At 39.9% G+C, this 139306-nt stretch overlaps 12 protein-coding genes across 27 annotated transcripts in view; 1 reads left to right on the forward strand and 11 right to left on the reverse strand.

The window, feature by feature from the left end:
- Nucleotides 1-2410: 2410 nt before the first annotated feature.
- Nucleotides 2411-2885, reverse strand: LOC103480367 (histone H4). Its single transcript, XM_008435272.2, has one exon. It carries the CDS (start codon nucleotides 2765-2767, stop codon nucleotides 2456-2458), a length of 312 nt encoding a protein of 103 aa, XP_008433494.1. The 5' UTR covers nucleotides 2768-2885; the 3' UTR covers nucleotides 2411-2455.
- Nucleotides 2886-3585: 700 nt separating this feature from the next.
- LOC103480420 (histone H2A-like) lies at nucleotides 3586-4195 on the reverse strand. Its single transcript, XM_008435357.2, has 2 exons — nucleotides 4191-4195; nucleotides 3586-4109 (listed from the first exon to the last, which is right to left on the reverse strand). The coding sequence occupies exons 1-2, from the start codon at nucleotides 4193-4195 to the stop codon at nucleotides 3881-3883; spliced, it is 234 nt and encodes a 77-aa protein (XP_008433579.1). The 3' UTR covers nucleotides 3586-3880.
- An 8308-nt stretch (nucleotides 4196-12503) lies between these two features.
- supt16h (SPT16 homolog, facilitates chromatin remodeling subunit) lies at nucleotides 12504-25027 on the reverse strand. Of its 2 annotated transcripts, XM_008435273.2 has the most exons (25): nucleotides 24667-25027; nucleotides 23005-23097; nucleotides 22524-22694; nucleotides 21760-21912; nucleotides 21525-21671; nucleotides 21009-21160; nucleotides 20521-20693; nucleotides 20343-20433; nucleotides 20188-20261; nucleotides 20008-20117; nucleotides 19476-19541; nucleotides 19284-19382; nucleotides 19181-19192; nucleotides 18779-18894; nucleotides 17995-18148; nucleotides 17773-17900; nucleotides 16960-17222; nucleotides 16752-16870; nucleotides 16058-16296; nucleotides 15898-15973; nucleotides 15269-15438; nucleotides 15059-15188; nucleotides 14274-14400; nucleotides 14113-14187; nucleotides 12504-13334 (listed from the first exon to the last, which is right to left on the reverse strand). In XM_008435273.2, the coding sequence occupies exons 1-25, from the start codon at nucleotides 24730-24732 to the stop codon at nucleotides 13234-13236; spliced, it is 3105 nt and encodes a 1034-aa protein (XP_008433495.1). In that variant the 5' UTR covers nucleotides 24733-25027; the 3' UTR covers nucleotides 12504-13233. The 2 variants fall into 2 exon arrangements, with proteins under 2 accessions (XP_008433495.1, XP_008433497.1); XM_008435275.2 differs by lacking the exon at nucleotides 19181-19192.
- A 1682-nt stretch (nucleotides 25028-26709) lies between these two features.
- On the reverse strand, nucleotides 26710-37646 carry tox4b (TOX high mobility group box family member 4 b). Of its 2 annotated transcripts, none has more exons than XM_008435277.2 (9): nucleotides 37508-37646; nucleotides 33713-33781; nucleotides 31910-32197; nucleotides 31568-31828; nucleotides 30465-30797; nucleotides 30290-30370; nucleotides 29146-29772; nucleotides 28920-29074; nucleotides 26710-27642 (listed from the first exon to the last, which is right to left on the reverse strand). In XM_008435277.2, the coding sequence occupies exons 1-9, from the start codon at nucleotides 37511-37513 to the stop codon at nucleotides 27585-27587; spliced, it is 1878 nt and encodes a 625-aa protein (XP_008433499.1). In that variant the 5' UTR covers nucleotides 37514-37646; the 3' UTR covers nucleotides 26710-27584. The 2 variants fall into 2 exon arrangements, with proteins under 2 accessions (XP_008433499.1, XP_008433498.1); XM_008435276.2 differs by lacking the exon at nucleotides 37508-37646 and adding an exon at nucleotides 35045-35758.
- Nucleotides 37647-37944: 298 nt separating this feature from the next.
- slc12a6 (solute carrier family 12 member 6) lies at nucleotides 37945-64602 on the reverse strand. 5 transcript variants are annotated; one of them, XM_008435278.2, is made up of 28 exons: nucleotides 64303-64599; nucleotides 60511-61128; nucleotides 54807-54901; nucleotides 54266-54394; nucleotides 52413-52559; nucleotides 52273-52327; nucleotides 49676-49806; nucleotides 49318-49544; nucleotides 48578-48693; nucleotides 48310-48495; nucleotides 47969-48133; nucleotides 46542-46640; nucleotides 46267-46324; nucleotides 45969-46143; nucleotides 45037-45155; nucleotides 44829-44927; nucleotides 44628-44747; nucleotides 43903-44007; nucleotides 43609-43777; nucleotides 42940-43135; nucleotides 42684-42853; nucleotides 42455-42586; nucleotides 41900-42007; nucleotides 41339-41362; nucleotides 40851-40925; nucleotides 40457-40683; nucleotides 40237-40370; nucleotides 37945-39746 (listed from the first exon to the last, which is right to left on the reverse strand). In XM_008435278.2, the coding sequence occupies exons 2-28, from the start codon at nucleotides 60731-60733 to the stop codon at nucleotides 39655-39657; spliced, it is 3576 nt and encodes a 1191-aa protein (XP_008433500.1). In that variant the 5' UTR covers nucleotides 60734-61128; nucleotides 64303-64599; the 3' UTR covers nucleotides 37945-39654. The 5 variants fall into 5 exon arrangements, with proteins under 5 accessions (XP_008433500.1, XP_008433501.1, XP_008433502.1 ...); XM_008435279.2 differs by lacking the exon at nucleotides 41339-41362; XM_008435280.2 differs by lacking the exons at nucleotides 40851-40925; nucleotides 41339-41362 and having other exon boundaries at nucleotides 64303-64597.
- A 951-nt stretch (nucleotides 64603-65553) lies between these two features.
- On the reverse strand, nucleotides 65554-66712 carry nop10 (NOP10 ribonucleoprotein homolog (yeast)). Its single transcript, XM_008435282.2, has 2 exons — nucleotides 66409-66712; nucleotides 65554-65851 (listed from the first exon to the last, which is right to left on the reverse strand). Exons 1-2 carry the CDS (start codon nucleotides 66460-66462, stop codon nucleotides 65711-65713), a joined length of 195 nt encoding a protein of 64 aa, XP_008433504.1. The 5' UTR covers nucleotides 66463-66712; the 3' UTR covers nucleotides 65554-65710.
- A 231-nt stretch (nucleotides 66713-66943) lies between these two features.
- Nucleotides 66944-75237, forward strand: LOC103480374 (uncharacterized). Of its 2 annotated transcripts, none has more exons than XM_008435286.1 (8): nucleotides 66944-67027; nucleotides 69437-69484; nucleotides 70117-70878; nucleotides 70952-71022; nucleotides 71429-71574; nucleotides 71708-71788; nucleotides 72430-72504; nucleotides 73757-75237. In XM_008435286.1, exons 3-8 carry the CDS (start codon nucleotides 70130-70132, stop codon nucleotides 75170-75172), a joined length of 2538 nt encoding a protein of 845 aa, XP_008433508.1. In that variant the 5' UTR covers nucleotides 66944-67027; nucleotides 69437-69484; nucleotides 70117-70129; the 3' UTR covers nucleotides 75173-75237. The 2 variants fall into 2 exon arrangements, with proteins under 2 accessions (XP_008433508.1, XP_008433509.1); XM_008435287.2 differs by lacking the exon at nucleotides 66944-67027 and adding an exon at nucleotides 68464-68505.
- On the reverse strand, nucleotides 75193-88046 carry lpcat4 (lysophosphatidylcholine acyltransferase 4). 2 transcript variants are annotated; one of them, XM_008435284.2, is made up of 14 exons: nucleotides 87997-88046; nucleotides 87638-87829; nucleotides 86425-86788; nucleotides 83426-83538; nucleotides 82430-82490; nucleotides 82175-82233; nucleotides 80456-80490; nucleotides 78871-78925; nucleotides 78560-78642; nucleotides 77492-77617; nucleotides 77234-77390; nucleotides 76437-76529; nucleotides 75910-76045; nucleotides 75193-75799 (listed from the first exon to the last, which is right to left on the reverse strand). In XM_008435284.2, exons 2-14 carry the CDS (start codon nucleotides 87725-87727, stop codon nucleotides 75609-75611), a joined length of 1563 nt encoding a protein of 520 aa, XP_008433506.1. In that variant the 5' UTR covers nucleotides 87728-87829; nucleotides 87997-88046; the 3' UTR covers nucleotides 75193-75608. The 2 variants fall into 2 exon arrangements, with proteins under 2 accessions (XP_008433506.1, XP_008433507.1); XM_008435285.2 differs by lacking the exon at nucleotides 87997-88046 and adding an exon at nucleotides 87511-87567 and having other exon boundaries at nucleotides 87638-87727.
- A 1999-nt stretch (nucleotides 88047-90045) lies between these two features.
- On the reverse strand, nucleotides 90046-96279 carry emc4 (ER membrane protein complex subunit 4). Its single transcript, XM_008435289.2, has 6 exons — nucleotides 96130-96279; nucleotides 94974-95128; nucleotides 93307-93421; nucleotides 92911-93064; nucleotides 92659-92819; nucleotides 90046-90869 (listed from the first exon to the last, which is right to left on the reverse strand). Exons 2-6 carry the CDS (start codon nucleotides 95075-95077, stop codon nucleotides 90834-90836), a joined length of 570 nt encoding a protein of 189 aa, XP_008433511.1. The 5' UTR covers nucleotides 95078-95128; nucleotides 96130-96279; the 3' UTR covers nucleotides 90046-90833.
- A 1048-nt stretch (nucleotides 96280-97327) lies between these two features.
- On the reverse strand, nucleotides 97328-107330 carry cyld3 (cylindromatosis (turban tumor syndrome) 3). 4 transcript variants are annotated; one of them, XM_008435291.1, is made up of 17 exons: nucleotides 107238-107330; nucleotides 106790-107015; nucleotides 105160-105277; nucleotides 104869-105026; nucleotides 103637-104116; nucleotides 103442-103547; nucleotides 102881-103350; nucleotides 101473-101638; nucleotides 101191-101332; nucleotides 100539-100661; nucleotides 100281-100372; nucleotides 100077-100140; nucleotides 99399-99582; nucleotides 98639-98747; nucleotides 98408-98526; nucleotides 98102-98309; nucleotides 97328-98020 (listed from the first exon to the last, which is right to left on the reverse strand). In XM_008435291.1, the coding sequence occupies exons 2-17, from the start codon at nucleotides 106958-106960 to the stop codon at nucleotides 97836-97838; spliced, it is 2895 nt and encodes a 964-aa protein (XP_008433513.1). In that variant the 5' UTR covers nucleotides 106961-107015; nucleotides 107238-107330; the 3' UTR covers nucleotides 97328-97835. The 4 variants fall into 4 exon arrangements, with proteins under 4 accessions (XP_008433513.1, XP_008433514.1, XP_008433512.1 ...); XM_008435292.2 differs by lacking the exon at nucleotides 107238-107330 and adding an exon at nucleotides 107085-107231; XM_008435290.1 differs by lacking the exon at nucleotides 107238-107330 and having other exon boundaries at nucleotides 106790-107044.
- Nucleotides 107331-107556: 226 nt separating this feature from the next.
- On the reverse strand, nucleotides 107557-130438 carry LOC103480377 (adenylate cyclase type 4). Its single transcript, XM_008435294.2, has 26 exons — nucleotides 130095-130438; nucleotides 127283-128363; nucleotides 122506-122715; nucleotides 121442-121615; nucleotides 120868-121017; nucleotides 120231-120388; nucleotides 119178-119289; nucleotides 118946-119073; nucleotides 117718-117876; nucleotides 117413-117572; nucleotides 117077-117235; nucleotides 116899-116930; nucleotides 116705-116758; nucleotides 116119-116182; nucleotides 115761-115858; nucleotides 115543-115627; nucleotides 114876-115013; nucleotides 114721-114798; nucleotides 114233-114414; nucleotides 113462-113546; nucleotides 113216-113374; nucleotides 112090-112236; nucleotides 111899-112006; nucleotides 111613-111727; nucleotides 109407-109531; nucleotides 107557-108940 (listed from the first exon to the last, which is right to left on the reverse strand). The coding sequence occupies exons 2-26, from the start codon at nucleotides 128159-128161 to the stop codon at nucleotides 108806-108808; spliced, it is 3894 nt and encodes a 1297-aa protein (XP_008433516.1). The 5' UTR covers nucleotides 128162-128363; nucleotides 130095-130438; the 3' UTR covers nucleotides 107557-108805.
- Nucleotides 130439-134631: 4193 nt separating this feature from the next.
- khnyn (KH and NYN domain containing) overlaps nucleotides 134632-139306 on the reverse strand; it is a 30826-nt gene continuing 26151 nt past the window's right edge. For all 5 annotated transcript variants that reach the window (XM_008435295.2, XM_008435298.2, XM_008435299.1 and 2 more), the window contains 3 exons: nucleotides 138607-138714; nucleotides 138263-138364; nucleotides 134632-136408 (listed from right to left, as the gene is read on the reverse strand). In XM_008435295.2, the coding sequence (XP_008433517.1) occupies nucleotides 136030-136408; nucleotides 138263-138364; nucleotides 138607-138714 (589 nt within the window). In that variant the 3' untranslated portion in view covers nucleotides 134632-136029. The remainder of the gene's footprint in view (nucleotides 136409-138262; nucleotides 138365-138606; nucleotides 138715-139306) is intronic.

Genomic DNA, 139306 nt, shown 5'->3' on the forward strand with positions numbered 1-139306 from the left:
GCCGGTGTAAAGCTGAACTGATGCGGTGAAGCTACTAGTAGTAGAAGACGGAGCTGCGCCAAAAGCTAACAAACACTGAATAGAAGAAGAGCTGCCATCGACACAGTTGCAGCCAAGCATGTTTTAATGTTACACAATACAGTTTTACCAAGTTGCTCAAAGTCTAAACAGGTATTGTTGTGCATATAAGGTGTAAAGTATACCTTCGACCAAACGCCCCCCAAAGGCATCCCAGCGCCCCCCCCTTTGTAAAATCTTCCACCAGCGCCCCCTGCCGTCCTCTGAACGCCCCCTAGGTGGCGGTACCGCCCACGTTGAGAACCTCTAATCTAAATGCAATAGTTAGAAAGCTAAACTGCACACAATGAAATATCTTTATCGGCTCAGTAATGTTTTAGCTTAGCATGTGTGTACGGATTTTTATCACATTTAATTTATCCTGCTTTGTTTCAGTTAAACTACATATAGATCTTAACTAGTGGCTAAATATGGTGCATAGCATGTCTTTTGACATGATTGTTTCTGTACATTGTTCCAAACACTAACTCAAGTTCAAAGGCAAGATGAAACTGCTAATTTACCAAAAATATTTAACACAGGAAAATCTCAAGTTTTATTTTTTAACATCTCAAACATTGTTAAATTTATTTCACTACATTTCCCTTATGATATGTTTAATCACACACACATTCTTTGTAGATTTAAAGTCAACAAAAGTGTTTGATCAAAATCAAAGTGTCTGCTAAATTGACTCATTCACTTAGAACGTAACAATAGGTTGCAACAGTTTCACCGAGGCTGATTCAAATAAATCTTACAAAATGACAAAAGAAAACAAAAACTGGGAACCTCAGCCGACAAAACAAAAATGGGGAGATTACATCAATTGGTAACTTCTTCTAGTGTACTTGTCCATTGCATTCAGTTCCCTCCGATTAATTAACCCAAACAAACCCACAAATCCAAACTACCAAAACCAAAAACAAGACTGATGTAACATGAAAAACTGACTTATGAATGAAAGAAAAACAAATAAAAGAAAAAAATTTAGATTTCAGAGAAAATAATAGTCACATAGTGGAAGGGACGGGCCTTCAGACTGGTTCTTCTGGGTTTGAACCTTCCAACTCTCAGCTCTGGAAGGAGCTGAGAGTGAAAGTAATATCTTAGTTCAAAACATTTGGTTTGAACATTTTTTCTTCATACCCAACATCTTAGTTATGTTTCTTTAGAAACAGTGGTTTTGTTCGGCCATCTTGTAAATGGCCGATTCATGTGTTTCTTAGATATTTATAGAAAAAACAGGGAACAAACAGTTTAAATGGATTATACAGGCTGAGGGAAATGTGTGGAGGTTTCATGTCAGTAAACATAAAGCTGTCTTGGATTACCACAAAATTATTGTATTTAATTTGTATTCTGCTGCTCCATGGTGGCTTCCCATTAAACTGCTGGTTTTCCCCCAAACCAAAACAATCTGAAAATTACTGTGTCCAGTAATCAGGATGATTTTTTTTATCATCTCTTTATAAGATTTGCACAAAGTWAAAAATTGTATGTAAAAAAGCAACACAGCAGATGATGCGTTTTAATTTCTAGAGGTGAGGTGTCTGTTGTTAAAATGAACTTTGATACAATAACACCTCAATGCAGGAGCATCACAGCCCTTCAAAAGCAGTTAGTGTTTCTAAGATGCAACGAAAGGACAGAATACAAAGAAATAGTAACTTTAGAGAACTGGAAAACCCGCTGAATATTGGGAAAAACAAAAATGTTTATTCTATCTTGTATAATGTTACTGTTGCCATGTTAGCTAACCCACATCGTGTGAAAGGCTATTTTCTACAGCAGGTGAAATTTTCTTAAAACAGAGAAACCAGCCCAGTTTCTGTTTTTAAAACTATTGACATTTTCTTGCTGTAGTGAAATTAGCATGGTTACTAAGCAACAAGCTCATTCACATCCAAATCATCTCCTTTATTTACTTTCACTTTCCCTTTTGGTCCAGTCTTTGATTTAAAGACTAACAGTATGCTAGAGTTGCATATTGGCATCAAACATTCAGTTTAAAACTTTATACTATATACACTATACTTTTTAATCACGTGATTAGTCACTGCATGTTTAGTATTTGTCCACTTGATGGCGCAGTAGAACAACTTCAGCTAATCMCATGGAGTTGAAAGCTTCATGGCATCCATAGTTAGATTTGGGGACGAATTTTCTTAGACTGCACGTTTTTTACAGACAATGGTCCAGTCTTACGGCACCACCTTCATATCCCAATAGGTGTTTAACCTTTCTTAGTAGGGCGAGTATATATGAAACGCAGCTTAAGGTTTACTATAGTATATGTAGCTTCTATTATTCAAGTTTGACAGGAAATTAGCTTCTTAAAAGACATGTGTGTGGCCCTTAAAAGGACCGTTTTGTTGTATCAATACAATGAAGCAGTTTAACCTCCGAAGCCGTACAGAGTGCGGCCCTGCCTCTTGAGAGCGTACACCACGTCCATGGCGGTGACGGTCTTCCTCTTGGCGTGCTCGGTGTAGGTGACGGCGTCACGGATGACGTTCTCCAGGAAGACCTTGAGCACACCGCGGGTCTCCTCGTAGATGAGACCGGAGATGCGCTTGACTCCCCCGCGGCGAGCCAGACGGCGGATAGCGGGCTTGGTGATTCCCTGGATGTTATCACGGAGGACTTTACGGTGACGCTTGGCGCCTCCTTTACCGAGTCCTTTGCCTCCCTTTCCTCTGCCGCTCATGTTGGTATCGTTCTAGAAAAKTCTGAAGCGATAATGTGGTCTATACAGAAGAAGCACCGCCTATATCTGGGAACTGCGGACGTGAAAGAGAACAGGGGATGAACCATCTCTCCACGTCGTTGAGACTGAAAAAGTTCGTCTTTTCTTAGTGTTTTTTAAATAAAGTCTTCCTTCGGTAATTCAGAAATTAATTAAGAATAAAAATAAGTAAGGACTATGGTAAGTTCTGAATATAATAAAGAGGAATGTAAAGTAAAATCTGGTGTTTCAGTTGAAAAACTATTGAATGAATTGAATGTCGTCATTTTGTGAATTTTAAAAGAGCTTTAAAATTATAGAAGAAATGATAGAACATTATTGTTATATAGATGTATGCATACATCGTGTACCTGTGTTGAGTGGATGTGAATGAACAATAGATATTTCTTTTTATGGATATTCTATCAAGTTATGGATAGAATGGCAAGTATAAGCCCTGATTTCACTTTATTCCTCTTTTGGCATTATAAGGTTGTAAAATAGTGTTTTATTTTGTTTCAGTTTTTGTAAAAATCTCATTTGATGAGTTATTAGTTTTAATCAGTTTAATATTTGATGAGTACCAACATACATCTAATCTCTGTTGTACTTTTACCTGATTTTCTAAGTCTAGTGCTTCAGAAACTGTTCAATACATTGAAATTCATGTCTGCAAACAATTTAATAACACTAGTTTGTCTCAGAATACATCCTGTTCTTATATATATAAAAAAAATTATTGTACCGTTACATATTTTGTACTTTCCAAAACCCTGACTTTAGTATAGAAGTGTAGTGGTTGAGATCATAGCTCAGAACCAGAATTACTGTTGGTATTGCAGATATAATATGCTGATATTTCCACTGGTGAATAAAATGAATTGTGACTTTAAGAACATGTATAATTTTGGTATAAATTTTCCCACCGTGGGGTTACATTTGTATACTTTCAAGACTTCATAAGTAATGTATTGTAGAAAATTGGATGCTTATGATAAAACATGTTTGTCAAAGCAGCAGCAGTCAAAGCTCCTAAAATAAAGTGTGTGGCTCTGAAAAGAGCCGTTGTGTTTGTTTTCAGCGGGTATCAGGAGTTTACTTGGCCTTGGCGGCCTTCTCGGTCTTCTTGGGCAGCAGCACCGCCTGGATGTTGGGCAGCACTCCACCCTGAGCGATGGTGACTCCACCCAGCAGCTTGTTGAGCTCCTCGTCGTTGCGGACGGCCAGCTGCAGGTGACGGGGGATGATGCGGGTCTTCTTGTTGTCGCGGGCGGCGTTCCCAGCCAGCTCCAGGATATTTGTTTGCTTTGCGTGTAAGCTAAGGCTGTTTTATTTCTTGAGGTATGAAAAATACTTAAGTTGATCAAGTTTAAGTTCAAATATTGTATATATTTAAAGTTCTCACAGCATTTTATCGTCTCTTTAGACATGGTGGTTTGGTTCTGCTTTCTTTGATATGGACAGATTAAGAAAAAAAATTTCTAGATTTCTATGGAAAAAAATGTTTTAAATTTATGGATTTAATGCAAAATTGTAGGAAGTTTCAACTCAACAAATCTAAAGCTTGCTTACATCATAAAAAAATTTTTATTATTATATTTTACCAAATATCTGCTCTGAAAGCTCTCAGGTTGACGTCCCATTAAACTTTCTCATGCTGGAAACATTCTCCCTGGTTCCTCCAATTACAAACCAAAATTACATTTTTGTTGAACAAACGATCGCCTTTAAGAGAATTGCTTTACACAGCGATTTGCCTTCTTTTAGATCAATGAGTGTTTTCATCTCAGAGTATTTGACAAAGACATGACAAAATCTGGGGGGTTTCACCAAATAACAAGATGCCCTAAAATTTTATTGGTATTCCTGATAAAAATAAAAAGTTAAACTGTATCTCTAACTGCATGCAGAAGCATCGTTACACACTAAAATTTAAATATTTTCAAGATGTATTTGTTTCATGAAGCCTCAGAGAGTTAATGGTCTCATGTAATATTAAATGTTCCTAGAACATTACAGACCCACAGCATCACAGGTCCTCCACTATACTTCACAGTGGGAATGAGGTTCTTTCCTCGTATTTATCTGTTATTTCACCTTACTGTCAAAAAGCTCAATCTTAGTCACATCTGACCAAAACACACATTTAAAGGTACAGGAGAGTTTTAGAAGGTCTTTGTATATGCCTGTGACAGTAGACCAAAAAACGACTTTATTTTCCGAGCTTCACTCTCCAAAAGGCAGTTGGAAGTAGATAAAAAAAAAAATCTAAGGGTTGCTATGGCAACATGCCAGCACTACGATGAGTCCAGGTTCAGGATTTCTTTGTTTAGATACATGAGATGAAATGTCAGCAGGAGTATGAGACCCTGTGTCACATCATATTTATACCCAGGGAATCAGAAAGTGATGGATCACAAACCGAATGTTCCTATTCATGATCAATTCAGAAACATAAATTATAAGTAATAAAAGGGGTCCATTCAATGATTAATTACATTTATAGATGCTGGCACAACTGACTGTGTTAGGTTGATGATTATTTTCTGATTAATTCTTTGTGATTATTCCCCTTTCTACTAAAACAAAAAATATGCGATGTTTTAGAATATGAACACTTAACCACCCATACAATTTTGAAAAGGAATAAAATCTTTCATACTTAAGGTAATAACACACAAAGACCCAGTATTTTGTTTTTATTATTATTATTTACTTACAACTCAGATTTATGAAACAAAACAACTTACAAGCAGCCCAGACCAAAAGCATGAGCTCCTTTTTATGACTTCTCTGTAGAAGTTTATCCTTTCATATAACATTATGATAGAACAATCAGTTTAATTTTTTAATGTTTTTCATTTATTAAATTATCTTCACTTCAATTTATTTGCACTTCTATATATTTATGATTGTTTAATAATAACTTGAGTAAAAATGACAAAAAAGTGAAATTCATGCATGATAGATTAGCAATAACAAAACCTGTTTAACACACTTGTTGACATTATCAAAAGTCAATAAAAGTGTAACAAACACTGTGTCCCTTAGTCATGTGATTTTAAAAAAACAAGATCAGAAACCCACATATTGAGGCCTTAGTCCTCGTGCCATTTGCTGCATGTCTTCCTCTTCTCTCATTACCCTCTTTCTTGTCAAACTATTTTCAAATAAAGGCCATGAGAGCCACCAAAACCTTAAAAAAAGAAATATATAGCTTATTCATAAAAAAAAAAAAAAAACTGTGTTTAAAAGAAGTTTGAATAATGCTTTCTGATTCAAAAGCAACGCCGACATCTACAGAGTCGTTTTGCTGCTTTGTGCGCGAACCTTTATGACGTCTTCAGGGATCCTCAGAGGTTCCTCCTGCAGCTGGCACTTTGATGACGACAGGACCCCTGATGTCAAAGCCAAGATAAAAAAGCTCGGGGCTCTTTGCCGGAGTCCCAGATTTACACTCTGTTCTGGCTTTCATTTTCTTCTCTCCAACACTAACAGTCACCTTTACGTCTGACTGCACTGTAAAGGTCACGTCTTCGAGTGGCTTAAGTATCTCTTGGATTTGTGGCAACTGCCACACCTTCCAACTCCTCCACATCTCATTGATTTTCCTGCTTTTTAGTTTGTCTCTTTCCTCATTTCTGTCCTGTGGTGGTGGATGCTTTGGAAGCTCTGCCTCCACCACGAGTTCCACCGCTGCATCCAGTCTAGACCTGTGGATCCATCTGCTAAGTCCAGAGCCCTTCCCTAGAAAAAACAGTGGCAGCAGGTACCGACCTCGAAGGTACTTGTCATAGACTTCAAAATAGGCCTTTTCCATTCGGGTGACATATTCTTCCAGGTCATAGTTCAGACCAGAAGATGGTTGTTCAGATTCTTTTCCTGTGTTTGCTTCCTCCAAGGTTTGGTCTTGAAGCTGCTCCTCTGGCCAAAACAACAGCAGGACCAAAAGGTAAAACTCTGGGTCTCTACTGTTCACCCCAGTGGGCAGAAACCTCTGAAGTATTTCCTGAAGTTCTCTAACCAGGACGTGTTGAGGAGAGTGAGGCTCCTTGTTGCTCAGGATGATGTTTGAAAGGATGTACCTCTCTGCCACTTTGACATCATCTACATCTTCCTCATAAGCAGTCTTTAATTCATCTCGGGTTTGCTCCAGCTGTGGTCGTGTTTTCTCAGTCACCGCAGACTTGAAAGCTCGTTTTTCCTTCGACACGAAAAGGCCGTGATTCAGACAATCGAGAAGAGCTGGGAAGCTGGTGGAATCAGCTGCATCTTCCGCCGTGTATTGTTGATAGCAACTGGCAACATCTTTCCAAAAGTAATCTGGTTCCACTGTTATCCTGTCAGGCTGGGAGTAGCTGAGATACCATTCAAAAAACTCAAACTTGTCTTCAACTTCTAATTTTAGGGTGTCATCAAATGGATTGTCATGTTTATGTTTCTCAGAAACTATCTTGGCTACTTGCATAAAACCAAAATGACCTCGGTTGTTGAACAAATTTGTTTCATCATCACATTCATTCTTAGCTTTCTCCTCCACATTTCTGAAAGCTTCAAAGCCTTTCTCTGCCATATCATTTACTTCACTGGTTGATCTAATTTCTTTCCTTAACCAGTTCTTATACACCTGTCCAAGGGTGTCAGCAGTATAGGAGTTTTTCCAATCTCTACTGATAGCTTCTTTTGCCCAGTCTTCTGCTTCTTTATACTTTCTTTCACGTTGGTAATACAAGCGAGCAATTGTTTGAGGATAGATGAATTTGTCTTGAAATTTCTGGGAAGCCTCTTTTAATACATCAAGAGCTTCAGAAGAACTCTCTATTTTCAATATGTCTTCTATCAATGCTGAAAACTTCCTTCTGCCATTCTCACTCTTTTCTCTCTCTGTCAGTAGGTCTTTCATCAATTTGGATATGAAAGGTTCTGCTTGGTCTCCGCAAAGTGAAGCTACAAAGTTGGATGCGATGGCACTTCTGGAAATCTCCAGGTCAGCCAGTTGCTCCAAAGATCTATTTGCAATATCTGGGTGAATCATGCACAGACCTTGACTGGATGCATCAAGACTGAGGAATGGTTTCATTTTTTCTTCAAGTGGAGAACCGTCGAGGATCTGTTGGCACTTTTTCATGAGCAGGTAAGAGTTTGGAACATACACGTTCAACAGCGCCAAGATAGAGAACAACTTTGTGTTGTCGGAATCTGGGTAGTCTTCAACGTATACAAATATGTCGGATTTAAAAAGACAGAAGAAGAAGTCTAGGAATAATGTCTGATTAATATTCGAGGTCACGGTTCTTTCTGAGCTACTTTCTGTAGTTGTCGTTCGCAGCGCCATGCTGTCTTTCCCCATTATTTCTTTAGTCAGACGTAAGGATACGTCTTTGCTGGTTTCCACCACATTGCTCCCTTTCAGTACATTTCTGAGAGAACTGACTGTATGTGACTGGACTTTACCCCCACAAAGTAATTCTATGCAATCCTTCACTATAGCATTTTTGCTAATGTTCAGGTCAGCTAATAGCTCCAAACAGCTCTTGGCCACATCTGTGTTTATCACATGCACGGCTACACTGGACACTGTGATGAAGCAGGAAAAAGGCTCCATTCTTTCCTCAAAGGGAGGCTCTCCATCGCTGGGATCAGGAGGTCCGAGGATTTGCTGACAGTCTTGAAGGTCCAGCTTGGATTCCAAATCGTGTGCGTTCAGTAAGGCCAACACTGAAAACAGCTTTGTGTTGGTGGACACTGGCTTGTTTCGCACATATTCAGAAATGCGTGGTTTGTGAAGAAGAAATGAATGTTCGTCAAGTGTCTCTGCACTGAGGTCAGGGGTCACGCTTTCTCCTGAGTTACTTTCCATTGTGGCCTCTCCAAATGGAAGAGATGTCTTCTTTGCGCTTGGGAATAAACGATTCACAGCCGTTTCAATACCTGAATTAGAAAAGAGAATGTCAGAAACTTTAAAAATATAAACACATTCCTCAAATAATAATTGTACTAACTGGTGCATAAAAAACAACTATATGTGAAGTATGTTCTCAGGCTGTATTTGCTGAAAACACTGACATATAAGGACCAGGAGATATATATATGGTCTGTTTAATGGTCACAGATTATGACCATTAAACATGAAGCCAGGAACAGGAATTTATGTTCCTGGCTTCATGAAATGAGCCGTCTTTGTTGCAGATGCCAAAAAAAGAACTGTCATCTGCAAACATTACAGATGACACCCAGAGGTTCCTAAACCAGACAACCTTGTCTCCATGACGACTAGAACCACAGTCGTAAAGAAACCGGTTACAACTCTTCCTTTGGTTTCCTGAAATGTAACACTGTATAATTTTGGGTCATGATGAGCTACATTTTCTGTGAAACTAGTTTGACTGTAGTAAACATGATTCTTTCATAACGAAAAAACATATTTAACCAAACAAGTTGATCTTACATTAAATAAGTTTCTCCAGCAAAAAAGGTTTAACAATCAAATAAATTTTAGAAGATGCAACAGTGAATATCTTTAAAAACTGTCAAAATGGATTTCAACTAGATTTTAACTTAAAAATTAAAGAAATAGATAAATAATAAATTAATGGGTTTTTTTTCTCCAAACACTACATAGAGACAGATTAACAGACAATCTCATCTTCTTACCTGTTAGAGTTCCAGCAGGTGTGCAGCTGACCGAACCTTCAGACGAGGCTATTTATTACAACCTGACAGTCCCACCCCATTTTCTGAATACTTTGTCCTGTTTATCATGGTATTTCTGAGTAACATTGCTGGCATTCTTCTTTGTGCCTTCACATTAAATATATCAGCTGTTCTACGTCAGCAGCTCACGCCTGAAAGATCAGATGGCACAAAACATAAGTTGTGTTTAGAAGTGAAGGGTAGATTCTGTTTTCCTGTAATCCGGAGCTTTAAGAGAAAATGTGTGTATATATATACACACACACACACACTTGGATATATGTCTTATATTAAGATATATAGCTATACATATATATATATACAGTCAGATAAGGCAGATGATTTCTCTTATCTCTTTTCAAGTATGAAAATATGAAATCAAACAATTGGTGGTGAAAACTGACACAAAGCACAGTGCCACATTTGAATCTCATGCCAAGGTCATAAAATAAAGTTTAAAAAAATTATAAATATTTTTTTATGTACACCATACCTTAACTCATCAGGTCTTCTGAACAACAACACTCTTTGGTGTGGAAGTTATCAGTAACAGTGAAGTATTAATAGTAAAATGGCTGTAAGAGGTGATATCAGAGGAAACTTATTTTCAGTTGAGGCGGGATTGAGCCTCTATAGCAAAGGATCTCAATTTTATTCACGTTGGTTTGTTTTCCCCTTTGTCATTTTGTGCTTTTGCAGTTTTGGCCACAGTGACATCCATTTTTTTTTATTATACAAAACATGATCCAATATTAAATTTGAAGAATTTGTCTTATCTGAATCAAGATGCATGTTTGACTACAGCAAACCAAAATCAACGACTCTCAAACTATTGCTAAATATGTAACTAAATATTACAATTTGTAAAAGATGCTTCTAGAAGAGACCCGGGCTTGAAAAGAAGCGTTGCCCATTTCCTGTAAATGCTTTCTTTGCAATCATGCCCAAATATTTCACAACCACTGCTGACAGTAAATCAGCAGGAAATCGTTACACCTGATAATTAGTACAACATAACATGACAGCCGACTAATAAATGTCAGCTGTGAAATTGAAACTAGATGAGAAAAGGTAATAGTAGAACAAATTGAATTAGCTCAGAGGCTGAATGTTGACGTACACCACATGTATAATTTTATTAATATGTTTTCATACATTTTTCTAAAAAGTATCCAGGAAATTGAGATGTTCTTTTATTCTTTGGAACTCTTGCACAACCTCCAGTAAAACCGCAAGCTGTAAGTGCATGGAAACATTGCAAACATGTTCTCACAGCAGGCGAACAAAAGGTGTCATACCGTTTCATAGAAGAAGAAACTCAGCTTCTTTTTTTCAAATGGTTTTCAGATAAAATGAAACTAATGTAAACAGCAGCATGTGTAACTGGTTTATTCTGCTGGGGCACGCACCCTCTGTGCTATAGGTACCTGTCAGTCACATTTGCACAGCATGAATGATTCATTTCACTTGTAATGTCTTGCAGAAATACTTGTAACCTTTGAACCTCCTCACATTTTGTGGTGTTTACACCATGCAGATCCACGTTTATGTTAAGATGAAACAGTTGATTCTGTTTATTAGGGCCAAAATGTGAGCTTGAGTTTCTTGGTTAAGGATAAACATGTAACATTTAATCGTTTTTGTTTTTTTCACTGCAATGGCCTTGAGTTTCTATTTGTAACAAGAAGATGTGATTCTCACCAGAATTTTATTTTTAAAATATAGTCTGATTTGCTCAAGAAGTCAAGGAATCTCACAGGAAGAGATCGGAACCTGTGCAGTAATTAACGAGAGGAAAAATCAAGAAGTTGTGGACTGAGGGTCTCTTTCATCATTGTATGTCCCTTTAACACCTAAGTTTCAAATCTCCGCCTGGAAATTTTGCTTATTTTATCTGTACGCGGTTCTTTAAATGTCCTGTGAGTAAATATATTTGCCCATTTATCCATAATAACTGGAACTTTCAATATCTAGTAAGTTTTTTTCGCAATTCACCGTCTATTAAAATAGCACCAGATTAATTTTACTACTCCCTGCTACAGCGGGGGTGAAATTACCGTAATTACCGTTGGAAGTTTTCCCATAGCGCAAAGTGTGGCGGAATTACGGTACTGCAAATTTGGCTGGAACGTTCCCGATACGCTCGGTCTTGTACCAATAATTTTTTATTCTACTTCAGTTTATAAACAGTCTTACAGGAAAGGTTTGTAATGTAAAAGTAAGAATAATTCTACAGCAGACAATGAAACACCTACTTTGTATTCCTGAAAATAAAACTCTCACCTTTATCCACATGGACTTCAACTTCATAGCAGCGGTTTTCTCGGATGACTCGCTGGGTCACTGTGACGCTGCATGGAGCCGGTAGATGGCGCCACACAACGTGGATTTGTTCCGATACTGCGCTGAATGCCATCAACAAAATGGCGGATTGATACGCAACGCCATTAAAATATTACAGACTTATTTTGTGGATTCTAACATTTAAACAATAAAATGACCCTGCTGTGTTATAAAGAGCCTGACCTACAAGAGCACCTGGACATAAAACAAGGCAACCAAAAATTGTCTTGTACTTTTAATTTTCCCAAAATTTGTACATCTTGATTTAATATTTTTAAGTTTCTTGTATTATACTAACATTGATTTTTTTTTTTTTTGTATTCTGCCACTGTCCTGAAACCCATGTTTTAATCTGAGGCAGTTACATCCACCTCTATGCAGATGACATCCCGTATTTGTACGTTGTTGCCAACTTCACCATCTTTCATTCAAGCACACATTCAATATTCCAGGCTCTCTTCTAGCTTCCCACTCAAAATACAATCGCAATATCATCTGCAAACGTCATAATTCATTTCCCTCTTCCTGGTAGAAGTTTTCTGCTAGCCTCATCCATCATCACATTAACTAGAAATGGACTCAGATCTGACCCCCTCATCCACCATCACACACAACTCAATACTGGCCACTTCACCCTATTTATATGACTTAAAAGCTGAAGAAAACCCCAATGGAAACAAACTAGTTTCTTTTAATTTTATTACAAAAACAAAAAACAGATTTTCAGAATCAACAGTACATCTATTCTGATGCAACAAAAAGGGAAACGTAGGACAAGTGTGAGGAGGATGGTGTGTGATATGTGTGTGTGTGTATGTGCATAACTACATCCGTTTACAAAGCCCATTAGAAAAACAAAAACAATCAGGAAAGGTGAATTTCTCCTGCTTGTTATCACATTTTCATAAAGAGGAAAAAGGAGAAAAAAATGAGATGAAGAATCACAGGTTTCTCAGTTTTCATATAAAAACACTTTGCAGAGGGGATGACAGGCCATCTTTTATTATCCATCATATTAAGAAACCAATTTTATCTTAAACAGAAAACAACTTGCAATAAAAACCCATGAAAACACACACACACACACACAAAACCAAAAATAGTAGCTGGCTGAAGAATCGGGAATGAACATGATGAAAAGCTGTTGAATGAAGTGTGACTGCTGGTTCTTTCATCGTCACGAGTAACTTCACAGACCCCCCAAAAAAAAGGACGAAGAAAAATGGGGGGAGACCTTCTACGTCTATGTACAGATCATTTGTCTGAGTGTGTGTGTGTGTGTGTGTGTGGGATTTTGTTAAAAAAAAAAAAAAAAAAAAAAAAGCCAGGGAGGGGATAAAAGGAAAATGGCGAGAGGGTAAAATGGGTTTGGCAGTGTGTGTGTGTGTGTGAGAGAGAGTGTGTGTGTCAGTTTAGGACCGCCGCTTCTTTTTACTGCTGGGAGGAGCCGATGAGCGTACCTTCCTCTTCCTGTTGGAAGTGTCCTCGTCTTCATAGTGACTCTCTTTGTCAGCTGCAGAACGGAAGGAGAAACCAATTACCTCGACGACTGAGGAAGATTAAAAACAGTCGCAGGATTACGCCACAAATGACTTTTCTTTAACCATTCAGCCCAGAAAACGGTTTGCAGTCTTGTTACTAGAACAACCAATCTTTCAATCCTGCATTGATCAGAAATCGTTGATCGTTTCAGCCTCAGCTGTTCGCAAATATTTGATCTTTCTGACACTGCAAGAGAATCTTCTGTACTCGGCATCAGTGACCGCACCGAAGAGTGTGACCAGACTCCATTTGTGAGTTTCCAACAAGTCGATCAAGGTGAAAACTGGACGATTGTGGTCAACAGTCTCCATCTTGGTGTGTCTCTAAACAGTCTTCATTTGGAAAACGGATCTCATTTACCTGAAGTTTAAAAGAAGTTGTAAAGCTTTAAAGGATTTTGATCTTTGCTGTCATTACAGCACAGGAAGTTAGGGAAATATTCAAAGACTGTAACCTGACCTAAAGATGACCAACAATCAAAAGCAACTACACTGCACAGACACAAAACCTTACCAAGTCATTTTGGTTTAGTTTCTAGTGCAAATATCTTAGTGGACTTGAAATAAAACAAAACTAACTTACAAGCAACTTTTCAGCAAGATCTAGGAGTTTGTTTTAATATTGATCAAAAATAAATAAGGGATAAATGAAATAATCTGCCAGTGGAACATGTACTGGACCAAAATTACTTGGTAAAAGTTTGTGTTTTTGCAGTGTGATCGCCATGGAAACCATGTGCAGACACAAACCTTTCCTGGCCTCCTCCTCCAGCTCGTCCCAGTCTTTGCCGCTCTCCTCCTCGCTGCCCAGTGAAGCGCTGTAATCTGCAGCCAGACAGGAAGTTGAGTTCAACCATGCCTTAGAGTGGCGAGACGAGCCTTGACCAAAACGTGGAGCAGGAGTATCGTACCAGAGTCTTCTGTCTCCGAGCTGTAGTCTTCGTCGCTGTCTTCCTCTTCCTCCTCTTCTTCGTCGCCAGATGGGTTGAATGTTTCGTCCTCCATCTCGGACTCCGAGTCTTCCTCTGCGCCGCTTCCCTAGAACAAAAGGAGGATGTGTGGATGAAGTCAATAAAACCCAAAGGAAACTAGAATTTTCTCCCAAAAAGTCTAAACAGTTCAATATTATCTTGATTGTTGCCTCATATATTTAGACATATTTTATAACTTGAGTAATGGTTATTCTAGTTATTTTAGAATTGCTTGTAATGTCTTCCCATTACAAATTAGTGCAAAACTTTTGTTGATATTCTGCTAATGTCGAAAAAACACAGTTTCGCAATTGAGGTGTTTTTATAAAATAAGAAACAAAATTAAGATCACAGGTGAATAAGTTTGTTCATGAAGTAAGTCATTAAAAACATGATCCTTCAGCCACTTCCTGATGTCACTTCCTGTCGTTTCTGTCAGTAGTAACATTCGGTTGTTGATTATGTGACTCATGTGAAGTGGAAAAAAGTATCTCCAGTGAAGTTTTGCTAAATGAACCAACTGGCTTTGGATGAAGCCAACACTTCATCCAAGTTTTTTTCTTAATTGTCTTAGTTCCATAAAGTACATTTATTTAAGTCAAAATTGCACAATTATAGAGTCAATAGAAACGCAGCTACTGTTGTGCCTTTGTACAATTATAATAAAGTAAGTCTGAATACAAGTACTAAAGTGAATCCAGTCTGTTTTAATCACTAAAGCTCACCTCACTCTCTGGGTCTAAGAACGACCAGCCTCCCTGCTCAAAGAAACCCTCTGGATCGTCTACAATGGTCTTCATGATCTTGGTCCAGTTCAAAGACTGGACTCCTTCTGTGTACTTGATGTCACACGAGCTGAAAAAACACACAAAAAGAAAATGAGTAAAAAAGTGAAGAAAATAAAAAGATCTGCTGTCAACTGAACTGCGTCGTACTTGAGCCACTCCTTGATTGGGTCCAGGGAGTTGACAGGCACTGCGTTGATCATGGTGACCTTTTTGCTGTAGTCCTTGTAGACGATGACGACGTCGAAGTTCTTGAGGTGGAACTGAACGCGCTCGAAATGGACAAGCTCCACCTCGTCGAGAGTCACCACGAACGGCGGCTAAAAGTAGATTTTTTTTTTTTTTAAAGGGGCGGTATTATATATTTTTCAGGCACAAAGCGCCATTTTATAGCACAATCAAGTAACTGTTAGCTTCAGTTGTTAGAAGTAGGTCCTATAATGAGATGCTCAGTTTTATCAGGTGTTTGCTAATTGCTGCTGGCTAGTCTGAAGGAGCTGAGAAGGGGAATGGGAAGCCAGAAACTTGGACACTGCAACTCCGAGGAGGAGTTTCGTCCTCGAAGGTGGGGCTTGGTCCAGCCAGGTGTTCTGCAAGGTTGTCATGGAGTGTACAAGATTTCTCAAACATTTATAAAAGAATCAAGGCAACACTCCATGTATGTTATTGATGAGGGAGTATCTTCATAACATGGTGTAAAGGTCATAAAAGTTGATTTTACATGATACTGCCCCTTTAAGAAGATAAGAATTAGATCTCAAAACTTCCAGTGTTCTCACCCATTCTGTAACGTTGATGAGGGAACTGGATGTTGGCTGTAATAAGCAGGTACTCCTGTAGGGGGCGCCCTGGAACCTGAGGACATACATCTGTTAGCACACCTCCTTGTTTTCAAACTAAATTCATGTCCTTTTAGTTCCCGGATCCCCGTTTCCGTACCCCAGGTCCCTGAAGGGAACCTCGAACTCCAGCTCCTCCTTCGTCAGCGTCTCCACCTTCTCGATGAAGTTCTTGAACGCCGACTTGAGCTTGTGCCTCATCTCGCGCTCCATCTGCTCGGCGTACAGGTCGTCTCTGTCGTGCATGTGTTGGTGTTTGCCCAGATCCGTGGTGATCTCCCCGACCTCGGTGTAGAACTGCACATCCGTGTGGCGCCTCTTGCCGAACATGATGGCATTCTGGGGGACAAGCCAAAAGGTCAAAGGTTAGATGTTGGTTGGAGTTGACTAGTTAGCAACCATTTTGAGATAGAATTAAAGAATGCGTGGAGGAGAAACCAACAGGTTTTTGGCAAGGAGACAACATAAGGGAAGAAGAAACAGAGTAAAGTATTTAAACCTGCTGCCTCCAACTGAACTATATTTTATAAAAACAAATTCCAGAAAAAAACATTATTGGACCCATTTTCTTCATTTTGGGTGATCTGCAAACAGCCGATACTTGCATGAGAATCGATCTTGTCTTACTTTGAAAAGGCCCGAAAATCACCACAATGTAGCAAACTTAGCAACTTTGTTACAACATTCAGCAGCTTTTCAGTAAAAAATAAATAATTAAATAAATCATATCGGCCAAGATCGAGCCGAGTAATTTTCCCAGCTCATTCTGTAACATTAGGAGTTACTAAATGTACCTTTAGGTGGAAGTGTAGAACGATGATCATCTCCCCGTCACACGGCTGGAAGATGGCGTGTTTAATGTTGTTGTAAAGAATGTCCACTTTATCACCGCGGACCGACGTAAAACGGAAACCTGAGGGGGGAACAAAGAACGACAGAACTCAGCGCCGTCCCACCTGGCTTACGTGAACCTGATCACCGCGGCTCTTCCACCCTCCCTACCGTTGGTGTGCGCCTCCAGCGAGCCCTGCATCCTCTTCTGGGCGATGTTGGGCCGGATGTAGAGGTCTTTGAGTTTGGGGTTGCTGCGGTTCAGGTTGATGACCAGCGAGTCCTGCTTCACGATGCCCTCCTTCTCCTTCTCCTCGGCTTCCCGCGTCTTGTAGCGCTTCTGGACCTCCTTGATGATGCGGAAGGCGTTCTGCAGGTTGGTGGACGGCACCGACGTGTCGCCGGGGGTCTTCAGGTTGGACGCCCGGTACGTGCTGCCAGAGGAGAGAGAGGGGCAAACACGGTCATCGATTTGAGAAAAATTTATTTTATCCAAATTTAGAAAAGCAGCAGGTTTCAAGCCTGGATTAATCGATTAATTGTGGTGAATCAATTGCTGAACTCATTGATTAATCATTAACTGGAGACTCAAACAACAATTATTTGATGAACAAACGACACATTCAGAGCAGGAATTATGTCAAAACTACAAAACATATGAATACATTTAAGATAAAGAAACTTTATCTTAAATGTAAGAGAAATATTTATGTCTGTAAATATTTTAACTTCACCTGGTTCAAATTCACAAAGGGAATCTTAATACATTTTAGGCAATAACATGCAATGTTATATTTTTTAAAAAAAAGAAACTTGTTCATTGTTCATTTACATTTTTAACGTATTTCCTAAGTGGTTAAATGAAAATTTTGCAGAATGTGGCAATTTTCTTTTTATCTGATTGTCTGAATAATCGATTACTAAAATAATCGTCAGTTGCAGCAAACAGACAGTAGAGCATTATTCTTCTGTAGAAATACTCACATTTCTTTGACAAACGTGGCGTCGGGATTGGGGAAGATGTTTCCCTCCTGTCGCCCCAGAGAGCTGCCGGGAACGTAGAAGTTGATTCTCAGGTAGGTGTAGTCTCCCTCTACAGACATGCTAATGTTCTGAAACATAAAAAAACAGACACAAATGCATGAACAAAGTGATTAGTTTTATTTTAAAAATTGCTGGAGTATAGATTATAAAGTATGAGGCTACCTTAATGGTTGCGATGTGAAACGGCGTGGCGATTCCGAAAACGGGCATGATAACCGTCTCGTATTTCTTGTCGATGTGAATCTTCATTTCCCTGATTTCCTTTTCTTTGGGCATCTGAGAGACGTTCTTGTACGACACGTTTGATTTTCTGGCTCTGGGAGGAAATAAGGGACGGTTCAGGCTTTGCATACATTCCCCACAGTGAAATTCAAAAACTATCAAGTTGAGATTTCTAACTTTTGAACATTGTTCTTATTATTTCCACACTTTGGCTCACTCTGAACTCTGGAAACACGCAGAGTGGGGAAAAATAAAAAATTAAAATCCTTATTTTCTAAAAGTTAAATCTAGAAAAATAAAATTTTCATTAATCAATAACATTGATAATCAAATGTTAATTTGATACTTGTTAATGATCGATACATTTTTGATTAATCGTGATTATTTGATTACTTTTGATTAATCAATAACATTGATTAATCAATAACATTAATCAATGTTATTGATTAATGTTATTAATCAATAATAACATTGGTTAATCCAATGGTTTAATCAATGTTATTGATTAATCCAATGGTAATTTGATACACGTTAGTGAGCAAAATCACAGATTATTGATTAATCGTGATTAATCTATTGTTTGATTAATCGAAAACATTGATTAACAAATGTTAATTTGATTAAATCAATTAATCAAATCAAATTTGATTAATCGAAGTCGACTAATTGATCTGAAGGCAAACTAGGTACATTTATGAGAGGAAGAAACGTTTCCAAAACTCACTTCTGGATGTGCTGCTCTCCTTTCTGCTCCGTCAGACGCCGCTTCGCCTCCTCGTTCAGGTTGTTGGCCAGCTCCTTCTGGTGGGCGCGCCTCTTCTCCTCAGCCGTCATCTCGTTCTACATTTCATTTGCAAAATAAGAGAAGAAAAAAAAAAATCATTGCTTAAAGGAGCCAAATTCTTTTTTTTAGGATGATAAACACAACACACATGCAGAAAACAGACTCGTATTGAGATATGTGGTGGGGATAAAAACACTTGGAAACACAGAAAACAAGTAAAAATTGATTGTTGAAATCAAAATGGCAGTCTTTCCCATCAGCAGGGTTTTTTTTAATATATATTTATATATCACTGAATCGGTTCAGCTGATGAGATTTTAGGATAAAACAATGAATACTTACCTTTCCAAGTAGCTGATAGAGTACAGAGACATTCACATCATCAGGACAGCGCAAACACTAAATCAGCAGTCAGGTGAGGAAAAACGCAGAGGTCCAAACTCACTCTGGTTCTGTCTGCCAGCAGGGCGGCGCTCCGGGCTCCCTTCCCCAGCAGCTCCTCGGCGTCGTCGCCTTCCTCCTCCTCGTCTTCTTCATCGTCGTTCTAACAAAAATAAAAAACGACTGATAAGTCTACTGGTGATTCGTTTTTCTTACTCAGAATAAAGAAAAAGATTGAAAAGAAGAGAAAACCTGCCTTCAAGAAGATGGCCACGTTCTTGATCTTTTTCTTGACAGGAGTGAGTATCGTGGCGGCCTCTTCCTGCCAAACATAACGCCCAGAATCAAATCAAACAGAAAAACTCATGATAACTTCATGCAGCAGCAATGACTTCAAAACATTCACTTTAAGGAAGTTCTATGAGATTGAGAAAAGACCTGCTTTCTCTAAAGCTGTCAAAAGGAGCCAGAATCCCCTGCGCTATAGTCCGCTTCCTGTTTTTGGAGCGACCTCTGGTCCGCTTGGCGTTCGCATTCGAACCGCACCATAGTTCACTTCAACCGAACCGAAACGGAAGCAGAGTTCGCCTTTTTGGGAGTTCTTTTTATTACGCATTCACAGCTATCCAAACGTAATGGACTTTCTAGGCAACCGAACCAGAGTTCAACTAAAGCAGACTAAACAAGGAACAATTTAAGGATTCGTAGACGTCCTGATCAACTGAGACCAAAAAAGTCACGGTCTGGATCAAACAGCCATTAAAAAAAAAAAAAAAAAAAGACCTCACCTCATTGATTTGAACTGTGTCGCCGAGGAACAAGGCGTACTTCTGCTCGTCCTTCTTGGCATCTTTGTTGATCAGGTCGGAGAGGCCCAGGCTGATGCTCAGCACCATGCCTAATGAAGACAGCAGGTGTCAGCAAAGATGCAGTGCAGTAAAACCCAACGGTAGAGCTCATGTGCTCACCTTTTTTCAGTTTGTACTGGTTCTTAGCGTTCAACACCAGAGAGCCTTCTCTGAACTCGATGCCCATGGCAAAGCTGAGAAGAAAACACAGACATGAGCGAGTGGAAGGTGTGTGAACGCGGTGCTGAGAGGAGGCTACGCCGCTCTGCCTTTACCCCAGGTTCTTGGTCAGCTTCGCCACGAGGTCCAGCTTCTCTTTCTTCACGTACTCCAGGACGGCGCTGTAGGCATCGCAGATTTTCACGCCTTGCAGAGGAAAAGATGTCACCAGTTTACGTTTTTACTGCTTCAGCTGTAATGACCGAGAGGCTGGGAGCGTTTCCAGACACTCACCGTGTTTGAGCTCCTTCAGCAGCTCCTCCTCCACCTGCAGCAGGAAGTTGTAGTTGTCCTGCATCTCCTGAGAGGGGTCCACCATGAGCGTGCGCACCAGGTTGGAGCAGTAGGACTTGTAGCGGATCCCCATGGCACACGTGATGGCGCCAAAGTGCATGTGGTTTTTGTCGCTGGTAAAGAGAAAACAAAGAAACGGGAAGAACTGATGGGTTAAATACTTCCTGTCGTCACGGAATTAGAAGTTGGAGAAGTTTAGTTAATTAGAAAAACAAATTTTAGCTTTCAATCAACAGCAGTTAGCAGCATCTAAGGAAAACAGGCAGGTATCCACTAGATTTGAGCGACATCTAGTGGCCTTATTCGTACACTACATCCTTCAACTCCATCGCCTTCTTTCAGTTTGTGGTTTAAGTTTAGTTCTGTCTCGCTAGCCAGCATAAAATGGCAGAAACCAATGAGTCCCTGCAGAGGGGAAGACGGTCTACCTGACGACGCTGAACTTCAGGCTGTAGTTGCCGCCGCTCTGGATGATGGGAGGGTAGCACATCTCCACCGTGGACGGGTCGGCACCACCCAGGTACTTCTTCTCCTCTATAGCTTTCTCCACCGACTCGGCTAACTTGCTGTGACGAACTTTCTGTTGAGGAGAGCAAAACAGAGGATTAAAGAGAAACGTTCAGCAGAACTACTCTGAGACTGTGTGTGAGGTGTGTGTCGATAGAGTAACAACTTAAAGCCAGAAGCATCGAATTAGGGATGTGTTTAACTTCCTACAGCTTTTATTCTACACAGGCTGTTTTTTTTGTGGAGTCCCCGGATTGAGAACGAAGGGGTTTTCCACAGTGTATTATAAGCCTGGCAGCCCGCCAGGCTTATAATACACTGGGGGAAAAGCCCAGTGCGTCTAAAGTGGCAATGTAACTCCAAAGCGCAAATTCAAGATTCAGAGCCAGTGAGGGATCAGTGTGACACACTGATGTCAACGCCGTCCATCGTCTCACCTCATCTGCGTCGACGATCTCCATGACCCGCTCCTTAAAGAACTTGGAGTAAACCTCTCCGGTGATGGCCGCTGCCTTCTTCATCAGGTTGAGCTCTCCATCCTCCTTCACCGCCATCGTGTAGGCAACCACAGCGCTGATGTCCACCTGCGCCACACAAACCCAAGCGTTGAGCAAACGACGCGTCATTTCGCCCTCCCCAGCGAGCGACTTGGCGTGTCGAACGGTGCCTCACCCTGTCCAGCCCCTCTGCGGTGAGCGTGTCGTTCCAGCTCTTCATGTACTCCCCGGGGAACTTGTCCTTGCTGAACACGCCTATCGTCTTTCCCTCTTTGCTGCCCTTGATGGCTTCGATCATCTTGTCAAAGTTCGCCTTGTTGCTTTCGTTCTGGAAGAGGCGCACCACAAGAGACATGGTGGTTTGTGACAGCACAGGATTTGCAGGATACAAAAGAAAATGCACACAAATCAATGGGGTTTCACTTCAAGCTCAACAGTCTACTCTTATTATAACAGCTTATTATTGAGCAGAGTTTCTTTGAATAAAACAGTCTCTCCAGAATTTTTTTTTAATGCTCTTTGTAATTGTTGCGGCCTAAAATTACTAATTCTATGGCACTTTTTTCAAAAAGTTACTTTTTTGAAGGTGGGGGGGGGCTTTACTTTTGCCATAACACGGTCTTACAAAAGTTTTTTAATTTCTGTAAATAACCTTCCAAAAAATAAAAACATCAGTATTTTAAAACCGTTCATATCTAAAATGCAAACATTTTCAACTACCTTCTTAAAATATCACTCTTAGTACAAATAAAATCATATCCTGGGGAGTGATCAGTGCGCAAAATTTGGGAATGATGTATAAATTTACATCAATAGTTGCAAGAACAACTGTCTGTACAACACTGAGACTGTTCATAATCAAATCAAAGAATAAACTCCAATTACAAAGGAAAAAAAAAAGTCCCATAGGCATAAACCAATCAGACGGCTTTCTGTTACCTTTTCTCTGGTGAGTAGCGTGATGGGCGGCACTCCGTTAGCGTTCTCGTTGCCTTTAGTGATGGCCACCTGCTTGAGGAAATCCACTTTCTTCTTGCTGGCCAAGAAAATTATTTTGGCTTCGCAAAACACCATGATGGTGTCAGTCAACTCGTAGCCAAACAGCCAGGTCTGCAGCAACAAAAAAAAAACGAAAAAAAAAAAAAAGCACACATATGTGTGATCTGGTACAAGGACTACAGTGAAAACAGATGGGAAAAGGCTGCCACTGTCTAAAGAAAATCAACAAAACAGCTGAAAGTCAGATTAAACAAACACAACAAAGTCTAAGTAAATGAAAAGAAAAACGGGAACGGAGCTTAGACTTGAGCTAAACTGTAATTTAGAGATAAGACTCAAAGTTTGTGTTCAGGACTCTTACGTACTGCTAACTGTTGCTGATGGTGTCATGCAGGGTTTGGTTGTTGAGGCCTGCACTCACCTGTATGGCTGTGGACTTGGCGTACACGATTTCCTCGTCAACTCCCACGGAAACAACAATGGCGTCGACCTTACCGAACTCATCCTCCGCTTTCTGGAAAACACACACGGACACACACACACACAACGTGACGAAGCCGAATGATACAACTTTAGACAAAATGCTTTAAATAAAGCCAAAAATCAATTATTAAGACTGCTTGAGTTAAAATAATGGTTTAAAGTTATATGTATTGAAATACATATTCCTACTGCACATAGTTGTGGTCTTTACAGAGTGATGCTGCATTTGATTTGTGCCTAAAGTCATAGCTTGGATGTGGGAATGCCCAAGTTGAATGTTCTGGTTGGAATTTGGGAAAATAAGATGGATATTCCCAACATTGCACCAATGATGAATAGCAATACAGGTCAAGGTATTCAGGGTTTCACAGTATTATAAGCCTGGTGGCCCACCAGGCTTAGCATTTCTCATTTAAGTTTTTTTTTCTTCTTTTTTTCAAATTTTAGCATTTTTTAAGACTTTATAGTTGGTGGTCAGATCTAAATATTCCAATAACACATAATTTTCAAAAAAATGTTAAATTCAAAACCACAACGGGCCACTGGATGAATAACTTCCCCGCGCCACAACCACCAGGCTGAACGAGGTTTCTGGTATTTCTCTTTCTATTTTATTGAAACCCATTAGGGAACCTTTCACAAACAGAGGCTGCACAGTTACAATATGCTAATGTAATATAAAAGTATGAGAAGTGTTGATGAATAGCTAATATGGGCAATTTTCACCATATTCTATGAACACAGTAGACACAAAAATTTAGTTAGAGTAGCTTCTATTTTTATATTACAATTTCACAGTTCTTGGGGGCCTTTCCAGCCAGCTGACTGGCAGTGCACAGCAACAGCCGGGGTAGAATGAGTGCTGAATTACTCTATGCTGCAGACTATGAACACTCTGCTCAACCCGCCACATTCTCCTTCACTTTTAGGTAGTCGGAAAAAGAAAAATAACGAAAGGCTGCAACTTTTTTAATGTTACAACAAAACTAGCAAAAATACAGTGTAAAGTAATAAAACTGCTTTAGGGAAACCAAATGAAAGAACCCACAGTGGTCCCTGACCATGTAACTGTGATGCTGACGTTATTGAGATGCTAATTAGCCAGCTAACATTAGCATGTTGTTAACACTGGAGATGTAAACCGACAGGAACTAAATATACCTGCAGTTTGCTTAATGTCCCGTAGACCCGTGTGGACATTTTGCTGCATTTACAGAGCCTTAATGTGATTTGTTTGTCAAGGGAGCAGACGTAACACCATTACATGTTAGGTCGTTCGGCTAGCAGGCTAGCTAACGTGGTGAATGTGAGGACTGGTGTGCTAACATGAGGTAGCTAGCCACTCTGACCGCCAGATAAGACAAGAGGGTAGTTTTCAGAAAGTTGTGAGGGGGCTCTCCATGGTGTGTATCAGGGCAGCATAGCTACTACTGATGCCGTGCTGGCTTTTAGGGTCGCGGGCTCAAACACATTCACACCAACACTCGCCATAGATAAACCATGGGCTAACTTAGCGGTTCAGCAGCTCACTTTTTACAACTATAGTAAACTCCAACAGGCTCCCTGACTCCGACACGCGCGTCACATCGATAACAATCACCTTCCAGTTGCTGTATAGTCTCTTGATTCGGCGGTAGTAAGCCTCCTTGTCCAGGTTTACTGCCATGGTGAGTCCCCCTTTCTGCAAACTCCAGCTCCCGGCTTCGCCTCACAGCAGGCCGGATAACGATGACGGCGAGTGTCAACCAACAACGCACTTCTTCCCTTTCCACGCCTGCCGAGATCCAAACACCACGGAGAGATCCTGCAGCCTGCCTTACAATTTCACTGAGTTTTTTTTTTTTTTAAATCAAGCAATCGTGTAACTAAGATAAATTAGGTTATAAGCATTCTTACTTAAAATCGTGCATATTATAGTGTAATGTAAATCCTCCCCCCGTCGTAAATAACTCCTTGTAGCCCCCTCCCTTGTTTCTTCCTGCGCTCCTTTTCCCTCCCCCTTCGAGTATTAACACATCACTATCATAAACATTGCTATAAAACTACACGCAGCCTGAATGGACATTATTATAATTTATTTTATAAGAACAATCATTTAAGTAAACAATTTTTTCCCCCGTTATGTCGGTCACTTATGTTTGTTTTTATGGCGCATTGTAGTACACGCCGCACAACAGCGCCCCCTGTCCTGTCTTAACCACGTTGCTTTTTTTTCCCGCCACAGCGCATTGTAGATTTTCTTCCCGCCACAATCATTAAACGGATCTGGTGACGCCAATCTCGCGATACAAACTGAGAAGTCAGACGCACACCAGCATTTTTAAGGACAACTGCCGTTAAGTCGTTTATCCACAGAAATAGCAGTAAAGCACAAATATTAAGATGAGGGAGCACTGGAAATTATTGAAAAGGGTTATTGAAATTACAGGAAAAACAGCAAATTTATCTATATTTAAATTGTCTTAAAAACATAATTTGTAAATTAAAAATGTTATGTGTAGCTTATGTTAGTTTAAACTTAACTGTTTCCATAAATGTTTACGTTTGTGGAAACTGGAGGAACAAGTGTCTTTGTTCTTTTAAAATCATCTATCCATTTAAAATACTAAACAGATTTTCCTTTAAAAAAAAAAAAGCATTTTACTGATTAATTTTATGGTTTTTTCCATTGTTATTTTTATTCCTTAAAATAAATTCAATAATTTCAACTGAAATTCAAAAAATACATGCAAAACAATTATGTTCTGATCATGTTCTGTTTATTTCTTATATTTCTTTATTGCTTTTTATTGGAGTCTCTCTAATGTTCATGATTTGTCTAAAGTAATTAAAGAGAAAAAAAATCAAAATAATTTGAGAAAATAGAAAAAACAAAAACAAAGTTAACACCAAAGTGTAATAAAAAAAATCAGTTATATTATAACATAAAATATTTTATTTCATAATTAAAAACATTGCCAGAATATCTACAATGGACCACACCAATAATGGCATCGTTTTATTCATCTGGAAACTTTCTTTTTTTTTTGGAAGCAACTAAATCCTTTTATTCCTCAGTCAACCCGCCACTGATTTCTATAGTGTGTTAGGGCCATTGTAGATAGGGAAAAGAAAGGAGAACATTTCTCCAAAAACTTTTTGAGATTGCCAGAAAACTTGGACATTTTTCAGTACAACCCTCGCGCGGTCTTGACACGCAGCAGTACCGCGGTGGATGTCAGTCAGACAACGGGGAAGCAGGGAAGTTTGGATGGGGGGAGGGAAAGGGGGAGGGGGGCGTCGCTGTCCCGTCAGACCGTCAGTTTCCGAAACCACCCCCACCCCAAAATAAAACAAACTTATTGTAAAATGCTTGTGGGGTCTAAATGAGCTTGGGAGGGTTAAAAAGTCAAAAATTTGTTAGAAAATAAAAATCTCAAAAAAGGGAAATTTTAAAAGTTGCACATTTCTAAGATTTATTTCAAAATTTGAAACATTTGCTAATTTTCATCTTTTCAACAGTTTTCAAAAACAAATTTATAGAAATTTCTAGATTTTTGGGCAAAAAAATATATTTTTTTTCAATCTGCAATGGTCCTACTCTGTCACATATTTATTACTTTAATGGGGTAAAATTTTTTCATAAAAAAAAAATTACAATGTATTCCCTTTACAGCAAAGGTTAGAGCTGGTGTGTTTATTTCATACTGGTATTCCTAATTTCATCCAGAAATGATCACAAATCTGTATATGCAAACTACGCAGCACATGTTCCAGAAGCTCAAATGTACAGGGGGAAGCAGACGTTAGCACCCGTTTTGTGTTTCTGACCAGCAGCCGTTCACTTAGGAAAGTTGGTCAAAAAGTGTCTTTTAAAAATGTGTTTGACAAAATTCCATTTCTGGCAGGTTCCCTTTTCACCCGCCATGTTTAACTCCTTGCACGATCTTGAGATGGTTTGTGCTTGCCGTGGTTGTCGGTTCCCAAACGTCTACATTAGCGCAGATGACAAAGAAAACCGAATCGTCCAAAACTCCCAGAATTCGTTCACAATGATCCGTCGTCCTTGTAACAGTAAAGGGAAGAGCGCAGATGAATAAAACAAATGCATCAGCAGGTTTCCCCCCCCCCCCCTCCACCACCTCTACATGTCATTTTCCTTATTTTTTCTTTTCTTGAAAATAATTAAAAACACCACAATGTTCATATAAAATGTTCCTTGTTTTATCAAGTTCATTTCTCTTTTTTTTTTTTTTCCAATTCACAATACATGATCAACATGAAATAAGTGGAGCAGCGTTAGCCATCCGTCTGTCTGAACGAATCCAGTGCTTGCAAACAGGAAACCGGAGGCGACTTCCACCCTCCTGCCACTGTGAGGTCTTTGTTCTTGTCCCCGAGATGATGTGAGTGTAAGAAAAAAAAAAAAAAAACGAACAACAAACCACTTACGAGCCGACACCCGAGTCAGTCATACGTGTTTTGTTTGCAGTTCATTTGTAGTATTTAGTCCTGTTTGTGTAGCATCGTTTCCGTTCTCTATGTGACGGTGGTGGAGTTTGACCCTCGGATGGCGCACCAGGCCATGAACACGTCTCTGTGGAGAAGAAACAGCGGGAGGGCCGGGGAGGGTATTGAAAATAAAATATGATTAAAATGACTCGGCAGTCCTGACACCTTAAGCCGGAATACATTGAAAACACTTGGATTAAACTAATTCAATTCCCCAACGATTGAAAAGATAGACGAAAGTAAGATATGACTCTGCAGCCATGGAGCATTGTGTTTCGCAGAGTTTTGTTGTACAAAATACATTTATTCTAAGTACTGGAGCTCATTCGTTCCTATTGTTGCACCTCAGAATACACAAGTCATCTCTCTTCTTATAATAAACATTTCCATCCCCACAGGCTGCAAAAACACCAACATAAGCACTGAAATAGCCACGACTCGCCAGCAGATGGCGACAATGATACAAACATCAAGCAGAGATGTTTACTGTTCAGTCATGACTGAGGGTTTTGGGACTTCTAGAAAAGGTAATGCTACCCTGAGTGCTATTAATGTCAATGTTTTGTGTGTGGGGATTTGTCCAAGTGAGCGAGTCCAATGAAAATTGTGCAAAAAAACAGAATCAAAACATCCTCATGTAGCAAATTTCCACAATGATTCCAGATTTTATAGGGAAAAAGATTTTGCCAACCAGAATCAAGGAAACTTCACTTATTTCTCATGAAAAGCAATTTGAACTTACAAAATAGTTTTTTAAACATCCATTTACCCTCAGAAAGGAAAAAGACGCAACGACAAGTAATACAAGATGTCTTAACGGCACACTTTTGTTATTTAGCCAAACAACAAATGGTTTTAATTGTAGGTTTTACTTTCTACAGAGTCAGACTTCGAGCTGAATTGAAATATTTTGTAATATTTCACTTGAGGTTAGCCTGAAATAATTTAACAAGATCATTTACCCTACACGTTTCCTGCATTTATTTCAGGTCTTTATAATAAAAAGGGAAGAAAAAAAAAGATCAAATTTCAGGTTTGAACTGAGGCTGTGTCACTATAGTTCTGGGTAAAACTAATTTACAAAGGTATTCTTCATCTGATGCAAACTGTATCTATTTCTGTACATTTCTGGTTTTTATTTCTGCTCTAAGTAAATTGTTCTATTAGCAAATTGACTTTTTTGGGTCTGTATTCTCCAGTTAATTAATTGATGAGATGATTAATCACAGTTAATCCCGATTTGGTAAATTAATCTGATTAATTGCAATTACTCTCAAATAATCATGTTCAAGTCAATTGTGATTAATTGCTTCAACCCTAATCAACAGATTGATTCATCTTTATTGCGACGTGTGTAAATACCTGCAGTGTGTGGCGACACACTCGTTGCTGCAGTACTCCTTGTCCCAGTCTTCGCTCTCCACCGCTGGCTTGTTGCAGCCGGCGCGGACGCAGATGTTTGGGGCCTGCGCGGCGGTCACACTCAGACCCGGCGTCACGTTCACCTCCACCTCCATCTGGAGCAGCGGACAGAAAATCTAAACCATGCAGAATAACTCGGGTACGCATCAAAAGTACAGCAGCATACCCCTTCCTCCGCTTCTGCCACCTCCTCCCCTGCCATCACCACGGCGTCCGGCTGCCCCACCTCCACCGTCACGCCAGATGGGGACGTCAAAGTGCTGCCAGCGTCGCCGGCTGCCGTCACTATGATGGGCGTGGCCAAGTCCTGCTGCCGCGACGAGGGGACCACTTTGATCTGCAGGGGAGGCGGAGCGGTGGCCGCGCCGCCTCCCCGAGGTTTGGCTTGCAGAGGGGGAGGAGCCTGCTGCAGTCTGGGCGGCGGCGGGGTGCTCTGCATTTGCTGCAGCGGGGGCGGCTGGCGCGGCGAGGAGGCGGTGGTGCTGGTGACGGAGATGCCGCCGGACGGAAGCGGCACCTGCTTGATGATGATCTTGGTGACGGTGGGAAGGTTGGGGGTGGGGCTCGGAGCCGGGGCCGGGGGCTTGGCGCCGGTGCGGGACCGCGTGGTGACGTGAGGCAGGTCCAGGATGATGTTGGAGGTGCAGATGTTGGTGATGGTGTTCTCCTCGGGGTTGTAGTGCTGGGACCTGGAGGGTCGTGGGGTCAAAGTGGAGGCTTGCGTGACCACCGGAGGAGGAGCGGGGGCAGGGGGCGGCGGCGACGGTTCAGTTTCCATGACTTCAATGGGAGCCTGAGGAGAAAAGAGCTGCTTAGATTGCTGCAAGATTTTTTTTTCTCACGTCACCTCAAAACCAGGGCTGCATCTAACGATTATTTTAGCTATCGATTAATCTCTTGCTTATTCTGATGATTAATCGATTAATCGGATTTAAAATCTTAGCACATTCTGCATGTTTTTCATTTAAGCCCTTTTACAAACATTAAAAGATGCAAATAAGTAAATAATTCAATTCCTTTTTAAATGAGAAAATAAAGTTTGTATTGCCTGAAACAGCATTCCTCTAGTGAACACTTGATCATTTACATCTCAAGAATTTGAAAAGCTCAGCTGTTCCCTGAGTTTTTTTCTTTTTAAATGCAAAATTTAAATATATTTAAGTTACTTAGTGCTAACTTACATATGAGTATGTTGTATCAGCAAAAGCCCTTTTTTTGAGTCTGCAGTTAATAGGTAATTAGTTGAGCATCATTTCAATAATCGATTAATCACCATTAATCGTTTCAGTCCTACTCCAACTCAGACTTACCTGGGAGTTCTTGTTGGCTCTGTACTCTGATAGCGCTTTCAAGTATTCCTTCTTTGCGGCTTCATTTTTCCTTTTGTAAACCTGAAGGAAAGTCAAAACATTCAACACCACGAATCAAGACTGATTCAAATATTCTGCAGCATCCGATTGCGCAAAAGACAAAATGTCCTCCTACTTGTTTTTGTTCCTCTCCCAAACTGTCCCACATGGATGCCACGATCTTGGAGACTTCTCCGAACGTAGCGTTGGGGTTCTGGCCTTTAATGGCCGCCTGCGTGTCCCTGAAGAACAAAGCGTAAGCCGACACGGGTTTCTGAGGCTCGTTGGGGTCTTTCTTCTTCCTCCCCTTTTTTCCTCCTCCTCCTCCACCTGCTGCTGCTCCTTTCCGTCCGATGGCCGACGAGAGGCTGGAAGTGGACGCAGAGACGGGGGACTCCGACATGGAGGGGTCGAGTGAGATGACGCCGGGCGAAACAGCCAGAGACACCGGAGACTCGACCAGCACGCTCTGATTGGGGGAGGAAAACAATAATCAGTCTGGAAAGTTCTGAGATTAAACCAATCACAGGATTTCCTCAACATGGAATTGATGGTGGCGCTCTGCCACGGCAAAATAAAAGCCACCGAACCTACTTTTTTAATGTATGCCAGCGTATTATGAACCTGGCGGGCCACCTGGCTTTACTCGCCCCCCAACCGGAATGACCAGGGTTCATTTTAAGTAGAGTTTTTTTATACACTAGTAACAGTAAAAAGGGATTGAGCTGGGTTTACAGTTGACGCACTGAATTGAGCGAGTGTGGGTGCGAACGAATTACACCTGATCGTTGACCTCACACGCTATTATTTACAAATTACTAACCGTAATCAGAGTTGGAAATGAATTTAAATATCATGAAACGTTAAATTGACTTCATCTTTAAATAAAACAACACTACTGGTTCCAGCCTGACTGACTGCTGTGCACTGCGCTGGTTTTAGGAGAGAAGAAAAACTGGAGACAAAAGGCTGAAGTAGAGAGAGAGAAATGGTGAAAGAAAGGTTTTTGAGGAAGGTTAAGCTGAATGTATTTTTAGCTTAAGGGTGTGAAAAAGACCCTTAAACTTGCGGTAGACCTACTTAATATAGTTTGGCCTTAATGCATCATGTTTATTGACATCTTGAAGTCTCCCTGATGATGGTATTTAATCAGCAGCGTCATGACAACTTCCCAGCCCACCACCACTTTTTATAAAGAATCCTAGATGAAACCCTGGATCATTTAAGATTCAGACTCACTCGTCTAAAGTCGTCCATGTCGTCGTCCTGCAGCGAGCTGGTGGGCGATGCCGTTGCCGACAATGGATTCTCAGGTGATTGGGGTCGCTGCAACATGTTGCCTCCTCCTAGACCGAGCCCCAGCTGAGCGCTCAGCTCTGATTGGTCGATAGTGGTCAGCTGGTTGGACCCCAGTAGCCCCTGGCCCATGTCACCCAACGGAACGTCTATGGTCACCGGAGATGAGCTGCTGAACTGAGACCCAATGGGGTGGCCCAGATCCTGAGGAACGGATGAAACCGGAGAGAATAAAGGTAGAGAAGATCTTTAGAATAACTTAAAAAAATAAAAAATACTCCTCACCATCCCCAACGAGGAGCCCAGCAGAGCGCTTCCTCCTGACTGGTTCATGACCCCCAGGGTCAGGTGCTCCAAGCCCTGCGAGGGAGCACCGACGTAGGGGGCGGCGAAGGACGGGTCGTCCCCTTCCACCACGGCGTTCCCTGGTACCACCACGCCGTCTGAGCCGCTGGCGTCCGACAGCTCGCCGAAATGAGACACCACATCGGACACGGTGAGTGCCGAGTCCGGGTCCAGAGAGATGGGCGGGATCTCAAACTCCTCATCGCCGAGGCTGGGGGTGTGGAACGTCTGGAGAGGAGAAACGGCAACAAGAGAAGGCAAAATGTATTTATTTTGGTCAAAAAATGATGGCTCAGGCCAGGGATTCTTCTCAAAACCAAGATTGGTTCCATCTCTGCGTGCAATATCATAAGAAAAGCTGTTGTTAACCAAAAAAGGCAATTTGAGATGTTTAGACAAAAGCGGTTTTGTTTAAACCTTAAAACAAACAAAAAAGTTGTTCTAGTTGGAATCTTTTCATTGGAATTTCCTGGAGCAGCGCCCCTACAGACGAGGAGGGGAACAGGCTTTTCAAAGGGTTCGTATCATTTGACACAGTGCAGCAGGAAACTGAACCACAGCTGCTGAAAATGTAACAAATGTTGCCATTTTTGTTCCCAATGTAACCAAATCCACTGAACTGTCAAGTGTGAAAACCCAAATTCTCAATCACACACACACACACACATACACACACACACACAAAGTATTCAGGCCGCGCCTCTTGCTAGTACGGTCCATTCTTCAATCACGTTCAGATTATTTCTTGAGCCTTGGACCAGAGCCATAAACGGGATTATTATTATTTTTAAGTCCAATTTTTGCTGAAGGTCTGGCAAATCCCTCCCACTAACAATTTGATTAATACTGGATTGTATCGCATCAATTAAAATTCTCTCTGCTTTGAATCGCCTATTTTCATGTAATCTGACATCAAAAAGTACCATATCTGTTGAGTAAAAATATGAGAAAATTCATAAAAACAGATGAAACCCCCAGAGAAACAGAAGCAGACGGCATTCAGAATGTCTCAACATTAAAACGATGTCTCAGTCCGAACACACAAATACCTACAAGCATGAAACTGAACAGCTTTAACTTGAGTTTACTGAGCAGAAAGAATAAAGACCTCATCTGGTCTCGATATTTATTGTCTTCTAAAATAAAATTGTCCTGTTCTTTGGTAATTAAAGAGCTTCGGGTCTGAATTAAGTCATCTTCTTCCCTCTCTATTTTTTTTTTCTTTTTACAAATTGGCCATAATGAAATTCACAAATTCATTTAAATTGCTCTTTATCCGCTTTTAATCTGGATCATTTTTGTAATAGTTACATTAATTCAATAACTTCTCGTCTTCATTTTACTTCCAACCTCAGTCATATTTTGCCATCTTGCCAACGACGCCGAAACTGGGGCTGAGAAGCGACATCTTTAAACCCACAGAAGAAGAACATTGAAGTCACACATCTGAGCCCGGCTACATAAAGTGATGCAAAGCGTTAAAGGTGTGGGGAGAGAAAACACCTGGGACAGGTCACGACTCAGACATATGAAAACGATCCTCAGGCGAGTCGTTGCTGCAGCTTTTTCTACGTTGATTCTAAATTTGTATCCCATGACTCGCATCGAGTGAAAAATCCCAAAAAATAGCATTTAGATTTGGCTTTTGGAGGCGTCTAAAGTAGCTCGGGAGCACCAGGATAAAAGCATTTTCAGCGGCTGCGATTGTTTTGATCATTCGCAGGCGGACGGCAGACCCCCTACCTCGGAGGAAGAGAGGAAGGGATGGCCGGACCCAGGAATCGACAGGTAGTTTTCGCTGCCGCCAGGGAACTGAAACACACAGGAGAAAACTGGGTTAGAGGCTGCGAGTTCCACTTATGACAAACTAATCCTGGCTTTTTTTTTCTTCTTTTTTTGTTTTGTTTTACAGGAAACAAAACAACAATAAAAAAGTGTTAACTTTGACTTACAGAAACACAGAGTGGCCGCCATCTTGGGGGTGAAGAGGGGAAGGATATTGACAACCCCCACCATCTTTTTCCATTTCATTTTAATTCAGCAAATTTCATATATTAAGTTTAGATGTTAACTTGTGCAATATTGCAAACAACTGCTTGGATGCAATATTTGCAAGTGTATTATAAATTAAATGCAATGTATGTAATTTCCACATGTCAAACTACACTGCCTGTTCAAAAAAAACCAACAGATTTAAAAGTCTATCCAAAAGCCTCCTCACTGTTATTGCAAGATAGTTTTTGTTTTGTTTTGTTTGTTTTTTTATCTGGTGAAAAATTTACTCCTAACATGGCTAGACCAATCCTTTGTTATTGTGACAGGGCTACTGACAAGTTTTCCCAGACCAAATTTTCCAGGATGATAAATTGTCCCAGATAAACGATAATATTTTTTGGTTTTTAGGCCATTTTATAAAAATAATAGCTTAGATAATGCAAGAACACATTCTCAAAGATCAATAAACTTTTAAATTCTAATGAACATCTAACACTGGACTTGGAAGACATTTAAAGTAAATTAAAAAAAACATCAGGAAACAGAAATAAAATGACTTTTGACGCATCTGTACACAGAATTATCCTCCAAAAAAGGGGCTAGTTGACACTAAAGCAGCAGACTGAAGAGGTTTGTCATCCAGAAATCATCCTGACTGTGATTTGCGTCTTCTTGCCATTTGCGACAATAGTTTCTATTAAAACATATTTGTGTGCCAACATGGCTCAGTCAAAGTCCAGGTTGGAAATTTGTAATACAACTTGAAATTTGTTGAACTTGCTCTATGTTGAAACAATACAAAACGCGTTGAATTTTATAGGTGTACCATGACAAAAGGTTCATGGCACCATGTGAAAATTTTTCCTGCCACCAAACCTTGGAGTCTAGATTAAAAAAAACAACAACAATGGGTTAGCTTTTGTTATTTAAAAAGGCTAAGCAACTACAAAAAGAAAATCCCTAAAAATACTAACTAGTAATTCACTTGGATGTTTAGCTTTGATTGTAAAAACAGGAGCCAAAAAATAAGTGACAGTGTTACTGACTGCTGCAGGAACTGTGTGTTTTGTTTCCTTTCACCTTGCTGTCAGAGTCAAATCCATTGAAGGCATGCGGGTCCAAGAACTCTGGATCAGCGTCGTGCTGACCGGTTCCGTCTGTTAAATCCGAGTAAAAATTGAGGTCCATGTTTTCAGCTGGGCCTTAGCATTTGCCAGCCGCTTCTCTTTGTTTGGTTTTGCAGTGAAATATTGTGGAAGCCTCCTCAGGTAGCTGCTAATGGGGATACCAGTTACCCCCTCCGCCGCCACCTCACTAGCTGTATCTGCTTGTTCCGTCCGCACTGACAGCTCTGCTGCTGATAATATGGGGGAAACACTGGGCATGTGTTGCCCCCAGCAGCCGTGCCAAAAATAACCCGTCCGCTGTGCGAGGCTAGCCGCCGGGTTAGCGTGGCCGTTAACCGTCTTTCTTGCTGACTTGTCCCACACCGCGGCTTTTAGCCCCTTTAGCCAGGCTACACCGCTACCGCAAGGCTGCGGTACTCAGACCGCCACCGCCAGCCCCGGAGCCCGTCTGTCTGTCTGTCCGTCCTTGGGCGTTTCATTCGGACTCCTTTCGAGAGTATCAGCCGACAGAAATGTTAACGTAGCCGCGAGAGGTGTGGGGGAACGGTTCAAGGTGTCTGACAGGCGGAGGAAGACCGAGCAATCCGCCGTGTCTGCGACGTGTTAGCCCGGGCTAGGACGCTCAATGGATTCCCGAGACGTGGATCGGGGACAGCAGGGTAAAGTTACGCGGAAGAAGAACCGGATGTCAGGTGAAGGTTTCAAAATAAAATCGAAAAGAAAAGAGGATCAATAAAGTATTTTTGAAATTTAATTTAATCCCAATTGTCAATTTGACTATTTCAATTCCAGTACTAGCAAGCTGCATGGACTGGACAAACAACCACCAACAATTCTGCAACAGGTCTGCATTTCTTTTCCTTCAAAAAAGAAAGGAAGGATTCTGCATAAAGAAGTCAGAAACAAAAGTTATTAATGTTGAAAAAACTGGGAAAATGGGTCCAAAGAGGAGTAAAAAAAAGTAGCAAACCACTGTTGGTGCATCTACATTACCAGACATTTAACAAAGCACTTAAAACCAGTCAAATGTTTGTCCACAATCACTGTCTATAAACTAAGCTTGAGTTCATTTAAAAAAATTTTTAATAGGAAATGGTTCTGTGCCAAGAATATTCAATTTGACATGATTATTTTTAAACTGCTCCAGTTTCAATTTAACATGATTTAGAAATAAATATCAATGTTTGCATTTAAGAATATGCTTATTTTTATTTAATTCAGTCATGGGATTATGTTTGAAACATACATTCAAAGCGCTGGGAAAAAGTTGTCACGTAAATATTTCACATTAAAAAAAAACAAACCTTTCTAAAGCTAACAACTGGCAAATCAGCTTTACTGGAGGTTTTTAAAGCATGAACACCCCGATAAAAATCATGCATCAAATCAAGCCCAGACTTTGAGTAAGCCACTTCATAAACATTCCCTTTTTTGTTTTTGCTTTATTGGATTAAATCACAATCCATTTGGACACAAACCCAAAACCAGACAATGTCGTTACATCAATTTTTCCAAGTCATCCAGTGACAGCTTATCACACTACCACCACCATGTTTGAATATTGGTATCATTAGTATGATGGATGGAACAAGTTCCACTTTTGTCTTGTCCATTCTCAAAATATTGTGCCAAAACCTATAGGGCTCATCAAGATGCATTACAGAACATATAACTTTTTGCAGGGGATTTTTTTTTTTGTCCACTCTCTCTTACTGTTAACTAAAAAAGGCAGGAAAGGCATGGGGTCCATTTAGATGCTGCTTTCGTTTCTTTATGACCTTCTAGATATTACTCCCAGAGTAATATCAGTAGGCCAGCCACTCCATGTTTTCTCAATTTGTGGCTCATCCTTTTTTTTTTCCCCACGTCATTTTATTTTGAAAACGCGAACCGGAAGTCGCCTTTTAGAAGATACTAGAGCCAGATATCCCTTTGCTACATATTGACTATGGCTCGACAATAAATTTGAAGGAAGATATTTTTCAGAGTGCTTTAACAATTTGAAAGTTAAACATAAGTATTAATTAATCTACGTCCTCATTGGATCCGTGCTAACATATTTTGTGACTAATCTAAAAAATGTGTGTTATGACCGGTAAAAGTTCAAATAAGATAACTTACTAAGACTGGCCAATCCTTGATAGGGACTTTAATCACTTTAAACCACATTCAAGCATCGGTAACAAGTTGTTAAGACTAAAAGTTATGTCTACAGACCCCCACGTTTGCTCTTTAATCGTAAAAGCAGTTTAACTGAATTTTAAAAGAGCATTTTCAATAAAGTGACACATCAGATCAGACCAGCTGATCCGCTCAACAAGGCCATCATTGTGATTGTGAAGACCAAACATCCTGTGTTATAGTTTATTAATCTTATATTTCTACATGAAATATGTTCAAAACCAACTACTCTTACCTCCATCCTCACCCCGAAACCTGAATCACGTTTTGTTTTGTTTTTTAAATCCCACTTTTTAAGCAGAACTTCGCCCACAATTTCCACCAATATAACATGGCACCGGCTTCCTGATTGTACGCGTTCGTGGAAGTGACGTCGTTAGGCCGATAAAGTATGTCAACGTTTCAAAATAAGGGTAAGGCTATGAATGATGTTAAAATGTAAAGTTTCAAACAAATGAGATCCGTTTAAGACTATATTCTTTGCATCATTTCAAATTAAAAAGTATATTTGGATAAAACTAAAACTCGGCCATAAAACTACATATTTCACAGAAGACAAGTTATTCTCGTGATTCATAAAACAAAAATAGACAGCAATGTCTTTCTTTAAAATTGCTTTATTCACATTTTTTTAAGCAACTTTTTTGATTATTTTTATATTAATGTAATTAAAAAAAGATAGAACTTAAGGTCTTCTTCTGCCCTTATGTACAAGCGAGATCATCTTCAGGAAATAAAAAACATAATATAACCCTTGCACAACAATGAAAATAAAATAAAAAATAGCATTTGAAGGATAAAACATCTCTAGTTAGAAGATTCTAAAATTGAACAATAAAATCACAAGCATTCATTTTACATACAGACATGTGCGCATACACATAAAGCAGAACATGAGTGGGGTCATTTTGAGGTGTGGAAAGAGATGGTTGTAGGATATAAAGCTCGAACTGCTGATATTCTTTCGAAGAACAAAGCGAGATCAAACGTGACAATACATTCATACCTCATTTACCCAACATGCAGTGCGGTGGTTCGTGCCACAACGATCCAGCTTGACCACTATTATTCGTTTCTAGTCTTTCTGAGGCTAATACAAGCTATAACGAACGAGTCTGATAGTTTATAAAAAGGAGTTACACCAATAACTCTTCTCATGCAGTCCACCGGGCTAGCTACAGGTCCAAAATCTCTAATCACGTTGTCAATAATCATTTTGGTTTTACATGGAGATCAAGAAATATTTAACAAAATAAAAAGGCAGCCCTTCTTTTCAGATATGCAGTCATAGCAACCGAACCAACCGCCACCAGAGCGGTATTCGCATCTAAACGATTAATCGATGATATGTGCCTCTAGGAAAGTATTTATTCGCATAAAAAAAGTTTTGTTCTTTAAATGCTGGAACGAAATTGATAGGAGTGTGTGTGTGCGTGTGTTTGGGGAGAGTGTACTTAGCCATCATTATAATTGGCCCAAGAAAATTTTATTTTACATCACAACAATTTGTGCTCAAGTTTACATTGATTTTCAGATTTTGGTTCATCAATGAAAGAAACCCAAAAGGAATTCATTCTGAATTTGATAAATAATAAAAAAAAAAATACAGGTATTCTAATACACTATTAGTTTCAGACAAATAGCAGCAAAGTCTGACATCTGTGCAACAATACTGATTTTAAAGTTGATGTATCACAAGCTTTAATGTCTACAAAATAAAATGCTGAGTTTGGTGTTCATCTGTTCCTGTAGATGGAAAATGATACAAGAGATTATCTGCTTTACTCTTAACTTGACGGTTATTTGCTCCATGTGTAATTCTGGAACAAACATTTATGTGCCTTCCGAAATAATAATAAAAAAAATCAATAATAATACTCCTCTTGATACCAGACATTTAGGTCTCGCATAGCAAACTAACAAACGTCCAAAATACATTCTGTACAAAAAGCAAACCCTGAGTTTCGTTGGTGGAACAACTGCGTAGTTTTCAGACCGATCATATTTATTTTAACTGATCCACTGCCTAAACACACCTGCTTCGAACAAAATGCTGGTCCCTTCAACGGTTCAAAGATCTTCCAGGTGAGCGATTCCCACAAACAAAAACACACATACACAGACACATGCACACACATGATTGCTATGGGTTCTTGTTGCTCAATCGTGGAACTGTGTTGGCATTTCCTCAATTTAACATAATTGGAGTAGAAACCACCATCATGGCAGAAAACCAGTGAAGATGAAAGGTTTGGTGGGATGACAACCAATGCTGCAGCCAGTGACGGTCTATCCCACGCAGACCACACAGAACCAACCCATCTCCCGTCTTCTCCATGATTGGCTTGCTTGTTGAACAGTGTCTTCCAGTGTCTTGTCCAATCAGGAGTAGATGGTGATGACTTCACTTCCGCCTCCTCGGACCAACAGGACGCGCTCCAATCCTTCCGTCAGAACCTCCAAGAACTCCATGTCTGGGGTCATGAGTTAAAACTTTACTGCTTGAATTAGAACTGGGGCCGCAACTAACAATTACTTTAGTAAATCAATTATTCTGACGATTAATCGATTAATCTGATGAAGACCAACTTTTCATTTAACAATTTGCTCCTCTTTTATACAATATACACTGAAAGATGCAAACAAAGAATGAAATTATTTAAAAATAAAATAAAAAATGTCTTGCCTGAAATGAAACAGGTGAAGCTAATGTTTTGTTACTAGGGGAGTTTTGAGTAAAACATTTACAAACGAAGGTGCTTTCATCTTAAATGCAAGCTATATTTTTCCAAAAATGATCTTTTTTTTGCGCGTTTACTCCAGTTAACGATTAATAAATTGCTCAAAACTCCCCTAGTAATGGTAAGGATTATTCCAAAAATCAATTAATCATGATTAATCCCATTAATCATTTCAGCCCTAATGAGAACAATGAATTACAGCGCCAGGAGAAGGAAAGGATACAGTTCTCATCTCCGTCCGTGTTCTTCGGGGGCCCCGGCATGTTGAGCAGGACGAGCCGAGCATCGTGGGATTTGTTCACGATGACTTCGTTGAGCTTGACAGCGGTGTGCATCCTTCTGACGTTGGAGTGGTCCCTGAAAGAAAAGCAAAAAAATAAAACACAATCAACTCCCCCCTAGCCACTGCGATCAGACAGAAGTGCATCGCTATCCGTCCTCACGGCCTGATGCTCAGCATGTCTCTGAAGCCTTCGGGTGTGGAGCAGCCGGAGTGCGCCGCTCTGTACTGGGCCGTCTTCTCCTTGGTCCAGGTCATCTGGACGCGACGGTGGTGCTCGGAGCTGCTGCTCACCGGCCGATCCCGCTCTCCGCCGTCTGTGTCGTCCTCATCATCTGACCCGATGCTGGTCAGGCGCAGCATGGAGTTACGGTCCTTCACCAGCTGGGCCTGCGTCGCATATGGAAACAAACATGGACTTGGCTCGTATAACCACTGATTTGAGCCTGACCCGTTCCTTTTCTTTTTTTTTCCCCCCAATGAGATTCCTCGTTCCTCTGCCACCAACCTCCTGACTCTTAATTCTCGTTTCTTTCTCGCTTTCTGCCTCTTTGTACCTGTCTGTCTCTGTCGTCTTTGATGGGGTTTGATGTGTGGCCTTCAGTACTCCTGAACCTGGGTGAGAGATACACCTAAAGACAACACAAGGTCACCTAACCGGCTAAAAAAAACAAACACAGGCTGTAGCTACTCTATCGGGAAGCTACAGGAGCACAACGCAAGTTATGGAGCCCATCTGTCTAAAGAGGCAGATTGGATTCAAATCAGAAGACCTCTGAACTTCAGTGGGAGGAGCAGCAAAGGAAGTTTACAGAAAAACAGATCATGGTGTAAAATTATGACATTAGGAACCATGACATGAACTTTATTTACACTTTTGTACAGTTAACTAATCTTGTACTTCTGTCTGAACTGAAATGCCTGAAACCAGCTGGTTTTGTGAAATCAGTTTAATTAAAATCTCCTCTCTCAGAAGTTCGAAGGTCTTCACCTACATCTAAATTCAGGCAGCTTCCTATGGCAACGTGAAACGCGGTAAACTTACATCGTCAAAACTCCAGCGCACCCTCTGATCAAGCCAGAGGCAAAGGGCGAGGATATGAAATGGAAAAAAATAAAATACCTGCTACACATTATGATCCTCAGACTTTTTCTTTTTTTAATTCAAGACTTTTTAAGACCATTATGAATGGAATTTAAGACCTGTATCTCCACAGAACTGGTTGAATTTCGTCCAGCCAACTGGCGACAAAGTTGCACTTACCCAAATTGTAAGCGCAACTAGCTAGCAAAAAAGCTGCCTAGTTGGCTAGCTGGTAAGGATTTATTGGCAGCTAGTTAGCGGTAGCCTCAACGGTCAGGAGTCACAGAACATAAAGAAGATGTCTGAGTGTGACTCAAACTTTTGCCTGACAAAAGTTCACAAAAAAATAAAAAAATGCATAGAAATACAGCGTATGCTGTCATCGGGACGCAAGGTATCAAACATTAGGTTGCAATAATGATATCGATTATATTTGTTATTTTCCTTTTGCTTTTATCCCAACAACTGTGAGACTTGAATAAAAGGTGTAAAACAAGAAAAACATTTACACCGCACACTTACTTCTTTTTCTCTGTCTGATTTAGAGAGTCGCATTTGTCTGAGCATCTGAGACCTCTGCTCCATCATCAGTGTCCTTTCGTAGGTGTACGCACTGATGTCGCTGTTATGCTGGAGACGAAGAGGAATAAAAACACTCAGATTATTACACATTTATGACAGAATATAAATTTTTATATTCTTTTATAGATTTACAAGGTTGTGTAAAACGATCTCATGGCAGAGCTTTAGATACTTTGGAATGTAGAAGAGTCTACATAATAATAGCAGCTTTCATTTATAATGCTTTTCACATTATTGAGAGCTCAAAGATCTAAAAAAATAACCTTCTCAATTCTAAAATATTTTAATATCGCTTACATTCATAAAAACCCTAAAATAATTAAAATTACAAGATTTGGAAATATACATTTTAAATATCGTGCAATGTTTGCAAAACATGAATTCACAAAAAAAAAAAAAAAAAAAAAAAAATTTATAAAATCTTCGGGATGCCCCTAAAAGCTGGGGCTCTGGGCTAGAGCCCTGTAGCCCTTTCTGACCCAGCTGGTCACATACCATCTCCACTACTTCCACCTCAGCTTCAATACGAAGGTGATAGAGAAACGTTGCCAGATCCTTCTTCATCTGAATAGAGTTGTCCTCCATCTGAGCCACGGTGAAGATTCGCATCCCACATTTACGCCACACCTGAATGGAGACAGGGAATCATTCCTTCTGGAAAACTTATTCATAGAAAATGGATTAATTTAATCAAAATGGTTGCATTCGCCCTTCCTTCCCCCACCTTGTGTTGGCGAAGGAGAAACGGCAGCAGCATCAGCATCCCCCCGTCATGGACGATCCACCATATGTCGATGTAGCCGTCGGTGGGCGGCTCACTATTGCTGGGGAACAGGGAGATGTTTTTAGGCACCAGCAGAGCCAGGTGGGCCGCCGTGGTCACTCGGACCGTATCTGGAAGTAGGAAACAGAGGGGGGTTGCTGTTGGGCTGCTGAGTGGAGGACAAAAAAAATTGCGTTTCGTCTCCTCTGTGACTCACTGATGAAGGTCTTCCAGGCCTGCGGGTCTTCGCTCTGCCTCCAGGTGTGCGGCCAGCCCATCACCACTGTGTTGGGCTTCATTCCTCCCAGGCCACTCGACTGGATCATGTGACTGATTCCCTCACGGGGCTTTTGAGCCACTATGCACTGAACGAAGCCCTTCACCCGTTCCTTCTCCATGAGATGCTTCAAAGTCTGAAAAAATTGTTAGTATTTCAGCATCGTTAGCTTTGCATCTCAATTCTCTCATTGTTTGTTCAATGAGAGTATAAATTTGAACATATTAAAAGATTCCTCTTTTTTTTTTGTGTTGGAGTTTTATTGACAAGTCACTACTTATTTTTCCTCATATTACAGTTTTATTCTTGAAAACAAAACAAAAAATCATAAATATTATTCTGGCATTAATATATTGTCATACAGTTGACCTAAATTAAAGTCAAAATAAATAGAAGCTGTACAATACTCAATCAAGATGGCCGCCCTGGGCGTGCTGACATCACTGAGCTACGAAAACCCAAAAAGTGCATTTTTTTACGTGAACAAATTCCTGATTTTCTAAAAATTAAAACTAAATAGAAACGCATGCCTCATGTTTTATTTTTCTGACTTCCAGCATTTCCAGATCCAAACTGCCTGTCTGACATGTGATGAGCGTAAAGATGAACCTGTTCTGCAGCTAGAGCCTCTCCGTAAGTCTGCAGGAAGTTTCCCGAGACAACCGTGCCGACGATGGTGAGGCCCTTTCCTGCTTTCAGCTGGCTGGCGAACGTCAGCAGTCGCGGAGACTTGACGTGAGCATCTTCGTCCAGCTTTAGCAACACCAGCAGTTGGGGCCTTGGGAGGAAAGGGAAATAAAACTGGATTTTACACAAATTCATGGCCGTTTGAATGCTTTAAACTTAGATCTTTTTGCATTTAGGCATGAAGAAGTAGAAGTCCCTAAAGCACTCTGCTCTGACCTCCAGTTCTTGGTGTGTGGTGGTCCCTCCTCCAGCCTCAGGAGGGCATAGCGGGCAGCACTGAGTGACAGACCGCGGATCCCGTCTCCCCACTCCTTCTCTGCCCTAATGCACACAGAAACAAAGAAAAAGGATACACTTGCTGAAAAAAACTGGTAAGCAGAATTTTTTTTTGTGAAAAATGCAGTGGTGCCCCCAAGAGGTGGCGAAGGGAGTCCCATGACCCCCTCTTGAAAAATGCGGCGCACCCGTAGAATCACATTTATGTCATAGAGAGTCATAGAGTCATCTTCTTCAATGAAGACATAAATGTAAAAACCCAATTAATACATAAAAAATTGATACAAATAAATCAATAAATGAATACTCAATTTATAATACTAAAAGAATAAATAAAAAATAAATATTAAATCAAAATACTAAATAAATTAATTAAAATTAAATACTAAATGAATAAATTTAAACAAAATAATTACTAAATAAATGCATTAAAGTGAATACAAAATAAATAACTTAAAAACAAACAAATGACTGAATATTCAATTTATTCATTTATCTATGTTCCCTAAATTTTTACTTTTCTGGCCCCCCGTATGAAATTTTCTGGGTCCACCGCTGGAAAAATGACCAAATCAAACTATTTCAAACACACACACACACAGGAATCTCAACTATACTGTACATGTACAAATGCATGGAGCAAATACATCACCATGGCAACATACCCATGATATTCAATGTATTTGTAGATCATGCCAGCGATCACCATGGCAACGATTGCGTAGTACCAAGAAGATATGAACATGAGAGCGAGGCAGATGATCATCCCCAGAAACGACAAGGTCCTGGACAGATGTGGAGCACAAGAACACTTCAGTCTGCATGTTTGGGTGTACAACTGTGTGTGTGTGCGCATTTGTCAGTACCAGTGGTAGTAGGAGAAACGGGGCCTCCAGTTTGGGGTCCTGAGCAGCGTCTGCAGGGCGCAGGCCAGGTTAACAAACAAGTAACACATCAGGAAGAACCTGGAGAGACAGAGAAGCAAAGCTGGAGTCCGACGGAGAGAGACTGGCTGACGGGATGGGTGGCAGAGCCAATCAACAGTGGCCGTTCAAACCGGCCTCATTGGCTCACATTGTGAGGATGGGAGCGACCAGATCCAGAGAGGCGATGAGAATCCCCAGCTCTGCTATCAGCGCAGTCAGGAGCAGAGCCCAGGTGGGCTCGCCGTTAGCTTTCCCATGTCCAAAGACCTGGAGCACAACACACACACAGAAGGAAAACACAGTGATCACACCAAAGACTTTACACCGGAATTGGCCAAATACGTTCTCTAACCATTAATTAGTGAATAAATAATTGCTTGTAATCCTTAAACCTTTTATTGCCTGTTAAGATTCTGAACTTTATTGTACTTTCACAATAATCTGAACGTCCTAAAATGCTCTACTTATGCTAGCTGCGGGCTGAAGATTAACAATAACATGATTATTTTTTATATGTCTTTTATTTATACAGGCTATGTCATTGCTCGCAGCTAAGAGGAGGAGCTGTGTCTCGAAGGCGGAGCTAGGTCCACCCAGGCATTTTGCACAGCTTGCCATGGAGATTAAAGGATTTCTCAAACATGCATGAAAGAGTCAACATGCCAGGTATGTTTTTGATGAGAGAATAACTTTGTAACGTGAAGCTAAATTTTTTTTCCAATTTATATAATATTGTGCCTTTAAATCTAATTATGTCTGTTAGCTAGACATGCCTTTATCTGCTTGATAGGAAGTAAAAAAGGTGTTTATAATTTCTTTTGATTGCATTTGTCAGACCAATTCCATCACTGATTATCAAATAAATTCAGCTTAATATAAAATAATTCAGAGTTCGTTCATATCAAGAACTCTGTAGAGATATTTTAAATATCTCTACAAAGCTCAACTCTAAAAAAAAATTAAACGTAAAATTAAACTCAAACAAAACATGACATGAGTCCCACACAAAGAAGGCTTGGTTCTTCTGCCCATCTTTATCACTTTACAAAATAAAAAGAATACAATAAAAACGACTCCTACCCGTAGAAATGGGATGATGTTGTCCTTGGCGATGGCCTGCAGCAGTCGTGGCGCGCCAGTCAGCGACTGAAGACCTGCGCCACATGTTGAGAAGAAGGAGCCAATCACAATGACCCAAGGAGACGGCCAGGCCAGCGTGCCAACAACCAGAGTGCCGTCAACCGACTCTCCAAACCTGCACAGGCAAGTTAGTGTAAATCTTTTCAGTTTTCATAAAATAAATAAATAAAAAAAAAACGTATTTACTTAACAGAATAAAAAACACAGGTAAATGAATAATAGAAGCAGATGTACTGACTTGTCTCTGAGGACGACGCCGTCGATGCAGGCGCCGAACAACACGACGCTGCTCAGGTCTACAAGGACGCCACTCAGGAAAACAAGATTCACACCAGAAGAGTCCAAATGGCTTCATACCCATAAACTGAACTATGAACTCTCAACCAGATGACTTTCAGAAATGACTAGTGGCTTCTTCTTTTTTTAGTTTTTTTTTTTCCATACTTGAATTACAAGACAGATTATTCAAAATCTTGTTGGGAAACTAAGACACAAGATACGATGCAAAGATACAAACAAAAGAGGTAGTGAGGATAGCGAGGATGGTTCCGATGGGGATGGAGCGCTGTGCGTCTTTTAAATCTCCTGACCGATTTGAACCAGCCATGATTCCTGAGGAAGAGCAGAAGAATAATATTTTTTGGGTTACTTTTATTTGCAGAACATGAAACACCAGCAATTCGCTAAAAAAAAAACAAACAAATAAGAATATGCAGGAGAAAAAAATAAGTTACACACCAAAATAAAGTTAGAAATATGATGAGCTATGAAGAATATGAAAAATATGAAGAGTTTAGATCAGGTCTAAAAATTCAACCTGGCCCAAACCATAGACATTGTGTGAAGTCCGATCCGACTGATTAACATGAATTATAGGCATGAGCCTGAAGTAAACCAGACGCATTCAATTTTAACCAAGATTTCATTGCTTTCGTTTTTAGAGCATAATTTAAATAAGCAATGCAAGTTTTGCTGTTTTCAGGGGTTTTTTTAAGCATCTTCCAGCTCCATCTTGTCGTTTGTTGTAACCGCAGGGTGAGTAAGGTGCAAATCTTCAAGGATGCGTGATTGATAGGAGCTGAAAGGGGCGGAGCTCCGTGCACATTTTGCAGAAAGCTGCACTTGTTACAGTCTAATGAACCTTTTTTAATTTCATAAATGGGGTAAGAGGCTAACTCCTCTATTTGAAATATATAAAGTACAACTTTATATCACGCCTTCTCATTTGGTTTTCTTTATGCTTCATGTGTTGAAGGCTTTTTGGCTCAGGCCAATTTAAACTCCAATTTAAATTGAGTAAAAATAATGGAAACAAACCAAATGGGAAAACAAAACATTAAGAAATAGCTAGATACTTGCATGATAAACAAAAACAGACTAAAACAAAATAGAAACGAGCAACAAAACTATGTCTTTTTCCAAATGTGTTTTTTCATGAAAAGATATATTTTTTAAATATGTGAAATTTGAACCAATTTCCATGCAACAGTTCAGGGAGAATAAAAACCTGATGCATTCTTGATATGTTCGATGATAAATCCTCAGAGGAACCAGGAGCAAGAATAACTGACTAATTACAAAACAGAGATGAATAAACCTTCAGAGCGTGTGTCGAACTTAAGGCTTGCGGGCCAAATCGTGTCCGCCATAGCCATTTTTGTGGCCCTCTAAATGTCAGACCGCTACAGAGCTAGAACTTGAAGATAACAGTTGTGTGTTTAAATATTTTATCAATTAAAATCAATTCAGATTTTATTAGTGGTAAATTACATCAATGTGAAAAATGTCATTTTTTAATCTTGGGGAGTACAAATTGAATGCGTAGACAGGTATAATATTTTAACAGTTTGTTAATAGGGAGTTTTATCAATACGTTCTTAGAGGACATTCATGATTCTGATGTGGCCCCCCACTGTGGAGTAGAAGCAACAAATGTATACCTGTGACCGAAGGGAAGAAGATGCCCACCAGCAGGGTGAAGGAGGTGGTGATGTCGGCGAACACGTATGGATGAGTTGGTGATGCTGGAGGTGACGAATGAGAGGAGCTGAGCGAGCTTTTCTCCAGAACCTCTCCTTTGCCGATGTAGGAGCTCCACAGGTTCTCTAACAGGAGGAGAAAATTCAGAAAACAGTTGCTTGGAAAAAGTAGCGGGCCATTCCAGGTTTACTTATCAGATTCTCAGTCAACGTTTATCCTATTATTTAACATAAAGTTTGATTTTGTGCCAATATTTGTACAGTGGTGAAGCCTTAAATGGAAATACGACAAGAAATATGACCTGAAATGATGCCGCTGGCCAGCCCAGGAATCCCTTTAATCTCAGTGAAGTTATTAGCGGTGAAGTATTCATCACAGGTGGCGTTGAGTTCAGTGCTGTGGCAAAATTCTTCCCAAAGAAGTGTGGGTTTCTCCTCCGCAGCTGGCGCAGCGGTGGGGACAACGACTGGTCCAGCTGTGCTGTTTTCTAACAGCACGATTCAGACACGTTAGCACGAGCCAACAACTAAAACACGTGACGACTCTAAAGAGACGAAGCGTCAACCCACCGTAGCCGAGTGTGAAGTTGCTGTCAAAGTTCCCCGTTGTGTCTTTGATTCCCACCGGGACGGTTTTATTACACTGGTCGTGGCTGCTGATGGTTCTATTTCCCAGCATGCACACGCTGTTGAAAATAAAACCCAGCAGTCAATAACAACACCAGCTAGTGAACGGGACAAGGTTGGAAATCTCACAAAAGGATGTGGTCATGTTACAACCACAAACTTATTTTATTGGGGGATTACAAGACAAACACAAAGTGGTGCATAGATGTGAGGTTGAAGGAACATCTAAAAGGTGTCGTGTTTTTATTTTTTAATTATTTTCTTACATAGAAACATTGTGTCAGCCAATTGCAATGAATCCCAATACAATCTGATAAAATGAGGAATATTTTAAAGACGAGTATTTTTTTAATGTAGCGTCATTACAAAAATATTCCCCCCTCTCGCCAACAGGGGGCTCCTCTTGGCAGGAGGGTGCCCCTCCCAGAGAATCATTTATATGACATAGAAAGGCATACAGTCATCTTCTTCGATGAAGACAAATGTAAAACAAAATAATCAACTAAAAAGAAAGAAAGACAGAAAGAAGCAAAGACAGGAAGAAAAAAAGGAGGAACAGAAAGAAACAGAGAAAGAAATGAAAGGATTCTTTTTAATCTGTGTCCCCCTAAAATGTTTACTGGCTTTGTCTGGCCAACCCTATGAAAATTCCCAGGGGGCGCCACTGGGTCGTGTACACTTACGTAAATTTATGCTCGTGGAAAGCGGAGACAAACGCTCCGATGTAGATGGAAACGATGGAGACGATGACACAGGCCAGGAAGATGGAGGCCAGTTTGTTGACATACTTCACACCAACAAAGACGAGCAGCGACATGAGGAGGAGACAGATGCTGCCGTAGACCCGCATGTTGTTCAACACTGCCGCCCCGCCACCTTTAAAGATTTCTGCCTGAGGAACAATGTACATCTGGGAGACGGAGGGGGAAAGAGGGATTAATGTAAGGACTAACATTTTAGATGACAATCAAATGATCAAGGAATGCAAACAAAACTGCAAACACTGATGGGGCAATTAGCAAAAACAAAGCCAAGTCCTACCAGTAAGATCTCGATGGCTCCCAGGATGTACATGGCCCCAGCGAAGGTGGTGCCCAGGTAGAAACAGATCCCCACGGCCCCTCCGAACTCTGGACCCAGAGAGCGGCTGATCATGAAGTAGGAGCCTCCAGCTGGAAGAGGGTGAAGGTGGTTAGGGTACACCAGTGGTGGAGGAATTGAAATGAACCACAGAATGTTGAAGGGGAAAAATGATGGAAGATAAACAGAAGAATTTAAAATCAGTGGGATGATAAGAGTTAGGGACATTAGAAGGCAAAGGCAGAGAAAAGAGGACAGCTGATGAGTAAAAAGTGACTATTCTAAAAAGAAAGTGTTACAAGGGTATATTGGAATAAGACAATATATACATATTTTGGGGAAAAACATTTCTGCACATGACATCATGAGTGTTTTTGTCGTTTTAGAAAAAGATTCAGTTGAGATGCAGCCGACTTCATTCGTTTTTGGCTCAATCTAATTTACATTTCTTACCCTTCCTCACTTATTTTCCAGCTATGGTATCTTGCAAAACCATTCACACAGATTGAGTGTTATCACATTTTGTCCCCCTGACAGCAACCTCTGTATTTTACCGCAATGTAAATGTGACAGAAAACCACATAACAGTGCCAAATTGGGATGCAGAACATAAATGGCACATGGTCTAGAAATTCTCTTAGAAATCTGAAAAGTTCCAGGCCTAAATACCCTCGACTGATCTCACCAAGACGGTTGAAACAAACAGCATCCCTACTTTTACTGATGCAATCATAAAATGGACAAAAGTAGCACAGGATGATTTAACACAAAGACCAAATTTGAACAACTAAAAGCAAAGTGTTTGGTGTTCAAATTGCAAACCTTGTTGCTGTGAAGATTGAGGCACTCCTTTCCCAAACCATGGGAAAACTGATTCTTTACCTTGCTTAACTGACTGTGTGGGAGGATATATTTGTTTGCCGTGTTTACGCAACACTTTCTAGAAGGACTGAGCTTCCACAACAACAAACCCTGGAATACCAGCTAAAAAAAAAAAGCGTTCTTGGGAACCAAAACAATAGGTTGGGATTGATTGGGGGATTAGGGATGAAACTTGGTGGGATGGCAAATGGAAACACATTGGAGAGGCCCAGCTAGGGATTAGGCATGGTTAGCAGGTGGTACTAAGGTAAACAGAGGTTTTAACATTGGTGAAGTTATGCGATGCCACATGGTTCAACTATATGGCTCAGATATAGCTGAGTTATCTGTGCTCATGCAGTCGTACTCAGAACTGGGAAATTCCAACTTCTCAGTTGGAAAAAATCAACTGGAACGCCCTCCGAAGTCGAATTTCCTGTTACGAAACTGGGAGCAATGCCAAGTACAACTTGCAAGGCCGACTTTGTGTTTCAATGTGGCCCCTGCTCGCACCAACAAACATGGTTACTTTACAAGACACGCATGTAAACGTGCGTCTAAGCTTAATGTATCAACTCAAAGCTGAAAACATTAAAAGTGGCATTTGCTTCTTGAAAATAAAGATTAAAATGATGCAAGAGTTATTGCAAACAATGTCTACGGGAGTCGCCATGTTGAAATTCCAACTTCTTAGCTAGACTGCTGTTGCTGCGTTCCAGGAACCTGGGAACTCAGGTTTGACGCCAAACTCAAGGTAATGGCGTTCTAGTTAAGTTAGACTTTCAACATGGTGATGCCCAAACATATGGTTTGCAAAACATCTTCCAAACATCATTTTAAGCATTGCTTGCCATAAGCAAATGACACTTTTCATTTTGTCAATTTAGATCAGCAGGCGTTACACGTAGCATTGATGTTAGTCACTCTTTTACATGTTTCCACCACAGCTTACTGCTGATGTGAGGAGCGGCCATAACGTAACGCAAAGTCCGTCTTACAAGTTGTAACGGATTTGCTCCCAGTTTCCCAGTGGAAAATCCGACTTCAAAAAACGTTCCAGTTGATTTTTATGACTGGGAAGTTGGAATTTCCCCCAGTTCAGAGTACAACTGTAAAGCAGTATTAACCCTGTTAAGTATCTGGGAGTATATTTATTTGCATTTGCTATAAAACTACGTCAGAGACTTAAAGAAAGTGACTCGAATGAGAAATGACATCAAGACAGTCACAGTATACATAGAAAGATCCTTCTGATCGTTTCCAGTTAGAAGGATAACTGAATAATTTCTGTTGCCGAGTTGTATTTGGAAAGCCAAACACTTTAGTCTTTTGAATCGCCCGTAATAAACATGGAAACAGTAAGCATGAGAACTAAAAGCGCTTACAGCAGTGCAAAGTAGATAAACTGAAGCTGCATGTTATGCATGTTGCATTTGATCTACTTTTGCTCTTCTCAAAATGTCAAGGTGCTGCAGGCATGAGAGAATCACATTACTTTGACATTTTATTTAATGCGTCAATTTAGACACACTGTTGAAAGACGAGGTCAGTGGCAGGTATTTATTACAACTAGGTTTTAATTTATGAACTCAGAGCAGAGACAGGCAGCACGAAAACAATAAAAATCCCTACAGGAGCATTGCTTAAACATTAAGAGGAAATAAATATTAGCCATTTATTAGAAGAGAGGGGAATACCTGGCACAACTCCATTAGTGGCAATCGCGCTCATTGAAATAGCAGTCAGCAACGTCTGGAAAGCAGAAACAGTCCCACAAAATATTACTGGAAACGTTTCAATAGTGTCCATGAACGCATGCTGACAAAGAAACACTCACACAGCAGCAGCATATGAAGACGATGCAGAGGGCCTGCAGCACGCCGGCGGTCCCCACCACCCACGTCAACCTCAGGAACAGGATGACTCCAAAGATGTTCTGAAGGCAAGGGAGGTAGACGCCCATGAACGTCCCCATCTGCGGCGACTGAAACAGAAACAAAGTATCCGTTTGGAATTTAGCACATCGTATGCTTATGTCAACTTTTATATTTTGTATAAAGAATGTCAAATGAATGTGTGTAAAAAGCAGCAGTAGTTACTAAAATGTTTTTAATAGGGATGTTCAGATAACAAAACTGTACTAAAAGCAGTCCACATCATTTTGCGTGCATCTTTCAAAATTTAGGTTATATTAAAACCAAAGTTAAATTCCTTTCATTGCACACAAACTCAACCAATAAATCTTCTGATTATGAAAGAGGCTGTATTGGCTACTTTTACTGACAAATTTCAGTAAAATAAAGATGAACAGATAGCAGCTGAAATGCTAAACTTTAGATTTTATGACATTCGAGGCAAAGAGCATTAAGTTTATGTCACTGGAAAAAAAATTATGTTCTCCAAATTTTGTCTGGATATAATTAATTGGAACTATAACAGTTGGCAGCAGAATGATCAATGGATCAACAAAACAGAGTAAAAATTTTAACCTTGTACTTCATGAAAAGGTTGGTAAAATAAAGACAGGAGTTCATAATTCAGTGTAGACTAATAAAATGTGGTATTCTATATGATGGCATTGATCCAATTTCTACTCCAAGGCTTTGTATTGGGCCCTCATTCATTTTTTACTATGTCCCTCTTAAACAGATCATCACCACATTCCATTACATTTCATATTATCTGTACGCAGATGACATTCAGCTGTACTGTTCTTTCAGAAAGTCTGTTCTTCAAGCTGTCTAACCACCAGAGTCCCTAAAGGAGCCAATGAATGACTCTTCAAGATCACTCAACTTCAAAGCGTTTTATCATTTGAGAAATATTTGCAAAACTAAGGCTGTCAACATAAAAACTCGATTATTTCCTCACATCAAGACTATAGTTATGCACTTTTGAATTTATCAATAAAAAGTCCCTCGTTTCCCTTCCATTAGTCCAAAACTCTGCAGAAAGACTCAAGTGACTCAAACAGAAAAGCTCCCATCACTCCGGCTTTAATGTCCTTGCCCTAAATGAAAGCAGGTTCACTGCCAAGTGCAAAAGGAAAGTTTCTCCTGGTTGTGTTGAAATTCAAACTATGTCTAGTTCCACTTTTTAAAAAAAGAATGAAAACATGCCCTTATTTTCCTTAATTTGGCCCAGTTACAAGCCAATCTCTAAGTGGTGCAGCAGCATTTTGGTGATGCTTGTACTGAACACACCGCAGAACCAGAAGGAAAGATTAAAACTGTTTTGGTTAAACTCCCCCAGCCCCAAATCCCCTTCCTACTGTCTGGTGGAAAGACATGCCAATCTAAGCTGGAAATACTATGAACGACCAAAACAGATCGTCTTATCTTGTACGCGTGCGGCTTATCATCGAGTGCTGCAGTGTACGCCAAGTTCAGGTCTTGACACCCTTTGAGTCGTAGATATGATTTGTCTAGACAACTCGATGACCGACGCAGGAGAGGATGGACGATGAGCTCATTCTAAAAGGGACTCCATCTGTTTTCCACCATTTCTTCAAGCTAATTCAGTCATATTGTGTGTAATTTCTCAAAGCAATGTTTTTGATACTTTACATATCAGAATGCAACTTTCATTTTGAGATTTTTATGCTTCAACATGATAGTGTATTAGAAAAGCTTTATGGCGTTATTTCACAGTAAACTCTTGATTTTCAAAACGATTTGTAGAATTTCACACCTTGCTGGTTTTCTTCTTTTCCCCGATGCTCTCAGCCTCCTCATGCTCCTTTGCTCCCTGCGTCAAGTTGGTGTAGTTAGCCAGGCGGCTGAGCAGAGAAGACACCTTCGGCCTAGTGTCCATCTCCTCCTGTTGGTCATCGAACAATGGGAGACGTCAGTGTGAGATAACAGTGGTGGGGACACGGAAAGGCAGCAGTGAGTCGGGAACAAAGAAAGGATCAAAGTCAAAAGCAGCGAGATAAAGAGAAAGAAGAGGATGGGTGTTAAACAATCAAGAAGAGGAAAACATAAAAGAAGAAAGAATCTGACTGTTTAGAGAAAAAGAAAAGGTTAGACACATTTCCAGAGAAGCTGGTAATCTATACAAGCCAAAATTAGCTGCACCCACCATGCAGCTTTTTAGCTTAAGTTTGGCAAACAGAAAGAAAAAAAAACACACAGGCACAGAGATTTTTGTCACCATCAGTGCTACGAGATAAAATGTTGCAGAAAACAGAACATTAAAGATAAAACAGTGATAATCAGTTTGATTGTCAAACCTCAAATAAGGCCAAGTTCCTGTCGAAAAATTCATCGTCATCCATCCCATGACTGTTGTTGATGTAAACACTGGAGATCTTAGAGTTCCCCTCCCCTGAACAGCAAGAAAAGAGAACACACACACGACCAGAACTTTAATATGAGCACACCGAGTCAAGATCGCCATCGTTTTGATTCATTGAGGTCAAGCTGTACAGATTTATGCAGCACAGTCCAATGAAAGGGCGACGCCGTCACCAAATCCCTTCCAGATCCATCAGCACACATCCCTGCACCATCAGCAGCACTTGACTCAGCACCATCACTTCCCTCTTTGCTTCCCCAAGCTAACGAAAGCAGCTGCACTTTGGGTCACGTAGGGGTGCTGGAAAGTGATGAAAACCTGCAGCTGGTATTCAGCAGGAGGGACGTTTTCACGAGTCCTTTCACATTACAGAAAACCACACTGCAACATTTGGTGTAAACCAAGCAACGCGTGTTTTTTGGTTGAATAAAGTCAAAACATCAGGGTGTGACCTAACATATGACTGCGTGAGAAAAAGAAAAAAGAAAACTTGGGAGCACTCCTGGCGAACAAACTTGCTCAACAGGACAATCCAGACTCAGAGATTCATCTGAGGTTCCCAGACTGCATCTGCTGAATCAGGTTGACAACACCGGTTCCTCATTGCAATGAAACCACAAAGAACTGGTTATGACACAGACTGCATATCCTGCGATGAAATCCTTCCGACACGACTGCTTGCTCAACCGTTAGATTCACGGGTGTTGTAGTTTTATTAAGGCGTAACAACACTCAAATTCATCGGTCAGAACTACAACAGATGACGAGAACGACGAGAAATGGCTCAAAGAAAAAAAAATTAATAAAATGCAGCTAATTGAAATCTAAAATTGAGAACAGGATATTTGGAAGTTTTGGGGTTTTTTTTGCTCGTTTCAGACTCTTCAGAAACTCTGTCTTAACGCCAGCTATCATTCAAAACATCAATTAGGGTCAATGATAGCTGGAAGTAACCCCAACATAAGCGATACTGTCTGGAAATATTTATTGGTCAAGCTAAGAGCCATGCTTGTCAGATTATGGTGGAACTCCCTATTGCTTTTCAATGTGCTTGACAGGCTATTGACTAAGTTGCTAAATGTGGACGTCAACAGATGTGTAGCAAGCCTTGTGACCGTGCTGGTATCGATGGCTTGTCATTCACTCGACAAAGATATGGATCAACTCTGAGGGTGGAGCGTGAGCAAATACTGGCAAATGTTTATCCACCAGGAGTGGCTCATGCTGAGAAGCAAGTGGACAGCAGGGAGGAGATCAACAGGGATCAGCGGGTTCAGGAGTTTCTGCAGCTAAAAGAAGGAATTGACAAAACATTGTAGCTCCATCTGCAAAAACAAAAAGAAGCTACTAGAAGAAATGGATGGATGAAATGGATGAACCAAGAGGCAGAAATCAACAAATAATAAGCTTTTTAGTGGAGATGCACTCATCAGAATATTGCACCCAATTTCTGATCTCAGATTTTCTAAAATCTCTGATTTTGGTTCTGCCCGATTCCTATTTTGCTTTCAGAACTGCAAAAAAATAAAAATAAAAAAGTTCCAAAAGAATTTCTAGCTGAATTGGCCATCAAGATTGGATGAATCAGATTCTAATTCCTGAGGATGTTTTATACTGGCTTTGGCATCTTATCTGCAGTTAGAACAGTTAGCATTGCTAACTGTAAGCACAATCCTGTACATTCCTTGACAGATGTTTAAACTAAAGAAAAATCTAACGGAACAATTTCTGATGTACAGTGAACCCCTGGTATGTGTAGCTGTTTGGGGGGAAAAAAACATCCATAAATAGCCAACCTGGACAGCTGAACAGCTACCCAGCTATTCAAAGTCTACTTTGTATGAAGTAGGCGTTGTAGACTTTGCATAAAGTCAGACAAGGCACAGACTCTGTAGGAAGTGGAGTCTACAGTATGTGATTGTATAGAGCAGTAGTCCCCAAACTTTTTCCTGTGAGGGCCACATAACTTTTCCCTTCTCTGGTTGGGGGCCGGAGTCAGTTTGTAACAGAAAAAGTGTGACGATTGCAGGAGTGCCTAAATCCAAAATTGTATTGTTTTCCAGAAAACACAATCAAATAACCCTCTCTGGGTTCTTCACAGAAAAAAAAAAATCCAGGAAATAATATTTATGAAATAAAAATACCGTATTTACCGGACTATAAGTCGCAACCCCAAAGGTTTTTTTAAAAAACAACCAGTAAACATAATATTTTTGTAACTTTTTTTTTTTTTTTTACAAAAAATAAGCCAGATATCTCTGCCTCTCTAGGTTTTCCACAACGATGCAGCAGCAGCAGAGGGGGGCGGACACCCAAAATTTTAGTCATAGCAGGTCAATTGAATATAATTTATTACGGTTGAAAAAGAAAAAGTTGCTAAGTTAAGATTTAACTGAACTGATTACGGTAGTTTCCAAACGGTAACTGTAACAGTAAAAGTGCTGATCCTTCGTGTTTGCTACTGGCATGTGCTAAATGAAAATGGGCGCTTCCTTCTTCCTCTTGTTCATCTGCTTCTTCTTTAGATTTCAAGGGCAGCTTGTATCCATTATTGTTGCACTACTGCCATCTATTGGATCCCAATATCTATGCCTCAAATTCTCATAATGACCCGTGGCTACTGAGAAACGACTGCTAGCTGGAGGTGTGGACTCTGCTGAAGTTTTAAATTTTACGTTTGGCCGTAACGTATGTAATGCGCCACTTCAACGCTATGAAGCTTTCTGGAAATCGCCCTCGCTGTATACAGAAATCCAGATCAATGGGAGAAAGTCCAGAAAGAGTATTGAGGAGAGATGAAAATTGAGGAGAATTACATAGTAAGGCAATGGCAAAGGCAAAGTTAGTGAATAGCTGGAATCCCCAAATATCCATTTTAATAGCTCAAATAAATAGATCTGGGTCAACCAAACAAAAATAACCCATTTATAGTCATCAGCCAATCTTCTGGTGCACCTCTCCTTTATGTCTCGTGGAACAATGGCTTCATTTTTTTCCCTGCAAATGTGGGAACATCTTGTAGGGGTGTTTTTTTTTTTGTTGTTTTTTGCTGACTTAGTTAAATAATTAACACAAGACACTGCACTTCTTGTAGGATCTGGTGACACCTAGTGTGATGTTCCATCTGAGATACTACAAGCGCATAACAGTTACTATCCGCTGTGTTAAAACTGATGAAAGTGTAAAGGAGCGGAATTAATTTTTTCAATTCTCCATTATGAATTGTGCATCTTCTTCACTTCTCTACTGCTGTCTGCTCAGAGCCACAGCTGCTAGACCACATGTGGGTGAACCCAAGGGGGAAACGGTTATTTGTTTCAGAGAGCATTCCCAAACAGAAGGGCTCCTCCGCCCAGCAGTTTCAGCAGCTAACTGTAATGTGTCAAAAGAAAATAAAGAATCGTAGAGGAAGTAGCTGCTCATCCATTCACTTTGACTTCTGTCAGTACTTCAGGAACCTGACTCAGTTGCTTCAGTAGCATGACTTTGTCAGCATTTTTTCTTCTTCTTTTATTTTGGGACACGTGGGGACAGAAATATGGACAGCCTGCAGCGTCGCAGCGGCCCGATCAAAACGGATTAACCGTCTCAATATCTATTTATGGAAGCTTATTAAACAGTGCAGGGCATCCTCATAACAATGCAACTGCTCAAGTGGATCAGTGGGCTAATTCAGTTACATCTCACTGAGCCAGTGAACCCAACACAGATATTCTTATTTGCTTTTAAATACCAGCGTATCGTCCTCATGACAGCTATCGACTTAAATTAGCCAGGAGGAAAAAAAAAAAGCTCCCATGAATTTTATTAAACGGGCCGCTTAGTGAGCTCTGTGACAGATCTGAAGTAAATAAAATCTAAGTGAGGCCACGTAGGAAGGTGGCTCTTATTGGCGAGTCCGATCTGACCCAACTAATTAACATTAATTAAAAGCCTGAGGCTGAAGAAAGCCCGGCATTATTTTGATTAAGATTTTACTGCTATCGTTTTTAGGCTACTATTTGAGTAAGCGGTGCAACTTCTGTTTTTTTAGCTTTCGTTCAACGTCTTCCAGCTCCATTTTGTCGCTTGATGCGACTGCAGGGTGAGTCGAATGCAAATCATCTGGGATGTGTGTGATTGATGGGAGCAGAAAAAGGCGGCGCTGCATGCGCATTGTGCAGTGCTTGTTACATGCTAATGAAATTCTGCACCTTAATTTATTTCTTTTCTCAACAGGGTAAACAACCTCATCCTTTATTGATGCTATAGTAAGTAGATTAACACAACTTTATATCATGCATGTAAGCTTAACAACATGCCACAGAAGCCTGAGTCCGAACAGAACCAACCATTGAGCAAATAAGTTTGACCCCATCTGGCCTGAATTTCAGGTCGGGTTCGACTCGGGCTCAGGCCATGAATCTGAACTCTGTCCAGAAGAAACAAAGAGGATCTGCAAATCAGATCATCTTTTTTTTTCCCCCACCAAGAAGGAACTTCAAATTACTGTTCTTCAAACAGACACAAATAAAGTAACAAAATTCTAAACAGACAGATCAAAATATAGCACATTTATATTCACATTTCATATTACAGCCACAAACTTTATTGTTGGGCTATTATATGCTAGGCCAGGGGTCACCAACCTTTACAGCCAAAAGAGCAATTTTGCACCAAGGACAACCAAATAAAACTTGTTCAGAGCCATAAATGTCACGTGACTTTTTAAAAAAGAAAAACGTTTTAGACAGCTTTAGTAAATTTCTGGGCACTTAAAAAAAAACAACAAAAAAAAACAGCATTTTATTTCTATTTTTAGGATTTAAAAAATAAAGATAAACATAAAAAGAGTATGCAAACCAGAGCTTAAAACATATTACTGGTCCTTTTTGTGGCATTCTTTGTAGAAATTCAACTCTGCCTTCAGGAAGTCATCATAACATGGCTTCTCTATTAACCCTTTGACAAAGTTTTAACCAGCGTTTCACTGAGAAGTAGCAACTATGATGAGCTCAACAGATCTGCAGCTCCACCAGGTGTTTGCCAATTGCTGCCGACTAGTCTGAAGGAGTAGAGTGGGGAGTCGCAGGCTGCTCTGTGAAGTTCAGAAGCTTGGAAACTGCAGCGGAGAAGTTTTGTCCTCAAGGGCAGATCTAGATCCATACGTTTTGCACAGCTGAGTGGTTGCCATGGAGATTGAAGGCTTTCTCAAACAAATTTGGAAGAATCAGAGCAACACTCCAGGTCTGTTTCTAATGAGGGAATAACATTATGACAAAGTTGATATTGCCTAATGTTGCCCCTTTACTCCATTATATGAAAATGAAAGCAACTGTAAAGATCAATTTCCAGGTTTACCCTGGAGGCTCAGTTGAATCAAGGTCTGTACTTTGAGTGGGCAGCTCTAACACATGAATAAGTTCCGATCTAGACTATTCAACTGCAGCTCTGACGAGACGTTTGGGGTCATTTTACAGCTGAAAGGTCAACCTTCCTCCACACAAGCATTTTGCATCTACACACAAAAATATAAATATATTTTCATGCACATGTTTATGTGAGATAATAAGTATGGAAGGTGATTGCTAGATTATAACCACGATGTTAAAATATTTAGCACCCCACTAAGCCTGTGAGAACAAGTGTGTGCGTCTCACCTTGGTCTATGCTGCTGCGGTCCGGCGTTTCGTTCCCTCCCATTCCTCCAAACATCGTCCCACCTGCGGACCCCTCGCTCACCGGGTCACTGCGATTGACGCTCTCCCTGGAGCCGAAGCGAACGTGGGCGGACGGGCGGGAGCTGATGTCGGGCGACGTGTCAGACAGCCCCGTGAGGTCCTCAACCTTGGTGGGCGTCACCGTGAAGCGGACCGATGACATGGCGGGTGGCTTAAGAGAGGTTTGCGTGACAGAAAACTAGGAAAGTGGGGATAGACTGGGGAGTTCTGTGGGGGGCAGGGGGAGGGAGGGGTCAAGGACCAATCAGGGAGAGGCTGGCAGCACTGTGCTGACCTGAGCTAGGCTATTTCCCAGCTGATGCAGAGGTAACTGCTACCTCTACGGTTTCTCCTTTTGGTCATGAAATACTCCATTGAGGTAAAAACCGGGTTCGTCTTGAACCTTTGGGTATCAAAGGAAATTCTGGTCAAAATGTGTTTGTGTTTGGAGAGATGCTAGCATATGGCAACGTGGTGGGAACCAGAATGTGGGTTTGTCTTGTCTTCTGAACTTAAAGGGTTTTTGTACAAGACAAAAGAAGGGTCTTCACAATGTTTCTATCGTTGATTGTAGCCAGGGTGGTAGAGGGCAGATGGAGAGAGACAGAGAAACAAAAAAACATGAAAAAAGAAATGAGAAGCTGGATATTTGCATGCGAAATAAAAACATTAGTTCTCCAACAAACTGACATGATAGTTTTTTTTTTTTTTGTAAAATCAGTAGTAGCAACAGGAAGCACCGTGTCATGTGCCTTGTGGAAGCCAATCAATTTCAACAATACCTCCTCTGTTTGACCACGACCAACGGCTTCGCGAACTGGAAAAAGGAGCAAGTACACTACATTCACATGGCATTCATCTGACACAACGCCAGCCTCGGTTACCTTACATTCTACGTATAAAACCAAGCTTCAGCGACAGAGTGGCATCATCCTCTGACAGAATGAGTGACTGAGATGTAAAACAACAACCAGGAATGAACAGAGCACAAAAAGAAAACTGAGGGTCAATTTACATGTTCAAAAACTAAAAAGATCAGTGGATATAGCTGAACTGGGTTTTTCCCCCCCCTCTCTCTTTCTTTTAGACTTGGAATATAATTTAATAATTTAAGGAGAGCGGTTCTAACCGGTTATACTGGAGAGTACCAGCTCTCACTCAGCCTGCAGAGGCAAGGCAGGTTGTTCCCATTTTCTTTTTTAAAGAAAAAAACGTTGCCTAGTCCGTCAACATTCAGAGTAGGGAGGGGGCATGAGGTGTGAAGAGCGAGGCAGCAATAGATACAATACCCCACTGTCAAGTTCAGACTGAAAATTAACTCCTAGACAAGAGGAATTTCTTGTTTACATTTTCAGACGGATAGGAATTGAAAACAATTGGAAAACGGTGACTTAATTTCTCTAGGGGAAAATCCTGTAGAAGAAAAATCCCTCTGCATACAGTATTGCTTGTACACAGAACAAAAATATTCACACAAGCTGGAAATACACAAGGGGAAATGGTCAGTGGGATGAAATCTGACAATTTTCAGCTTTAAAAAACACTAAATATTCAGTGTTTTAACAAGTGAATGCCTCATGCCATGACACTACCAACTCCTTTCAGCATGGAAGTTGCTACTGCAGGAAGAAGATTCAAAACCAACAATTTTCAGTGGCAATGAGGCATTTAAAAACTGAAATCGTTAGCTGTAAGAAGTGTCTTGAGAGACAGGATTTAATCTTTTAACATTTCGTATTTTCTTGCTACAAAAAGAGACGTTGAGTCAGATTTATGCCCTGGGGAAGTTTTTGCTGACTTGGCAAGAGTGAGCTAAGCAAGCCAGTTTTAGAAAATACAAGGAAGACTGAAGAAAGTTGCTTTGCTTTGTTATTTTGAGCTTTCAACCTTCAACGTGTTGGCAGGATATTAGGATCTTGATTCTCTAAAGATCTGACACACACAGTGATTTATGTTTATAGTTGAAGTTCATATTAGTTGCTAATATAAAGGATGAATTCACACCAGCCAAGTCTGGCGCTAGCAGGAAAAATTACTTATCTTTTTTTTTTACCAACGGCAAAAAGGAAATCCTACAAGCCTTAAAACTTGATGCTACTCCATTTTTATTTACATTTTGTGAAAAAGAAAGATGCGCTCCTATCTTTTTGTGTCATTTCCTTCAGTAGTTTCTGATGCATTAGTTTTCACATGACACAGTGACCGCACCAGCTGAAAATGTAACAAATGTTGCAAATTTTGGACCAGAATCAAATGTGCAAACACCTTAGGATCGTAAAGAAAACTTAAAAACACTACCACAACCACTGACAGCAAGAATTCTAGAAAATAAAATACTTCTAACAGCTGTCATTTATATTTCTTAAAGCAAAGTCAGAATTATTTATCATCTGCAGCACCAGGACAGGTCAAAACTTCACAGAAACTGGAACTCAGCCACCCCTAATTGGTGCATTTCTAGTACAAACAGAAGTGAGCGCTTACAGCCGGCACACCTTGAAGAATCTGTACGAAACATCAGGGGAACTGAGGCTGCTGTTCACAGACCGCTGTATAAAGAGTTGGGAGGGTGGGGCATAACACTTGTGACTGACTGCAACTTCCTCCTGAACCTGAGGCCACCCAAAGAACCCCGAGGAGGCAATTACTTGAATCGACAAGAAGTCTAAAAGGATCTAATCAGTGCTGACAACTTGACAAGATGATTCAAGACATTTTGTCCTAATTTCTGACAGCACTTATTTCTATGTACTCTCAAAATCTATGAGTAATTACATGTTGGTTTTTTTTACTATTTAGATATCACTTTTTTGTGTGTTTTAGGTGCTCAGAAATGCTGCAGTCAAACTGTCAGGACTTCTTCTGGCAACTGGGTGCAGTATTGTTACCCATCTGGCTGTCAAATCCTCTTAGGCCTCTGATTCTCAAAGACAGCTGCTCCAAATCCCGCTCCAAAACACCGCAAACAAAGCAGCAGAATACATATGTTCATCGTGTTCAGTGGCGATGACTATGTCACTCAAAATTGAGCAGATATCATCTCCTACAGCTGTTAAGCTCTTCAGGATAAAGTCAGTTTTGACTATTCGACGCAAACTGAAGTGTATGTGATATGTATTAAACCGGGAGCAGTAGCAGTCAGATTAATGCTGAACATTAATTTGGTTCCAATGATGATGCTCGTTTTTCAACCCCGCCACTCAGCTGCCATTCTAAGCCAATTAAGCTAGCTATAATAATTCTGGCTTGAACCGGTCGGCAAACGCGTCCCTTTTCAGCAGAACTGGTTAAAATGCAGCCATAAGCACCTGATCCCAAGCACACTATGCTGCGTTACATTGTGTCGTCTCTATGTAAATTCAATGAGAAACTGCGACTGAGCGGCGAGTTTTAACGCAATAAAACCGGTAAAAAATAAAAAATTATACAGAGTAGCGCTTTCAATTTCGACAAAAAAAATCTGACGGGTTTAAATGCAAGCCGTGTTTTATTTTAAAGTTGTCTTCAATAACTTTTGTAAACCTGGGAGGACACTTAAGGTGTTTCGGCTGATACAGCCGCCAGAACAGAGCTGCGGTATCGGCTGAGGAGGGCTTTCAGTCGGTGCGACTAGCCTAGCCACGCCGCAGACAACCTGTCAACTCTCTGGACCTCCAGATAGCTCTCTCACAACGACAATTTTTCCCGGTCGAATTATTCACAATTTACCCGCTAGTTACCGTAAACACATACCTGTCCCCCGTTTCCCTTGAACGGCTCCTCCAATTTACATTTGTTTTCAGTTTTTATCCGTATACATCCAGCTCCCGTGCCGGGCTTTCTCCGCACATTTATTCCAAATGACCCACCAAAAAACAGCACGCGACTGTGCTTCTCAAGTCCCAACTTCCTTGCCGTCGTTCCATCTAGTTTGCGCATGCGTGATTATGACCTTTCGTTGAGACGTCTGGGGAATGTAGTGCTAATTTATATTCTGGGAGAAATTGACTGTTTTTTTTTTTACCCTACTACAGGGGTGTCCAAAGTTGGTCCTCGAGGGGCGGCATCATGCATGTTTTAGTTCTCTCCCTGGTGGTAGTAACAACCTTTTCAGCACGTCAATGTTCTTCTTAGACCTTCTAATGAGCAATTATTTGATCCAGGTGCGTTAAACCAGGGAGAGAACTAAAACATGCAAGTACATTATCTATTTTATTGTCCATCCATTATTCCACTTTCTTTCTTTACTTTGTGTTCTGTGGCGTTTCTCTTGTTTTTATTGTGGATGTTTGATTCGAGTTTGCAGCTGGTGAAAGTGAAGCTCTAAATGCTTTGTTGTTGTTGGTAGGGCCTGCGCCAGCCTGAAAGTAGCCCAGGGCGAATTTTGGGGAGGCGAGGATTTTATTTTTTGAATGTATGTTAACAACAATATTCATCTTTACAAACACTACACCTCATCTTAAAGTAAAGGGGTCATGTCACACGTAGCGTTTTATTTAAATATTGGATTTTTATTCATTTAAAATACAAATATTTAAAAATTATGTTTCAGTGACAGCTGTGTCAGATCAAACACATCATTCATCAATTTGTGCCTGCCAATGTAGACCTAGCTATGAGTAAAATATTTTTCGGGGAGGTAGGAGGGGATAGAGAAGTGGCACCAAAACCTTTTCCATCCCGGGGGCCCTTATTCTTCTAAATCCTGATATTGAATGTTCCTATTCCACACCCCTTACAATTAATCTTCACATTTCAGCCTTAGATCTTTGCTTGAGTTAATGTCTCAAGTAGCTACAAAAACTTTGTAAATTTCTTTTGGATTGCTTTTTACTTGTTTAAGAAAAAACAAATCTGTAATTTTGACAAGTTTTTCACAGCAAAACTAAGAGAAAGGACTTTGAAATACAAATTACTTTTAAAACCCTCAACTTATTTTTATTCCCACAAGAAGTTTCCCTCATTTCTAAGGCTGGATTGCATTCCAAACACAAAACACAGCTAAGTAAAAAGCATTAGCAAATTTTATTGAGTTTATACAATTATAACTATTAGTAAAAACCAAAATAATCCAAGTTGTAGCTGATCCAGCTCATAGTCAAGTCTTTCTGAATCCAATCCAGGAGTTTGTCTTCCTCTTGCAGGCCCAGCATCACTTCCATCACAGAATGGGCCTGGGCTGCTGCGTGAGGAGGATCCCAAAGCGTTTCTTCACCAGCACCCGGTGCCGGGAGAACTTGTCGTCCGGAGAGAAGCGAGCCGGGTGGGCCGAGCTGGTGGGCTGCCCTTCGGGTGTCGCCTTCTGTTGGTGGATAAAAAGGAAAAGTATTACAGCATATGGCCTGGTGGGGGGAAAACATAATTTTTAGAGATACAATGTAGGAGATTTTGAAAACAATACAAAGTCTGCTAAAAGTCCAAGTTTTCCATTAAAAAAAACAAAAACAAAAAACAGTACGACTCCCACTCGTAGCCAATTTAAATAAACAATATTTTAGTATTTTAAGGTATTCCAAAAACAAAGTGCAAAGTAACACATGTATATGGTAAGAAATCAAAAAAATAATTTTTTGGTTTGACTGAATTGTTTTGCTGTTGGGTGCAATATGACAAAATCCAATAAAGCACAAGTAAACAACACGTACAGAGTTAGCACTAAAAGCTAACGTGGCTACTCGTGGCCTGTTTGCTTAATTTCTTTATCTGACAAAGTGCACCATATGTCACAAACCATTTACTTTTACGAATCTAAAAACGTACTATATAACATTCAAAAGCGGAAGTGAAACTTAATGAGAATAAAATGCTGTCGGTGTCAAAATGTTAATGTTAGCGACGTAAACACGAAGCTAGGCTTACCTTCAGAGTGTAGACTCGGTCTCCGCTCTCATTTAGATAATATTGCAGAAACATCACGACGACACTGTGCCTTTGGTTTTTACACGTTCAAATGAAGTCAAATAGACTGTTCAAGTCTGGAAAGTCCAAAGGTTTTCGGTAAAAGCGTTGTTACTATGTCTGAATCCCACGTGCAGCGAAGATTTCTTCAACCCTGCGCAGAAAAGGTGGATATCCGGCTGCGGCCGCAGCGCATTCTGGGAAATGTTGTACAGCAGTAACGCGAGTGACCATTGCGCAATCGCGTTCAGTGTTCGGTAACTTTACTTGAAAACACATAGATGGAATAATTTAATAATTTAATAATTAAATTAGTGTCTAAATTAAATTGGTTTGTCAGAACTAAATAATTAAACACATAAAACACAAACAAAAGGAGGGAAAGGTGAAAAATATGTATATATGGTTCTCTTTTCAAATATAAATATTCCTCCACTTTAATTCATGAGAAACAGTTAATGGAATGCTTCTGAGCGAAAACAAGCCTCAACTGTTTGTATTTGAATTTAAATGAGTGAATAATGAGTTGAGTTTTGAATCCAGAGTTAGCTGAAGACAAAGAATTCCCCCCCAAACAAAGGTAAGCCCATGAAATCAATCATCAACTACAGTTGGCGTGATTTGCCTGCTAGCTGTCTGCATAGAAGGGAAGTATTAATTTGAACATATGGAGAAGTGAAATTTCAGAGGATTTAAAATGTGTACAAACTTCATTTAATTTGCCATCTATCATAAAAAAAGTAATTTGCTCAAAAGAAATGGACAAAGGCTCCACTACCCATTAGCATAAATTTGCACACCTTTAAATAAATTCTTGTCATAGAAACTTTTGATTCTGATCAATTTGCCTGTCAGCATGCAACATGTGCATTGGCATGTTTTCAAAAGTTCTCAGCCTTATTCATATTGCAAGAACACTTTTCTGTATAGCCTTTTTCAAGTGACCCTATGTTTTCTGTTAGACTACAGTGGGGCAAAACAGTATTTAGTCAGCCACCAATTGTGCAAGTTCTCCCACTTAAAAAGATGAGAGAGGCCTGTAATTTTCATCATAGATGTACCTCAACTATGAGAGACAAAAAGAGAAAAAAAAAATCCAGAAAATCACATTTTCTGATTTTTAAAGAATTTATTTGCAAAATATGGTGGAAAATAAGTATTTGGTCAATAACAAAAGTTCATCTCAATACTTTGCTATATACCCTTTGTTGGCAATGACAGAGATCAAACATTTTCTGGAAGTCTTCACAAGGTTCTCACACACTGTTGGTGGTATTTTGGCCCATTCCTCCATGCAGATCTTCTCTGGAGCTGTGATGTTCTGGGGCTGTCGCTGGACAACACAGACTTTCAACTCCCTCCACAGATTTTCTATGGGGTTGACATCTGGAGACTGGCTAGGCCACTCCAGGACCTTGAAATGYTTCTTACGAAGCCACTCCTTCGTTACCCGGGTGGTGTGTTTGGGATCATCGTCCTGCTGAAAGACCCAGCCACGTTTCACCTTCAATGCCCTTGTTGATGGAAGGAGGTTTTCACTCAAAATGTGACGATACATGGCCCCATTCATTCTTTCCTTTACACGGATCAGTCGTCCTGGTCCCTTTGCAGAAAAACAGCCCCAAAGCATGATGTTTCCACCCCCATGCTTCACAGTAGGCATGGTGTTCTTTGGATGCAACTCAGCATTCATTCTCCTCCAAACACGACGAATAGAGTTTTGACCAAAAAGTTCTACTTTGGTTTCATCTGACCATATGACATTCTCCCAGTCATCTTCTGGATCATCCAAATGCTCTCTAGCAAACTTGATACGGGCCTTGACATGTACTGGCTTAAGCAGGGGGACACGTCTGGCACTGCAGGATTTGAGTCCCTGGCGGCGTAGTGTGTTACTGATGGTAGCCTTTGTTACTTTGGTCCCAGCTCTCTGCAGGTCATTCACTAGGTTCCCCCGTGTGGTTCTGGATTTTTGCTCACCATTCTTGTGATCATTTTGACCCCACGGGGTGAGATCTTGCGTGGAGCCCCAGATCGAGGGAGATTATCAGTGGTCTTGTAAGTGTTCCATTTTCTAATAATTTATCCCACAGTTGATTTCTTTACACCAAGCTGTTTACCTATTGCAGATTCTGTATTCCCAGCTAGGTGCAGGTTTATAATTTTGTTTTGGGTGTCTTTTGACAGCTCTCTAGTTTTGGCCATGGTGGAGTTTAGAGTGTGACTGTTTGAGGTTGTGGACAGGTGTGTTTTATACTGATAACGAGTTCAAATAGGTGCCATTAATACAGGTAACAAGTGGAGGACAAAGGAGCCTCTTACAGAAGAAGTTACACGGCTGTGAGAGCCTGAAATCTTGCTTGTTTGTAGCTGACCAAATACTTATTTTCCACCATATATTGCCAATAAATTCTTTAAAAATCAGAAAATGTGATTTTCTGGATTTTGTTTTCTCCTTTTGTCTCTCATAGTTGAGGTACATCTATGATGAAAATTACAGGCCTCTCTCATCTTTTTAAGTGGGAGAACTTGCACAATTGGTGGCTGACTAAATACCTTTTTGCCCCATTGTATGTGTTTTGGACTTTGACTAGAACTTTATGAAACTTACAATTTCTTCAGCTTCAGCTTTATTATACAGATTTTGAGTCCTTTTTTTTTTTTTTTACATTTGCTACACTTTTTACAAAAGCATCAATTCTATCTAAAGAATTAAATCTCTATAACACAGAGCTGACACCACTCTGCCTCTCTTTGGTTATGGTGCTGCATTAGGGACATCCAGTGTTTTGGTTCCAAAAATATCTCATATGGTCTTCTCACACTTTTTTCCTGAGGAATAAGGAGATTGTCCTTACATCCGGAACACAACCATCATATCTTTACCTGGATAGTGTGCATTTTTATATCCACATGTGTCAACACTGAAACGTTTTCAGGTGGTTTCTCTTCTAAACTCAGTGTTTGTTTTCCTGCCTTCAAATGTCAGTGTATGTTGCCAGAGAAGAGCCCAAAAGTCCCCACAACACACTGGAAGGTATTGTATAATTAAACAGCCTCACACAGTTATTTTATTAAAGGGGCAGTATTATGAAATGTACTTTTTTTTTATGTTTACATCCATGTTATCATTCCCTCATCAAAAAACATGGCTATAGGGTTGCTTTGATTCTTTCACACGTTTGAGAAATCTGTTAATCTCCCATGGCAACCATTCAGCTGTGTTAAACGCCTAATTGAGACCTAGCGGTGCATTTGAGACGAAGCTCGTCCACAGAGCTGCAGCTTTCAAGCTGAACTTCCGCGTTACAGAGCACCCCTGCCCGCTTCTCAGCTTCTTCAGACTAGCCGAAAGCAATTAGCGAACATCCGGTGCAACCGTGCCAGGTGTGCCAACAGCTGGTGAAAACATAATTAAAGAGTTAATATAGGACCCATGTTGTGATGACTTCCTGAAGGCATTGTTCCAGTAAGAGCACGAGCGTCTTAAAGAGACAGAGGCCCAATTTCAAGGCTTTACATAAAAGTCATATTTAATAAATGCAGCCTTTTTATAACAACGGAAGGTAACACAGTTACTTCATTGTGCTATGAAATGGCTCACATTATACTGCCCCTTTAAATCCTTATTTTTGCACCAAAAGTGGAACTTTAGTTTCCCCGTTTCAGAATCAGCTAAGCAATGGAGCCAGTGCCGACCGTCCCGCCGGATTCCATCCTGGAAGAGGAAAGTCAATGCTCCCTGCCCAGAGCATTGGCCACGGCCTTGACCCCGACTCCGACCCTGAACCCAACCCTGACCCCGGCCTTTCCTCAGAGCTCCTCTCTGGTCACTGCAAGCACAGATCTTCTCCACAAGGTGGAAAACATCCCCACTCGGTTTGAGCCGGCTCCTCAAACGGGCCATTCGATCTTCAAGGAGCAGCTGATCTGCTCATATGAGGTCCACAAGCTGAACGTCGATACCGCTGCCACACCATGCTCACCGCCGACTGCAGAGATGCTCCGGGGGACCATCGATTACGTTCAAAGCAACCGACCAGTGCCGTACAGTCACTTCCCCGGCCTCATGAGCCCCTTCCAGGCCCCAGTGTTGAACCCACCCACCAGAGATTTTCCTCCTGCCGTTTGTCCCAGACCTTGGAACTGTCACGGTTTCCCATCTCCCGGTACCATGGTTTTTGGCGGTTTGCCCCCGATGCACTTTGAACCCAGGGCTCCCGGAAACTCCTGCATGGTGAACACGGGTTACCTGCCTCCCCCGCCTCCGTTTAGCTTCAGTTCGGGCCCCTGCATGGTGATCAACATGCCGGAGTTCTGTCACGGCGCGTGTTTACCTCCTCACCAAATGTTCCTCACACCTGAAGGTTATCCCGGCTGGTGCATGGGCCTCCCATTGGAGGCGTTCTACCAGACCTACAGGCCCGTTCTGTAAGGAAGATACACAATGCTAATAATACAGGGTTTATGGTTGGTTTCTTAGTGTGCTAAATCTGGTCCACAGGGTTTATAACAGAAAAGATAACATGGCGCTGAACGGTCCTCAGACGTCGGAGGACAGGAGGGAGGAAAAAGGTAAGTGATTAAGAGTTGTTTTGAAAGAGGCCAGGTATAAAGTCGAGTGAGTTTATTTGTAACGCACAACAAAGTGCTTTAAACTATAAAAACATCAACCAGTTATGAAATAAGCAATAAACATTACATTTTGTCAAGCGCTATCATCAAAATCATGAATACACACCGGATATGCTGATCAATGTTCCAGAGGTTACAATCAAACACAGCTGGTTTTTAAAAGAGCTCAGTGTTTCAGCAGTTTTCTAGTTTTCTAGAAGTTTGTTCCAGATTAGAGGAGCATAAAAGCAGAATGCTGCTTCTCCGTGTTTGGTTCTGGTTCTGGGGATGCAGAGCAGAACCCGAACCAGACGGCCATTCACGCCAGAACCGCCCCTCGGTTCTCGCTGTTCTCTCTTCCTCACAGAAGAACACAAAGTTTTCCTGCCCGACATGACCAAGGAACAAGGCAGCCGAGTTTTCTCAAAGCCTCTGGCCGCTTTTCAGGATCGGCTGCAAATGGAAAGGACCTGGGAGGACAGCAAGGACGTCCCCAACGCCTTCTGTCTCAAGGTCTCTGGGTTCTAAAGGGAACCACACAGAGAAAAACACTCAACTCAGAAATGCAAAAACATAAAAATAAATCCCCAGGTTGAAACGATCGTATTCGTTGGTGCTTTAAAACTAAGTCAATTTTTCCACACAGAACAAAGAAAATGAGACTCCAGCGACAGAAATCGGCTCCTTCATGGATCACCAGGATGATCTGGGCAATGACACAAACTCGGTCAGAAATACAAGTTATTATTATAACACATAAACCAGAACTTTTGGGATCAACCATTTCTTTGATGCATTTATTGAATTTTCTTTTTTGTTTTTAAATCAAAAGTGACCAGGGTACTGATTCAATAAGGGTTTTTTTTTTGTTTGTTTGCTTATTTAAAGTGTTTTGTGGCAGCATAATGTGTTAATTTTTGAGAACTTGGAGCCTACTTTATGCGGTCAAGCAGGTTCTATTATGGCACTTTGTTTACTTTATTTTAAGTTGTTAATCACAGTTTAAGAAAAGGAGAGCTACTTTCTCCACATAGAGAATGTGGAAAAAGTTGGAGAACTTTTTTCCACTTAATAAAAGAAATCATCCATTTAGATTTTGTGTTTTGTAGATTTTGTGTGATCATCTTTGTCTAATATAAAAATTTGTTCAATGATCTGAAATTAATTTAGACAAAAAAAAAAAAAATGAGAGAAATATTCGCCAAATGGATTGACTGACTAAAAGTTATCAAAATAACTGAAGACATTTAACAGAAGTTCAAGTCGTTGTATATTTAAGGTTGGCAACTATGGAATCACTTTTATAACAAAGACATTTTACTTGTTCTATTGAAAACTGACATGTCTGCCATTTTTTTGTACCATCAGATGGACATGGATGACATGAACTGCCTCTTTCCTTCAGACCTGAACACCTTTGACTTCACTCTGGAAGACCTGCAGGTAAAAGATGAAAAGCAGACATCAAAACTGTTGATTTATAGCTACAAATAGAATAGGTTGTAAGGAAAGTTTAAAAATAAAATTTTCCTCTGTCTGTGCTTGGACACAAGAGTCTTCTAACTCCATATTTGCTACAAAGTGGCTCTAGGACGATAAATACGGAGTTTGGGAGTGACTTTCACAAAGCCCTGACATTAGTACGATAGGAAACTTGTGGGCAGAGCTGAAAATGTGTTTGTAAGCAAATCAACCTTCAAATTCGACTCAGTTTCATCTGTTCTTGTCTGAAAGAACGGGTCAAAGTTCCTGCTGTTTATTCCGAGTACTAAAAACATCTGACCCAAGTCAAAGTTCAGAATGCAATTCTATGTCTAAACTCCAGAAACACTTTGAAGAAAGTTCAAACTAATTCTCCAATTATTGCATTTAGCAAATGTAAATAATTTTAGTAATCCTAGAAAGGTTTTGTCTTATTTAATGACAGATGTTGAGATACAGAAAGCAGCTGGGTTATGTCCATTAAAAAAATTAATCATTTGTTTCTGTTTGAAGACTGAAACTAACAATTCCCAATTAAAAAACTTGCCCAGATGTTCAGAGATATAAATTATTTTAGCGTTAGCATTAGCAATAGTTTAGCATTAGCTTTGTCAGGAATTAAGCTATAACACGGCTTTAACCCAAAGAGCTTAACAAACCTCTTGTCTTGAATTGCAGTACTGTACATCGCCTTGTATCATACACGTTTCTGATCTTGGGCCAAGCCAAGTTGCCATGACTTTTATATTTTTGAGGACATTTTGAAAAACTCTGCGGCAAGAGCCTATCAGAACCTGCTATAAAATGTATTCAAGTAATACCTACTATATTTTGAGGTTTAGTGACCCAAAAATAATAATCTCAGAAAAATGTTTTAAATAGCTGGCAAAGGCAGTTGGACTGATAAAAATGTTAAAAATAGCTGGTAACCGTTTGACCACTTGAAGTCACTGAAAGATTGGGAGTATTGAGTTTTCAACCAAAGACAGTTGAGTTTCTATTATTAAAAAAAAATAGAAATAAAATACTGTTGTGTCACAGCAAAAGGAAGTTTCTGTCTTCACACTACTGATCCTAATGTACATATACTATACAAAGCCAAGGCAAATCATACATACCTTCAAAGGACAGACTGGTCGGACTTTGACTAAATTGTTACTTTATGCTGCTGCAATTGACAAGTCTCTTTCTTATGTTCCTGTTTGACCAACAGTCGCTTATGGAGGAGAGCTTAGACCCACCTTTAAATGAGACAAATGCAGAGAAGACGCCTCCACCGCCATCTGAAATTGAAAGAATAATCCAGTACCTGCTGTCAGACGCTCCAATCCCAGAATATGAGAGGAAATCTTACCAAAACAAGCTAGATTTGTTAGCTGAAGACAAACCGAAGAAGAAACTGCGTGGCTTCTCTGCATTCCAGCGGACACCCGTAGAAGAAAAACTAATGTACCCGAACATGTCCTTTCCTCTGGACAGCCATTTTGAAGATTTGACCAGCAAGAATTCGAGAGAAGTCAACGATGACTGCAGGAAGAGACGTAGTGAAAGAGAGTCGAAGAAACGTTTTCTAAAAACGGAGACGCAAAGTCGAGAAACGGCAAGAAAAAAAGGCATTCTTAATGACAGCAAATCGAATTTCTGCACGGACATCAGATGGAGTCAGAGGGCGAGGGACCACACCAACGAACTGGACGGAGACGGTTACCCTTTCAGAGCTAGAGAGAGGAAACCAGCCAATAAAAACCAGGAACACCGAAAGTTCTTGGACAAGTGGCAGGAATCTAGAGTGCCACAAGGAAAACCTCTGGATTTCCTCAGAAGGATGGAGATGAGTAGCGAATGGTTATCTAGCATAAAAGAAGAACCAAGAGAGAAGGAGAGGGGGAGAACTTCGAAGGTTGCGAGACAAAAACCTCAAAGCAAAAAGACAGACAGATTGAAGCCAACGCCAAAGACAACCAAACGCTCCTCGTCAAAGAAAGCAGCGGGGGGGAAAGAGTACGAAGATTCAGGCGAACCTCTGCGGCCTCGGGGCCTGATGAAAGGGGGAAGAGGAAGAGAGACAAAGCACAAAATAACTCAACCTGCTAAAGCATCCAGAAAAACAAAGGCAGAGGTTTACAAAGCCTACTTTCCACCCAATGTGTCCGTTAAGTCCAAAAGCAGCACAACGGTTGGCAAATACCGTCAAAAGGCCAAATATAAGCCAAAATGTCCCTCCAAAAGGATGAAGACGCTCCTTTCTATGAAAACAGCTGAAGGAGGTCCGGAGTCAGATGGTTTTCCGTTTCCAGCATTGAATGAGGTGCAGAAGCAGCGATTCCTGGGAGGCAAAACAAAAAATCAAAAAGTTCCACAAAGGAGAGGAAATGGGTTAAAAATCAAGCCTGAAGCGTTCAAAGAAGAAGCATATGAGGAAGAAGAAGAAGAGCCCACGAGTACAGCGAGGAAGCACCAGCAGAGAAGCAGTACCTCCGAAAAGAGGAAAGGGGGCGCCGACAAGACTCCGGAAATACTCTGCTCCAGTCCGGTGAAAAAGTATCGGGACTCTGAGCAGAGAGGGCCCAAAATCAGGATAAAAAGGGAAAGAGGGACTTTAAGAGCAACCTGGCTTCATATAGAGTGACAAATAAACCCCCCAAAAAGCATGCTTAAAACAGTTTATTTCTGAAATAAACACACAAAAAACAAGCTTTAAGAATCACAATAAATTTACAGTGTTTAGCTATTTTGGCACACACATCATTGTCCCTCACACAGAAGTCACCTTTATTTTCATAAATTATTTTTTGCTTTTAGCGGTAAAATTAACCTCCAATGACACACAAGTATTTATTGAAAGATATATATATATATATATATAAAAAAGACACCGGTAAACATACGGATCCTCAGAGCCACTTCGGAGGAAAGCTCCCCCTGCTCTTTCGGCGTTTTTCCACATTTGTGCAATTGATGCTCGACTTAAAAATATAAAACATATAAAAATAGAACTCTTTGGGTTTGTTTGGTTCCGACGTGATCGGGGGGGGGGGACGACGGTCAGATGAGAACCACCAGGCTCATTCAAGCTTCTTGTTGTGTTGTTGAAACCCGTTGGCGCCGTGCGTCACGCCGTTGCTGTTCACAGCCTTCCCATTGGCTGCTGCAGCAGCGGTGGGCGAAGGCTGTGGCCCCGCCTCCTCGGGCTGCAGGTAGTCGTTCACCACTTTCTGATAGGTCGGATGGGTCGTCAGCACTCGCAACAAGTTTTCTGTCAAACATTTAACACTTTGGTTTTAGTCTGACATAAAGTATCGTGTTTGATCGACAAAGAAAAAAAACACACACACACACAAAAAAAAACACATTGTGAATGCGCACCTTCGGTAAGCATCCCCTGACTGGAGGCCTTGGTATACAGATCACCGGTGTTGTGCTGTGGGATGCCAAGCATCGCCCCCATGAGGTCTGAGAGCTCCTCCTCACTTAGGCTGCCTTTCGACTCCTGGTCAAACAGCTGGAAGGTAGGAGAACAAAGGACAGCATTAAAAGGGTATCTGCAGTCAAATTTAAGACTTTTTTTAAATGACACCTTCACTAATGTTTAAGTCCAATCAAGATTTAAACAACAAGAATAGCAACAACTGAGAACTTCCTGAGGTCTGTTTGTGGCTCTCGGCTGTAGTTTTGTGCTTTTCACACTGCATGTGGTTCTCTACAGCCGCAGCTACCATAGTGCCAACCTTAAGTTTTTTTTTCTCCACAGTGTACATCTAGCCTTGTATGGGTTAAGACATTTTAAGGCCTTCATTTTATATCTATGAATTTCAGACTTTTTAAGGATTTAAGGAATGTGTCACGCTCAAATTCAAGACCCATAACTTCTGTCAAACATGCAAGACACTTACTGTAAAAGCAGAGTGAAGCAGGGCCTTGAAGTTCGTGAAGTCGCTAAGAGCCGAGACGCTGAAGTAAAGCTGTTTGAGGTCCACCGTTTCATCCTGATGAAGAACACAAAGAAAGTGGTTACACATGTGACCAATTATTTCATCTGAAAGTCTATTTTTAAGATTTCCTTTTTTACTGAAATTAAAAACACATTCACAGATTGGTGCATAAAAACTGAGCAAACTTTTTACTTTACCACATTTTAGGGGCCATGATTGTTTTTATGGTTATTTAAAAGAAAGGCTAAAAGCTTCATCAAGACATGTTTCAAAAATGTTTTGAAACTTTTGGTAAGGGCTGAAACTATTAATCAGATTAATCATGACACACACACACACACACACACACACACACACACACACACACACACACACACACACACGCAGGCCATTTCTTAAAAAAACAACAACATTCAGAGCAGTGATTAAGCCAAAAAATTGTACAAAAAAGAGATACATTTTGCATTCAAGATAAAAACACTGTCAACATGTTTCACCCAAAACTCAAAAGTATTTCTGATATTGTATAAAAAAAATCTTAAAACGTTAAATGAAAAATCTGTAGAATGTGAATTTTTTATTATCAGATTAATCAATTAATCATCAGAATAATTGATTAATCTGAATAACTGTTAGTTGAAGCCCTTCTTATGGTGTAGTATGTGAACATCCAACATCACAACATTAAAACACAGAGTATGAGGAACAAAAGAAATTTTTTTTTTTTGCTTCATTCAGAACCAAAGAACTGACTTTACCTTTGAGTACAAGCCACAGATGGAGACAGCCATTTGTTTATCCTTCAGGGAGAGAATAGAGGTGAGCTCGTCTGCACTGGCCTTTGACCCCTGAGCTCCAGACCGACACCTGTCAATCATTTTGGCCAGAGCAACTTTGATTTCATGGGCCTCCAGTCTGAGAGACAGAAAGATGCAAAAAAGGAAGACAATGGTTAGTTTAAATAACACCAAAGAGCTTTGGTTTAGAGATTTAAAAATCACTGGAAGAGTTCTTACCCATTTTTACGCAGAAGAGACAACGTTACCCTGCCAGGAGGTTCCAGCGGTAGAGACAGGCCGCCCAGTTTGCTCACAGGGACCCTGCCCTCCATCACATGGTCTGTGGCTGGGACTCCTAACGCCCTGTGGAGCAGTGAAGAACCGTTAGGAAACGGATCAGGTCGTGGACGTCTTAGTCAGAAACTAAAGCGTATCTTTACTGCTAATCAAAAACAATTTAACGCTTAAATATGGCTCAGCTACTACATCTGGTGGCAGAAATCTGCAAGCGTTTCTCAAAGCCAAATGATATAATAAACCAGTTTTTCCTGTTTGAAAATATGTGTTATGTTTACAGTTATTAATATGATCGACTGTGTCTAGAGTCTGGCTAGACGGTTCGAAAATCAAAATCCCTACATGAGCTTTCTGTGTCTAGGCCTGTCTGTCTCGATAACATATTTTGCTGGATGATAAATTGTCCCAGGAATAATTGCGATAAGCTATAATGTGGTTTTGATACCATTTTCAAGTCATATCTTGATAATGGCATAATGATGCTAGTTCACCTTCACAAAGACAGAGAAACTTTAATTTTGTGGAGAACTCTTAACACTGGAACTGGAAGATATTTTAAATACCCCAAATTAGAGATGCACAATATATCAGCACCAACATCAGTATCGGCAGATATTGGTCATTTTCTGACATATCGGTATCGACTGAGACAATATGAACAACCGATATTTATTTCCATCTTGATGCCTTTTGTTTCTCGTTGGGGTTTCCCCCCCCCCCCCCCCAAAGGTGTCAAAATAATAGAAGCATATATATAAAATAGGTAAAGACTGGTTATGGCCAATATCTGGATATAAATATCGGCCCAAATTTTAATATATCTCTGAAATAAAATCTAAAATAAAACACGACAACCAAAACCATAAATACAACTGATTAAGATTTCTCTGTAAACAAAATTGCCCTTCAAAACATATTCTGAAATGATCAAACTCATTTTAAATTCTCATGCGATTCATTGATTAGTTGAGTAGTTGCTTATTGCGACAGGTGTGGTCGTCTCCTTACTTGGCCATGAGTTTCTGGACATTGTCAGCATACAGGCTGGGGTTCTTCTTTTCCTCCTCAGACGGGTTATAAACAGGCAGGTACTGCAGGACAACAAAACATGTCATTTACTGGCAGATTTTGTTTTTTTAAAACCTTTTCTTGGGAGGTTAAAAATGAAAAAAATTTAAAAAAGTGGCCGATATGGGTAAATACAGCTTCATATCTGCTGCACCTCTTAGTGCAGCCAACAGAGAACACACCCTGAGTACACATATTTATGACTTTATTGTAAGGAAATAGGGTGAGGAGGGGGGATATACGATTCTTACCTCAACAGTCATGTTCGTATAAAACTGTGAAGCAGTGTGCCAGACTGAATCGGTCCTAAAAAATAAAGAGAAAATGATACACAATTGTGAGAATGCATAGCGTGCTAATTATGACAGGAAACTCAAGAAGAAAACTTTAGAGAGCCCGTCTAAATCAGACACCAACTTCTTTTCCCAGTTATAGACTTGCCTAAATACTTGGGGTTGAACCAGTGAGACTGAATTATCAAAGATAAAAATCAGTGTTATTGCAAAGCAAGAAATGAATTTAAACAAGCTGTGGAAATTTAAGAAAATTATTTAAATAAATACTGCCACATTGAATGTGCTTAACTCATGAAAACATAATCCTTAGTATTGAAAACATGAAGTCTAATGCAACTTCTTGAAATTTACCTGTCACGTCTTGAAAAATGTAAAAAATTTCCAACAAGATGTCAAAATTATTTTTTTCCTCACAGTTTCTTCCATACTTGAATACACTTGTACATAAAGCAACCAAACATTTTTCCTCATTTCTGCCTCTCAGACTGATCAGTTTCTAAAGGAACATTTTAATGGAACAAAAACCTTCAAATATTAGCAGAACTTTTTTGTTATTGTTTGTTTCAACTGAGGTTCTGTTAATAATACTCTTAATTAGGTATTAATTCAAATGAGTTGGTCCAAAAGGCTGAAGCTAATAGCTAGTCTGGGAGCAGCCAAGGCAACAGCAGCGAGCCGCAGTTTCAAAGTCAAATACAATCTTAATAATGTCCTCGCAATTTATGCAAATGCCACTTTATGGCCTTTGTACATTTGCAAACTTACATAGAAGCTGAATTGGAGGCTGTGAGTCACAAATTATCCGTGTCAAATGCAAACTAATACTGTAATATTTAAAACGTTTATAGCAAGCAAAGCAAAACCGCACTCATACGCTGCTCTGGCATTGTTTGCTTTATTCTTCTGACAGGCGACACTTTGTAGTCCAGTTTTCATATGGGAAGCTTATTGGTGGCACACCACCTCCAACCTGTGTTTCCTGCAAGTTGTCACCTGTTTCACTGCAAACAAAACTCAATTTAAATTTGATTGGTGCTTGAAGGTTTATCAAATAGCTTTGGTGCAAACTGATGAGACCCTTTGAGACTACATATGGCAGAACACTTTGGTCTCGATCCCTCACAAACTTTATCTTTATCCCCGTTAACAAATGTCGTACAAATACATCTATTAATGTTCATATTCATAAACTTTGCTGGCAGTCAGTGGTTAGAGTGTGAATAACATCAGATTGTGGTTTTTTGCTGTTTCTTACATTATTTGATGGATAGGAATAAAATAATCTACAATACAATTGATCAAAACAGTATTACCAACTATAATCTTACTTAATTAAAGCAATACAAAGCATAACCTCTGATTTAGCTGATTAAATGATCTGACATTAAACGTTTGTCGCTAATTAGACCAATTTAATGCGCTTTTATACCAATGCACTTGCCTTTCTACCTTCTTTTAATCAAATCCATACAAGCTTAATTCCCTGCAATGCAACACAAGCCTGAGAAGACACAAAAATAAGTTAGCTTAAGGAACTCACCATGACGCCCCTTTATATGTCCATCGAACGGTGTCCTGAGGAAGAGCCATAAAAACACAGATCAAACAGTGCAAGCAGGACAAAAATGGTTTTATCTCAGAGCGGGGTTGTTTTATGCCTCCCATTTCCCCATGTTAAACACAGTGATATTTGCAGTATGCAAACACTGAACCAAACAGTGTTTGCAGTCATCTTTCCAACATGACTCCAAAAAGTCAAAAATGCCAGCTGCCAAACAGCACAAAGCTTTTATTGTACACATTTGCGAATGCAAGTTCATACATGTGTACATATGATGCAATACCAAAACAGTAAGAATAGTAAAAATAGAGCAGAGGCACACACTGTTGTAAAATGCAGCTAACTTCACTTGCTGCTGTTCCATTTCTACAGCTCTCTAAAATCATGTCTAGAGCCACCAAAAGCAAGGTACTGATCCAACTCATGGTCCAGCACTGGGTCATTTGCATGACCAGTGCAGGTCTTTCATGACATCTTGGTGTCCGATACATTAACTACACTCAGCATTTTTTTGGAACACAAACATTTGCATTCCTGTGGTTGAAGCTAATCAGTTCCTGTGGACTTTTCACACCTGGATTAGGGATCAAAACTTGCAACATTTGTTACATTTTCAGCTGATCCAGTAAGCTTTCACACTACAGTGTGTCAAACGATCCCAACACTTTGAAATACTTGTTCTCCCTCTCACCCTTCACCTGTGGTGGTGCTGTGCCAAGAACTCCTTCAGGAAACGACACAAAAACCTCTGAAGAAGGTAAACATGCAGCAAACTAATGGTGTATGAGGGCCGCACTGGGTGAACTCGGGGAATTCATCTGTCTAACGCATGTTTCATTCAACTCCAGGTCACTTTTTTGTTCTGTCACAATTATTGGTTATTTCCATTTTGATTGTCAGAGTTCAAATTTTACAAGGACTGCGATGCAGACTGACCAGGGCAAGCAATGCAATGGTGCCAACAATAAACGGCACCACAACACGGTCAACAGAAACTATGATCTCCCCTCGCACCCGCTTCCTCACACACAAAGCCAGCGCGCAGTAACCTTCCTTGGTGACAGTCACACCCGCATTGACACACCCACCACCCAAGTGTCAAAGCCGTGTGCTCCTGTCACATCAGTAATTACTTTTATTCATATGGCTCTTACAGAAGGCATGAGTGCAACTTCCTTGTTCGTGAAATATTAAGAAAAATGGAGTGGCGTCAGATTTTAGCGACTGTAGGATGTCTCGTGAAGCACGTGAAGACATTTCTCACAAAAAGACTCTTGTGTTTGTTTCAGTTACATTTACACAGAATGCCGTGCACTATAGTATGTTTGAACCTTTTGGAGTAGTCCGGCGTTCACATATGCATTCGAACCGCACCAGAGTTCAAATCAACCAAACCGAGATCTAGGTTTTTAGGCAGACTGGAGTTTGCTTTTTTGGTTACGCCTCCTCACCTCCTCAAATGAACCGGACTTTCTCGGCAAATAAACCAGAGTTTGATTAAAGTGGACCAAACAGGGTCCGGTGTCAATGGAAATGCTGGAAAGTGTTAGGAGACCTGCAATTCATCATGCATGCATTAAACAAAGAAATTTAAGGATTCAAATATTTACATCCAACATGTAAATGTGGATGTAAATAACTGGGACGGAATTATTTACATCAGTTACTGAAAATCTTCTTCCCAATTATTGCACTCACCACTTTGTTTGGGTAGCGCAAAAGAACTGGTTGGACAGGGACTCCAGCGACAAAGGCACCTGACATCAGGAGACAAAGAAAAATGTCTTGGAAATATACCAAGTCATCAAGTAGCAAGACAAGAAAATGAAACCACTCCGATTATTGAGCAATTCCTGCATGATTCGTGCAAACAGTAGTTTTACTGAAACAGACAGGACGGTCTTGCTCAGGATGACATTACATTTTCTGTTTGTTCTCGCTGCGGACACCTACCAGGCTTGAACTTGATGAGCGCTCGGCCATTAGTCGTGGTTCCCTCTGGAAACATGAGCATCTAGAAAATAAAAAGTTGCTTCTTTTATGAATTCAATCAAGTGATAACATCTCAATAGCATTTTAAAAACAATAACATAATTTATCACCTATTTTGAGCCACAAAAAAAATAAACGGTAGCTAAGAAGTGATGCCAAACATCAAAAATAATTCTATTAAACCAGCAGAACGCACAAAATAAATCTAGCTAGGATTTTTTATACCATGTTTTGTAATCTGTGATAATTTCACATCATATAGTTCCTACTATTTAAAGTCCTTGTAATGAGATGCCAGAGAAAATCCTGAAGAAACTGAGTAATGCTTTGCCTCATCAATCTGTTGCCATCAACGGTTGCTAAGCTAGCTGAAGCAAGGCTAGCAGACCTTTATCTGTCACTTAAAAGAAAGTGACGGGAAAAACAGAAAAATATTTTGTGTTTTCATAAATATTTCCATTTATGAAAAAACACAAAGTGGATACTAAAGCCAGCCTTCTTTCTTGATGAGGTCATAATAAAACTAGAGTCCACAGAAAGACAAAATCAACACATTCTAACACATCCTAACCCATAAGCACATTTATTTTAAAACTATAAATTTACCCGGTTTTAATTCTGCTCTCAAGTTTGCACATAAAATTGACATGAAATGTCTAAAGTGTTACTGCACAATTCTAACTGAAAATGATTTTTCAGCAGAGGAAGAAATAACTAGGACTGAAATGATTAATCAGATTAATTGTGATGAATCAATTATTGATATTGTCAACCAATTTAGCAATCGATTAATCAATAATTGGAGCATACAAACGTATAAAAGTCTATTTGATTAGAAAACAGCAGTAGTGGTTAATCGAAACTGTACAAAAATAAACTAAAAAAGAAAAACGTTTGTCTTATAATTTGTTCTAAGTAGACATGGCCTCTCCTGCAGACGACCACCTGACCTCGTACCTGGGGCCAGTAGCCTTTAGAGGTCAGCCTCTCGATGAGCTTAGCAACGGCCATCTTTCTCGACTCCGGATCTTTCCTGCTCACGAGCACAGACTGGTTAAACTCCAGCAGAGCTGAAACGCATATCAAAAATCATTATTATTATTATTTTACACTGCATCAAATCAGAACAAAGAAATAAAACAAACTTTAGGATTTTATTGTGTAGTTACTCCTGAAGAAAATGAGGCAGGAAGTGGAAGAGCACGCCACAGCAGATTAGATGTCGACAGAAGAAGCCATTTGTTTACCTTTAAACTTCCTTGCATATTTCTGGCTGCGTCTCCAAATAGTTCTCTGGTTTGCGAGAGTTTAGTGGGAGGATTTTCAGTTCTGTGCGTTCCAAATGCAAACCGGGCGATCTGGAGTTTTCAGAACATGAATCAACCCCTCAGTCCTGCCTCTCCGAGGCCGTCAGTCAGGTCTGACCTGGGTGACTCGGCCGTTTCATCCAGACTCTCACATCAAACTAAACAGCACTCTCTTCTCGTTCCTCGGAGTCATCATGAAGCTGCAATTGCTGTCCTGTTGCATCATTTAGTCATGCAGTTGTTATCTACAACAGTAATATTCTAAATGAAACTGCCCAGGAAAACAGATTGAACTACTGATTTAAAAGCGCATACCTTCATGTATGCGTTCGTTTTCCCTTCTCTGAAAGTCAACAGACGTCGAATGATGTGTGATGCTGAAGCGCCATCGAGCAGCAGTTTGAAAACAGAACTTTTTGTTGTGAAAATGTGCGTTCCCCAACAGTTCACGTGGAAATCAAAAGTCTGAAACATGATTATTTAAAAAAACAACAACGGTTTGATTTGAAGGGAATCACACTCATTTAGTAGGTTTCACCTTCATGTCTTTCCTTTAGTTTAGGTTTTGAACAGCTCTGGGTCAGTTAACCTCTTTTGTACCCCGATTATGAGCAATTATGCTCAATTGTGTTGCAATTTCAGCGTGTCTTACTTCCATTCTACACCATAAAACACTTTGAAAGAATTGTGTATCTGCTTTGTGGGTTGTAGGCTATTCAAGTTTGTTTTTTTTATGAATTAGAGATATGAACAAGCATTAAAAAAGTTAAAATCTCACATAATTTTTCTGAAAAACTTAGAATTTCACCCCATTTCTTTTGGATCAGATCGTCATTTGAAACAACTAGACATTCATAAATTGTGACCCCTAATCACACCAACATAGCCTGCTTGAGAATATCGTTTGCTAGATGATTGTTTCAAACCCGCTTTGACAAATTATGAACTGATGAATGTGCCAACTCGGACACAGTTCAGCCTGCTGTATCTCGGCAAGGGCTCTTTGTTGAGACGGAGCAAAGAGCCGCTTTCATCAATGGGAAGGGCACATAAAAAGCTGTGACTTAAATTCTTAAATGATAAATTCTTAAGTTGACAGAAATACTTTAACACAAAAAAAGACAGCCAGATCAGCAAATAAAACTACAATTTTCAGCAATTCATCTCAACAACAACCATTAGGTAGCCAACAGGAGTAAATGCAGTAATAGTAATGCATGCAATTGACATTTTAAGCTGAATCTATAAACAAAATTTATGACTCCATTTATAAACACAGTGAGCTCTTAACAGCTGTTATAAATCTTTCTATCAAAGCCAGAGTGACTCCATTAGCTCTGCTACATGTTAACATCCAAACATCAGAGATGCTGGTCAGGATTTCAAAGATTGTTTGAAAACTTCTTTTTTTTTTTTTCAAAAGATTCAAAGATGGCTAATCAACCACCACTAGTGTTCAGGCGATCACTTCCTAATGATCGCAAAACGGAAATTCAGAAACGGACGGACAGAATGTTCTGTTTGGTGTTGATACGTCCGTTTTTGCGTGGTAAATGTTTTTGTGGAGTTTTTTTTAGTGTTAATTCCTGATGCACTTGAACGTAATCTTTGCTCTGCGCTCCCGGGGCTCTTGTTTATTGGTTGCCATGGCAACAAGTCTGCGTGTGACGTTAAGCTGACAGACTGGGGAAAAAAATAATATAACCACCCGTTTTTCTAAATTTTTTCCCCTGGACAAATTGCATCATTTGTTCGTATAATGTGGCGATATTCAGAGTGATCATCAAATAGGATGAAATATTTCATAAAGCATATAGGGGCCAAAGTTTGTTAAATTTTAAATCATGGCTCCTATTAAGTAAAATTAAATTATGGGTCATTATAAAGAGAAATTTGCTTTGTTCTCTCTTGTTTATAGAACTGACAGAAACCAAACTACAGATTTATTAGCAGAGAGAATATTTTACATATCCAAACTTCAGCATAGATCTCAGCTTTAAACCACATTTTATAGAATCCAGTAATTGCTCTACTCACCAACTGCCCCAACCAGACCCAAAAAAGGTTTTGCGTCTTTATTATTTGCTATATTAAAGACACATTGTATTATAATTCATTGAATAAGACTGTCTGGCATTCGCATGTAAGTTTTGGCTTTATTCTTAGCACTAGAAAAGAAAAGGTCTTCCAGTGACTGTGGGTGCATCAGTACCCTAACGACCCCCCCAGTCCCTGCTCTTTGCAACACAAAGTTACACCCTTGACTATCCAGCCATCCATTTTCTATACTCCCTTGTCCTTAGTGGGGTCTGGAGGGGTGCTGGTGCCCATCTCCAGCTAACGTTCTGGACGAGAGGTGGGGTCACCCTGGACAGGCCGCCAGTCTGTCGCACACCCCTTAACTGTAAACCCAAAAAATACTTTCATGTTATCCAATGAGTCATTGTGGACACCGGTGTCCTCATGACAGTTAATGCGTGAAGAAAAGATTTTCTGTCACACAAATATATTTCACAATAGATTAAATAATTATTTGCTAGAAGACAGAATGACTCTGGCTGTAAATAATGAACCAATCTATCACCAACCCTGCTTCAACGCTACCAACCTCATGATTGTATCGGAGTCATAAAAGTGCAGCTATTTTACCTCCTATGACGGGCAGCTTCGTGTTCTCGTACCGCGACACAACAGTTGCCAGCTGGGTCGGACACAGAACCAGCATGTCCAGGAAGCCGCTGTGGGGCGCCACCACCAGGACCGGCGCCTCCTTCAGGTCGGCCCTGCGACCTTTTACTCTGACCCACGGGAAGCCCAAGGAGAAGAACACGGCTCTGCTCAAGAGCAAGATGATGGGGTGGAACAGCCAGCGGCGCCAGCCCGTGACGGGCCGGGCGCGCTCTTCTTCGGAAAGGCCGGCCAGTCTTAGCCGGGCAATGGGCCACATGATGAGGAAGAATAAGGCCGCCAGCGTGACGCGTACAGGGACGAGGACGCTACCCAGGATGAGCCCCTGTCGGCAAGAGAAATGAAAGAAACGTTAATATTAGATTTATTCTAGTAGTCATAAAGTAAACATGTATTGTTCTGAAACTAGATAACAGGAATTCATTTTTGAAAGCCTCTACACACATGCACCCCACCTAATATCAAAAAATGTAGATAATCCAGGCGAGTTCATCATGTCATGCTTTACGAACCATTCTTTCAGCTATGCTGCCCTGCCCTAGCCATATTCCTCTCACTGTTATGCAACTCTGTGTCTTGTTATCAGTCACACCTGTCTATGATGAGGCTCTTTATGACTTGGCTATTGTGGGGGGAAAGAAGTAGAAGAGGCGCTTTGTTTCTGTGTGAGATGCTGTTGTAGGATACACAAGTCAGGCCAGAAGCTATGAACACCAAGATCTTTAAAAAGTGTTACTTAAAATTATTCATAATGCTTTTTTACAATGTTTTAGTAAGTAGCAGAAACCCCATAAAAGGCATGTTATTTGTGAGACAATGACATGAAAAGTAGTCCTATAAAAATGCTGAACTTTGTCTCATAAATGTGGCGCTTTGTCTAAAAATGCAATGAAAAGCATTTAGAAATTTTTAAAAACCTGTATTTTTTTTGTGCCAATTGCTTCGTATAATAAATGCAATGTTATTCATAAATATATTTCATATTAGCAAAAAATGTTTCTCCCAAGTCTTGTTTAATGCAAATTAACTATTTTTATTGCTACCTACTTTTCAACATCGCCTATCAGTTTCATGCGGCAGCTGAACGTCTCTTCCCTCTTGTGACTGAAAAGAAATAAAAAAGCTTCCACTAGTTGTAAGCGTTATGATGTAAATATAACATCAGTAAACTCACCCTAATCCTCTGCGCTCTGGTCAGCTTCACCTCGAAGATAAAAGGATGAGGGTACTCCTGTGTTGCCGTGCAACAGTCGCCTTTCTCCATGACTACGACCTGCAGCAGACAGGCTCGACTAAAACGTCTTTAAAAAGTTGAAGACAAGTTCTTCGACCCAAACGTCCTTTAAAAACTTTCGGGGGAGATGACCTGTTTGGAAACAAGCACAAGTTTCCGTCTCGCGCTTTCCTTTGAGTTTTAAAAGTTGAAGCTAAAGTGGACAGACGCGCGTGGAGAAAAAGTGTGACAGAACGCGAGACCAAAGATTTACATCAAGCTTAAAAACAAACGCCACCGCTTTCTGTCCTATACTCTACCTTAAGCGTGAGACACCACGCTGAAGCCCGGTTTCTCTGCCCTTCCCACCTACGTATTTCTTTCTGAACTCACCTGTCCCGCCCCTTCTCACACACACAGACACACACCGTACGGTACAGTACACACCTACTCAGGGAGGTTTTGTTCGGGCGAGTCAGACCGGTCCCCGAAACTGAAAGACACTTCGAAAAATTGTTGTTTTACCAGCGGGGCATACATACAGTATGTAAAAAAAAAATTGTTTTAATTCACCTACAGATCACTGTTTACATGTGTTGTATCATGTCATCCACAAGGGGGTGCTGTGCGCTGCTGCTTCCCGTGGATTTGATCTTCCATGTAAAAGGTCCAAGAGTTCTGTCTTGGTCTCATTTGAAAGAATGTTAGATCAAATTTCAGGTGGTCAAGTTAGTTATTATCATTATAAAAAGTGATTACAGTATTTGCTTGAAAGCTTTTTCGGAGTCACCCTGTTAATTAAATTTCAAACATTAAAAATCTATTTTTCTTTATAAAATGTTTTACTTGGGAAAATTGGATCAAATTGTGATTTTACCATTGAAAAAGGCCAGTTGTGATCTTTTTAACCATATGACTTACACAGGATATAACATGAATCACAATTAGTTGTAAGACCACAGCAAAAGTTGAGCTTTTTTGAAAGGAAATCCTCAAAAAAAAAAAAAAAAAAGGTTTCCTGTAGTTCTTGACCAGGTTTTCAGGCAAATGCAGCAGGGCTTTTGTCCTTTTAATGCAAAGTTGCTCTAAAAGTTGCATTAAAAGTCCATTAAAAGTGCCAATTTTGCATGATTTTGTAAATTATAATTTAAATGCAAAGTTGGCACCTTTAATGGACTTTCAATGCAACTTTTAGAGCAACTTTGCATTAAAAGTGTCATTACTTAACAAATTACACTTCGTGACAACTGTCATAAACATTCATAAAGACTTCTTTATGTTCATGACAGGTGTTATGTCATGTTTATGACAGTGTCATGTCAGTCTTATGCACATCCCTTCAAATAAAGTGTTACCGGGTAAACTTTGAGACTGGAGACCAACATCTCTTCAGGTCAGTGGCCAGATACTCCCAAATAGCTTTGGGCCAAGCCCCCAACTTTCTCACGATCATGGATATTCTACAAGGCCATATCTTCCATGGAACCCCAGTCCAAGACAGAATGACAGTCATCTTCCATTTTCTGGTGTCAAAAATCATTGCCTTCTCACCAATCTGTTTTCATATTGTCCTGTAGCGTATCCCAGCCTTTTGCAGGTCATTTTGTCCTTGGATTAGGACAAACAGCTCATTGGTCTTGCCAATAGTGCTGAGATTGGAGTCTGATTTGTCTTCTTGTATCTTATGGCAGTTGACAAACAACTTTAAGGTGCATTACCGCCACATTCTAGATCGGAGTATGGACGACATCCTACAATACCACTGTATCCTATCCAAAATATCTTCCACTTTTAGTTTGAGTACGATTGTGTGGACAGGTGTCTTGTAAATAGGTGAACGAGTCCCATCAGGCGCAATTAACACAGGTAATGAGTGGAGGATCAGAGGGCTTCTTAATGATGATGCTGCTTTGTTGGTAATCAAATACTTATTTTCAATCAAAATGCCAATTAATTATATAAAACTCATACAATGAGATCTTTTAGATTCTGTCACAGTTGAGGTGTACCCATGTTGAAAATTTACAGACATTTCAAGTCTTTGAAAGCTTAAAAAACATCGAAAGTCTGATAGATACCTATTTTCCGTAATGCGTTTACCGTAATCTTTTTACAGAATTACTGAAACAATCAACTTTTTGACCCCATATTAATTTACTGAGAAGCAGCTATGTGATCTATAAGTCCATGTATTTATTGCAGTTTGATCTAAAAAAGACTTTAAAGACAAACTTAAATATTTTTATCAGATACAATGTAATATAAAGACAAACAAAAGGACACTTATCAAATCTGTGACGCCAAGTAAGACTACTGGACTCAACAGCAAGCAAAAATGAACGTCCTTTTTAAAGCATGAAGAAAGCATCTTTTTTCCTTCAATATATTTATTGACACAGTTGAAAACATTCTATTTCAAGCAATAAGGATTTATTTATAGAACATTTTCATAGGCAAATCAGCATAAATTAAACAGACCTATAAATTAAAACCGAGTTAATGTTGCTGGGCAAAGGGTTGAAGTTGTGTTGACGTACTGAATTATTTCACTACAAACTGAATATACAACAAAAAAAAAAAAAAAACGCGATTGAACTGAAACAATTTTTTTGTTTCTTTGGAAAAAAAAGCCAAACATTTTTGCAGACTCTGCCCTACAATTTCAGGAATTATACGGACAAAATGATTTTTATTAGTGATGTTATGGTCTCTGATCTGTGAGATATGAAATACTCCCTTTAAAAATCTACTGCTAAGTAAATTTTTATCTGCACAGAAAATTACAGTAGCCGAACAGTAGTCAACAACATTATCTGCTATCTTTATGAGAGTATTTAAAAAAAGAAAAAAGAAAAAAAAGGATGCTTGCTTATCGCCAGAGAGGAAGACCAAAGTAACGCTTCAGCAACAAACCCAGAAGAGAGAGAGGGGGTTGATGGAGAACATGGTGGATAAATCCCTGATGTTAAGCTGTGCTGCAGTAAACATGTCTGCTTTAGCTGAGGTGGTCGAGTCTGGATCCTGATGGCGTCTGGAAATGGCTAAAAGTCAGGGTTTTGTTTCCACTGCGGTGGGCTGCCTGGTGGTATGGCAAGAAATAGAAGAAGAAGAAGAAGAGTGGAGTATGTACAATATGTGACCTCAGCGGAAGTCCGCTTCACAGCACCATCCCTCCGCCCATGATCTCCATCCTCTGTCCAGGACAAACAAAAACAAAATATTATGGTGTCAGTAGATGTTAATATCCACATCAGTCCCGATATTGAAAAAAAAATCTAAATCAGGTGTGGGTGACGATGTGCCAGATCCATAAATGCAGATTTATTTACTCTAATTCTATGCTTTATTCTCTGAGCGACGTCTGGCTTTATTATTCATTTCACATTATATTTAGAATTCCTAATTGAACTTTCTCAACCATTTGAAAGATTTGATGCAGTTTATTTTTTAAATGTCTGACCAAGTTTATTGCGTTTATCAGTTTCAGTATATTGTTTATTTTACATTGGCTGTTGCACTGGCTGAACAAATAACATTTTTGTCGTTTTCACATGTTTAACCAAGCTCGTGACGCTATTGGTGGACTTAAGTGTGCCGTTGTGGTGCAGAGTGATCAAATAAAATTGTAATGCGGTATATTTATGTTTAAAAAAAATAATAATAAAAGAAAGTCCGTTCAGCTCTGTTTTCCCATATTAGCCGATACTAAACCACACATATTGGTATCGGAAGTGGAAAAAGTCAGCCCTGTTTAACACATGCTAAGCATGATGGATCATCCTAAACGCTTAACGAGGTGCTACTGCCTTTACCACACAGAAAAAAAGAAAAAAAAGAAAAGAGTCCTCAAGGCGAGTGTTCCCACGCACAATTGAAGGTGTTAGAAAAACTTGTCTAACACCTTATTAGCATACCACAGAGAAGAACAAGTTATGCTTGTAGTTCTGTCAAACAAAACTGCAAACCAAAGTTGAAAGTCATTGACAAAAAACACTTTAAAACCTGCTGTGAGATTCAGAGCTGCAGCAGGGACAACGGGGCTGAACGGACGCCTTGTCACCCCGGTTTCAAGCAAACCTGCTTTTAGAAACCAGTGCAGCAGGGCCTTATCACAGGCCTCCACTTTAAAAAAGCTAAAGAATCTGTAATCAGAGTAGAGCGATGCAGAACAGGTTTGATATGTCTTTAAGTCGCAGCTTTCACTTCTACATTAGTCTGAAATCACCAAACTGAGTTTAAAACGACCTCTAGCGAATGATTTGATCAAATGCTTGTGCTGCCCTCTGACAGAATAACACCCTGGTTGGAGAGCCATGTTGCCTAACAAAAAAACAAAACACCACAGCTCTCTTGTATTTATATTTTAAAAATTCATGACATGGTACAAATGCCATTATGAAAAAAAATTAAAAATATACAAAATTACAAGAATATGGTCATAGCATGACTTTATTCTCATAACATTACAAGTTTATTCTTGTACTATTAGGACTTTATTATAAAAATACTGACTTTTTTCTCAAAAATATTATGGCCTTATTCTCATACTATTTAAATATGACTCTCTCTTAATATGAGTTTATTCTTATTATTTCAAGTTTATTCTCGTATGACTATCCTTGTAATACGACTTTCGTCTCATATTATTCTGACTTTATTCTCATAGAACTTTATTCCTGAGTTTATTTTTTATTTTTTTCTCAGTATAGGTCTATTACTCTGTCATTGATGTAGCATTTGTGGCTCTAATGAGTTATTACGTTGGACTGACGGCAAAAATAGCATTTTGGATTGTAAACATTGCAGCTCTCTGTATAAATGACACCATATTAGGAAATATAGCATAGAATAAAACCCAGCTTGAGTCATTCTGGAACAAACGCTGCGTCATCATTTATTATTACAGCAACATTTGCATCATCTGAAAGGCTTCTTTTGGTAAGCGTCTACGGTCGTCACCCTGTATGTGTTTGGGACGTTACCTGCGGCGGCTCTATGAAAGCCAGCCAATCGGACGAGTGTGTCGGAAGCAGCCCCATCGACTGACACTTATAAATGGCCAACGCCGCTCCTAGAAGGTTACCGATCAGGTAGACGAGCCCCTGCAGCCACTGCTGACTGGAGCTCTCCAACAGCTTGAAGGCTGAGCAATCAGGACAAACACGGTCAGTGTGTCAGAAGCGAACACGGATCCAGAGCGGAACCGGCGGACAAACTCAATACTGAACACTCACTCGCTGACATCGACATGAGAGCCTGTATGGGCCTCCAGGCCATCATGCAGACCATCATGATGGGGAAGATGGAGATGGTGTTGCCAGACATGTACATGATGAACAGGTTCATGGGAATCTGCTTTAGGGGCCCCAGGGCCACGTCCCAGCAGCGCTGCAACACAAAACAAGAAAAGAAAGAGAGAGAGAGAGAGTCAAGTTTGCGGCAAAAACGGCAGATCTGTCAGATAAACTCCTTTCACGCACAGCTCTGCAAAGTTTGAGGTTTGTGACAGCAAACTTTGTGTTGTCCCTCAGCTTCTGTCTGTTATGGAATATGTTGGATGTTAAAATGTTGGAAATGCTCAAGGAAACACACATGGAGACTGTCTGATTTAGCAATGCTAACCACGCTACCTTCTCCACCAGGTTCTTGTCGGTCTCCTGGATGCTGGTGTCGGGAACGGGTTTCTCTGAGTAGCCGATGGGGTAAACGACGTCGCCCTGACCGCCTTGTCGGTCACCGCGGCTCCTGCAAGCGGCAACAACAGTGCAGCTCTGAATGGAACCGTTTCTGAAACATTCAGATCAGTGCTAATGTGTGGAGAGTGGTCGTTTAGACCAACTAGTGAAGGATCCATCTTGGTTTAATTATATTCTAAACACCATGTGACCAAGCAGAGGCCATCCTTTAAATCATGGCCTCCACTGTCCAGGTGAACACTTGTTATTTATTTGAAAGTGGACAAAATGGCAAAGCTAGTAGGAATTGCTCAGTGCTGAAAAGAAAATGTGAGTTTATTGGGTCTGATTCGGTTCTCTCGATGTATGAAAACATATTTCAAAATCAGAGCTTTGGGGCCAAAGTCAATAAAGCTTTTACTTACCGATACTGAAAAGATTGTTGCAGGGTTATGCAGGTTTTATCAACTTAAATTTAAAACTTTTTAAGACCATTATGAATAAAATTTAAGACCTATGTAATGACAAAGATGTACAAAGAAATGCAGGAGACCAAAACTCTAGAGAAGTTCTGTTTTTCTTTTTTTGTGTGGCACTCTAGCTAACTAGAGAGCCATATGCTAACTGTAAATGTTAGCATATGGCTCTCCAGCCATATGCTAGAGAGCCATATGCTAGAGAGCAGGCTTGTTTGTCTGCTTGCTAGCTAGTTAGCAAGCAAGTATTAGCATCTTGTTACCGGTAGCCTTAATTGCCTTGAGTCACAGAAAGCCTCAAACTTCTGCCTGATAGAAAAATTTAAGGAAAAAAAACCTACATAGAAAATATAAGATTGAACAGTTCCTCACAACAAAATTTAAGACCTGCGATTAATGTATTCATCTTTAACAAATTTAAGAACTTTTAAGGCCTTAAGTTTAGATAAATGAAGCTGGGACTTTTTAAAGGTCATGAAATTTACAAATCCAACATGTCCCATGAAATATGTCAAAATAATAAATGAGAGTATTTTCAGTCATCCTGTTATCCGCTGGATGTTTGACTTACATCAAACAAACCAAATGCGCTAAAAGACATATCTTGACATGTCATGCAAATTTTATTTTTTTTAAATAGCTGTCAGGGCTGATCAAGCTGAAAACTGTTGTGGTCAACAGTGGTGCATGTTTAGATGGCATGCTCTGCAACTTTTTGTTTCCGAATAAATCAATTCCTGGCTAGCAAATCAAATAAAGATCTAAATAATCCAGTGGTCTGTTTTGGTGGGAAGTAAGAGAACTTAAATCGTGTAAAAGTTATAGTAAGAATCTTTTTCTCTTGTTTTTTATCCTTGTGAAATCACTATTAGAAAACAAGCACATTACTCCCTCTACAGGCCTGGAGTGGAAAAACTGTAAATTAGAGATTGCAGAAGCTCAAATGTGAAGGACCCTACATACAGTATCAAGACTTCAAGTAAAAAAAACAATTGCTATTTGTGTATTTAAAGAAAAAACTGTAAAATGGTTATTTCATTTTGAACCATAAATAGTTTCAAGTACCTGCTACAGTTTAGAACACAGTACACAGCCGATATATGAATGGTATGTAAACATAGGCAGGGTGATAGAAGAGCAGTCTACCTTGTGTTTCCCACACTGAGCTCAAGGGCCCACTTCATCCTTCGGGCTCCGCTGCCTCCTCTTGTGGACAAAGCTCCTCCTCCTTGTCCCCCTGGAGACGCCATGACAACAAACTTCACCGCTGGTCCTTGGAGACAGTGTGCACCTGCACGCAGCTAGAAAAATACATGTTGATATTCATTACATTTTTATCTTCCCTTTTTAAGTTAGCAAGCAAGTATTAGCATCTTGTTACTGGTAGCCTTTTGAAGATCAAGTAAAGGAAAGAAAATTAAAATGTAAAGACTAAAGAAACTACAGTTTTACTGCAGATGATAATCCACAAAGGGCTTACAAGAATATTACTTCAACTTCGTCCTCATGTTGTCATGTCACAACCACAAATTTTAGCAGATTTTAGTGGGGTTGTTCAAGCCTTGAATACGATACCCCTTAATAAAGTCAAAGTCCAGAACTTTCACTATGCCCTACTCTAACATAACCACTGAAGTTTGTGGTTATAACATACAAAAAGCTCCAGTGGTGTGTGAATACTTTTGTAAATCACGTTACCAAAATGACTGAACAATATAAATATAACACACTGACAACAGTAAAAATATTTAAATGTCATGGACAGAAACCTTCCTGGAACAGTGGATACTAATAAGCTCACAACAGTATGAAATCAGATCTGGTACAGGTATAAATAACATCTAAAACAGAAATTAAGTCAGATCTAACCACTAATCAACGATTATAAATAGCATAAAGAAGTCCATTTCCAGAAGCTGAAATAGGAATAATTTGCGCTTCTAACACCTTTTTAGTTGTCACAGAAGCCATTTTTGCTAATTTGACACAAGCACGCTTTAAAACTAAGATTTTTGTTTAGCAGCGGGCGAATTTAATCAAGCAATAGCTTTGTTTAGAGCTTTCTAACACAGACACATGGATAATCAGGCGGAATAAGACAGGACATTAGCACGTATTGATAGCAGTCAGGGAGATTTGGATTAGGTATTACTGTACAGATATTAGTTGGTGTAAGTTGTTCCAGTGAACACAGCCGCAGCCCCGCAGTTAGAAGTAGCAGCTCGAGGCAGCGCAGGCAGGGTGTCGCTGTCAGCTAACGTCGAACACTTAAAGCCACGCGCACTGTTGGAGGTTAGCTTACCTTACAAATACATCTAAACCAGTGTTGCCGCTGTTCAAAGAGGGCTTTTTAAGAGAAACAAACGACACTGGCCCGTAAGGAGAGCCGAAGAACAACTTGTTCCGCCAACACTCGCTGATTCCTAGGCCCGCAATGATGGCGCAGTTACGCTCAGAGACGTAGGTGCACGTACACGTCGCACAGCCAGTAGTTGGTACGTTAGCGTCGTCGCCATATTGGGGAGGAAGCTTCCGCCACATTTACTTACCTACACAGGGATTTTGCATTGTAAAAGTTAAAATTATTCTAAAATATTTTATCTTTTTATATCCCACACATCCTATTTTGTGTTTTTACATCTTTTGCATTGAATTATATCTTAAGATATGGTCCAAAGCTATGCAGTCTACATACTCAAACTTTTACTTCTCGACAAATGATGTGTTTTGGAGAATTTATGTGATGGACCAAAATAAACTAGTATACAATTGTGATTTCAAAGGTAATTTATATGTGGGTTGGTCCTTTTGAGTTACCTTTGACCTCTCAGCAGCTTCTACAGTGAATGCACTACTTACCAGGCCTTACAGTTTAGAGCACAAGTGTCAAACTTAAGGCCCGGGGGCCACATCTGGCCCGCCGTAGTTTTTTATGTTGACCTTTAAACTCCAAATTACATAAATAAGTTCTTACAATTTTTCACAAATCTGCTAAATTTAACATCAGCACAAATATTGTAAAAATGCCTTACAAACATTTCTAAATATTCACCACAAAATCTGTCATTTTGATTGCAAAAAACCCACTAAAACAATCACAAAATCTTGGAGGAACAGCTATTTATTGGTATTTTATCAATTGAATTGGTTTTATCAACCAGAATTAGTTGATAAGAACAACTTTAAGAACATTCAGATGTTTGATATGACCCAAAATGAAAATGAGTTTGACATCCCTGGTTTAGGGGAATGACCTGACCACACCTTTATAGATTTAGTGAAGAGGTAAACAAAGGTAAAATAACCTGAACAGGTGATCAACTCAAAACCTTCCTGTGATCGACTGATAGATCACGATCAACGTATTGAGCACCCCTGATCCAGTGTTATGCCATTTTCAGATGACAAACTAAACAGTGCTCTGTGACATATTCAGATGTCAGAATATTGTATTAAAAAATAAGAAAAACCAACCAACAACAAATACAACCAAAAACAGATCAAATCTAGGGCTTTTATTAAATCAAATATTACCCACAGTGATACTCTGCAACATCTAAAGAATGAAGAATAAAACATGAAGAATAAAAAGTTAAACATGTATGTGCATCTTAGCTGTCAGTTCAGAACAATCATATTATATACAAACGTACTGACAATCAAAGCAGTGCAAACTGTATTAAGTATACATGAGTCACATATAAGAGGCACAGTGGTTCTGTACAGTGTATGCACATTGAGAAACGGGTTAAACACAGATACACAGATATAAGGTGTGAGTGATTAAGGCTCAGCTTCTTCATGTTTGTTCAAAAGGCAAAACAACAACATATAACTCCCATAATAAAAATAAATGAATGCTGTGTAAGGTTGGTTGTTTCTGCTACATGATATCTTGTGAGTGCATTTGGGTTTTTTTTTTCTTTTCTTCTTATAAGAAAAACATTTTCAGTTTGTTTTTCCGCTCTTCTTCACTTCACTCACTTCACTTCATTGGTTTTCTTCACATCACTTGTAGAGGCTGAGCTCTGGGCTGTGGTACAGGCACATGTAGGAGTCGCAGAGCAGCCTGCGGGTCGACTCCCTCAGAGACGAGGCGTCCACCCTGCTCAGCTCCTCCTCCGTCAGGCCCAGGTAGCGGCCCACCTCGGGACACGCCCTCACCTGGGGGATGTTGAAGCCGTTCTCGCCACCTGGGTGAGGAAGTGAACAAACGAATGTGGGGCTTTTGTGTTTGACACAAGAGAAGTGACTTGTGCTGCCCTCCCGCTCACCTTCTCGGTCTGCCATGCTGTCGAAGAACAACCAGTCGGAGGCCTGGGGTCCGTGCTTGACGAAGCTGACGTAATGGCTGGTTTCGATGCACGTCACCGCAAAGAGAGACATCCGCTGGCGGGTGTGATGCAGAGGGCCCGACCACGGCCCCTGAGGAACAGCGATCTTGACCGGGTTGTGCGACGCACGGTTCCTGTGACTGTGAACCTGGTCGTGCACAGAAGAAAAAAATGAACAGAATCAATACCGCTCTTGTTTTTTTCCCATTATTATTGCGACAGATTTTCCAGGTGATGAAGGAATACCTGGGTGTTGCACGTCTGGCAGTATTGCTTGAGCTGTCCGGGAGTGATGTCCAAGTCTTCGTAGCACTGCACACACTCCCACTCGGCTACAGCCTGGCAGATACTGCACTGCCTGAGAGCTACAGACACAGGTACACACAGCAAGAGATACATTCATTAATTAAATAAAAACTGCAAATGAAACAAGCAAAACATGATGTTAGACACAACAGACAAGAAATAAAATCTTACTGTCGTCCAGCAAGTCTGTGATATCCAGACTGAGGGAGGGCAAGATGACGTCAAACATTTTGAAGTCCTTCCCAAAACGGGGCATTAGCAGAAGTAGACAGGAGGGAGCCTGGCGGGGCAAGGAATATAAATACTTGTAAGATGCTCAGGCTCAGACTTTGTCTAATCAATGTTTCAGTGTTCAAAAAAATCCCTACGCTGTGGTCGAGCTGAAAGACTCATGTCTTGACTCTCTAGTTCATTCACGTTTTTGCAGTAAACTTAAAAGTTCAACAATGATGGAGTCAAGATGGACTAAGAAGAAAAATATTAACGCAACACTTCACAGCAATATGAAGATTGCATGTCACCTCTGTTTAAAGTAGCTAAAACAAGTAGTCTTGTAAAATCCAGCCCCTTGTCCTTCGCTACAGGCTTCATCCAGAGGGTTTGGGCTCAAACTGAACAAGGCTGCTGCTGATGTTAATTCAATATTTGGAAGCGTGGCCGACACGGTCTGAACATCTTCCTTCACTTCCTCTGCTGCCGTTGTTAAAACTACAGACAGATTATGCAAAAAAATAAAAAATAAATCAACGTCAATGTTCACAACTTCTTCTTCTTCTTCTCCTGATAGGCCTGCTCAAACACCGACCGGAGACAATCCAATGAAGGGCAGAAAGCCTAAAGAGTAAGCAAGATTGTTTTTTTTTTCTAAGAAGAGTTGCACAGGAAGGCAATGGGGATGGTACCAGCTGGATGATGAAATCCTGAGCTTTACCTCGGCAAACTTGAGGCCGCCGTGCAGGAAGGAGGATTCCAGCAGGGACTGAACGCTGGCGACCCTCATGGATGCAGGCGAAGCCATGGGGATGGGCGAGTCGACGGGGGCTGCGGGGGAGGTGGGGAGCGTTGGTGGAAAGAGTTGGTAGAGATGGCACTCCTGAGCCTGCTGAGTCACTGATCTGAAACAGAGAAAAAGGGGAGGGGGACAGGAGTGGCTTTTAGACGCAGCACGTGGGACAGTATTTTCCCCTGGGGTTACTGAAGCCGTAAACATGATTTTTCTGGGGTTTTGTCAATGACAGCACATATTTATAGTTAAAAAGTACATTCTATAGCTTCTCTTCCTGCTACGAATGTAGAAAATGACTTTTAGTGCAGCAAAATAAGTCAGATTTTCATTCACTTAAGAGATTTCTGCACTTGTGTCTCCGGTGCGTCTCTGATGTTGTGTGAACTAAACTAGGCATGGGTCTCGGTTGTGCTACGCACAGGAACGCAGGGAATGGAGGGAAACGGCAACATTGTCGCTGCGACAACCAAACATGATGGCATTGTTTGCATATGAGCTACAGGTCTGACTGCAGCTGTGACCGCGTTTGAACCCGGAAGAGCATGTTAACCTGCAGCCGGTCTTATATGCTGGTAGAATAAAGGAGCCGATGAGTAAAATTACCTGATCTTTAGAAGCGGCTCGACTCGCAGCAGCTGGAAAAGCTTGTTCAGGAACTCTTCGGGATCTGACAGACAGGGCGAGACAGCAGTGTGGCAACATTCCTTAGTTTTAGAACAGAGAGCTTAAAAAAAAACCTATTAAAACAAAGCAAAAACAAAAAAAGAAAAGCAGGAAATCAGAGGCCCGGACACAATGCATGCACACCTTTTTCCTGGTTGGTGAACCCTGCATCGATGTTGGCAGCTTCCAGCAGGCGCCTCAAAGCCATGGTCTTACTGGCACACACGTAGCCGTTCCTTAATAACAGAGCGACACACACACACATTTTACATTTGGTTCTGTGTGGGGAGACTGCTTTTCGGAAACAGACAGAGTAGCTGTGTTTCCATTAGAAAAGTGCACAAATCTTTGCCTATATTCTGCCAACGTTGAGAAAAGAAAAGAAAAAGCAAACAAACACACCTTCTCAGCGGATTGACTATCTCACAGCGAAGCAGGTCCTGAGCCTGTTTGGAGCTTTGGTCCGTTTCGGCGTCAGATGGCCAAAATAACACCCAGTCTGCCGAGCTGCAGCAGCAGAACAAACTGCAGACAAAGGGAAACAAATCATTGTTTTACTCGTTGTCCATTTTTTTGATTAACAGAAAAGGAGTCTGTCAGCAATAATTTTTCTTCTTCTTTTAAAAAATGAATTAAATGATTTGTTTCTTTGCATTTTATTAATCAAATCAAATTTTATTTGTATAGCACATTTCAGCAGTAAGGCATTTCAAAGTGCTTTACATCATTAAACACAAAAACACAAAGTCATGCAACATTGAATAAACAATCAAGGACATTAAATTTCCCATGGAGTCGAAGTTCTGCCCTTCAAATCGGCAGAACAAAACAATTTCTAATATTGTATTTAAAAAAAAGGCTTAAATGAAAAACCTGCAAAAAGTGACAAGTATTTCTATCCGATTAATCGTCAGAGAAATTGTTTATCGATAACTAATAATAATCGTTTTACAGAAGTTGAATCAAAAAGTGTCTCAATATAATATGCACATTTATGCAACCAGGCTACTATTTCTATCGTTTTTCTCTCAAACAACATTCATTTGTTTCTCACCTGAACAAAGTGGCGTCCAGGTAGCAGGAGTTGAGGTGACCCTGGATGCCTCTCTTTGAGCCTTCGTACAGCTGCCTGGCCTCGTCCCCATCCACCGGAGGAGTGTGTTCGTCCACCCGCTCGCTTCCCCAATCTGCAAAGGCTGGGAGCCACGGATGCAGGTTGGAATTACAAGAAAATAGGCGACATCACTTTCAAATCTGCGACAGGATGCAGAAATGTCCCAGCTTCCACATAAAAAGGTACGGTCAGGTTTTGGCTAAGCGGCTAACGCTTTCTCACCTATTGAGTTGCAACGCTCCACTTGGTTGACGGGCTTCTCGGGGACAGGGAACCTGGAGTCCCGTCTGCAGTTGCGAAGCTTGACAAACAGCCCCTTGTTGGCGGGACAACGGAAGTGGCGTTCGCCGAGGTAACTGCCATCTGTCCCAGCAGACAGCTCCTGCTCCTGAAATGCAAAAGTGTGGAAAATAGTAACGTGTTGTAATCCGGTTGCATAACCGTACACACCCTGAAAGTCATATTTTGTTGAATCACTTTCTGATTCAACACCTCTAACCAGTTTTCTTTGGTAGGAGTCAGTCAGCATCCCACATCATTTCCTTTAGAATCTGAATATCTACCACTATCCTAGAAACTGGCATATTTTCTGTCCCTTTTATGAGATACAGAACTTCAAGGTGTCTCTGCACGTTTCACCAACTCAAATTTAAGACTATTAAGTGAAATTTATGACATACTTCCACAAAAATATACAAACTTCGTCCAGCCGGTGGTAAATTTGCACTTAGCAAAGATGGACGCAAACAGCTAGCTAGTTGGCTAGCAAGGGTGTGTTAGCAGCTAGTTAGCGGTAGCCTCAAACGATTTGAGTCACAAAATGTAATGAAAATATCTGAGTGCAACTTAAACTTCTGCCTGACAGAAAAGTCCAGCAAGAAAATCAAAATACCGAAATGCTTGTTAAAATGATTTCAATACATTCTAAGGCCCTTATATTCTGGATACATGAAGACTTTTTAAGAATGCACAGACATCCTGTACATGTAGTCGTTGACATAAGCTTGAACAAATGTGTCGCAACCTCCGTGGGATTTTTCATTAAATTATACCGGTGTACTGTTAATAAAACAACCTATGTAATGTTCATTTATTTATTGTTTCAAAACTATCCATTGGTTAATATGCGATTCAACGACTATCACAAATATCATCAAGAGATATTAACTGACTCAAACATTGGACATTTATTATTAATCAAACTAATCTAGATTTGCAGGTATTTACTGATGAGAAACATAAGAACTAATTGGATTAACTCAAACAATGACAGAAACATTTACTCCTACTGATGGAGAATAATAAAAAAAAGGTTAGGCTCAAATCTTTGAATCTCAGTGAAGAATAAGATCATTGACCTATATGTTTAGAAAAGAAATAACAGGTGCAACAACATATTAAAATCAATTAGCTTTGGTTTGTGATTCCTTACTTTTTCCTTCTATTTTATCCAACAGAATGTCTCATTAATTACAACTCTTTATTTTAAATATTTTAGAATATTGCTCTGATGTCAACTAAAATGGTTCTGCGTCATATCTGAGATCAGTTTTGTGCACAACTTTAACAATATTTAAAAGTCAAGAGAAGTTAAACTGAACAAGAAAACCGAAGCTAAAGCTACACTCACCAGCTCAATTCCTGCCACCGGCTCCTTGACTGCCCCTAAGTGACCAATCCATCGGATAACCCCAAAGAGCGGCGGGTCGTTCACCTCAACCATCGACCCGACCTCCAGCTCTGTCTCCAGTCCCGTTCTTCTATAATCATCTGCACCCTCCTCCTCGTCGTCCTCCTCTTCGTCGCCTACAGGTCTTAAAGGCGACAAAGGGATGTGGGAACCATTGGTGTGCTCCGAGGCGGATACTGGTGTTAGGTTTTGAGGTTTTGGAGGCGGTAGTGGGGGCGTGAGTACAGGTTTGTGTGTAGGCTTTGGAGGAGGAAGAGGAGGCTTGAGTGCTTGTTTAGCAGGCAGAACCAGGTGCATCCTGGGAGCAGGAACTGGTGACGTCGGGGCTTGTTTAGTATTAGAGGACAACGCCGGCTTTAAGATGGGTTTAGTAACTTGGGGGAGAAGATTTGGATGTTGAGATTTTTGTTCTGAGAACACAGAATTAAGAAAAAATAAAATAAATGAATATTTTCTGACAGTACCACTAGGCAATCAATATAGAGAAATCCTGTGATGCACCTGCAAAAACGTTGCTGACAGGAAGCAGCAGTCCGTAGAGGTGACAAGGAATGTGGCAGAGCCTATGTTCCTTGTAATGTCCGTCCCAGTTACCAACAGGAGCATCCTACAACAACAAAACGTCAACAAACCAATAAGTAAGGAGAAGGATTCAACATCCTGAGGCCAGATGCATCTTGAGTGGTTCGTGCTCACCAGAAGGACTCCGACGTACGTCGTAGACGAGGATCGGCCAGGCAGCGCGCCACAGAACCTCACCTCCCCGCTGTGGACAATGCCATCCAGGCTGACGCACACTCTCTGGCCGACGTGGAACAGTGGTGGTGACGATGAGCCACGTGGATTGTTGTGAACGGCAATGGGCGTCGACTCGGCCGTCCTCGAGAGCACGGCCTGCGTCTGCGGCTGGACCTTGGGGTGATTGTGATGGAAGCTTATGCGACGCAGGTGAGGATGGTTGGAGCGATCGTTATTGCTACGGTGGCCGTTGATGCCAGGGTTGGTGCGGCGGGAGTGGTCCCTGGTTTTCTCCGGCGCGTCGATGTTGTTCCTGCTTGACCAGTGGCGGAGGCGGATGTGGCTCACAGGGACGAAGAGGCCGCAGGCGTCGGGACAGGAGAAGTAGCGGACGCCCTTGTAGGAACCATTGCAAGTTCCTCTACCTACTGCAGATCCCTGGAGGAGCAACAGGCTTTTCATGAGCAATTCATTTGTCTTTTTTTTTTTTTCTTCAAACATGCATTAAAACCGAAGCAGAAGCTACACTAAAAATTAGGTTTGAAATCATTAACAAATAATACGATTAATCATGATTAATCATAATTAATATGATGATCGTTATTATTAATTTCATGACTGTCATGATTAATTATTATTAATCTGCATTCTACAAATTAATCAAGATAAATCATGATCATCAAGATAAATCATTGATGATCATGATTAATCATGAGCCATGATTAATTATCACGATAATCATCCGATTAATGACAATAAATCATCTGATTAAGCACGACTAATCAAGCTAAATTACAATAAATCACACTAAATAATGATTAATCATGCCAAATCACAAAGAGTCAAGATTAATCACGCTAAATCACGATTAATCATTGGATTAACCACAATTAACCATGAGATTAATTATGATAAATCATCAGATTAATCATTGGATTACTCAAGAGAAGTCATGATTAATCTGATGATTTAATGACTTAATCATGATCTGATAAATCATAATTTATCAGATTATAAATTATGTTTAATCATAATTAAACATTATAAGTACTTGCCAAAGCACTGTAAATATATGACAGCAAACAATCCAACTTTGTTAGCCACAAGGTTAGACATTTTCTCTTCTTCTTCCTCAACTCTTCTTTTCATTTCTATGAAGTTTTCCTGAGAACCCACCCCTCAAGTATTACCTTTAGCTCCACTCCAAAATACAAAGCGCTGCTCCCTCCGCTGAGCGGCCCGATGTACTTGAGTTCGGCCTCGGCCAGCTCATCCTGACCACCGATCAGGACCCACAGAGGAGCATTGTTGGGGAGAGAAGCCAGCTGTCGCAGGTTGTCTGGATTGTCTGAAAAAGGCACGACACACACAAAGGTTAGAGATAGAAAATTTGGCTGCACAGACATTTGTAAAAAAAAGATTTGTCAATCTTCACGTGATTGCTCAACAATCTAATTCGCTTAACCCCGCTAGCGCATTACTTAGTAGGTTTAATCGAACTTCCAGGTCAGACACAGGCTCCACCAGTCCAACGAGGTCAGCTGAGACTTCCAGCAAGTATTTCTTTTCTATTTTCACCATGAGTCCATTGTCCAACACCTGCATGAAAATGAAAAGGACAGGTAATTCACACAAGGTGGGAAAAAAAAAAAAAAAACTACGTTGTGTACGAAGATGACCTTAAATTTACCTTAACAGTGAATTTCAGGTATGGCTAAGATTCACAACACTTTGTGGGGAAGGTTGACTTCTGAAACTTCCCTAGTACAACAACGGCAATAAAACAGTAACAAGAACAAACCTCACTGTATATGACTGGGATTTACTGCAGTGAACCAACACAGAGCAGCGTATAATCATGAAGTTCTCTACGTGAAATACAAATAATTGACTTCAGAAGCTAATCAGTACACAGAGTATACCTGCGACTGATTTCATTTCTTTAGATGTTTTGTGAAGCCCTCAGAGGTTTTCGTTTGTAAACAAACAGCATCATGGTAACGCAGGGGGAGCTGCAGAGACACACAGCTCAGGTGGAAAAATATTTTGACGAGATGCTCCCTCACCAAAGACAACACAAGGTGGTACTAGTGCCGTCTTTGCGATTTTAACTGCATATGGCGGTATTTACATAACTCTGGTAACCATGTCAACCAAGTCATGAACTCCACAAATTGGCCCTTTATGAAAAAGAGTCCAGGTGAAATCCATACTTGATTCCTTCAGCAAGGCTGGATGAATGGAAATGTGGCACTTTTTGTTTTAAGATGTACATTTTTAAATGAAAAATATAAACAAGCTGTGATGTTTATTTTACAAATGAATGATTTAACTATTTAAAATCCCATTAAAATACATTGGAATTGATAGTTGTAAAGTCTCTGTCTAATCACTGAAACATGTTTAAATCTTATTAGGGCTGAAATTAGTAATTGTTCCAAATCACTTATTGGAATAATCGTCAACTAATTTAGTAATCAATTAATTGTTAACTAGTGCATACAGACTTATATAAAAAAAAAAGGTAATTTGCTGAAAAAAACCCCAACATACTCAGAGCAGTTACTCAAATAAAGAAATATCTATTAAACATGTTTTATTATTTAATCATTAATTGACTCATAAAACAACAAACATATAAAAACAAACCAAAAAACCCCCAAAACAGATCAGCCCTACTATGTATTAATGTTAAGTCAAGCAGAAAGGGCTGAGCTGTTCACATGTTGATGTCAGAAGGATTTTTTTAGCTCCAGATGCATCTTTACTAAAAACGACCAAGCATGTTAAATTGATCCTGTTATTGCACTTTTTCCAAATAAAATGTTTGCTTTCTTGCTTAAAATGAATTGAATTCTTTCTCTATTTGCGTCTATTCCCAGCGCTGTATAAAAAGGCTAAAGTGATATGATAAAACTGAAAAAATTTGACAAACTTTAAAATCCGATTAATCGTCAGAATGATCGATAAATTGATCACACTCGTTGGTTGCCGTCCTAAATCTGAATGAATATCATCGTTTATTGCTGACGATATTTAATACTGTGATAATGAAGTGCAGCAAGTTTAGTTCATGGACTCGAAAGAAGTTTCCATGAAGTCAGTTGGTACCTTAACCCAGAGGGTGTCCTTTCGGATCCTACCCTGGTCCTGTTCTTGGCAGATGAAGCCCCTGGTCAGCAGAATCAGACCCTCCAGATCATCCTGGACCTGAAGGTCGGTCGAGATCAGGAACAGCTTGAAGGCTCGACGCTTCCTGTTCTGTTCAGGGGCTCCTGACATCTTCGAGGTGTCTGTACCAGCAGTTGCTCCGCGGCGAAAATTGAGCCCTCTTTCTCTATGAAGGTTAAAAAAAAATGTTCTCATTATGAGGAAGCGTCAAGAGTGCCACGGTATTTCCGTTCACCTGGAGGAGTAACAGCGACGTCAGGTAGCAGCCGCGGAGAAGTTCGCATTACAACTTTACTCGCTCCCACCTCAACCAAATTCCACTTTCCTCGCACATTGTTCACTAATAAACAACTCGGACAACTTGGAAAACCAGTGAAAGACAACTCACCAACTTTTTTAACTCCGACCGTCAACATTTCCCTTCACATTTAAAGGAGCTCCGCTCAATAACAAACCGCACCATGAATCAGGAAGCAGCGTGATAGACAGCCGAACAGCCAATCGCGTGCGAGGAAACCAGACCAAGGAAAGAGTCTGAGCCAATGAGAACGCGGGTAGGCGGTACCGACAGNCATTGAGTGATTGTTGACGCTCCATGCATTTCGGAAACAGACACTTATACAATAACAACGCACTGCAGGCGAATTAATGTATGTAGTTTTTTATTATCATTATTAGTTTATATAAATAGAATAGAAAAAATATATTTCCATACTAACAAAGCTTTTTTTTCCATTCACAGTTCTCAGCATTCCCTCAATACAAAACAAATATACAAGTTACAGTTCATCCTTCAATCACAAGTCAAAAAGTGCAATGTCATGTCCTTCAGGTAAGTTTTCGTGGCATCATTTCACACCTGTGGAGAGTTTTTTTTTCCACTGGAATCATGTCAGTTTGAGACATTATTTGAAACAGTAGTTTAAGCATCAGGGGTCACAGCAATTACATCCGAGGAATGTCACCAGTCACATCATACTCTGGGATACCCAATCCTTCAGGCTGTAAAAGGTGTGCTGTCCAAGTGTTGACTAAAATATGTAAAAAATTTCCACTCCACTCCATTTAAACCATCTCAGACTAAAAAGGTAAACAATAAAAGTTCATTTCCGTGCAAACTCTTTTTTTTTTTTGACACTCTTATCTATTGGTCCGCTCATTTTGAGGATGGAGCAACCGAAAAAAAATTTTTGTTTATCTTTTTCACATTTTTCCATCTCTGTTTATGTAATCAGGAATGTGATTGTTTTTCCTGTTACAACAGGTTGTTGGAATGAAAACATTTCTTTGGTCCATGTCTTACAATCTCTATGCTAAACCAGTACATTTAAATAAATAAAAATCAAAAGGTAAAACGTTTCCCCCCCCACCCCACAATATAGAAGTGAGATACAAAAATATTTTTTAATACATGATAAATGCCATTCCTTCAAGTCAGACATTTGTTGTTTTTTTCCGAGGAAGATCAAGTTTCTTTTGTAAGCCACGAGTTTTTCTCTTACAACAGTATTTGGTCATTGTGTTTCTATTGAACCTAAATAAACATTATTTAGGAATTTGGCGACGAATGTGATCCAGCCTTGTTGAGTTCCCCGGTTAAAAATCTTTTTCAGTATATAGAATGATACAGTACAATGCAGAATATGCCTGGCAAGCCTTTTAGAGCTCCATGCGGTGGGAGCATTCTCCTTCCAGATGCCAGTTGTGTTTTGTTTTTAGCAGTCAGGATGGATCGTCTTTATTGTCTCATCCAGTAAAAACGAGTTCTGTTGCCGTGATCCTTTTTTGTCGTTGAGTCAGCATCTGGTGTGAAAATGCAGCGGCCATGTTCCTTTAAGTCTCAGCCGCTGGCTGTGTGGAAACCAGAATGACTCATCCGACGTTGTGTGCTTTATGGCGGACTGAGCCGCCGGTGTTCATGTCGTAACGCCCTGCTGTAAGTCGGTTTAAGCTCCATTAGAACTGAGGAGTCGTATGGTCGGTTTTGACGAAGTAGGTGGTGAGTTCTCCTTTCCCCTTCACGTTGACTTTTCCTCGGAGTGTGACGTCATACCCCACGCTCTGGATAATTTGGGAGGTCTCCTCTGTCACCTGAGTTTATGGTAGGGAGAGAAAAAAAAGTTTTTAATGTTAATCCAATCATCTGTTTTTAGCATAGTCTTCTTTTAAAGGGGCAGTATTATGTTTTCCAGGCACACAGCACTATATTATACCACAATTAAGTATCTATGTTAACTACAGTTGTTAAAAAAACTTAAAAGAAATTTACTTTGTAATTTAACAGTGAAATTAGGCTTCTGTCTCTTTAAAAACTCCTGCTCTTTCTGAAACTCCGCTTTCAGGAAGTCGTCACAAGATTCCTCCTCTATTAACTCTTTCACAGAGTTTTTACCAACGTTGCACTGAGAAGGAGCTCATATGATGAGCTCAGCAGATGCGCAGTTTGCTAATTACTGCTGGCTAGTCTGAAGGAGCTCAGAGCTGCATCTCAAAGGCAGGGCTAGCTCCAGCCAGCCATTTTGCACAGCTGAATAGTTGCTGTGGGGGGTTTTCTAACCTGTATCTTGTCCAGTTCCCCTGTGCTTTCCATCCGACTGGCAACATTAACAGAGTTCCCCCAGATATCATACTGAGGTTTATGGGCGCCGATAACTCCTGCGATCACTGGGCCGTGATTTACTCCTGCAAGTGGATAACAGACAAGAATAAATGCTTATTCACATTTAAGATAAATTATCATTTTAATACAAAAATGCCCCATATTTAGGACTTTATATCCAATTTGTCTTTGGATTCTGTGGGTTTTGTATTAGTTTATTATTCAAAATAGCTGAATCCTCTACAAAAATGCAAAGTGAAAAGGCAGTTCAAAGTGCTTTACGCCATAAAAACACAACACAGTCACCAGTAATAAACATTACATTTAGTCAAACTCCATCATCAGAATCATCAAGCAAACACACATGAAAAATGTTGATGACTAATCAAAGGTAACTCTAAATAGGTGGAGTTTTTTATTGATTTAGTGTTTCAGCAGTTTTGCAGTTTTCTGGAAGTTTGTTCCATATTAGAGATGCATAAAAACTGAATGCTGCTTCTCCAGGTTTGGTTCTGGTTCTGAGGATGCCAGAACCTCTGGTTCTGATGCCAGAGGTTCAGGTTTACAGTGATGTGGACCCAGCCACATCACTGTAAACCTCAGAAATCATGTTTTATTCATTCATTTTTCAAAAACACATTTCAGCGTTTAGAGATGAAATAACGAGACAACTTCTGTTTGTAGTTAGGGGAATAATAATACTGAAAATATTACCAGCAGCAATAACAATTAAACAATATTTGTTGAATTAATTTCTGCAGATTTTTTTTTAACCCTTTTCTTTGTTTAATTGTGCTTACTTTTTTTTTAAATGACAAGTTTGGTAAAACAAAACAGCAACAAAAATCAAAGTAGTGTTTGTATTTGTTTGAATGTTGATTTAAAAGACAGATATGGTATAAAATAAATGTATTTAGAAAAACATAACTAATATATTACACTGAAGAAAATTTAAGAAGTTGTATTTTTTCAGTTTTCTAAGGTGTTAAGTGACCCTTAAGCTGTAGCTACTTTAAAGTAGCAGCCTGTGGTTATCAATACATTTTGATTGTTATGATGGCTTCTCAATGCATTCCCAGATGTTTGACTGGGGTTTACAGTTTTGGTGTCTAAGGAACAACATCCAAAAAGAATCTGTGATTCTTTTTGACAATAAGCATTGGTAAAAATTGGTTGTGATAAAAACTTGTGTGTACTGATCTGTAGAGAAGAGATCCAATTATACATTTAAAAATCTACAGACTTTCTGCTTTCCACTGCGCACAGTAGTAGCATTTTCAAAAGTGTTTGACATTAACATAAATGCTGTTATTTCATGGGTTACTAAAATTCAGCTTGTTGAATCTTAACTTCTATTTTCATTTTAATGCACCTTTTGCCTCTACATCTCAACTTTGCACTACTTTGGTCTATGACAATTGCCTAATAAAATATCTTCACCTTTTTCGTTGTGATATGAGAAAATGCAAGAGAAAAAAATTTAAGGTGCAATGTGTTTAACCCAACTTGTATTTATGAATTACAGCCGTTTATTTAGTTCATTTCATCCTTACTGACTTTAAACCAGTTACTATGAGCTAAAGGTCACCTAAACAGAGCAGCTACATTTAGTTTTCCTTTAGAAATGCACAGAACTTGGGAGACAAAAGGCATTTCGTTTCAATGCTAGTTTTATTTAGAACTGAACTTGATGGCTGTTAAGTCTTTTTTAATTTATTTTCACTTAATTTGTTGAAAGAATTACACTGACTATAGTCCATTTTAACATCCTATTGTCTTTTATGTCTCTTTAAAACAGATCACCCTTAAAAATAGGAACCCGGGATTTACCAGTGTAAAGCTATAAACCTAGATTGAATCTGTCGGTACAGTCTATTACACAGTAGCTGTCCTACTTCCTTTTATGTTTTTAAGAAGCTCATGAAGTTATAAATCATTGTTTTTTGCCATTCAGTGTGGAATACAGAGATAGTCTATCTCTTCTAAAACCATTTTTTTGTCTAATGAAAAGCTCAAAAAACACAATTGAAAACAAATAGGAAATTCTTTTGCATTTAAATCCTTTCTGGAACCAGAGTTTGTGCTTTAACATATCAAAGTAGTTTTTTTGTTGTTGTTTTTCAGTGAACTACCCATTCTCCTGGTAATATTAAAATGAACTCACCGATCCGGAGTTTAAAGTTGTTAAAAGAGTGCTGGTTGAGTTTGTCCAGTTTGCTCATCATTGCTATTGCAAACTCCACCATGGTGCGGACAGTAGTGTAGGTCATGTCAATTTTCTGTAGGGGGAGCCAGAGATCACACTTGTTAGCAGGGCTTTTCTTCTACATGTTGAAAAAAAACCCTACAGGAATGTTTCTTCGCTGTGTCCGCTGAACTTGCTTTGCAAAAATGTAGCAAACAATTAATACAAACGTTGACGTTTTGTGTGTTTTTTTCATTCTACAAACCTTATTGTCTTCTCCTGCAGGGTAGTGTCTTAGTCCTGCAGCAGCCATGTAAGTGCTGCCAATCGTCTTAATTTTCTCAACGGAAGAGAATTTGGGCTTCGACAGAAGCTGCATTGAGACACATACAGACTAAATGTTAGAAAGAAGAAGAGAGTATTTAACTTTCTTTCGCATCGTCTCCGTGGTCGTACGTAATCAAAGTCCAGTATGATCTCGTTGAGGAAGCGCAGACACTCCAGGCCGTCTCCGTTGGCGCTGCTCTCGCTGTAAAACTCTTTGAACTGAGGCATCGATGCGAACAACACACACACACATTCGTATGATTCGCTGTACAGGTCCTGCAAAAAAAAAAAACAGATGTAGATGAAGACACTTTGAACTGACAACTAACTTGTCCCAACATTTAACATCTGGGAGCATGTTGACTGAGATGCAGGGAGATGTTGACAAAAATCTTGCCAAAAATGTTTGTATGTCTCGTTTTTAGATATATTAATCATCCAAGGTTTAATATTGTTTTGTTAAAAGCTCACATTTATGTGTGTTTGTACTAGGGATGCAAGTTATCAATTGATCAGTTAATCTGAAGTTGATAGATCTTACAGATTGATTGATTATTTGAGAAGCTGCCATTTTCTTAAAAATCTGAGTTTTCTCTTGTTTCAAGATGGTAGTTGTCTAACACCAACGATTAGTTGTTTAATATACTGAATTAAAAAAGACAATTAATTTTGAGATTATTTTATGTCAGTTGTATTAAATTCTGGCTGAATAAACAGAAAACAGTGTTTTTCTCACATTATTAAACTAAAAACAAAAGATGAAAAGAATAAAATATGTGAAACACTTAATTCCCCATGACCAGAGAGACGTTCATCCATACAGAAGTGCCATCTGTGGTACCTTTGGAAGAAATGTTAAAACTTTCCTCCATGAAATGCATCAGCTTCATGGAGGACAGATCTGAAAAGCAACAGCACGTATTGGCACAACGGTTTTTCAACATGTCGCAATTTTTCTTTGTTACATAGTGTTTGTATTTCTAGACAGAATGACATAAAGTGCATTTTCCATCCCAAACCAGACTTTGTTTGGACCGTTTCTCTTTCGCATACTGGTATAGCCCCGCCAACTTTGTTTCTGTATCAACTGGGTCTGCTTAACGATGACCAGCGGCGCCCTCTGATGAATGTGAGCCAAACTAAAACACTAAAAGAAGGTCTAAGCGAGCGATTTGAAGTTAATCGAACCAATTCTAATTTAATAAACCAATTAATTGCTTGCATCCCTACTCTGTCCTGTTTTTACAGTATTTACTTGATTGCGGACGGCTTTGCCCATGAAGAAGGAGGCGACATGAAGTGGCATGACGTTCTGTAGGAGGAGCTTGTTGACGTTCTCCATGGTCTCCATCTCCTCTCGCTCTGTTTGGAAGCAGCACTCCAGCAGGAAGTCTACGCGACACGTTATCTCATCCTGACAGTCACACACACAACATTTCAACACGCATCGACTAATTTGCTACGCTTTATATTGTGTGGTAATTGACAAAAAGAAACGAACCCGTCTAGCCAGAATGAGGCACACAATGTAAAAGATGACCAGCCAGATCCCGGACATGATCTGAGGGTCCTTCAGCACTCCGACACTGCAAAAAAACACAAATATAAAGTAATTCTAGAGCTGAACAGATCAATAAAAAGGCCAACCCACTACCCCTTCCTACTTAATCTAACATAGATGTCTTGTTTCTAAGCTGGGTTTGCATCCCCCGCCACCCAGGAGGGCTTCTTTCTATAGAAAGCAGCTAAATAAATGATGGTGATCTGAAACCGCAGACAAGGATTCACAATCTGGGCTCGACGTCACGGACAAAAGGGAAGAAATTTAAGACCTTCCCGAAGCGAGGCTGGTGGCGTTATGACTCCCAAGGACGGTGAGCGGAGGAAAGTTTAACATGTGCAGCGTGGTTTTCATCACGCACTCAGAGACGCATAAGTCAACAAACCGAAATGTAAACAAAAACAAGATTTCAGTAATTGATTCATCTACTATTCCGATGATTAATTGGATAAAACACATAGGCACATCCTGCAGGTTTTTTCATTTAGCCATTTCGTACAATATTATAAATGTATTAAAAGATGAAAATAACCCAATGGTTTAATTACTTTCTTTTTTAAATAAGAAAATAAGCATATTGTTTCCTAAAATGCAGTAACATAGCATTCCTTTAGTGAACGCTTGATCACTAGTAGCAAAGGATGCATCTGCAGCTAAAAAATACTTCTAACATCCAAGTAGCACCAGTAGTACTATGCATGGGTCACTCACTGTGTGTGATTTTTATCGTAGAACACATCCACAAGGCAACTGGACTCGTTTTCGTAGACTTTGAGGAAGAGGGCTAGGTACACCACCACAGCCAGCGTGAGCAAGAATCCCTTCACAGAGAAGCAGATCCTAACAAACACCATCACTCCCAGCATGGCCAGCAGGCAGCAGTACAGGTAGTACTGGATGTTTTCACCAAAAGTAGGGAAGGCAGAGAAAAGAGGTGCAAACTGGTGAGATGTGTTGTTCAAACTTGGAACGGAACAATTCAGAGCTTAGCTTCAGATGCTGTTACTGCAAAGACAGTGAAACTTACTAGATAGGTAATAGTTAGCCAACAAGGTTAAAGATTAATTTAAACCATGGGAAATGCAAACACTGAGAGACATCAACGTTAGCACAGAAAAGAGTACAAAAACTGTTTCCTGTTTCCATGAATGAGCTTTCAAATGTACAAAAAAAATCTCATAATCTGGTGAGACACTCACAGGCAGGTTATACAGTCTGTGTCCTTCTAAATATGTGGTGTTAGTGACCGACGTGCAGTTTCTTCCTGGGAGGACGATCTGGAAAGAACACAGACACAGTGGAAATAAGACCATTGAGCAAACGAATCGACCGAATGATCGAAAACAATACCTACCAGGTTGAGGATGGCCATAAGCAGAGTGATGAGGATACAAAGAGTGACGAGCAAAAGCCGCAGCACCGCCCTGGCAGGGAGGTTGCGTGACAGCTTCACTACCCACTGGACATTTAATGGCAACTTGGAGTGCAATTTCTGATGAGGAGACAGTGAAAAACGTCACTACGGCTGAGTTTTTTCAGGACACAGATAACCAGCGATCATTTCTACTTAGAAACTTAGGAGGAGTGAATGCTGCTGCAGGGTTTCCTTAGACGGAAAATGTTTTGCATCAATTTGAAGAATAAACTGAACTTGATGCCTTGTTTGATAAGGTTAAATTGGAACCGACTCGATTATATTGGATTGACTTTTTATGTAAAGTACCTTAATATGACGTGTTGTGAATTGGCACTATATGAATAAAATTTAACTGATTTAAATAAGATGCATTGGAAGCATTCATGTTTTAAACATACACAGCAATGTGTTGGTCTATAACCTAAAATCCCAATAAAGAGCATAAAAGTTTGATAGTATTCAAGTGGTTTGACTTATTGTAAGCGTTTCTTTTTCTCTAGAACTTCATTTCATTGTAGCTGATCTCAATAAGCGTCAGTTACAACAAGTCATGCAGCGTTAATATGATGTTGACATTGAAATGATGCAAAAACGTAGACGTTACCTTCATGTATGCAACAAAAGAAATGACCAGAAGTGCCACCATTACGGGGAAGGTCACACCGTAGGACACTGCCATTTGAAAGTTCCTATGACAGTAACAAAGTTGAGTCAAGTTAATCTGCTTGCCGTAAGTAATAATGTTCAGGACAATTAAGATGCAGCTTTATACACAATAGAGACAACGGTTGTATGCATGAAGACATTTTAAGAACCACTTACTTTTCAGAGACAAGCATCTGGACGATGAAAAGAGTCACGAAAATGATGACGATGCAGCTCACTGAGTAGTGCAAATTCGTCACCTTTGAGAGGCGGAACTGGAAAGCAGTTTTTAAAAAAGCTGGTTAGGGGTGATAAGATTTAGTCTTTTTAGTCACAAGGTTTCCTGGGTAGTGCCCTGCCAAGGTACTAATACTCAAACTTTTGTATATTTTGTGACATTAAAACCTCTAACTTCAATTGGTTTTATGTGGAGTTGAAGAAAAACAACACTTTGGCTTGGCTGAAGGCATATAAATACTTTTTGCAAGGAACATACTTTTAAGGAGCATTTATTAGGTTTTAGGAGAAAATATACCTGTTTCTCCACAGTGAGGTCGTTAAACAACAGAGTCAACCAGTTGAGTTTCTTCACTTTCCTCCTAAATGAAAAGAAACAAGGAAACATTGGAGAAATTTAATAACATAAAACAGCACCTGGTAGTTCTTTTATATTGTCGTTATATTTTAGACTTTAAAATTCAAAAAGACTGGAAGAAAGTAAGGTCATCTGCAAGTTTCAGCAAGTGAAATGTAAGACTTTTTAAGACCTTTTAATGCCACCATTAATTGAATTTAAGACAGAAAAAATTAAAAATATAGGGGATGGTTTGGGGAACTTACTGTATAGCAATCAAGACTAAGCAAAAACTGAGAACCCAGCTTTGAGTCCATGATAAAGGCAAAAAAGAAAATAGCTAGCAAGGCTATATCAGCTTCAACTGCCTTGAATGCAATGAAGATGTTTGACTTTTGCCTGACAGAAATGACCCACAAAAAAAAATCATAAAACAGTAAAGCTACGACAAAATTTAAGACCTGTGATTAACATATTTAAGATCAACTCACATGTTTTTAAAGCATTTAAGACATTTTAAGGATATGTGGGCACCCTGTAAACTTACCCAGCTATGTCCACTGTGTCCAGCGATCCCTTTATGCTGCTGTCGATAGACAGACTAAAACAAATGAAAAGACATTATTGATGGCATCGTCTGAGAAGACCGGAGAGAAGGTTTCGTTTAGCTCCTCTAAGCTGGATGGATTTGACTTTGGAGTAATTTTAACAACGTCTTTTTAAGAGATACTCGCCGCTTACCGGTTGGGGTTGTTGTGAAAAGGTGGTTCTCCCTGGAATCAAACACAAACATAACAGACACTGTTAGACTGCTGTACAATAGACCATGATCAAACAGCCATGAGACAAAACAGAGACTGCCCTGCATGTCCTTTACAAAACGGCCCAGTGGGATGGAGAAGAAGGAATATGTCCTTACCGTCGATGTCAGCCGTGGACGTGGTATGACGCCTTTGAGAGGCTTGAAGGCCTTCTTTTTCTGTGGGTTGCTCAGGTCGGCGAAAGGGTGGACGTCCTTCCAAGATTTGAGGTACTGAGACATTCGGACGGATGCCCGCTGCTTGTTCTCACCCGCTGGCTGAAGTTACAGCAGAGGCCGTTTAGTTATTAGATCAACAGCACATACTTAAGGAAAAAATATTTTAATACACATTTTAAGCTAATGGTTCCCCACAAGGGCAGGCTAGGGGCCAGGGGAGTTTTATTTAGAAAGCACATTTTCTGCAACAAAGCAATTCAAACTGCGTGCGCCTACCAGATTAGGCCTTCGTGGAACACTGCTTGTTTTGTTGGGGTCAATAACCAGAAATGTTTTTCTCCCGTTAAGGTGAGTATTCCGACTTTCCCCATCCCCGTCCTCCACCTCGTACGCTCCATTCAGGTGCTGCAGTGTTTCTTCGGTTATGTGGACTCGCCTAGTTAGACCAACATTTACAAACAGAAGTTCAAATGTTTCCAGAATAGATTTAAACTTAAAAATATTGCTTTTTCATTGAAATTAACTAACATTCTGCATGGTTTCATACAGCTTAGTTATCAGATATGGATCACTTTTCTTACCCAGGAAGGCCTCCAGACTCCATTTGATTGGCTAAGGTGACATCGTTTGACCAGACGTCATACTGCCACTTCTGAGAGCCAATCACACCGGAGAGCACGTTGCCAGTGTGAACGCCAACCCGCATGTTGATATCCACTTCTGTAGCCCGTCTAAGTTCACTAGAAGGAGGCAAACAAGTAGCTAAAAATCAAAGTTTCACTGAAAATTATAAAATCAAAGAAAATGTGAATGATTTTTTTTCAATTTGTCAGATTGATTAATATGTGTCTTGTCTTCACACCGTATTTAGAGCTCCCTACATATAATAAGCTAATCTAGTTTTTTATGTTATTATTATTAAATACAGAATAAAATTTAATTGTGTTTAATATGAAATGTAATAACTTTCCACACCAGAACAGCTTTTAGTTTGCTTTCAAAGTCCAGAAATATTGCTCCATTCAAATGAAATTGAACCAAATATTGCCACATTTGATTTGCATTTGCCTCATACATGAATTTCCTCGGAATGCAAGCAATGAGGCCTCCACCTCATGGTCTTCTGCATTTGCATCAAAGAGTACAGAACGGAAAACAAAATGGATTATGCAAAATGTGTTATTTTAAAAGTGTGGGGAAAACACAACCAAGATACTAATACTCTAAGTGTTGTATATTTTGTCACATTAAAACCACTAACTTCAGTTCACACGTCAATGTTACTTTGAAGTGTGTATCAACTACTGCAAAAAAACAAAAAACTTTTAAAGTTATTATGCGTTTTCCAGGCAAATAGTGCTATTTCATAACACAGTCAAGTCACTATGTTAACCTCAGCTGCTATAAAAATGCTACATAGTCCACTCAGGCGTTTTGCACAGCTGAATGGTTGCTATGGAGATTAAATGATTTCTCAAACATGCATGAAATGATGAAAGCAACACTTAGCGAAACAACTGAAAACAACAATGTGTAAAACTTACTGCATAAGTCTATTGATATCTAAAAGTGACTGGAAATTTGCTAAGAGTTGATCAAATATCAAAACATAATTTTTATGAGTCAAAACCTAACAGAAGGAGTGAAAATGTATTTCTAAAATCATTTTGGTACCAAGAAAAGATTATTTTTCTCTACTGATCATTTGGTGATCTTGTACGTTGTAAATGCCGGTATAACACATTTAGATGATTCAAAAATTTCTTGGGGAAGGGTTAGACAAACTCAGATAAATCCAGATGAACTGACTTGATGGCGGTGCACATGTCCAGGCCCATCCGAACGCAGTTGACGGCGTGGGTGGGAATGGGGTCAGGGAGGCCGGAAACACAATAGTAGCAGTCTCCCAGGATCTTGATGCGGAGACACTCGTTCTTCTGTGCTCAGAAAGAAACCCGGGGGACGAAAGAGTTGGGTCTTAAACATCTGATTCAACAGAAAGCTGTCTATCACAAAAACGTGATGTAATTTGCAGTTTTACCTTTGCGATGTCGTCAAATTTGCCAAAAAGCTTGTTGAGGACCGCGACCAGCTCCTCGGGTGTACAGGTGCTCGCTAGCTTAGTGAAGCCGACAATGTCTGCATACAGGATACTGGACAAACGCAGAGAAAATTTAATATTTAACATATGGTGAAGATAAAAAGGAGCACGTTTACGTTTTTGGTAGGATGTAGCAATCAAAGCTAACATTAAGCTAGTCAGGGTCTGCCACTGTGTAGAAGCAGAGCTCAGGAAGGAGATGTGACAAATGTAGTCAGTAAATTAAGTCTTCACTATAAAGTTATATTTATAAAGAACAAAATCTAAGAAACCTGCAGGAAAAAAAGCAACCACAGACACTTAGCTAGTAAGAGAAATGTGTGTTAAGAAGTAAGCTGTTTTATTTCTTTCAGATGCACCCTGAAGTGAAGTGTGCACTGTGACAAAGTCTTCAGCCATGTCTCATTTCTTTGTAAATTAGTTCTGACAGACACATTTTCATCTAATCCTATGAAAAGGCCTAGAGAAATATATAGTTTATTCTGCATATTTCTGTAAATGTGAACCACTTCTTCCTCTCCAGTACAACCCAGTTCAAAACTTGATTTAATTAGTTTCTTTCTTTCCTTCTCCTTTACTTTCTTCTCTTTTCTTCCCTTCTTTCTATTTTCCATATCTCCTTTTCTCATTTCTTCTTTCCTTCCTTTCTTCATTTCTTTCTTTCTCACATTGGCTCAGTTTGTCACATTGTGGTTGTAGTATGTAGAAATCAATAAATATCGAACCCCTGCTACTCTGTTGCCTCTAAATAAAAGCGGCTAAGCCTACGCCTTGCTTCTTTTATTTTTATTTGAGAAAAATCTTGGAAACATGGTCTCTTGTTTCCTGTTCCACGTCACATTTCTGAGCTGCTCCGTGTCGCTCACACTAAATCCCAATAAAACCCACAGAAGTTTGTGGTTGTGATCTAACAATGCATAAATACTGAGGATCTGTAACAGAACCAGTGAAGAGCAATCAGCGATCAGCCAACCCTCCACCTGCGGCTGTTACCTGACGTCCCTGTGCTGCCGAATGTAAAGGCTGTGAAAGTTGGGGTGGCTGCTGGTTTCTTTCGCATCGTCGCCCTTTGGCTTGGACAGCCTCCTGATGACCTCACTTTTCAGCTCCACGGCGATGTAGCGTGGCAACACCGACAGCAAGAGCCCCTCCTGTGTCGGATGAAACACACGGAAAAGGGTGGGAATGTGTGAGAGGCGAAGCGAGGCGGGACGTTTCGAGACTCGAAACCACCAGATTTCTGTCGCTCAGAAACGACAGGGATGTGTTTGGAGCCTCTAAAAAAGAAAGCCATGTTTGCTCGCGGGGTTGTGTTTCATCTCTTTGTTTGCCCGCAATGAATGGTGCCCATTTGGGTTTGCCTTTGTCTGCCGAGCCCTCAGACGAGTGAATGATTAATCTATTGGCCAATAGCAGGGAAAGCATACAGGTACCAGGCGGCGGCTGGCCAGCGAACGAGGCGAGACCAACTGCACAGAACAGTTTGTAATCCAGGTGAAACAAGCTGCCTAGTAAGACATTAAGGAGGGACTTTTGGTCCGACTGACTCTGTCCTTTCTAAACCAAAGAGTGCGGAGTAATGTGAATCAGTGTGTTGTTACTGTAAATATGATTATACAAGTGTTTCAACCTGCTGATACTTCTTCACTTCCTTCTGGGAGCGCACGGCGCTGAACTCTTCCCGCTTCTTGTTGGATGCCCTGAGATCGTTCTCGGTCATCCACAGGTGGAAGACCCCGAAGCAGTTGACGCACATTAACAGCACGGCGTTCGCCACCAGCTGAAAAACAAGAGTTCATCTGATGACTTCTTCGCCTTCTGGACGTCACAGCTTTCTGTGAGACATGACGGCGACATGCAAATTAGGCCGAGACAGGCCAAACGCTCCTGTTTTTGCTTTGCATTTGTCCTCATTAAGATACATAATGAGCGGTATTATACAAGGTTTCTGTTTACACATGAATGAGTTGTAAACAGTGACATATCTGCCTGATCATTTGCATGTTTTCTAGAGGAAGTAAATCGTGTTGGTCATAGAATACAAAATACTTTTGTGCATCTTCATGCTACGTCTGAATTGTGATCTTTATGGGAAGGTAATGTTGCAAATCTCAAAATTTCTTAGTATCACTTTAAGGTGTTCATATTGGATTAGATTAAATAAATTATCCAATCTTTTGAAAGAACTAAAGGTGGTGTTTTACCTGTTCGGCCAGTTGTGGAATGTTTGGACGAGTGTTTGCATTCTTGACAGGAACATACACGCTGATGATGATGATGTGAGAAACACTGCTTCCTATCCCAAATATGAGGGCCCAGGTCAGTGAGAGGGGCAGGACTGTGTAAACACTCAAAGACAGGAAGAGGAAAAACGCCACCTGAAGAAAAGAAGAGAGCAATGCAGCTATCACCAACTCAAGTTTAACATTTTTTAAGACATTTTTAAGACCATTATTACTCAAATTTAAGACATGCATCACGAGAGAAGTGTACAAAAGCAGTAGAGTAAAGCTTTTTTGCCCACAATGCACCTGGCATCATATGTGTTAGCGTCAGAAGTGAGCCAGGGGCAAAGACAAATGTCATTCAACTGGTGATAATCTACACTTGCCAATAATAGACTCAAAAGAGCTAGCTGGGTAGCTAGCAAGGGCTCATTGGCAGCTAGTAAGCAGTGGACACAACAGCCTTGAGAGAAAAAAAATACCGGTATATGGAATATACAAGAGTAAAGAGTACTGCAACAAAATTTAAAACCTGTAATGTATTTAAGGTAAACTTAAAATATTTTAATGAATTTAAGACACTTTTAAGACCACTGTGAATTAAATATAAGAGAAATGTACAAAAGTAGTAGTGTCAAGCTTTTTTGCCCAGAATGCATCTGGCATCATATGGATTAGCATCAGAAATGAGCCACTGGTGAAGATGAAAGTCAATCAGCCAACTGCCGGTAACTTACAGCTAGCTAACTAGCAAGGGTTTATTAGCAGCTAGTTAGCGGTGGGTGTGATTCAAGCTTTTGCCTGACAGAAAAATCTCATGAGAAAAGTAAACAACATACAATATGCAAGAATAAATAGTCCTGCTATGATAAAACTTGAGACCTATGATCAATATATTTAAGGCCAACTTACATTATTTTAAATGAATTTAAGACATCTTAAGGTCTTAATTTCAGATACATGAATTTAAAACTTTTTAAGGACACCATGAATGAAGAAAACAACAAAACTCAATCCCATTTTCTATTTTAGCTGCTTCTCACCTGTTCCCATGCGTTCACCTCTCCCCCTGTGAAGATGAAGACCATCGCCGTGACGTAAAGCATCCCCCAGGCGAAGAGCGCCAGCGCTCCTCCACAGCGTCTTACCGTGGCCACCCAGGGCAGGCATGCGAGCAAGATCACGTTCAAACAGAGAACCACGCACACCACCGACAGGACACCAACGTGATCGCCCAGGTACGGTTCTTTTGTCTGGATAATGCAAAAGTTAGCAGATTAAGGTAAAGTTTAAACAGCAACTCTTACAAACAGCATACAGTTTTCTTCTTTCATACAAAGTGTTTTCCTGGGATAACATAAAATTCTGGTAGGCTTTCAGAGATATCTGTCTTTATCTCTGTAGATGTTGCATATCAGGCTGGGAGCTCCAATAGTGTAGAAAGGCTCTACCATACTTTATCCAAAGTGAAACAAATCGGCTTTCATTGACGTCGCGTGACAAAAATGTTATCATTTTGTTTGGAGGGAGGTATTCGACTGATCTTCACGACACCAGACCCAGATCCAGTTATTTCACAGAGAGCTTTGTGCGAAGTGTTGTGTGATTGGTCAGACGTTTGTGGGCGTGTCTTATACAAAAATGTAAGGAAGCGTTTTAGCTGCCGGAGCCTGGGGATAAATTTAGGAGTAGTATCTCATTTAAATGAGAAAACGTTCTTACTATAAAGACATGTAAAACTTGTGCTGTTTTAAAAAATTTCTTATTATAAAGGGATTAATAACAAAATATCTTCTCATTTAAATCAGAAAGTCAGCGACAGTTAAACAGCAACACCTCTTGGTCTTTTTAGTCGTCGTCTAGAGGAAACAGACGAGAAGGAGGAGGGTCATAGTGAGCAACTTAATGCCTTCTTAACAAGTCATAATCTGTCTGAGGAGCATATTTTTACATTTTGTTATAACGAGATATAAAACTGGTCTCATTATAACGAGGAACTCATTGAAACAAATAGAATATTGTTATAACAAGATATTAAACTTGTGTTTTGTAACAAGAACCAACAACGAGAAATGCGAGTTTCTCATCAAAGCACAAGTTTCTTATTATAACAAGATACAGCACTTACCTTATTATAACAAGAAACTTTTGTGTTTTAACGAGATGTAAAAGTTTCTCTTTGAAATGAAAGTTTCTTGTTGAAAAGTTTCTTGCTAAAATTCAAAAGTTTCTAACTGTAACAAGACATAAAACTCATCTTGTTTTAACAAGAAACTCGCTTTTTAACGAGAGTTTTATATCTTGGTAAAATGAGACGATAACAGGAAACTTTATAATGACTTTTACATTTTAACTGCCCAAGCTTTTAACCCATCTGGCGGTTAAAAGTTTCCATAGGAGCGCACTTGAACAGCGATTTTGGCATTTTGTTTCAACTGATCTGCTTCCACAATCCATCACCAAACGTCCCACAACCACTAGTCAACCCCGCGCCGACCGATCAGCTTCAGATGAAGTGTGGGAGAGCCTTAAAAGTCCTACAGAAGGCCTACTTCTGCCTACCTAGCTGATATGAAGCAAAATCATCAACATGAACAAGAACATCATGTAGCTTAGGACCCAAAAGCGCCATCAGAATGCCGCTCTTCCCTGGCTTTGTATGGGAAAACTATCGTCACACATTTAGGCGGGAAAGTGTATCCTAAAGATTGACAGTCACTTGAGTAAAGTCACTTGAGTAAAACATGCTTTTATATCCCCTTGTCTTTATTACTGTAAGTTGATTAGCCAGGCATCTGCTCCTTGCTTCCAAAAATTAGTTTTCTTACAAATATGTTGCCATTTCCTCTCTGTGTCACTTTATCTTAATAAACATGTTTTCATCCACATCATAAACCAGAGCAACCAACTTTTTAAAAAAGTATTTTTGAATGTGACTGTATGTTTATTTAATCAGAAACAGATTATGAGCCTCGAACGAACCTAAACAACTCCTGTTGCGCCGCAGGTCTTGTTTATCTCTTTACGGCGCAGTAGAGTACGGCAGAGTGGAAAAAAAAGAATAAAAAAGCAGGCTCTATTTTAGAGGCTTTGTCAGGTTATGAATTAAAAACTGAAATCAATTTCATCAGCAAATCCATCAAAGGTAATACAGGAAGTGTGTGCAAAGCATTCCATTGACTGACCTATAAACCCATCATCTGCTGATCTCTCTCAACGAGATGGAGCAAAATTAAAAAGCCTTTTTTCATTTGCATGAAAAGCGGACTCTGCTTTAAATGTGACACTTTAATTTTCTTTTTCATGGAACAGAGGAAAAGCCTACTCAGACTGGTACTATTTTTGCAGTTACTATAGTTACTATTTTATTTGATGTTACAGGTTGCCATGAGTTCGCTGTGAAGACAGAACTATAAATAATAACACAATTACACACACACACGCGCGCGCGCGCGCACACACACACACACACACACACATGCACATGGTCATATCCAAGTGCAGTAAACACAGCATATCAAACATGTTAATTACTGCTGCAGAGCTCTGCGTAGGTGTGACGTGTTGCTCCGTTTCTGGGGAGGCGCGGGGACGGCTGCATGGGGAAGCTCTGACGTAAAGACGTGCGATCTGAGCTGCTCTGACGTTGGAGCAGCAATAAAGCTTTAGGAGTTCAACGGAACAGCGTTCTGAAAAGGTCTCGCATCTTTAAACGTAGGCAAATACTGCGGGGATACAGGAGACTGTTAGCGCAGACTGTTCACACGCCCTACTTTATTTTTACTGGAATGAAAAGCATCGCAAACCGGAGCGCAAGAATGTCCTAGTGTTTTCACAAAAGCAGGTTTAATGCTCCATTAAGCGCCATGGTTAGATTTCCTTAAGTCTTACCATAGACTCAGAAGACTAGATGATCTAATCTATCAACTGATTTGATAGATTAGATCATCTAGTTTTCCCAAAGCTGAGAGGTTTGACCTGGTTTTGATTGAAATCTCAAATGTGTGAAATTCCTGCTAGGCAGTGTTGTGGACACGAACATGTTCAAATGAGTAATATTTTCTAAGAATTGTACAACCTAAAGTGGTGGTAAGCTTCCCAGAGGAACTTGAACTCATGATCTATTTGTGCATTAACAGTTTCTTCAAACTGAAGAGAATTTCAACAGTTTCTCCAAAAAAAGAGAAGAGGATCTGGGCACAAGCAGCAAGGTCATGCTTTTACACACACTCCTGTAGTAGTGGGAAATGGTTAATTTACATGCAGTGAATAATATTCAAGTGAAACAAAGTTCTACAAAGTTTTCACTTTTTTTTTTAACTTATAAAGAAATCTGCAAAAGGCTACAAAATACTTGAGATTGGGCCAAAGGTCAAAATCTCGAGAATACAAGGATACAGTCGTAATATTAGCAGAATAAAGATGCAGTTTTACCAGAAGAACGTTGCAAAATTACACAAAAATAGTTGTTTTAAGGAGAAAAAAAAACTTCAAGATCTGGAATGACCAGCTCAGTCCATAGTTAATTCTTTGAAATGGACTTAGATGTTTAAATAATCATTTGCTTTATTGATAATAATCCTATGCTATGGGTCAAAAGATGAAGTACTTCCTTCACCGATACTAAAGAATAACTTCACAAGATGCTCAAACTTTCCTTATTTTAATCTTTTTGGTATTTTTCGTGTTGGAGTTCTCATAAAATTACAACTTTGTTCTGGTAAAATTATGACTTTACAATTTCAACTTTATTGTCATAGGACAAATCTTGGTAATATTATGACTTTATCCTTGTAATTTAAAACAATTTAACATTTTAACTGTGCCTAGTTGACCTGAACACACTTGTCAAACAAGACGGCCGCCCTGTATGTACAGGCATCAAAAAATAAATCTCGATTAATTGATAAAATCGATTTGTAGCCCTTTGTATGTGCTTCTGCGGTGGATTGACATATTTCATTTTATTTTGAAAAAACAATTTTCCCTCCATTTCATTATTATAAGACACTTTATGTTAATCAGTTGCATAAAATTTAAATAATAAATCCAAACTTTGAAGTGTAGGAATATTTTTGCGAGGCGCTCTGTATGAATAAGAGCTGCTGAATTTAGTGTCTGGGAAAATTAAAATATGGTTTATACAAGTACTGAGAAATGTGAGGAGAACTGAACAAGTGAATTAGCTAGAAGAGACTGTATGTAGTAACACGCATCATATTTGGAGTAACTTCATGTGGAGAAAAGCAGCCAACATTAAGTCTGAACTTCACTGATTTAGGGCTGTAACTAACGATTAATTTAGTTATCGATTAACCTATCAATTGTTCTGACAATTAATCGGTTAATCGGATAAAAAAAATAGCCACATTCTGCTGATTTTTCATTTCAACTATTTTTGGATTAACCGATTAACAACTGGATGGCAAAATGTGCCCAAAATGATAATTTTTACAGCATTTGAACCAGGTGCAGCTAAAACTAGACGACTTGAGGAGTTTTTAGTAGAACAGGTTTACAGACAAAGGTGGGTTTTTATCTTAAGTGCAAAATGCATCTATTTTCGTACAGTTTTGACTTAATTACGACTGAGTGTGTTCTTTCAGCAATTGGCCTTTTTTGAGTCTGCACACTGAAGTTAATGATTAATCGATTGCTAAATTAGTTGATTAGTTTTATTTCAATAAACAATCCAATTAATGGTTTCCACCCGGTACTGATCTACTGAATGATAAGTCTTCCTAGCAGACCTGTGGAAGACAAATGGAAAAGAAGTCGAAACACTGAAGCAGACAGACGCTCGCTCACGCTTCATCTCACCCTTCCTGTAGCGGCAATGACGATGATGATGACCACGCAGAAGATGATGGACAGCAGCAGGCCCGACAGCATGGCTGGAGTCTCCTCAACGCAGCGCAAGAAAGCTCTGCTCGTGGCCCGATAGCAGCAAAACACACCTTCTTTCACACTCCGTCTAGACCGGGTGCTCTGTCCGTCGATGTCGGCGTCCTCGAGGTAACGCTCGGACCTGAGGTCCACGCTGTCTCTGGTTTGCCTAACGATGGACGATCTGGGCGAACTGCCATTGGTCGAGTTTTCCGCTTTCGATTTGCCAGTCAGGTCCAACATGGAATCACCTCCGATAAAGTCCAGGTTGCTCTTTTTGGCCTTGTCCGAATCCAGGCTGGTCCCGGACAAGTTGACGGGGGAAACGGAGCTCATCTTCTCCAGCTTCCTCGTGTCGAGCTCCAGCAGCTCTCCGTCGTAGAGGTCCGTGCCGAAGCTGCTGCAGGCGTAACCGGGGCTGGACTTGGTGCTGCTGTAGTCCGAGTCGGTGCAGCTGTTCCCCTGCAGTGGAAGGTTCATGTCGTTTTGTAGCTTATTGCCAGATGGATCAACCGGGGACTCCTGATCCATGCTCACTTCTCTCCCCTTCAACAAAGAAATGGCCTTGAGAGGTTCGGGAACATGCGCCGTCTTCACTTCGCCCAACTCCACGGAAATCGGGGACAAGCCAAGTCCTGACAGGCTCCCTCCAGGAACATCTTGCTGTTTGAGGCCGTCTCTTTTGAACTCCAAGCTACTGGCTTTGCCCTTGCCATCGCTGGAAATGACAACAATGTTTGGCACTAAAGCTACCTGTGCTGCTTCTTGTCTGGGCCTGAATTCATCCTGCAAAGCTCTGGACTCGTCTGGCATTGTGATCCGTCAGCTTCTTGCCTCGAGATAAATACCTGCGAGAGCAAACTTACAACTTGTCACAACTTGTCGCAGGGTGCTTGTGTGTCGGTTTACAGTGAGTTTGAAGTGCTGCAAGGTCCCACAGATCGATAAGGAATCTTTAACTCAATCTCCTTCAATGAGTTATGTCCCATGTTTTGAGGAAATCGAGCGTCTCTGCCTAAGAAAGAGAGCTCAAAGTGAGTATGGAGCAGAGAAAACACATTTATAATCAATGAAAAAGAAGCACATCTAAGAGGAAAAGCAACAAGAATAGCACAAGCACAGCCTGTATCTACCTTTGGTTTTAGTGCCATTTTCATAACACGCCACTTTGAGACATTTCCCCATTATGCAAAACGAGTTAGTCCTCTTCCCCCGTGACACATACGCCTGCATACCGCACATATACTGTATAGTTGTTCAGGTGTGTACCGCATTGAAATGTCAGTGACTCACCCAGTTCGCATTAAAAACATTTTTTTCCATCAACACCTACTGCCAGAGCTTCAGCCCAGCTCTCTTTCTGTGGCTTCCCTCTTTTTGCCTCTTCTTCCCCGTCACAGAAAACCGCCTCGCTGCCCAGCCGGTGTTTCATGGCTACAGTTCCCCATGCAACCTGTCGGCTCCCTTGTCACGTTAATTCCAGGATTAGACTCAATTTTTTTTTATCTGTCTGTTCTGCAGTGATAAATCTGATTTATCACTGTTCCAGTAGGGATTATGCTGAAATTAATCTCACCTGGTGTAGCCGATCAGTTTAACTCTGTGTCGTTGTTGCAGCTTAATTCAGAGGAAAAAAACACTTGCAGCTCAAATTGTTCTAAATTACTGGCAATCTGTACGTGAGCTGCTGTTCTAGTAGTATCCTTTCCTCCTTTCGGCTGGTTTCACTACTCTGTTCTGTTAGTCAAAGAAGCAATTTCTTAAAAGAAGGGGAAGTTTGCAGAGCTAAAAGTCAAACTTAATCCAGGAATAGACTACTTCTGTTGGTCTACTCGTCTGCTTTAACAGGCTCTACTTGGATACCTGAGTGCAGTCAGTTCATGGTGACCAAAAAAACTACTAATAAATAAAAATACGCAGAGATGAAAAGCTCTACAATTCATATGCATTGAGAAATTACTCAATTGAAACAAAAACATGTAAAACCTCTCGATCATAACACAACATGCCCTCATCTTATGTCTCATCTTATGTGATGAGACACATAAGAATATCCCAGTGACTAAGCAAACCATCCCATGCATTTTGTTATTATTGTATCTCAAAGGTTTATTTTTATGTACACTATAAAGCCCATTGATAAAATGCTTTCAGTTTTATTACTAAACACAAACAACAGCCGATTTATATGAAGTCAATATGGTGGAGGAAAACAATATTTTATATTTTTAAATGAGAGTGTATCCTGACAACTTCCCACCCAAATTAAAATAAATAAACACAAAAAAAACAACTATAGTTCCTTAAAAGGCTCTCAGATCGTCCAAGATTTTTTTCTTCTCAAATTAAACAAACCAAATGTCAGGAAGAACAAGTTGCAAGAATGCATAAAAGCTACAACATGCTAATATCTCTGGGGTGTGAATGATAAAATATTATTTAATGTGATAAAGTAAATGCAACCTCTTGTGTGTAATTGTGGATGGTAATAAGTCAATCCATACAAATTTAAAAATGTTTGATGTTGCTATACATAGTGTTAAAAAAATCTGTTCACATTCACCTAAAATAAAAATAATTTTAGCCGAGATAAGGTGTCACTTTTCCTCGGTTTAAAGAGTTTGGAAGAAAATGTAACAGTAAAACATGACATTAAAAGTATTGCTCACTTTCCCTATTTAAATAAAAGGAGGGAATTTACTAAAAATAAGAGACATGTGCCATGAAGATCGATAGATATCCATACCTTATTGTTTGACAAAGTTATCTTCGATCTCCCTGACAGTCCAGCTGACAGGCAGGACGAGGTTGAATTTCCCTGAGTCTCCGTCGCTCTGCGTCCTCTCAGTCATCTTCCTATCGATATCAAACAAAACTGAAAAGGCACAATAAACATTACCGAACTAAAACCGAGCGAAAAACTAAACAATATCCGTCGAAATCCTTATTTTTCGTTGCTGAAAACAGCCCTTAGAAAGTCCGGGTCTGGTTGCAGCGCACCAGCCTCTCTGAAGTTCGGCTTCGGGCGCGAGGAAGGGAGCTGAGTGCGAGCGTGGCCGCGCGCGCCTGCGTGCGTGCGTGCGTGCACGGGGGGCGCGCTGGTCCAGCAGCAGCAAAGCAAACAGAGTGAAAGTAAACAGAGAGGCAGAGGGAGAGAGATGGAGAGGAAAGACGGGGCAAAGATCAGACTTTCCATGAGACACGGTGGAGAGGCTGACTGGTTCCGTGTTGCAGGATTTTATTCAGTTTTTAAAACCGTAATTGTGCCGCAAAGTCAAGACTCTGGTCTGTCGATGGATTTACTTTTTATTTAAAAATGAGCTAATAGAGTTAGATGGAACAAATCAACATAAAACAGCATAGTTAAAGTAGAATTGTGAATGAAATAAAGGTTCAAGTTTTATTACTCAACATCTTTGTGAGCTGTAATAACAACACTCAACATCTTTGTGAGATGTTGAGTTCTCAACATCTCACAAAGATGTTTGTAGTGTTGGTAGCATCATGCTACGGGCATATGGTTCTTCAATATAGGAACAGTAAAGCTGGTAAGAGTTTACCAGAAGTTGAATAGTGGTAAATCAATCTGACACGTACAACAATGATTTTAGATTTCAATAGATTGAAGATTTTCATCTTCAATCTGACTAGGCCGTTTTACAAAAACTAATTGTAAAAGTATGAAAAAATAGACATAACCTAAAAGACTTGCAGCTGTAATTACAGAAAGATGTTTCTAAAAAAAATAAATAATTAAATAGAATCAGGCTGAATTAAGTGCACTCCACACTCTTCAGTTTTACTTCAGTGGTTTTCAGACTTCGGATTATGGTCGCAGTAGTCGTACAGGCGGACGAGGTCAAGCAGTGGAAAAATAAAATTAGACAAAGCAAAGGAACAGCAATGAAAGCAAACAAAAACGAGATAAACACAGCAGAGACGGGATTTATAAACAAAGACGAGGAGAGATTAGTTGGAAAATTTGGTCAATGTGACGAAGTTGTGGAAAAAAACTGTTCAAACCTGAGAATTAAAAAAAAGGAAAATGAAATCATGGATACATAAAATGAATGAAGAGATGACTTAATAGCTATAATTATAATTTTGATTACTTTTGTTATCATTTTAGACACAACAGTCCTGTAGGCATCATAATAACAACATCCAAGCAGTTATTGAAGATAGTACGCAATAGCAGCCGCGGGTTGGTTTTAGTTAAAACATTTATAGTTGTTAGTAAATCAGAAATGCTGCCATTTTAAGCGAAGAAAAACAAACTGACTCAATTAACGTTCTGTTCAAAGGTTGTCTCTGAATTTGTTTTTCCCCTCTCTGTCGTCTATTTTTTCCAGTCCAATAGCTTTATTGGTATGGCAATATTTCCCCACACTGACCGCCACCGTATTTTTATGACATCAGCAAACACACATGCTCATACCTGACTGTAGATGGCACAGACGCTCACTTTACTGCACGGTAGAGTGTGTATGATGCTGAGATCTGGAGGATTAAAAAATGTTGATATCAAAAGTCTGTGTTCACGTCTCGAGATATGCATTTTTTTAAATTAAATTTTGTTTTAAAAAATTGACTTTAAGTTTATGTTAAGTGCTGTTGTGGATGAATGAATAGAAGTGGATAGTTTCAGTTTTGTGAGACTTGTTTGTTCTTATTATAGAATCATGGGGGAACAATTAAAAGGAACAAAAGCAGAGTGATGCGGATGTAGTCCAAGAGTCAAAGTATAACTTCAAGGGTGACATAAAATACATCTTGTCTTTATTTTTCTGTTCAGTAGCTGTCAATAAATAATTAAGTGAAGATATTTTAAATTCTTGCTATTATTATTCCTCTGGAACAAAGTACAGCCGACATAGTGAGCAATTGGTCTGTTTTGGGATTAAACTAAACTTCCACAGCCCTAATGTTCTCCCTCCACTAATCAATTACCAATTAGAAGACTGAAATAGGAAAACACTGTTGGTATTTCTTCTAAAATGACCTGATTATCAATAACTTTCTGAATGTCTGGGGTAAATGTACGATACGACACAAAAGCTATTTTTTCTTAGCCACTCTTCAAAATGGAGCTATCAGTTTAAACTTAACTTCCTCCGCTGCCATTGCTAAAACTATATGCAGACTACAATACTAAAAGGAAGCAGACAAGTTATGTCGTTGTTCCCAACTTCTCCTTCTGTTCACCGATTGGACCGATTGGCTCAGTTGAAATTCTACTGGAGGAATCCAGGTCAGTGGCAGAAAACCCAGACGGAGCAGTGAAAGGAGATGAGAATCTAATTGCGTATGAACGTGACGGCCAGATAAGAAAGAATCCAGGACTCACTCTGAAGAGATTATGCAAAGAGCATATAAATGTCTCCCTTGTGAAATGTTTTAAGAGAAGACTCACAGCTGGCGAGGGTGATAATTGTGTCACATGATTTATTGTTAAAAGAAAAAGAAAAGGTTCCCATTGAACACGTGTGATCACGTTAGATTTCATCCCCCACGTGTACGGCTATTCTATTGCATCCAAAGTAGCATTTATTCAAAAGTTTCCAAACGTTTTTTTTCTCTCTCAATAACTACGCAGTTATTGAGAGACACGCCACGTGTAACATGGCGGAAGTTCTCTATAATTATCAGTAGCCTTTAATCTCCATCTATAGCGCCAAATGAGTTTAAAAGTCTCGTTCAGGATGTTCCCCAAAATAGACGTGTTGACTTTTTGCTCCATTGTTGCAGGCCTCGCCAAACCGGTTCAATGTGAATCTATTCTCGGAAAGACACGGCACCGTATTCTTCTGTGAAGCTAAAAAAAAAAAAAAAATAAAAAAAAAATCCTTCCTGTGTAAACACACGAGTATGCATTGTGCTATAGTTTTTATGTGTTTTATAGAAATAAAACAAAGTCACAATAGCAGAGCACCAATCACACCATCTGCATTTCTTTTCAGGTTGCAGCCTTATCTTGTGATTTGGCTCAACTCTAAAACTGTCTGGCATTTCCTTTGTTGTCTTGGTACGTTTCCTCATTTCAAATGACAATTTTGGATAAGTTCACTTTAGTCATGTCGGTTTATTGAACAAGCTGCTTTGTTCACTGCAGCTTTTAAGTCTTTCTTAAGACTTAAGACCTCTGCACTTTGCAGAGGTTCCTCTGCAAATGCAGAACTCTGCACTTTGCAGAGAGGTTCCTTAATTTAGGGACTGAACATGAAACTTTGGCAGCAGACTAGGAAGCAGGTTAAAACAGGAAGCCGCTCATGTGGATTTAAAGGAACCAGCATTGTTTTCATATGAAGCCTTCTAGAACTTTAACCCTTTTAACAACATATTTCATCACAAAAAGGTAAAAAAAAAAAAAAGAAAAAAAGAGGTTAAAATAGATTTCGATAAAACAAATATAACGTTGTGTTTTTGTCTTGGATTAAAAAAAAACAAACTTTAAAGCAAAAATGTTACATTCGGCTTCTTCTTGTCCGATAAATGGAAGTGATGTCTGACCCCTGGTGGACAAAGCGAAGCACTGCTAGTTTAGTTCAGTTTTCCACTACGGATTTTTCTTTTCAAACCAGTTAAAGCAGATTCCATAATCATGTGCAAAATTAGCGTGTATGTTAAATATGTCAAAGTGAAAAAAGCGACAAAACAAAATTGTAAGTGAATTGACTTAAACACAAGAACTTCTGGTGTTTAGGTTCCAGCTTTTAAGCGCAGAGTTCATTCTTAGAACCATGCACTTATTTCTGTTATTCTTTTGCTAAAGTCAAAATGAATGTGATCAGAAAAATTGACAAATTTTAAAATACTATTCTAGAAGTGTGTTACAACTTCTATACACAATGATGTACAAGCATACACTTCTCAAAAGCTTTGAGAACAGACAATTTGTCATCTCAACCACAAGATGAACTGGTTCCCATTTACAAATTACTTTCCTTGAAGAAAATAAAGCTATATTAGCATTCCATCTAATTATATAAGTTTGATTTTCTTCCCAATAAAATTGTTCTCAATAAAAAGATTTCTTCTTCTTCTCAGGGGAAAACAAGTTTGTAACTGTGACTAGAAATCGACCCGATATCGAACTATTCATATTTTGATGGCCAACAGTAAAAACACCAACTTTAAATATTGAAACTTGAGTTTATTCCACCTGTGTCCTTCCAGTTGCCATTGCGTTTCGTGAACACAAGCCTACGGACATTACTGTTGAAGATGGTGAGTTCGATACATTATTTTCACCACAAACAGGATGTAAAAGAAGACAACAGAAATACCACAGGAATAACTTTAATAAGCTCTTAAAAATTTACAGATGTGAACACAGCAAGTCAAATGATTTCAATAATCAGTGAAAAATTAGTGAGATAGTAACATGAAAAAAATATCTTGATTTGCTTTCATCTCTTGGTTTGGTCATAGTTTTGTGTACGATTGTCAAACCCGACAAAAATTATTAAAAAATAAAATAAAATAAGGGACCAAATGTACCAAATGTTGCAGGGTTTGGTTCAGTGTTTCTATAAGGAGTTTTAAACGACATCTGCCCACACCTACACCGAGCATCACATATTTCCACCTCTGCATAGCTGTTAAATATAGAAACATAGAAAGTTTTTTGCATTTCTTTGTCAAAAAATAAAATCTTAATAGTCAGAAACCTACCATTTGTTAAAATCAGTGTGTCAAACACTAATTATTTTATTAAAAAAAAGTTATAAATATCTTTAATAAAGGTCCATCGATTATCAGGTGTTTACTTTATTCGCTCATTAGCATGCTAGCACCACCTAGCATGCTAATATCCCTTCCACTCGTCTGAAATCTAATGAAAAAATTGGTGATGGAAGCATAAGAGGGAAAGAAAGAATCTCCCCACTTAGTAATTGTGAACTGAAGATCAAAACTAATTCATCCAATCCATCTCTTTTGAGACACGCAGACCAAACCAAAAAATATGTTGCTAGCTTAGCTCTGTATTTATGAGTTAGTTTTATACCTACTCTTTGAAAGTAAGAGTCCATTTGACAACTTTCACTGAGTCGAGGGCTCCAGGAAGGTGTAATCTACTAAACGTATAACTGAACCATTTGCTAAAAACAGAAACACATTTCTTTTGACATTTACATTTTTCCCGGAGCGATTTTCCAGGCATGTTCTCCTCATAACTAAAAACTGGATTCATAATTCTGCACCACTGAGTCAGAGCTTAACATAACCAACTGCTGTGGCTAGCTGTAGCAAGTCCAACACAAATGCTATGTAGAATTTTTTAGTTTTATTCCTTTTACTAATCTGTTTAATGGAAAATTTACCTTTGAATTCAACAATTGCAGTCTTACGGGCTCATAATTGTCGGCTCATTTCTCTCTGGGAAATAATTCCAGGTTCACGGTGCAAAGCAACAGTTTACTGAAGTTGTGGATTAAAAGCAGAAGCTCAAATAAATATTAAGACTTGAACATAAAAGGTCCCGGCAAAGACAGCACAGAGGAGAAGGGACGTTCTCAATGATTTGTCGACGTTTTGTTGCATCTTTCAGATAATGCACAGATTATCTGTAATGTGTTGTTGGAATTGCTTTGGTACAAAACAAAGCCATTTAGCAGGACAACGTTTTATCAAAAATGGAAAAGAAAAACAAAAAAACAAAAACTTAAATAAAGAGATTTCTAGTCCTTCTGCTGCTGTAAGATGAGATCAGAAAGCACATTTATGTCCCTCTCTGCCAGATGGCACTGCAGCACCAGCGTCACCATGTTGTCCTGTCCCTCGAAGATGTTGAGCAGCTGCTCCCTCAGGTGAGCAGTCTCTTCGGGGCTCCTGTCGGGGGTCACCATCATCCGGTGGCCACCCGCACCGAGCTGCCTGTGCTGGCTCTCCGCCTCCCACCTCCGGCTCCTCCCTCGGCCGCCGAAAGCTAAAGAGTCCACGGCGCCCCCGGGGGTTCGGTCGCGGAAGTTTAAGGGTTCGGTTTGGGATCGAGGCGGCTTGGTGGAAGGAAAAGTGCTTGCTAAGCCGGCGAACGAATGATTTCCTGCATCGGGAGTCCTGAAGTGAAACAACAAATGGAAAGGAGGTGGAAATATGAGATGGTGATAAATATCAGCCTGATACTGATGTGTTAAAAAAATGACTAACATCTGCCGAGTCCGATGTTAATGATTAATAGAGAAAACTGAGCCAAAAAGACTTGGTTCAACAAAGTACTGACCAGTAAATACCGTATTTTCCGCACTAGAAGGCGCACCTAAAAACCTTCAATTTCCTCAAAAGCCGACAGTGCGCCTTATAAACCGGTGCGCCTTATATATGGACCAATATTGAGCCACAACAGGTCTAGCAACTACGGTAAGCAGCCGCCGACTTCATTTTCCCCCGTAGAAGAAGAAGTGYGCGGTGCATGCTGGGATAGTTGTCAGAACGCTGGTTTGTTAATAAAGTTTGATAATACATTTAAAGCGGGGGGTCGAGGGGCGGGGGAAGAGAGACTGAGTCTGCGGCGGCAGCATGTCGGTTGGTCTGTGTTACCCAGAAAGCAGTTGGGCACAATATTGCAACACCAACACCGTGAGTGAAACAATTACTGGGGCAGCCTACTATATAAAGTACTCAGGACCACTTCCTTCCAAATGTGGATGTGTAATAATAGAGTACAAATCTGCAACCCAAACTGAAGCGTCTATTCTATGCGCCTTATATATGAAAAAAGTTTTAAAATAGGCCATTCATTGAAGGTGCGCCTTATAATCCGGTGCATCTTATTATAGTGCGGAAAATACGGTACTTACTTTTGCACTTGGGTAACTTTATGGAAAAAAATTAATTTTAGGAGTAGTTTTACTAAACTGTACTTTTTACTTTTACTTCCGTGATATTATGAACTATCGCTACTCTTACTTAGGTAAAACCTCTGGATAATATCGGCTGTTTTCAGTAACTTGATGAAATGAAGAAAAAACATGTTTTAGCCAAAAATGCACCAGATTCAGGGATGCAGCTACAGTTTACGCTACAGTGAGACTTCTTATTCAAACTAAAATGGACTCAAACTATATATATATATATATATATATATATATATATATATATAAATTCATCAATCAGGAAATCCTGATTGATGAATCATAATTTGTATTGACACACGGAGCATAAAATCAGTCAAGAAAAGCATTCAGACTTTACTTATTTTATTCACTTTCAGCGCTGAAAGGAGGCGCTTTTACCATTACATTCGAGAAGTCTGTGCAGCGTCTGAGGAGAAGGAGGAGGTTAGCTGATTATATGGACTGAAGACACTCCCTGAAATCACACCATGTCTCTGTGTCCCTGATAAGTTTCCGTTTCTCTGAGGAATGAGCCTTGGTGTCTAACAGATTCAAAAATGTAACTCTTTACTATGGGCCTTTTGTCTAACAGCATGCGACTCTTTCTCGACCTGGTAAAGCGTCTCAACAATACATACTGCGCTTAATATGTTCTAAGTTGGAAAAGTATTTCTTCTCAATTTGTCATTTTGTTTTTTCACTTTAGTTTTTAAAATACCAGAACTTGTCTCTCTGATGTCATTATTATAAAATATTAAATCAGATGAACTGATCCAGTACTCGGTTCTTGAGTAGGATTTTTTACCAAATTCTTTTTTTTTTTTTTACCATTAATAGAGTAATTTCATGGATGGAAACTTCTTACTTGTACTTGAGTGAAAATATTTTGATGTAGTTAAGTCCATCTATTGGGTATTCTAGCCATCTGTGGTTCTGAGACGGGATGTCTCCAATGTCACAAGGTGGGCTCAGATGAATCCCGAACATATGAACATTTTATTTCATAACTCATGTTTTCCTTCCTATCCATTTCACAACTGTGCTAACACTGTTAGCCTCAGGCTAACTGGTTTGTTACCTGTGCTCTGAACGTAAGAAATCGTCCAGGTGAGGCCCTCCCCTTCCCAGCGGGTCGTCTGGAACCATAAAGAGATCGCCGACAAATGTGTATTGAAGAAGTCTGAAAGAGCAACAAGGGACGGATTAGAGCAACAGCTTCTGCTCCAGAAAATCAGACCTAATCTATTCTTTAACTCTACTAGCTAATAGCATCCATTGCTAACATGGGAATTAAATTAGTCCCATGTTGGGTTCCCTGATGGAAACCAACTTCAGATGGAGGATTTTGGGAGGTTCCTGAAGGCAACAATCCAACTCGGGGTGGAAAAAGGCAAACGTCGCATCCCGAACCTCAACTATTACCTCTTTTTGATGATGTCCCTCCATACAGGCGACTCATCTGAGAGGTCTCTCAGGTTGTCGTTGGTTACTATCACTCCATCTGTCCTTTGTGCAAGCTGCAGTATCAGTCTGTGGGGGAAAAAGGGAGAGGAAACGTCACAAGAATGGAGTAGACTGCCTTACAAAAGTATTTACACCCCACAATCTTTTCCACACGCCGACACATTTTAGCCACTAATTCCAGTGTTTTTAACGTGATTTTTTTAACAGAAAGACACAAAGTGGAGCATCAAAATCACTGATTTTGTCCTACTTAAGAAATATTTGCAAAGAATTTTGACATTTTTCCCCAATTCATTAAACCGCACCATGTATTCTACATATAGAATACAAAAATGAGAAATGAGAAATAACAAACAGGTTGGACACAAAAACATTTTTATTCTTCAAATAACTTAAAAAGCTCCTTTTTGTAACTTTTCATATTAATTATGGACTATAACATGACATCACATAAAGACCGGGAAAACAGTGTAGAAGTAGGAAATACTGCCACCTGGAGGTGGGAGTTAGAAGCCACTCAAACTCAATGTTTAAGTGCATTTTTATAGGGAATTTGCAATAAACTCACATTAGCATTTTTTTCATGTGGATTTTGTGTAAATTTCCGCAATCACAGAATTGATTTATGAACTTCTATGTGTTTCTTGGTCAATCACAT

This window comes from Poecilia reticulata, linkage group LG18 (assembly GCF_000633615.1).
Source record: "Poecilia reticulata strain Guanapo linkage group LG18, Guppy_female_1.0+MT, whole genome shotgun sequence".
In the NCBI taxonomy this organism is placed as follows: Eukaryota; Metazoa; Chordata; class Actinopteri; order Cyprinodontiformes; family Poeciliidae; genus Poecilia; species Poecilia reticulata.

What these genes read in the sequence shown, in the direction of transcription:
- LOC103480367 (XM_008435272.2), bottom strand. Translation starts at nt 2,767, where the DNA reads ATGAGCGGCAGAGGAAAGGGAGGCAAAGGACTCGGTAAAGGAGGCGCC.
- slc12a6 (XM_008435278.2), bottom strand. Translation starts at nt 60,733, where the DNA reads ATGTCATCGGTCCGCTTCACGGTGACGCCCACCAAGGTTGAGGACCTC. An exon ending in CACTAATGGAGTTGTGCCAG is followed by an intron (nt 49,807 to 52,272) that starts GTATTCCCCTCT and finishes ACCCTCTTCCAG; the next exon opens with CTGGAGGCTCCTACTTCATG. An exon ending in CAACTTCACACTCGGCTACG is followed by an intron (nt 48,496 to 48,577) that starts GTGGGTTGACGC and finishes TCGTGCTGTTAG; the next exon opens with AAAACAGCACAGCTGGACCA.
- supt16h (XM_008435273.2), bottom strand. Translation starts at nt 24,732, where the DNA reads ATGGCAGTAAACCTGGACAAGGAGGCTTACTACCGCCGAATCAAGAGA. An exon ending in ACACAGTTCAAATCAATGAG is followed by an intron (nt 19,542 to 20,007) that starts GTGAGGTCTTTT and finishes TATGTTTGGCAG; the next exon opens with GAAGAGGCCGCCACGATACT. An exon ending in TCATCAACGTTACAGAATGG is followed by an intron (nt 15,439 to 15,897) that starts GTGAGAACACTG and finishes ATCTACTTTTAG; the next exon opens with CCGCCGTTCGTGGTGACTCT.
- nop10 (XM_008435282.2), bottom strand. Translation starts at nt 66,462, where the DNA reads ATGTTTCTGCAATATTATCTAAATGAGAGCGGAGACCGAGTCTACACT. An exon ending in ACCGAGTCTACACTCTGAAG is followed by an intron (nt 65,852 to 66,408) that starts GTAAGCCTAGCT and finishes ATCCACCAACAG; the next exon opens with AAGGCGACACCCGAAGGGCA.
- LOC103480374 (XM_008435286.1), top strand. Translation starts at nt 70,130, where the DNA reads ATGGAGCCAGTGCCGACCGTCCCGCCGGATTCCATCCTGGAAGAGGAA. An exon ending in GGACAGGAGGGAGGAAAAAG is followed by an intron (nt 71,023 to 71,428) that starts GTAAGTGATTAA and finishes TCTTCCTCACAG; the next exon opens with AAGAACACAAAGTTTTCCTG. An exon ending in TGGGCAATGACACAAACTCG is followed by an intron (nt 71,789 to 72,429) that starts GTCAGAAATACA and finishes TTGTACCATCAG; the next exon opens with ATGGACATGGATGACATGAA.
- cyld3 (XM_008435290.1), bottom strand. Translation starts at nt 107,044, where the DNA reads ATGAGAACATTTTTTTTTAACCTTCATAGAGAAAGAGGGCTCAATTTT. An exon ending in TGTCAGCAACGTTTTTGCAG is followed by an intron (nt 103,351 to 103,441) that starts GTGCATCACAGG and finishes CTGTGTTCTCAG; the next exon opens with AACAAAAATCTCAACATCCA. An exon ending in GTTCACCAACCAGGAAAAAG is followed by an intron (nt 100,141 to 100,280) that starts GTGTGCATGCAT and finishes CCTGTCTGTCAG; the next exon opens with ATCCCGAAGAGTTCCTGAAC.
- emc4 (XM_008435289.2), bottom strand. Translation starts at nt 95,077, where the DNA reads ATGGCGTCTCCAGGGGGACAAGGAGGAGGAGCTTTGTCCACAAGAGGA. An exon ending in TCTCATGTCGATGTCAGCGA is followed by an intron (nt 92,820 to 92,910) that starts GTGAGTGTTCAG and finishes CTGATTGCTCAG; the next exon opens with CCTTCAAGCTGTTGGAGAGC. An exon ending in CTTTCATAGAGCCGCCGCAG is followed by an intron (nt 90,870 to 92,658) that starts GTAACGTCCCAA and finishes TGTCCTGGACAG; the next exon opens with AGGATGGAGATCATGGGCGG.
- LOC103480377 (XM_008435294.2), bottom strand. Translation starts at nt 128,161, where the DNA reads ATGCCAGACGAGTCCAGAGCTTTGCAGGATGAATTCAGGCCCAGACAA. An exon ending in AATTTGACGACATCGCAAAG is followed by an intron (nt 119,074 to 119,177) that starts GTAAAACTGCAA and finishes TTCTGAGCACAG; the next exon opens with AAGAACGAGTGTCTCCGCAT. An exon ending in GACACAGTGGACATAGCTGG is followed by an intron (nt 116,183 to 116,704) that starts GTAAGTTTACAG and finishes CTTTTCATTTAG; the next exon opens with GAGGAAAGTGAAGAAACTCA.
- lpcat4 (XM_008435284.2), bottom strand. Translation starts at nt 87,727, where the DNA reads ATGGAGAAAGGCGACTGTTGCACGGCAACACAGGAGTACCCTCATCCT. An exon ending in GCTCATCAAGTTCAAGCCTG is followed by an intron (nt 82,234 to 82,429) that starts GTAGGTGTCCGC and finishes TCCTGATGTCAG; the next exon opens with GTGCCTTTGTCGCTGGAGTC. An exon ending in TCAGGGGATGCTTACCGAAG is followed by an intron (nt 75,800 to 75,909) that starts GTGCGCATTCAC and finishes AATGTTTGACAG; the next exon opens with AAAACTTGTTGCGAGTGCTG.
- tox4b (XM_008435276.2), bottom strand. Translation starts at nt 35,152, where the DNA reads ATGGACCTCAATTTTTACTCGGATTTAACAGACGGAACCGGTCAGCAC. An exon ending in GATTTGACTCTGACAGCAAG is followed by an intron (nt 33,782 to 35,044) that starts GTGAAAGGAAAC and finishes TGTGTGTTTCAG; the next exon opens with TTCCCTGGCGGCAGCGAAAA. An exon ending in ACATGGACGACTTTAGACGA is followed by an intron (nt 30,798 to 31,567) that starts GTGAGTCTGAAT and finishes TCCCCCAATCAG; the next exon opens with AGCGTGCTGGTCGAGTCTCC.